At 38.7% G+C, this 144179-nt stretch overlaps 4 protein-coding genes, 1 long non-coding RNA gene and 2 pseudogenes across 10 annotated transcripts in view; 4 read left to right on the top strand and 3 right to left on the bottom strand.

Annotated features, from left to right (window-relative positions):
* LOC104588898 (COP1-interacting protein 7-like) overlaps positions 1 to 4917 on the bottom strand; it is an 8021-nt gene extending 3104 nt beyond the window's left edge. The window contains exons 1-8 of one of the 2 annotated variants that reach the window (XM_010247022.3): positions 4645 to 4917; positions 4368 to 4544; positions 3929 to 4068; positions 3503 to 3555; positions 3352 to 3404; positions 3112 to 3264; positions 1038 to 1315; positions 1 to 217 (exon numbers count right to left, since the gene is read on the bottom strand). The exon at positions 1 to 217 is cut by the window's left edge and continues 1582 nt beyond it. In XM_010247022.3, the coding sequence (XP_010245324.1) occupies positions 1 to 217; positions 1038 to 1315; positions 3112 to 3264; positions 3352 to 3404; positions 3503 to 3555; positions 3929 to 4068; positions 4368 to 4544; positions 4645 to 4703 (1130 nt within the window). In that variant the 5' untranslated portion in view covers positions 4704 to 4917. Of the gene's footprint in view, positions 230 to 1037; positions 1316 to 3111; positions 3265 to 3351; positions 3405 to 3502; positions 3556 to 3928; positions 4069 to 4367; positions 4545 to 4644 lie in introns of both variants that reach the window. The other variant, XM_088886800.1, reaches the window with a different exon arrangement.
* A 22715-nt stretch (positions 4918 to 27632) lies between these two features.
* On the top strand, positions 27633 to 39946 carry LOC104588900 (uncharacterized; annotated as a pseudogene). Its single transcript, XR_016070935.1, has 4 exons — positions 27633 to 27922; positions 36270 to 36345; positions 38688 to 38814; positions 39525 to 39946. The product of XR_016070935.1 is annotated as an uncharacterized LOC104588900 (transcript).
* Positions 39947 to 60914: 20968 nt separating this feature from the next.
* Positions 60915 to 75135, top strand: LOC104588901 (uncharacterized). 2 transcript variants are annotated; one of them, XM_010247024.2, is made up of 10 exons: positions 60915 to 61053; positions 62583 to 62685; positions 63761 to 63870; positions 64145 to 64213; positions 65062 to 65177; positions 68015 to 68069; positions 72542 to 72662; positions 74374 to 74421; positions 74521 to 74615; positions 74698 to 75135. In XM_010247024.2, exons 3-10 carry the CDS (start codon positions 63769 to 63771, stop codon positions 74797 to 74799), a joined length of 708 nt encoding a protein of 235 aa, XP_010245326.1. In that variant the 5' UTR covers positions 60915 to 61053; positions 62583 to 62685; positions 63761 to 63768; the 3' UTR covers positions 74800 to 75135. The 2 variants fall into 2 exon arrangements, with proteins under 2 accessions (XP_010245326.1, XP_088742925.1); XM_088886799.1 differs by having other exon boundaries at positions 62583 to 62689.
* A 5011-nt stretch (positions 75136 to 80146) lies between these two features.
* On the top strand, positions 80147 to 81016 carry LOC104588909 (putative 2' cyclic ADP-D-ribose synthase BdTIR). The gene is made up of 2 exons (XM_010247033.2): positions 80147 to 80656; positions 80908 to 81016. Exons 1-2 carry the CDS (start codon positions 80175 to 80177, stop codon positions 81014 to 81016), a joined length of 591 nt encoding a protein of 196 aa, XP_010245335.1. The 5' UTR covers positions 80147 to 80174.
* Positions 81017 to 116070: 35054 nt separating this feature from the next.
* Positions 116071 to 125512, top strand: LOC104588902 (alpha-galactosidase-like). Of its 2 annotated transcripts, none has more exons than XR_016070914.1 (14): positions 116071 to 116228; positions 116319 to 116852; positions 117042 to 117100; positions 118646 to 118702; positions 118911 to 119049; positions 119886 to 119961; positions 120275 to 120333; positions 121568 to 121633; positions 122326 to 122409; positions 122510 to 122574; positions 122788 to 122870; positions 122948 to 123088; positions 124500 to 124847; positions 124932 to 125069. XR_016070914.1 is itself a non-coding variant. In XM_010247027.3 (14 exons), exons 2-14 carry the CDS (start codon positions 116683 to 116685, stop codon positions 125338 to 125340), a joined length of 1230 nt encoding a protein of 409 aa, XP_010245329.1. In that variant the 5' UTR covers positions 116074 to 116228; positions 116319 to 116682; the 3' UTR covers positions 125341 to 125512. The 2 variants fall into 2 exon arrangements, 1 of the variants encoding a protein (XP_010245329.1); XM_010247027.3 differs by lacking the exon at positions 124500 to 124847 and adding an exon at positions 125251 to 125512 and having other exon boundaries at positions 116074 to 116228; positions 124932 to 125072.
* Positions 125513 to 125650: 138 nt separating this feature from the next.
* LOC148803481 (uncharacterized) lies at positions 125651 to 127071 on the bottom strand. Of its 2 annotated transcripts, none has more exons than XR_016070916.1 (3): positions 126744 to 127071; positions 126305 to 126410; positions 125651 to 126049 (listed from the first exon to the last, which is right to left on the bottom strand). It is a non-coding gene; the product is annotated as an uncharacterized LOC148803481 (long non-coding RNA). The 2 variants fall into 2 exon arrangements; XR_016070917.1 differs by lacking the exon at positions 126744 to 127071 and adding an exon at positions 126636 to 126663 and having other exon boundaries at positions 125651 to 126029.
* Positions 127072 to 129300: 2229 nt separating this feature from the next.
* On the bottom strand, positions 129301 to 130793 carry LOC104588910 (ubiquitin-conjugating enzyme E2 4-like; annotated as a pseudogene).
* Between the last annotated feature and the right edge of the window lie 13386 nt (positions 130794 to 144179).

The following is a 144179-nucleotide window of genomic DNA, read 5'->3' as shown; positions in this document are numbered from 1 at the left end:
GATTCTTCACCGTTTGGAGACCATTGCATATGCCCTGGATAATAGGGAGGAAAAATCTGCATGCTGTTGAAGGGATATCCTTGATATGGGGGCATTTGTTGAATACCTGGGTTGTGGAAATTGTACATGTACTGCGGAAGCTGATTTTGCCATGGCATTGGACCTTGAGCTTTGGCAGATGCTGGTGGAACCTGACCCGACGTCGGCAAGCTATTATCTGCACATAAACCTTTTGATAAAACAGATGTGCCTGTTGATTCTTTGGAAGAAAAATGTATGCTGTCCTCTATGATTCTTTGCAACTTAGACATGAATATGATATGTTGCAATACATGCTAGTTCAATATATGAAACCTAGACATAAATCTGACAGATCAATAGCTGAAAATATCAAAAGACATACTGCTGTTTAATGCTAGTTAAATATATATAGTTAAACATAATATAAGTAAAAAAGTTGAAAGTTGTACCCTGACATGCACAATTGTTTCTTATTTTTCCAAACTATATAGACATGGCTTCCTCATCTCTCTTTTGGGTTGGGGGTTTGGAGGTGGATTAGTACATAAACTTGCATCCTCATCACTTACTCATTTGCATAGCACTAAAATAGATAAAGTCCATGTCAAAAAATTTGGAATTGCAGAATGTTTAAATTTCTTTCATCCCATCTTACAGATTTTTCCCCTTTAAAGAGATTGTTAAATGAACGATTTTAAGCTCTACCAAGTTTTCACCTGCTTTGGTCTAGAATATATGAGATCCCCTACTGATACGATACTTAGGATACAATATGCATGATGTAGTCTGCCAACTAAACAAACATATGGAACAATCATTGGTGGGCCATGTCTATGATACAATGTGAAGGATATGTTATAAAAGGCAGCTGGAAGGGGAAAAAGGAGTAAAAGACATTAGAAATTTTCATTTTAAGATTTCTAGAATATAGAGGGCAGATTTATCCAGGGTCCTTGTCACATTGGTTAAGTAAACAAAACAGGAACAGTGTAAAAAAAGGAGGTAACATTTAATACCTTGATTTATTTCTGAACTTGTGTGACTTACGATTGAATCAGACACTGAAGTATCTAATGATCCATTTGGATCAAGTTGCCCATTGGAGAAACCATTCTGGATATTTGACATGATACCCTGGCCAAGGTTATTGCTTTCAGTAGTCAGTATAATCCCAGATGTTCCCAAGTATGGAAGCTCTGGCTGAGGGCAGGCTTCCATTGCTGCTAGTTCATCCATCCAAAGCCCATCATCATGCTTTCTATTGCACAACTCCTTGAAATTTATGCATGCTTCCCTACATGACATTGTAATTAAAACTTAGCCATCCTCAAACTCAAGACAAGCACATGGAAGTTTTAGTACCAAAAGCAGCACGAAATGTGCAGATGCAAATATCTGAGCTGAAATGTAGATAGGACATGATTCTTTTCTTGGGAATTCATGAAACTATTGGTGGAACTTGAAAAAGCGTTCCAAGTTATGAAAAGCATTATCTTCACTACAAAACTACCCAAGGCCCAAATTGAAACTTAAGATACAAAAATGAATAAATCCTAAAGGTCGCAAACCTAATTATATTACCAAACAAGTAGATAATCTAAAATTTCTTAAAATATTTCTGGTTACAGGGTCATGCATCACCATTAATGATTAATAAGATAAATGGGGTAAGAAGTTTCTCATACCACATGAAGATGAGCAAAATTCTTCTTAAAGATAAAATGGAAGTCAGAAAAAAATATGCCCTAGGTTGTGAGGCCCCCTTCAAAGCTTAAACTTGAACCAACCTCCTCCCTTCAATGATACCCAGATACATGTACATGGATGTCATGTCATGTTCAGTACTTGAGGCTCAATTTGGAAAGAGTACAAATACAAACATGTACAGTACAAATACATCCAAAATAATAGAGAATACAAGGTTTTGCACTCTACATGATTGTATTTGTACTCGCTCCAAACTGAGCCTGAGGCTCAATTTGGGAAGAGTACAAATACAAATATGTACTGTGCAAATACAAGTTTAGGTATACAGCATACAAGATTTTGCAATGTACAAATTTGCATTTGCACTCTTCCCAAACGGGAGCCTGAACTTTTGGTCTAGATTCCCATCATACACCTTGTTCAACTTTACCCTTGAAATATCTGGGTATCTTAAGCACATAAATAAGACTAACAACTTATTATTGTACACACTTACTGGTAGTTTCTTTCTGTGCATGCCTTGTGGTTTTTACATGTTTCTTCCACTAACTATCAATCAAGAAGAAAATACTTGCCTACATTAAAAAGGAAGTGCTGGAAGAACTTCCTGGAGAGAAGAACAAAATTGAATTATTAGCTCAGTGAGCATTAAAAAAATTGCAGTTACTAAAAGATCCATGAGACAAGCCCACCACGATGAGGTGAAATCTTCCCATCTAAAACCACAAAATTCACCATGTTATTCAAAGATGCTAAATATTCTTACAGTTCACATCTTAGTTTTGGTTTAGGATCTCTGTTTTTTTTTTTTTTTTGTGTTCTCCCCCACAACTTTCTAGAGAATAACCTGCTTGATATAATCTATCAACAAAGTTGAAAAGATGTAGTTAACACTGTCTAGGGCAGTCCATGTTCACCAGGACCAAGTCCAGCCTGATGCAGAATGACCTGAAATAATACAGTGAAGTCCTTTGACAACATGAAAACACGTACCAAGCTCAGAAGAATCTTAATAGATTTGTTGAGTAAATAATTAGATTGACAATGGCTCAGCAATCTCAGTAATACCCAACCTTCATAGGTTGTGCAGGATACATAGTACGTTTGCACCAATTTGCTACTCCTAGTACTGAGATTTCATATAATAAACTGAAGAAGCCATTTAGACAGCAATAACGTAGAAAAGAGAAACTAAGGAGCATGATAATGCAGTACAAAGGGAATAATTACACAGTAATAACCCTACCCTAAACTTAGATGATATGTCATTCATTTTTGGTTGATTATGTGTTTATGAGGCATCATGAAAAGTTCGAAATCAAAAGTCTGCTTTTATCTCTGATAGTGAACCTCACTATGGTTGTCTCTGATGCTCATTTGTACCTTAAACGTGCAGCCCCAAAAGCATCAGCAAAGGAGATGAGATCGCCAATTTGGTCCATTTCATATCCAGCAACACATGCACGGGCATAAGCCATTGCCTGTTCTTTCCGAAGAACTGCTTTCCGAGTCTCCAAAAGACGCTGGAGGTGAATCCTGTTTAATATCAAGGTAAGAAATTGTGCCTATGAATTTAACAGATAAATTATCAGACAGAGCTGATTAAATTAATGGAAAGTTTACTTGGAGTTCTCTTCTTGTGCATCCTCATCAACATCATTAGATTCGCCTTTTGACTGGACACCACCACCATGAAGTTAAAGGTTACTATTTAAGTTCTGAAGAAACATAACCAGACAGTGTTCCCTAATAAACTCTTAACACGGTGAAATACCTTAGTGGAAGAAGGTGATTTCTTGGCATTCCCATCAATAGCTGCAACATTGCCTAAAATATCCATAATTAATTGTTAAATTAAATTTTGAAATTGAAATGGTGCCTTAGTCAATGATTAAGGCAGATAACTGAATTCAGCATTTTTTCTTCAAGATAGCTTTATCAGGAATAAATAATCCGTTGTTATTAAAATGTTCTTCAAACCCTGAAACTCTCAGAATTCTCTACTTCAGAGCAAGAAAGTTTGATCTGTACAAAAGCATCAATGACATTTTTTCAAGAAGAAATGACAGCCGTAATCAGATATGAAGAAATCATAATACATGCATACGGGGAAGGTGCAACAGAATGGATTGCACCAAAATAAAGGATTTTAGAATGTAAGTGGCAAAGTATCAATGTGGAAATCATATTTGAGCATCACCTTCTTCGGTTTGTCCTGCGACAGTGTGGTTTGAAAACTCATTGGATGTTTGAACTACTGAAGTCTCAATCTGCGAGATCTCCTTTTCAATTGTAACAAACCTCTCGAGAACTTCAGGCGTGCTCACAAACCGGACAAATCTGCTCAAGCAGCACAAGTAATACACGAGTTGGTATTGCACAAAAAAGAGAAAACCTTGGCGAGATTGACTCGGGTGAATCGAACGGAAAATTCGCAATTCGACAAAGAATCAACCACGGCACGACCCATCACCTACCAAATGTATGGTATGGATAGAATTGAGCAATAGACCGAGCGGACTCGTCCGGTTTCCAAGTGGACTACTTGATTCTTCCACATTGACCCATAAAAGAATCTAAGCCGGAGAGACTCCGCAATTTACAGTAGAAAAGATAAGAGGAACTGGAAGACTAATTACCGTTCCAATGTGCCTTTAGTGAACCAGGAGGCATCTGAAGTAGGTGGGCGAAGAGCAATGGAGTAGCCACCCTTGGATATCTTCTCTTTGGCAAATTTGAGGTGAGAAATGAACGGTTCGAGCAGCCCAGACGCTAGTTTCTCGTTCTTACCTCCGTAGAAGACAACAAAGTCACACCTTTAAATGAAAATGCACGGAGAAAATACCCAGATCATCAGGACCCAAGCTAGATAACTCCGAGAACAAAGGCCAGAACGAAAGAAAAAACGCTTCCTACCTGGTTCTGGTTGGGGTGAGCTGAAACAGAGCATAATCGAGACGAATTCTCGAATCCATAGTAACAGACAGGGGGCAAGAACTTGGATAGAAACAGGGAGCTTCAGAAGTACATCGTCCCGGAGAAAGATCTCAGCACCCGTAATTCATCTACTCTATGAGTCTCTCTCTCTCTCTATCTATCTATCTATCCGTCTGTCTCTCTGAGAGAGAGACAGAGAGGTGGGGTGGATATGGATCGCCAGTGCCAGCAAGAACTGATGAAGCTTTGCACATGCGAACGAGGATTTGACGATATGAAAGTAGGCCCCGCAAGGCATGCCGACACCTTTTTTTTCCCGTCTCTCCCTCTCCGTAAAATGAATGAATGGGAAAAATTGACAACGAGCGAATATTGAATTCTCGATTTCTTTTTTCCTTTATGTGCAGAAGAAGAGACTAATGTGAGATTGGTTGGTTGAGAGGTCATTTCTTTATTATTAGCCTTCTTTTTTCTTTAACATATGAAAAGAAAATTGTAAACTTGTAATTGAAGAGAGAAGAGTGGGGTTGAGGGTGTTCCGTCGGATTGCTTGTCTGTTTTTTTTTTCTTTTAAGCTTGGCTGTCATACATAGTTGGGAAGTCTTCTTCTGTCTGTCACTCCCTCTGTCCTGCTGGAGTGAGCCAGTGAGCAAGGAATAATGACACCCCACCAGGTCACTCCGGATCTCCCGTGCATTGAGAATATCTTCCCCTGCATAATTATATATCTACACACGAGATGTTCTCTATATGTGGCTAGAATATTATATGAGTAAGTGTGGGCAGAGTTTTTGTTCTTGTGGGTAGAACTAGAACTTAGGAGATCCTAGCTGCCACCAGTCAGGCCGCAGGCCAGTAGGCCACCAGCCCACATCCTCTCTCTCACTAGACGACTATACATAAATGGAAGCTTCTTAGGGAACTAAGGACCAATCAAATGGTGACACCGAAACCCGTTGCGTCACTTTCAAAGTTTCAATTGTGTTATAATTACTAACATATCCTCATTTATACCGACAGTTCTTCAGCCTCCACTCTCCATTTCTCCGACCCAGCCGGCTAGCCCACAGTGGATGGCCTGTCGAGTTCAGATCAGCTATCAATACACAGTGCTAATAACATTGCCATTGCAGCCGTATAAAGAGAAAATTTTTCGATGAATGTTAAAAGAGATATTGCTAATGTAAGGCTGTAGTGACATGTTGGAACAGTATTTGTAGCGTTTTATTTATAGCAGATAAGGACCTGGCTTCTCCGATGGAGATGGAGATTGTTTTGATGGGGTGGAGATGGAAACGGGGATTAATAGAAATCTCCGGTCAGGGCTGAGGTCAGAATAGGGATTAAGGTCCTCGCCCCACTCTAACTCCGATTATATATATATCAAAACATATTTAAAATATTATTTATAATTTTTATTTATTTTAAGTAAATTTATTTTTTTTTTTAAATAATGTTATCTAAAAACATTTCAGTGATTCGAGTCTTTACGGGGAATCTATTTCCGTCAGGGAACAGGGATGGAGGACAAATTTTATCTCTGACGAGGATCCGGGATGAAGGACAAATTTTATCCTGGCAGAAATCAGGAATGAAGATAAAAGTTAATTTCAGAATCGAGATCGGGAATGAAAAATATGATATTCACCCCATTACCATTCCTATCCCGAGATAAAAAATGAGAATGAGGTTAATTTCAGAATCGGGATCCGAAAAGAAAAATATGATACCCGCCTGTTGCCATTCCTAATAGCAGATTCCCTAGCCTGGCCTGCCACGACTAAGCTGAGCTTTTTGCCGGTCAGGTTGTTTATGTAATCGATAATCTTACTCGGTATGGCAAAGTTTCCAAAGCATCAAACGCGAGCATATTGAGCAATCATCTGCAATGCTCACACATCTCAACTTTGGGGCAGTGGCCGGTGAGCAGCCCACCCTCTTTTTGATTTTTGTTTTTACTTTGGGTGCATTTGCATAGATATAATAGGTGAAAGGTTTCGATCAAAAAATATCTTTGCCTTTTATGGTTGCTTTGGTTGGGTCACACGCAACTTAACTCTCATGCTGAGGAGTGAGTGAGGAGGAATCGGGATCCTTCACCTGGGCCCCACTTGGGGTCCTCACGTGGTCCCATTCTTCTTTTTTTTTTTTTTCTTTTTATTGGTAGATGAGAGAAAGATGGACTCTAGCTCACCTCTCTAGATGTTGGCTCAGAACTCCATATTTGTAAAATTGTTGTAAGTGATGTTGGCTCAGAACTCCATATTTGTAAAATTGTTGTTAGTAGGAATTAATGATGTTATGCTTATGTTTATTAGCATCTAATCTTTTTTTAATTAGCTTCTAAGATCCCAAATCATCCAATCCTGGGCGTAGGCTATGCCTAAGCCTAAGTAATGAGTAGTGTGTACACTCTTACTGCTGGTACATAGGTTGCAATGTTGCATGATCTCCGAGAGGACACCCTGGATGCTTGTTGTTTACCGAGTGTTGCTGGACCCCAAATTAGCCCATAAATTGCCCGTGGGGCTTGTCGGCCCATTTCATCATTCATCACCTCCTTGATTACCAACTCAACTAGCTCAACGGTAAAAGATGTGCACAAGTCAAATATGAATTATTGACCACTTATTTAACAAATTATTCTAACTTTTGTTATGTTTTTCACATCTACTGAAACCTTTCCTCTTCTTAGTTGGTTACTGCATAAACCCGGTTTTTCCGGCCCAATATTTGTTGTTAACTTAAGAGCCCATGTCTTTTCTGGTTTGCTCTGAACTCCTTTGGCCTTTTCCACTTGTAATACATCACTTCTTTTAAGGGTTGTGTAGAACTGTAGATGGTCTTCTTTACACGTGACCAAACCATGTTAGTCTATTTTTTCTAATTTTGTCATTTGTTGAAACTGCTCCAAGGTTCTTTTTGATGAATTCATTTTTTATCTTATCATAAAATCCTTTTCTTTGAAAATAGGTAAGAGATCTCCATCATAATATTTCTTTTAAAATACAAATAGAAATGTATAATGACAAGAAAATCCTTCCCATAAATGACAAAATTAAAAGATCCTTCTATCAAATTTAAGTTTTGAAAATACCAATACCCAAATATATAGATTCTACAAATCCCAATTATCACATCCAAATCCCCATTTTCAACTGTAGCCTCTCTTCAAGAAGACCAATTTGTTTTCATAAAGAAAAAAAGAGTATTTTTTGCTCAAACAGAAAAAAAAAGTATTTTATTAATAATAATTGATCATTAAACTTAGTTTCCCACTATTTCTTTCTTCCTTTTTTTTCTTGTATAAATTGATCTCTACTCCTGACTTTTTACATTTTTCCAGACATGATCATCCTATTTATGGACCCAAATAGCATAAAGGCATTTTGATCTTGCAAAACTCTAAATTGGTAATATCAGTGTATTTTTGGATTTATGAAAATTTCCAAAAATAATATGATGACATTCTATTAACCCCTATGACAATATATAATGAAAGGAGGTTTATATTAAGCAAACATAAGTAAATAGCTAGATTTCTCAGCTGCTTTTTAAATGGCTTCTCACAAAATGGATTTAACCTGTGATCCTCATCAATCCCATTAACCTCTTGTGATCCCCAACTGCCCTCCACCGCCCACCACCACTTTTAATCTTTCATTCCTCACCACCAGGAAGTCAGGAACCCTCCACGTTTTAGTTTAAAACTTTTTCAGGGCTCCAGTACAAAATGTGTGGTTAAGTTTGGAACTTGGGTTCTAAACTTTCTAAGACTAAGACATCAACCACACCAAGTTATCTCTGATGGCAACAACAAGATTGCAAATATCAGTACCACATATCAGCACACCATGTCAAAGCAACAAAATCCAAATCAAAGGAAAGTGCTCCAAATCTTACAGAATCTGGTTCAGGGGAAGATATGAGAAGCCCCAGACAAGGATTTGTTTTATAGTCATCCAACTCTTAAAGTCTTAACAACAAATCCTCATAAACACAAATGATCATGCTGTATGTTGTAATGCAAGGAAAAGATCTTCTGTTTTGGCTCTTGCCTGTCTTCCACTTCATATGAGATGGCCTCCTAGCTTTTATGCATGGAATCACCACTCACAGGCATGAACACAGTAATCCATTAAAAGCCAATTTGCACTTTCAGTGAGACAAAAGGGAGACCAAGTGGGCCTCTCCAGTAACATTTCTGAACATGATTTTTGAAATGCTTCAGTATGAAGAGTGCCATTTCTGTAAAGATATTCATTTCTTGATGGGAAATGACTAATTGAAGTGATCTGTCAAAACCACAATCTTCACCTTTACACTGAAAGAAGTACACAATTCTAGCTTAGGCTATGAATGGCCCAATTATGGTTAATAAGAGCTCTAGTGTCGGGGGTTATGTTATGCATGAAAGTTCTTCATAGAAAGGTGTTTGATTGGGCACATTTTCAGATTAACAACTCAATAAACATATTGGGTTTCAAAATTTTCTCCCATTGCTAATTGAGATACTTGTCCTACTCTCTTGTTTCAAGTATGAATTGTTTAAAGAAGGGCCATTGATTCCTCTCCTCATGGTCCAAGTCATAGGAGATATGAAGCAATTTACTTTAGAAAGTGGTCTCTTACGCTTTGTGATGCATTTCTTGTAAAACTTTACAACAGCACTTGTCTGATGGAGTGGCTATAAGCAAAGGCTCTCACTTTCTTGACATGAAACATTCTTCTTGTCATCTTACGCTTTGTTGAGAGAGTCTAGATCTGCAGCCCACACTAAAACCAAGGTGCCCATTTGTCCTTTAACTAAGGGACGAGGAAGTTTCAGGTCTGACCCGCCAACCCCTTTTTTGGCCTTTTGGGCTTTACTCTTCTGCTGTACTCCAAACCCGAGTAACAAACATGTTAATGTATGTTAATGTTATGGATTCCTGCATTGGAAGCCCAGTAGTGCTGATGACTTCGATGGGCTAAGCCATGTGGAGCCACTGTGCGACAGCTATATCTGGTTGTCGGCCTGAGCTGGATATTGTGGCAATATATGTGATGTTGACGGCCCACTTAACCCTCAAATCAGGAATTTTGTGGGGTCCATGTCCAGAGATGATTGATGGCTTGATGATCACCACCACCACATTATCATTGAGTGGTTGAAATGTCAGGACACATTCCTAATCTCCTCCAACCCAATGAACCTCACATAATTTATAGTAATTTCATGTGGGTATTTAATCATGTGGATGTGATTTATATTATCAAAATTCAGAAAGGAGAAGTGATATGTGTGGAGCTTCCATGACTTCTAGCAGTAGTTTATGTCCAAGCGAAAGAACATCCAAGGCTTTGTTTACTCTTTTTAGGATGAGTTTAGGGCAGCTTGACCCCGCCCAGGCATGAAGAGTGACAAGTCAGTATCGACAGCCATGCAATGAATGGACCAAACACTAGAAAACTTGCATTGAGCCATTAATTAATTCCCCTCAAATGGGGAGGTTGTTATTTGTTTACAAGAATTTTTTCTAGGCTAAATCGGAAAGCAATTAATGGGGGAGGGGGGAATCACCAGTATAGTGAGTTGGCAGGTAGATCTATTTGACTCAAACCATTTCCTCTGGATCAGATTGGAGTTGCAACACATTAGGATTTAGGATTTGCCCTCTCCTTGTTTTATTTATTAAAACCTAAAGTTTTGGGCTGAGCCCTCCCAGACTCAACCCTTAGTTATAGTCACTATGAGATGAAGATCTAGATAAAAGGAACTGGAACTGGTGAGACTTGAGAGAGAAAGTGCTTCCCTTCTGGCAATTGTTTTGAAAAGTTAAGACCTAATTTATAGAGGGGTTTTAATATAAAACATGGATGATAATATATAAATATATTATATATTGGGTCAACTTGGTTTGAGATGGTTATTTTACTGGATTCAACTTGGTTGAATGAATTTAATGGAGTTAAAAAAAAAAATTGTGTGATAAAGAATTAATTACTTGAGTATAACATGGATGATAACCATACTTCCTGTGGTATTGAATATTATTCCTTTTAGTCCAAAACCAAGTGCCAAACAAGTTGCAGAGCATGTGCCACACTTCTTGGACCAATACAGTGGAAGTCAGGAATCCTAGCCACATCCCACATGGTTGTAAGATTTGGTTGGGCTGCTGGTTTGGCAGTTTCTGTCTACATACATCTCAATTACTATATACTATATACTTCTGAGGAAGTTAAATTGCTACTGTAGGCTACTACAAAATCATTCAATTAAATCTGTAGATTGCTGTCTGTCCCCCTTTTTGCCTTTCTTGTGGTGAAGAAGATGATATTAGTTTTGTAGAGGCTGTCTGGTTGCAATAATTTGTAGACAATATTATCCCCCACCCCATCAAAAGCTTCCTACTTTCTTCCAAAAGCTCCATACACTACAAATCAAGGAAGCAGGAGGAAGATTATCAAGCTCATAAATGCAAAACAAGGATGAATTTTACATGATTCTTCCCCAGTGAAAGTTTTCTCAAGAAAGACATTAGTGCGAATCATGGGGGACCAAATGAACCTGATTCCTGCCTTTTCGTATGGATTTGGGCCAGACATCTAACATTGACAGATATTTGCTGAATTCACCCACCGAAATGCATTACATCAAGATTTAACCAAATAAATATAAATAGGTCTGAACTCTGAACAGCTGCTCCCAATAGCCAGGCAAAGAGATCTTTACCTTGGCTACCGTCCTAATTATATATTCCATTAGTTTATCTGTCTTTTATGTCTCTCTTCCATTCTAGTTATGGGATCCAATGGTTTCATTTCCAAGCATGAATTCTTGTTTGCATTATGCTTTTTCTTATTACTAATCTATTCATTAATTAAGAACTTGAAACAGAATTAATACTGTCGGAATGCACACGTTTGAGCATTGGAAAGGAATAAGAGAGGCATAAGACTGATATACAAGAATTGACCAACAACTTAATAGCTTTACATTTTGCGTTAAAAGTGGTATACAAATACAACTCTTGAGTGTAAATACTATGCATGTATATGAATTCTCCGATTTTAATGACTTCCCCCAATTCGCCAAGATCGACTGATACACCCCCAGATAGTTGATAAGTTGAACCTCCATTTTATTTTATTTTATGCCAGACATGTTATTTGATCCTAAAATGTACCACCATATGTTTTAGTCAATATTCCTACGTCACCGCTCACTAGCACAGTACTTTTAGAGTACGTTTGGTTTGCAGTCAGAATTGGAACCAGAATCGGAATGGTTTATTCCCATATATATAATCTGGTTCAGATAGGAATGAAAATGAGAATTGAAATCAGCACTCAGTAGGAATCAGATTTCATTCTCAAGGGAGGGGTAGGGAATAACCATTTCCTCAAATGAGAGAATGTCATTCCAGCAGGAATGAAAATGGAATTCTGATTTCATCCAACCAAACAGTTAGAATCGGAATAGCCCATTCCAATTCTGATTCTAGACCCCTATTCCTATGAACCAAACAGAGCCTGACTGGCCAAAATTTATACCATCAAATTGTAATTTCAAACCTGTTTAGAGAAACCCAAAGGGATTGTCTTGCAAACATGTTGGAAGGGGACTGAACGTTTGTTAGACTAGTTTCGGTCATTTTAGGTAATGATGGATTTGCTTAATCTGAAACTTTTATATGATTCAAGATTTAAACACCTTTACAGGATTTGGTTGCAGGTGTGAGGTGGATGTACTGGCGTGTGGATGTGCTTGCTTTGTGTCCTGATACGGTTTCTATTGTACAATTCAATGATCAGAAATCAGAAATCTAGGCATCTCAATACAAAAATCCCCATCTGATTTGCACTTGAATTGTTTCAAGCCTTTACTATTTATCTTGCTCAATTGCTGCCCCGATTCAAAAATTTCTTTGAAAACTACTCTACAAGATCTTTTTCCTAATTTGTACTTGTATGTTTTTTCGTTTTCTTTCTTTACACATTAGGCTCTCTTTCACTGTGATAACAAGGCAACCCAGAAGCCACAGACAATTGTCATCAATTAATTATCATTCTATCGATCCAAATCGCAAATATGAAATATATATTATTAAAATAAGCTAATCACATCAGATCAATCAACCAACCTACTAGTGGCAGAAAGTATAGAAGCCCCAAGCCAAAGGTGCAAATCTCGGGATTAGGCCTGACCAAACCTAAGATCAAATCTGAGTTTATAAATCCAGGCCCAACCTGAGCTTAATCCTATACAATTCGGACTGGGCTTGGGTTACGTTAGGCTTAGTCAGGCATGGATAGATTGGTCAGATTTGAAAGAATTTATGAAATATATTTTTATACTTTAGGTTTTATGACCTAATTTAGAATTAGAATTGAACAAATATATATATATATATATATATATATATATATATTATATGTGTATGTATTTTTCTAGATCAGGCTTTGGTTGAGCTCAGACTACCTGAGGCCCCAACTCAAGTTAAGGTCAGGCCCGAATATTTTGGCTCAGGCACAGCCCACAGCCCGAAAACTCTAATCCAACCCTTGCAAAAACTCAGGTTGGACCCACCTAAATAGGAGACATAACCCGGGGTGGGTTTCAATAAGCTAGTTGAAGAGCATTTGGGCCAAAAAGACATTAATAAGATTCTTTTTTCTTAAAAGAAAAAAAAAAAAAAGTTGACTTGCATGGTAAGTTGTTTATGAGTTGAGAGGATTAACTTGATCAAGTTAAGTCACAATTCACAAGACAATATTAAAAAAAGTTAGATATTCAAAATAAATAAATATAAAAAACCTAGAGAAAGGCAATTGACATTAGTGAAGAAAGAAAATCTAACACAAAACTCAATAGATCATTGGCTTGCAGGAAAATCCTTGTCAACCTTACACTGTGTTTGGTTTGAAAGAAAAAGTAGAGAAATGAAGGGAAAGACAGAATCCTATACAAGATTAGAGAATTCTATACAAGATCCGAAGTGGGAACTCTGTATTTTGTCAAAATATCAAGGTCCCCAGTATGATCAATTATTTTTAAAATAATGGCTGCCTGGTCTTTCTTTGGTTCAGGCAGGGTAAGGGCTAGAATTCATCCTCTTTTACTGAGCCCAGAGAGCCCAGTTTTATTTCATTTAAACAGTATGAACTTGGACCCAGCTCTGGATAGCCCAAGCCAATTAATGCTATGAAGTCCTTCTTTACTTGGTTTGGGGCCTTTGGGCTGCCCAAATCGAAATAATCCCTTTTACTGGATAGCCCAGCTATTTATCATACCCCACAAGGGAGCGCCCCACAATGCCCCAAAAACATTCCCACCTTGTATCGGGAGCATCTCCCGATAAGCGATAACCAATACGAGAGATGACAGGAGAAGTTCCCAATACAACGTGGAAATGTTCTGTGGGGTATTGTGAGGCGCTCTTTGTGGGGCGCAGATGTGAGTATTTTGTCTTTATCAGATATGGAAGACAGCTGATCTAAAATTGAACCAAAAGGGAAAAACAAGGAATTGATCTCTGTTTGACTGTTTGTGTATAGGAAAGAAAAGTAAGTACGAAATATCCAGTAAAAAGTAAGAGTTAGGAGTTCGAATCTGCTCCTCACAAAGTGTGCCTTATACCGATCTCATAGTATATCCAGCGTACATTGAGAACGTTTCCCTTAGTTGTATTTATTAATGTAAAAGGTGAATGTGGCTGTTAGATCGGATTTGCAATTTTTAACTTTAAAAAGAGAATTAGAGAAACAGGATTTACAATTTTTAACTGTCCTGATAGCCTGATCTAAAAGAGATGGTTGGTGACGGAAAGTCAGTACAGTCAAATTCTTACTACCTGATTGATGGGTTATTTTAGAGTTTTGGAAGGTTCCTTTCAAGCTTCAACCATCCAAATCAATATGTTGAAATTGCTCAGTTGCAGACTTGTCATTTAATCATGTTGAATTGTTTTGCCTCATGACAGTCTCTTCCATACCCCCCCCCCACCCCCACTCACTGGTACGTCAACTTGTTTGCAGCATTACTGCTGATCAGAAACAAGGACAACTGGACAAGGACTAGTCTGAAATCTCAAAACATAGGCAATGTTAAAACTTAAAACCTATAATTATCATAAAAAACCAAAAAATAAATAAATAAATCGAAAATTTTAATTAATCGAATCGACTGGTTTGGTTTCACTTAATTAATATAAAAAATCAGGTATAGCATCATAAATCACTCAGATGATATTTATCAAAATTCACGGGTGGTGGCCGGTGGGCTTTGAAAGCCTTCCGGCATCATAGATTTTCTTATTATATTATTTATATTATAATATATATTTCTATATATAATTATAATATATTATAAATATAAAAAAAAAACGAAAATCAACGGATCAAACTGGTCAAAAACCGAACCAAACTGATTAATTGATTGCTGGATTTAATTTGGTTTTGATTCATAATTTTTTAAAGACCGATAGTATTAGTTCGATTAAAAAAATAGACGCATGATACACTAATTGTTTCTGCCCTCTAAATTTAAAGACGCATGATACACTCAAAAACCACTATGGATCGAAAATATATTTCTATGACTGTTTTTTTTTTTTGATACACGAATTGTTTATAACTGTAAACTATTGATTTTGCCCTCTAAATTGGGCGTACAGTTAGGTCATTGGATTATACTGGTTTGAGGCCCATCCCACCAAATGTAACGTCTTGGCCCTCCTTCATTTCTGCCATTTGCGAGAAATTTTAGCATCCTCCCATCAGTCATATTTGCGGTCTCTGACTATTGAACATACAATCGCACCATCCATCATTTGAGTCGTTCAGTCGTCGCAACTTGTATGGTTGGCGGTTTTAATTTGGTAGACACTTAAATGCATCTAAGATGATTGATGAAGGGAACAGTAACCATTAATGGCGATCACATTGGCTCCTAGTGGATAATTTATGGGCATCCATCTTTCGTCAAAATATTTATGGCACCCTAAGCTTACTGGAGCAAATTAAGTTCGTCAGAGAGTTCACGTAAAAGAAGCACTGGAAGTGCAGCCTCGCGAGTCGCGGCCCTCTCTCACCCTCTCTCCCTCTCGGCAAAATCACCAAAAGCGTGCTCTTCCGTGAAGAGGAGAGCAAAACCCCCAACAGCATTCGTCAATCGTTAATCCTCACTACTCAGCCCGCGCCCAAGCCTGTGAGCACTCTCCCTTCTCTGCCTTCTTTCATGTGATCTCCTCCATACCATTCCTCGTCTGTGATTCGCTTCAATACCTTGTTTTTGGCCTCTCCCTTTAAATACACCCCTTCTACTTTTCCTCTCTTCCCACCACCATCCACATTATTATCATCTCGTTCTTATCTCCTCCACCATTTTGGTCATCAGACACAAGGATCAAAGCCATGACAAGCCAACTCTGCGTTGCGGCATTTCTAGTCTTTCTCCTTCTCAGTCCAACAATAGTCATATCTGCAAGACAATTTGGCCGCCAGACCCCTTCACGTATGTTCTTGATTTATTCTTTCTTCCTCTATTATGTTAACACTTTCTAATGTCGTAGAGGTAGTTCGAGACTGAGCTGGTCTCATGTACATGTTGCCATGAGAATTTGGTCAAGCCTATGTGAACAAATTAAGGGTCTGACTGTTATAGTAAAAATGAGGGTGTTTGCTTTTTACTTATTTAATTAATTATGACAAATGCATATATAATATATTACAGTAGCGTTCCCCTTCATATTTGACAGATGATGATGATGATGATGACCATCGCCACACCCCAAGACGGCCTAATGAAATAGTGAAACCCGAGTTGTACATGGAAAGGAGGGCGGCATTGAAACCGAGAGGGCCTGATACACTTCAAGTGGCAGGGTCAAGCTTGCCAGATTGCTCGCATGCCTGTGGGTCATGCTCGCCTTGTAGACTAGTCATGGTGAGCTTTATGTGTGCGTCGCTTGCGGAGGCAGAGACATGTCCTATGGCATATAAATGCATGTGTAATAGCAAGTCATACCCTGTTCCCTGATGACTTTGAGAAATCATACATCTCCCATCTGCTAATTAACACATTGTATCATATACCTAGTATGCGTGCACATTGTCTTCTCTTCTTTTGATTGTTGTCATGCATATTATATACTCCTTTTGCGTGGATTAGCATGATTAAAGCAAAGAGACAGAGTAGGTCTCTTCTTTAATTTCCAATCCAATCCAACGAATATTCTGAACCATTTTGGACAACTTCAATTCAATGTTTGGATTATTTAATTTGTTCAAATTGGTTTTAATTTAGATTGATTCCAACTCAAATTTGGTCTATTGACACCTATATTTTTATCTTCTATAATGAATAAGATATTGGTTCAATCCCATCCAATCCAATATAAATCCATTATGGATGAACTAGGTTCAATCCAATCCAATAAGTACTTTGAAATGGAGTAGTCCAATTCAATATATCCTATTGGTCTGTTCAATCCGTCCAAATTGATTTTGATTTGGATGGGTCTAATCCAAAACCAGTCCATTGACACCCCTACTTACATTGGAAGCATCTCTCTATAAATAATGATAAAAATAGTGCAAGAGATCTGCTTTATATGCAGCTGTAGGATGTTATGCACTGTGTCCGCACTCCTACACGCGGACCCATTGGTATCCACTGTATACTGCAGAGCCTGGTCTTTTATCTGGTTTCAAAGAGATCACATCTGCATCCACAAACGCCCTATATGCACATCTCAGCGGGGGGCATGGGAACATCTCCCAAAGTTGTTAATGGGAGATATTCGCAATACTCAATTGGGGTATGCTGTGGTGAGTTTGTGGGGTGCATATATGAATTCGGAACATCCACAAACGCCCTATATACTTGTCTTGAGATCACATCATCAACGCCCCACAGGGGCATGCCCTACAGGTGCCCCACATGCACATCTCAATATGCATCGGGAACATCTTCCATATTATTTGTCATTACCAATGTGGGATTTAAGATGTGATGTGGGAGCTTCACGTCCAGGTCAAAACTTTTAAATCTAATACAACACGTCAAATAATATGTATGGGCCTGCTTCATCCCATGCAAGCCACTGCCCAAACGTTGCTCCTTGTTAGGGATGGCAAATGGGTGGGTTGGGTTGGATAAGGGTCGAATACCAATTCAATCATATTGACCCACCAATCTACCATGACCCATCATCAATCTTTGTTAAAGGATCATGATTCACCTTAACTCTAACCCACCCTCACCCATCCATATTGACCCTTAATCGCTCTCACCCATATTAATCCATTTACTTTCATTGTCAAGATGGCTCGTATACCCAAAATAATAAATTTTGAGAGAATATTCTCTCTCAAGACTGTTGTGTGACAAAAACGAGTCAAGTCAATCCGTATACTCGAAAATGCAAAAATTGTAAATAAATGCATAAAATAGTAAAAATTTTGCAAAAAAAAAACAAAATATGTAGAAAATACAAAAAAAATAAAAAATTACAGAAAATTCAGAACTTTTGTAGAAAAAATCAGAAATTATGCAAAAAATACCATAAATTTGTAGGAAATGCAGAAAAATACCAAAAAAATTAGAAAATGTAGAAAAATGCCAAAATTTGCAAAAATGTAGAAAATATCAAAAATTATAAAAAATGCAGAAAATGCAAAAAAAATGCATAACTTTTATAAAAGTACTTCTATAAAAGTACTTATGTAAAAGTGCTTTCATAAAAGTACTTTCATAAAAGTACTTTTATGAAAGTGCTTTTGTGTAGTACTTTTGTAAATGTGCTTTCATAAAAGTACTTTTGTAAAAGTGATTTTGTGCTTTCATAAAAGTGTTTTCGTAAAAATACTTTAACAAAAGTGCTTTCATGTAAAAGTGCTTTTGTATAAAATTGTATGTAAACATGAAAGTTAATAAAATCTATTTTATTTCACTTTTAATCTCAAAATGAAATGTGGCATGGTGGTTTGGAAGTGTAATGAGATGTGGGGATGCTAGGAGGCTTGAGTTTGAATATTGCAAATTTCTTTTTTTTTTTCTTTTTGAGATTTGGCGAATATAGATAGAGTTGACTTTAACCCAACCCATCTTGACCCCCGTGACCAAATCCATCCTGACCCTAATGGGTACCTTCGACCCAATCCACCCTGACCCTTTTCCACAATTCCACTGACCCTAATAGGTTACTCGACTCGTATTGACTCACCAATAGATTAGGTGGGTTAAATGGGTTGGGGTCAAGATTGACAGCCCTGCTTGTACATCTTATATCTTTCAACGTGAACAATAATTAAAACTGCTACTACGTACTACTGCCAAAAATATAATACGAGTAGGAGGAAAAGAGAAGCATTGAAAGAAGCTAAGGTCCACAAAAACTCGAACTACTGTAGATGAATCATGAAAACTACAAACACCCATTTCTTACCAGTTTTCCGTTACTTCTTTTTCAACTCACTAAAATGTGGACCTGCCATCAAGAAAACTATAATAAAAAAAAAAAACAAATTAATAAGGCTTCATTTGGGGTTTTAAAGTGTTTTGGGGGCTTATTGAGTTTAAGAAGTCAAAAGTGTCCAACAAAATACTACTTGATAAAAAGTCATAAACGGGATTTTATGGATTCAAAAGCCCATTTAAAAAAGGCAAAAAAAAATAGTTGATAAAAAATAAACTTACCAAACCCTAAAAGCAATACTTTTCTTATATGCGTGTCGATGATAAAAGATACAATTTCAACTCTAAAAAAAATTATGAAAAATGTTAAAGAGATCAAATGATTTAAAGACATCAATCAAATGGGTTGGGGTCAAGATTGTTATCCTTACTTGTACATCTTATGTCTTTTAGCGTGAACAATAACTAAAACTGCTACTATGTACTACTGCCAAAAATATAATATGAGTAGGAAGAAGAGAGAAGCATTGAAACAAGCTAAGGTCCACAAAAACTTGACCTACTATAGATGAATCATGAAAACTATAAATGCCCGTTTCTCACCAGTTTTCCATTACTTATTTTTCAACTCACTAAAATGTTGACCTACCCATTAAGAAAACTATAATAACAACAAAAAAAAAAACCACAACTTCCTTTTTTTTTTTGAGATTTGGCGAGTATAAATAGATTTTACTTTAACCCAACCCATCTTGACCCACGTGACCCAACCCATCCTGACCTTAATGGGTACCCTCGACCCAACCCACCCTAACCCTTTTTCACAATTCCATTGACCCTAATGGGTTACTTAATCCATATTGACCCACCAATAGATTAGGTGGGTATGGGTGAGTTCCAAGGTGGGTGGGTCAAATGGGTTAGTGTCAAGGTTTCTAGCCCTACTTGTACATTTTATGTCTTTCATCATGAACAATAACTGAAAATACTACTACGTACTACTACCAAAAATATAATACGAGTAGGAGGAAGAGATAAGCATTAAAACAAGCTAAGGTCTACAAAAACTTGACTTACTGTAGATGAATCATGAAAACTACAAACACCCATTGTAGTACAAAAGGTGTCAAACCAACACTACATGGATGTCTACGATGAATCCAGAACCCATTGCATGATTAAAATGAGTTCATCACGGATCCACGATTGCGATGAACTCACACCCAAGACAAGTCACGATGAACTTTGGCTAGCACGAATTTGCGATAAAGCTAAGACACATGCGGGTTTGCGATGAACCCCGGACACACACGGGTTTCCGATGAACCCAAACACGTACAAAACTATGATGAACCCGACACCATCACAGAACAACGGAATCATGGTAGAACGGGAATAGATACTGATTACACGTGCATATTTAAGTTATGCATGTGAGTTTAATGAAAGTACGCCCACCAAACGATGACATCACTCGCGCCACGTCAGTGCAACAGGGTCACGTACGGAGAGAAACCGAAAGGGATAAGATTCTCTAATAATGATCCCTTAATAAGACATTCTTTCCTAATAGGAGAAATCCTCTTTCCTAATAAGAAAAAACTCCTTCCCTGATGGCCTTAACCCTCTCTATAAAAGGGGGAGAACAATTCTTTCCCAAGGGGGAGACAACATAATCATAATCCCAACCTAGGGTTTTTATGTCCAAGGTAAATCAGCAATATAGTGAGGAATGGTGAACAGAGGGTGATCCTTCTACAGATTTCACCACACGATACATTGGTACTACCGTGGGAAGCGGACCCTCAAGTTTTGATAACAGATCGAGCTCCTTGCATCAGATTTTGCTTTATTTTCCTTAATGTCAAATTTCGTCTTTGGGCGTGTGGGTCCAAGTAAGAGAAAATCTATCGTTATTTGCGACTGGAATTTTTGGATTTCATAGATGGTGTTGTTGAAGTATTGCTTAGGAACCTTCGAGTGATTCTTGTCAGTATTTTATTTCATAGTGACAACTCATTGAGGTTATGTAACTTCATTTTATGACCACCACATTCAATGGTTAGAATTCCAACTTCACCAAATTGAGTCGGTGAACAGAGCATTGGACTGTAAATGAACAAAACACATGTACAATTGTACAAATATATATATAGAGAGAGAGAGGGGAAGAGGTTCTCTTCTTCCTTCCTGGACCATGCTTTTAAGGTTTTAAAGGAAACACTTCTTTATTCATTTCTCATTCATCTATAACCTGCTCTACATACTAGTACACATTATTGTAATGGGTAGAAATGATTCAACTATAACTTCGTTTGTGTATGGAGATTGCAGTTAACAAAGCAGTCGTTGATGAGTAGATTAGTTGTTCAACCAAATGATGATCAACTCATAAATCAACATAGAGATAAATAAAAAAAAAAAACAGATATGAAATTACCACAAAAGAATAAATATATAAATAATAACAAACAATATTAAAATAGCATAGAATGTAATACTAAAACAAAGGATCTCCAAAATAAGTTGAATAATCTGCTTCTGACTTGTAAGAGTTCACTAAATAGGCTGATATGGGTTTAGAACCAACTCTGAACCTGATGAATGTAATTAGTGGGTAATCCGACTTAGCTAGAATCGGATTGATGTAAGTTGGATTGGGTGATTCCCTATAGTTAACTCAGGAGTTCTATAACAGTAACTATACTTGTGCTTCTCACTCTCTCAATCACTGAGAAAACTAAATGCCCTTCCATGAAACCTAATCCAATAGATGCATATATTTATTCTACACTGATTTTGTCTTATCATTAAGTGCCTAGTGCAGCATTCTACATTATATGATGGTTGTTATCTTATTTACACAAGACAATTTATTGCTTTTGTAGCCAGTAACTAAGTTGCCTAATCATGCACATCAAAGTAGTGGTCTGCTCCAAATAAATTCTTTGATATTTAATCCTCCTCAATATGACTTATGCCTTTGAGATTTTGGTAAATAACATTTTTTTCTCGAACATATTTCTTTAATTTTTTTCTCTGAATTGCGCCCATTAAATCAAATCAATAACAAAACAATAGTTGAATTTCCAAAAGTTTGGCAACCTACTAGCTAGGGCTGCAAATGGTTTTTCTTTTCTTTTTTTTTTTTGGGAAAGTGATTGCAAATTAATTTGAATTAATTTAATGAAAATTCTGTTTGATATTATTTTGTTCTATTTGTGTAATCAAGCGAAATATCCAACCGATCTTATTGTTCAATTTTGGGATGTAATTTAGTGGATCTTATTGTTCAATTTATGTAATTTACTGATATTTAAATTATAATCCAATATTGTGATCTGTTATTATTTAGTCTTTCTAATTTTTGTTGATAATTTATCCAAAATTAGTGACTCTATACCATTACCCACTTGTGACTCTAATGGGTGTGCCTAACCCAAATCCGACTTTGGCCAATCCAAAGTCAAATAATTAATTCAATCAAACGAGTTCGTATAGTTTATTGATATATGCTGTTATGCACTTTGTTTGCCTTTCCAATGAATAGAAATTATCGTTATTTTTATTTATTGTGGTTATTAATAGAAATTCTCATTTTTGTTTTGTTAACATGTTTTGCACCTTAACATCTAGTGGTTAGGCATTTACGTGAAGACAAAAATCTGTTTTGAGGTTTTACACTAGAATCACCATCACTTCGAAGGTTTGCATTCGGTGGATTGTTACTCATTTCCCATATTCGAAATCATTCCTTTGAAACTGCATGATTCAGGCTTCACCCCTAAGTTTTCTAAAAAGATTGTTTTCTAGATAACCTTCAAAGCATGCCATTTGAAAATGGGATTTCAGGTCAAATAGTTATTTCTCGAAAGCACACTTTTTTATCACAAACAGTGTTCCGGCAAGGTTTTCCAGTCAAATATTTTTTGTCCAAAAAAAAAATGCTTTCAATGCCATCTTCTAAAATATGTAAAATATATTATTATTTAACTCTAAAATTTTATCGTTGTTTCTCAAAAGTGTGGTTTTAAGACATGATTTTTCTTTTTTTTTTTATAGTAAAGAAATACGACTTTGAGTTAAGTTAACAAATTTTGAAATGAGATTTTACGCATTCATTATATATGTTGCAATGTATTCAGTCTTGCGATGAAGTCATGGTACACCGACACATTTTGAATAGTATGTTATAATTGTTGCTAATGGATATATTTTGATTGGTGCGATGTATATGGACCATGCCTCTTATACATATATATACATATATACATATAAATACGCACACTCATACCCTAGTCGGTTTCAGGATGCCGCGGCCAGTTCCGCGATGCCATGGCCAGTTCCATGATGCCATATGCTTCATGCGAAGGCCCTGGCAACCCCAAGCGCATACTCATACCCTAGTCGGTTCTAGGATGCCACGACCAGTTCCGCGATGTCGTGGCCAGTTCCACAATGCTGCATGTTCCATGTGAAGGCCCTGGTAACCCTAGACACACACTCATACCCTGGCTGGTTCCAGGATGTCGCGGCCAGTTCCAAGATGTCGTGGCCAGTTCTGCGATGCCGTGGCCGGTTCCACAATGCCGCATGCTCCATGCGAAGGCCTTGGCAACCCCGGGCACTCTATACCGCATGCTCCATGCGAAGGGCTTGGCAACCCCAGGCGCAGTTCAAAGCCTTAGACACCCCAGACACCTCAACGATAAGCCCCAACCCCCTAGGCATCTCTACAAATCCCTGGACACCCCAGGCACCTCAGCGATAAGCCCCAACCCCCCAAGCATCTCTACAAAGCCCTCGACACCCCAACCACCTTAGCGATGAGCCCCAGCCTCCCCTAGGCATAGACAAAGCCCTGGCAACCCCAGGCACAAATAAGCCCTAGCGACCCCAGGCACAGATAAAACCCTAGTAACCCCAAGCATAAACAAGCCTTGGCAATCTTAGACACACACACACATCCGTGAAACTATTGGGGGGCTCCGTTTACAGGAAATATGACCCCTACCACAATAAAATTTGGGAGGACAAACTTCACCCGCCCAATATTAGCAATAACACTCCACTTGCAAACAACACTCAACCCTTCCAAGGTTTGGTTGCGATAGATTGAATGCCCACTGCATAGCTCATGAAGGGCCTCACCCCTCTAAGGTATGGCAACGCGTAGGCCTAGAAAGGCTAACATAACTACATCAGTGTTCCTTCGCCCACAAAAGGCATAAGTTCATTTCTAGGTGTCAACGCACATCCCACACTTCAACTCTTTTGCTTGGTGTTCTCTCGCACCCGGCAGTGTTTTAATACACACGCAACCCTCTTGCTTAGTTACTTAAGTCATATAAGATTATTTGAGTCAACTCCTCCTGATTGCGCCTCAGAAGACAAAATCCACACTGATCATCTCCTTTAATAAATTGCGATAAAATCATAACATACTTGCACCCGATCATGATGAAACCCAACAGAGGGCTTGTTAGCTAACACTTACTAACGCAACCCTTTCATGCGATGATCACAAGCACAAAAAGTAACATGCTACGAACAAGTTTTCCCTTATATTTACACTACGATCAAATTTCAACCATATCACCCGTTAAGGGCCCCTAGAGATTTCAGACACAACAAACGTTGCGACACTAAGCAACTCCCTCTCTATGAACACATTAACTATTTACTCATTTTACGTAACTTTATCGCACATAATATTACCTCATATATTGGAATAACACTGCTCGATCTGCGATAAAGTTCACTATGTCTGTGCCAATACTCAATTATGATAGAATCCAATGGGCTCTCAACCCAGAAATACTTAATCCTATCACCTTGACGTTTCCTACAAACTTGCAAAGCACTTTCCAATATTAGCGAACGCCCGCAAGTTTCTTTCTCAACAACGTTTAACACTTGCGTTGTGCCTCCAAACTAAGGAGCACGCACGATTTCTTTTAGTTCGCAATTAATTGTTGTTTATACTCGCAATGATGTTCGATTGCGATTAACACCCATAATACTTATGAAAAGTACTTATTTGTGATGGAGTGCACAAAGCGACCAACTTTAAATGATTTGATTACCACTCGACATTTGCAAATCACAACAAAAATTCACAGACCACATGACTTTCTTGATAGAAGACATTCTATCAAGATGCAGGGGGCTGCACCAACCAAAGCAGTAACAGGATCAACCCTAGTCACTCCCTCCCTTCCTACTAATAGTCAAGGGGGTCAAAAATCCAAAAAAACACCACCCAACCATCGCCACGAAAAAGGCAATACATATTGCAATCCCATACACTCCCTCACTATCCCCCTCCCTTGTCAATGGCCATGGGGGGGTTGAAACACAGAAACTCATCACTAGCTTGCTCGTTACTTGGAAGGAGCATCACACACAGTAATTCCCAATGTCTTTTGCTAGTTTCCTTCCCATCAATAGTTAGGGGGGATGGAACACACAAATAAGGTGTAGCATTGATCATTGACAAGAAGAAAATCACCAAAAGATGGGGGTTAGACCGTGGAATGTAGGGAGTCCCCATCGCAGACACAAGATGCTTCCCACTTACACAAAATCATAAAATAGGGCAAATTCCAAGACCCAACGCATGCAAACCAACTCACCCAAAGATCTAGAAATAAATACAAAGGCAAGTGCTTATCGATAAGCTCCCATTTACTGATAAGCAGAGGGGGATAATATAGGTACATAGTGGTCACTAAGACCCTCAGAGTACAAAAGGTGTCAAACCAATACTACACGGACACCTGCGATGAATCCAGAACCCATCGCATGATTGCGATGAGTTCATCATGGATCCATGATTGCGATGAACTCACACCCAGGACAAGTCGTGATGAACTTTGGCTAACACGAATTTGTGATAAATCTAAGAAACATGCATGTTTGCGATGAACCCTGGACACACAGATTTCCGATGAACCCGAACACGCACAAAACTGTGATGAACCTGACACCATCACAGAACTGCGGAATCACGGTAGAACGAGAATAGATACCGATTACATGTACGTCTTTAAGTTACGCATGCGAGTTTAATGAAAGTATGCCCACCAAACGATGACGTCACCCGCGCCATGTCAGTGCAATAGGGTCACGTACGGAGAGAATCTGGAAAGGATAACATTCTCTAATAATAATCCCTTAATAAGACCTCATTTCCTAATAGGAGAGATCCTCTTTCCTAACAGGAAATAACTCCTTCCCTAATGGCCTTAATCCTCTCTATAAAAGGGGGAGAGCAATTCTTCCCCAAGGGGGAGACAACATAATCATAATCCTGGCCTAGGGTTTCTGAGAAAGGGACTCTCCCTTCTCTCCTCTCTTCTCCTCTCTTCCCCATATCCTCTCTCATCCCCGTCGCCTTCTTTGGACTTTCGGAGACTGATCAACTGCCAGGAGTCTATGATGATTACACCCGTTTCTCACTAGTTTTCCATTACTTTTTTTTCAACTCATTAATGTGGACCTGCCCATCAAGAAAACTATAATAAAGAAAACAAATTAATAAGGCTTCGTTTGGGGTTTTAAAGTGTTTTGGGGGCTTATTGAGTTTAAGAAGTCAAAAGTGTCCAACAAAATACTGCTTGATAAAAAAGTCATAAACGAGCTTTTATGGATCCAAAAGCCCATTTAAAAAAAAGCAAAAAAAAAAAAAAAAGAAAAACAGCTGATAAAAAAACTTTACCAAACCCTAAAAACAATACTTTTCTTATAAGCATGTTGGTGGTAAAAGATACAATTTCAACTTTGAAAAAAAATTATGAAAATTGTTAAAGAGATCAAATGATTTAAAGACATTGATCATACATATATGCCCTCTCTCACGGGGACCCTTTAATTATGGGACTTGATCTTCAAATATTTGAAGCATGATATGTTGGAAGTAGGGGTGTTCAACAAAAACCAAAAAGTTAAACCGAATCAAGGAAACCAAACCGAAAAATCCTGTTAATCAAATCCATCAGTTTGGTTTTCTTCATCAAAGTCCAGTGGTACTAGTTGGAAGGACAATATATCAAAACATATCTTAAGCCCCCCAATCCAATCAAATAGCAAATTTAATTGGAGATGGTAACAGTTCTTTAGGCTGCGTTTGGAAGCTGTGCAAAATGCCATTGATGTAAAAGTTCATCGATGATGTTTCACACCGAACCGTTGGAAAATGTGAACTGTTGAGCATAGAAAAATGTGTTTATTGATGTAGTATTATATCGATTTTATCGATATAGTTTTTATATTGATAATTGATGTAAAGCCTCATCATAAATGATATTTTACATATTGATTTATGATGTAAAACTCCACTCCGTTCAAACACGGATAAATCTAAATGGGAGTAAAATTTTACATGGATCTTAATTTACACTTTAAATAAATACCAATAAAACTAAAGCGATGGTGAGGTTTTATACCGACGGGGTTTTACACCTCTTCCAAATGCAGCCTTAATAAACAATACCACAAAAAATTGGTCTGAGCCAGTGGTCTTAATGACCGAGTGGTATAAGATAACAGGCACGGCGGGTTCTAAAATTAAGTCGGATTTTAACTGGTCTAATCTTTTAATGAACATAGAAATGCGGAGAGGCCAAAAATTCTTCTCCCGCGCAAAGCCACTCTGCTTCTCGTTCAGCAAGACAAAAGATTCTCCTTGGAAAGAACTTTTGATGAAGAGAATAGCTTTTTTGACGAACAAGAATAATGGTAGAGGGAGAATCGTTGTTCGAATAGGCATTGAGAAGGTAATATAGGGTTACAAGTGGTGTGCGATATCCAAGTCAGCATTGACCCTTGTTCGTTCGAGCAGGAGAAGAGAAGGTAAATGCCATATAAACTCTTCATGGTTTAACCATTGTATTTTGGAAGTAGGATGCTGATGGGTATAAGAGGTTTTGCATAGTATGTCGAAGGGTTTTGGATAAAAAACCCTTCTTCGGTCACCACGTTAGTAGCCAGACGAAAAAACATAAGAATGAATGCTTGGGGGGATTATCTGCAAAAGGGGCAAACCATTTAACTATAATTATATGAGCTCATTTTTGTTTAAGAAAATGATAAAACAAAAACGATAGAAGGATCTCATCATCCTTTTTTGCTTTCCTGCGTGTAGTGCAAATTTGTACTTAAATTAGTGTATTTTTTTTTTAAATTAGTGTCTTTTTTATTTGTTCTTAAATACTTCATCAATAGATATTTTCTTTCCTCTTTGGTATCAATTTATGATTTGTCATAATCTAGTGGTAATATGTTTGCTTTTCTTTTTGGTATCAATAGATATTTGCTTTTCTTTTTAAATTAGGGATTTTTTTTTCTTTGCTTAGTTCTATTAGGTGGAATATTTGAACTGCTCTTTAATAGTATCTACCATTATTACTCAGACTTTCTAGCAGGAAAGTTAATGCTAGCAAAGAGGGATAAATTCTATTCAATATGACAAAGTATACATAAGTTTTAAGAATTTAGGCATCCACTATATCTTCCATAAATGACAGGAGAAAAAGTGTTAGGCAGTTAATAAATGGAACTTTCAAACTAAGTGTAGCAAAGATGCATATGTTGACACTATAAGTGAGGAAACTAGAAAATATTGAACAAACCTAGGAGTATCATTAGTAGGGGATAAAATGAGGGAAAGTGGACTAAGATAGTTTAGTCATGTGCAAAGAAGAGTATATACATAATACAACACCAGTAAGAAGTGACCTGTTGCAAGTTGAAGTGTCTAGAAGAGGTAGGGGTAGGCCAAAATGTAGATGGGTTGAAGTAAGAAATGATTTGAGGCCACATAATTTAACAATGAATATGGCACTATACTGACTGGAATGGTGGAATAGGATTCATGTAGCCAACCAATTATTAGTTGGAGTAAGGCTTTGTTGAGTTTAATATGATATCAGTGCAGATAGGATTACATTTTGCTGGATCATTATATATAGTAGATATAAGAAATAAATAGTAGATACAAGAAATTGCAGTCAATTTAGATAAATAGTAAAATGATGTTGAGTTATTGGTGCGAATGATGTTGAAATGGATATACCAAATGTGTCGTACAATGATCACAACTTGGTAAATAATGTATGAACCTGCTATAGAGGTTGATGAGACAGAGGTTTTTATATAAGCAGTTAGTATGTGTAGAGCTGAAATACACTCTGAACATACTAACAGGGATAATGTTGACTAAGGTCATCCACTACAAGTATTCATGCCACTTTGGTATATGGCAGCTTCTTGTTTTGGCCATCATTTTTTTTGGTTTGTTTCATTGAGTCTGTAATACAACTAGCTTTTGCAAGGTTTAGTGCACAAAGAATATTCCAAGGTGCCCCTACTTTTTTTTTTGAAAGCTGGACCTATTATTCGGTGGATCTTCTTTCTGTATATGGGCCAATGTACATGTTATCATTGTATAGTGGTTAATGTACAATTTTTTTAATAGCTTCAGCAATATCATACAATACTTCACACTATTCAAAAAGGTTATAAATATTTGTATACCATGTGATTGTTTTCTATGGCTGAATTCTTCAATCACTTGCCTTCAAGCCTGTTCATGCCAATTGATGTTTATTGAGGTTCTTTTCACTTTGAGAATAACCCTTTTACCATTAGAAAAGAGAGTGGCCCTTGAGAGACCCAAAGATAGAAGTTCCCTTTTAAGCCTTGGATGATTGCTAGGGCTTCGGTTACTGCAGGGGAGTTGGTCATACAAGATTGTCCTGCAATCAAGTGATTATTTAAGTGAGAACCAAGTAAAAGACTAGTGAACACTTTGTGTGTGCTGGTGTTGAAAGATCTATCAACCATAAGGATTGGAGGTATTGTAGAACCATATATGTTTGGGTTCTGATATAGACCCAGATACCTCTGAGCATTCAAGATATTGAAATTCAGCCTATAGTAAGCATCCACTTGACTACAGACATACAAAGGGTTTGGTGTCACTCCTTCAAACTGCATTGTGTTCCTCACATCCGAAATGCTTCTAATTATTGTAACAATTCTCGCCATAAAACACTTCTTAGTGTACTTATTTCCCTCACCGTGCTTGTTCCACCACTCAAGACAGTCTACTTCATTGCTTTGGATCAGTTTATCTGGGTTAATGCCCACTTGAGCTTGTAACCAAACTTCCTCCACGAATATGCACTTGAAAAAACAAGTGTAATTGGGTTTCAGGCTTGTTCTTACAAAAAATGTACTATACTTCACCCCTTGTTCTTAGGAGTTCAAATTTGCTGACCACAACACATTACCAGCTACATTCACCTAGCCACACATTGGGAACATCTCTTGTACTTTATATCACTTATATTCCTAGTGTGCAGCTGGATGAATATGGCTAGCAATGTCTTGTGATCAACAGATCCGGACTCTTGAGACTATATTCTGAGAATCTAGATGGAATCTTTGGTTCTTACAGCTCCTAAAACATACTTACAGTAAAGCAGTTGACACCTATGGGGAATGGGTAGAGACCAAATCCTTTATTTAATTGTTGTACTTGAGATTTCATAGACAAGTTTTCTATAGGTTCTATAGGTAGATTTTACAGAAAAATTACCATCCTTGCTACCTTTCCACATTATTTTGTTCATATTTCTACCTGCTGGTGAGGGGATATTTTTAATAGCTTTAACTGTGGTTTCCTCAAATAGATCATGCAACAGAGCTACGTTTCACTCCCCTTCATCTGTAATGAGATCAGCAACCTTAAATTTCAATAAGGAATCCATAATCTGAGCATCAGGCTTAAGCCTTAGTTTAGTCTCCAATGTCCATGGGATCCATGGATCTTGTAAAGCAAAAATCTGGTTACCTCCCCCACCATCCGACACAACATTTTACTCAACTCCTTTTTGAAGCTTAATAATACACTTCCACCACCAGGAATCTGTAGCCCTCCTCCTTCAACTAAAGAACCAGTCCCCCTTTAAATATTTACTTCTGATTAGCTAAGCCCAAAGCTCATTACTTCCGCTTATCAACTTCTAGATCTATTTGAAAATAGAGATCTGTTCATACTTCATAGAATGCATCATTCAAAATCCTAGACCACATTCATTTGTCATCCTACAGAACTTTTGCCAAGAGATATTATAACCAAATTCTTTCTACTTATCACCCTTCCATAAAAAATTTCTCTGGGCTTGCTCCACCTTAATTTATTCTTCCAGCTTGAGATAGAGTCTTAACCTGTCATGTCCCAAATTTGCCATCCACTCTTCTCTAAAGCTCTTTGTAGCTGCTATTCCTACATCTTGCTCTCTGCCAGCCAAGGCCCAAGATACTTAGATTGGGAACTCATAGATTTCATTCCTGTGATTAACACAACAATTTTTGGTGGGTTCTATCTTCTATGTGTGTTCCTACCGAAGGATACCTGATTTGCCATAGTTTATCTTCTGTCATGATAATTGTTCGAAGTGCTTTTACTTATAATTTGGTCTGCATTCTTACCTTGCCCCTTATCAAAGAAAACACTACAGAAAATTTTTAATTGCTTTCTGTAAGCTTCCGTTATATATTTCCTTTGGTTTTATTTTTTCCTTTCTCTTTCCTTGTTTTGAATTAGAAATGGTATAAATAAAATGATAAATTTGTTGGAACCCTCCCAGTGGGTTTAGATAGTTTTTACTTTTTGAGAACTTATTGATTTACTTTGAATGATTGATTATATGGTTAGTTGTCTAGAAAACAGGATGTGACAGTTGATTTCTCAAAATTCAAAATATACAAGTATCCTATAGACCTGTACAATATGCTGCTTGTGTGATTTTACTTATTTTTAGTTACACATTTTTTTAGTACTTATAGCCATCAAATTCAACAAAGCATATAAAGCTTACAAAGTTCTTCATATAATAAATTTTGTTAAAGAAAATCATCTATATTTATGCTCCATAACAAACAAATACTTATTCAAATAGGACCAAGGGCCATTGCCCATTGTTGGTCCTGGCTATCTAGTGTCTTAGGAGGGGTGGACTGAATATGGACCTCTGGTCTTCAACATTTTCTTGCACAAAGTGGCTGCTATCAAACTCTAACCTGCATTCCAACACTTATGATTCAAGATTTTACAATAGGAGTTGCATGAATAACATGTAAGAATTAGTGTTTTAACATGTCATTGACCCTGACAATTGATCCATTGATCCTGACAGTTGACCGGGTCATTGGTTTTTGACGTTTTTTTTTATTATTACTCTGGGTAAGTTGCTATTTAACTGTTTCACCTGTGAACCTTCTAGCTTTCTAGTTCAGTGTGAGGTCAGTTTTTAAAACATTGATAAACATAATAAGCTTTTGATTCTAACTTTATCATTTAAAGTGCTTTTTGTAAAGAGACTGGGCCAAATGGGCCCTAACAGCCTCTTATGTGACATCCTTTATTTTATCTTTTATTTTATGTTGATGGGCCTGTTATTTGTTCTTATTTTATTTTCTTTATGTAACTACCAAGCTGGCCGCCCACTTAAGGGTATACTTGTCATCATCAATTTGTTTTTAGAGATTAATAAAAAATAGGGTTAGAGAAGGTAGACTAATTCGACTTCTTCTCTTACCTCTTCTCTTCGACATACATAGCTCTTGCACTATCATTCAGATCTGATTTGTATTGTTAATCACTGATTTTAAACCCGATATTAGAGGACTGATTCACATCTTGGTATCAGAGTGGGTTTAGTTCCTCTTTCTTCTTTTTTTCTTTGTTCTTATACACTCTAAAATCAAGAGTGTATGCAGAGATAGGTTCTCCATAGTTTAGAGAATCACTTGCCTAGTTGGTAGAAGGGTTTGGAGAGTTTAGTTCTGGCCAGATTTTGCCAAGAAGTGATGCTGTCTTGTGACTGCTAAAGGAGGGCGGTTCAGGTTTGGAAGAGTTTGGGTTACTCTGGTAGGTGCGGCAGTGTCTTCTATCTCCCGCCCATCTGCTGGACGGAACAAAACCCTAGCTTTTCAAGCACCCAAGTTCTGGTTTGACTTCAAGTAAGTCCACATAGTCAAAATTTTTTGTTCTTTGATTTCCGTTTGATTAATGGAGACATATGGAAGTGAGTTCAAGCAGGTGCCAACTTCTAGACCTGCTCCAGTAGATTCCGTTTTGACGGGTGTTACCACAATTAAGCTAGATGGGACGAACTATCTTGCTTGGGCACAGTCTATAAAAATCTATGTTTGTAGTAGAGGAAAACTCGGGTATCTCACAGGCAACAAGGTGAAACCTGAAGAGACAGACCCTGAATATGAAAGATGGATGCAAGAGAACTATACTGTTATAGGATGGTTAGTCAACTCTATGCAACCTCATATAAGCCATCACTATCTCTGGATGTCTTCGGCTAAGGAGATATGTGACAGTGTAATTGAGACCTATTCACAGAAACTGAATGTAGCCAGAGCATACAAATTGAAAAGTGATGTGAAGAACTTGAGACAGGGGGAGAAGAGTGTGGCAATCTACTACTCCATACTAAAGTCCCTATGGTAGGAAATTGATGTTATGGAAACAGTGGTATGGGAGAGTAAAAATGATGCTGAAATGTATAGAAAGCTAGTGGAGAGAAATAGGGTGTTTGAGTTTCTCACTGGACTCAACCCTGAGTTTGATATTATCAGACAGAACATTTTGGCCAGGGATGAGGTTACTCTTTCACAGGCATATGCTATGATAAGTAGTGAGGAGAGTAGGCGGCAGGTGCAGTTGCAGAGTCCATCTACAGAACATTTTGCACATGTGGGAATGAAATCGAAGGGCCCTACTGAGAAAAGAGAGCAGTTGTGTGAATATTGCAAGAAACCACGGCATATAAAGGACACTTGCTGGAAGCTTCATCCCAAACTTCTACCCGATAGGTTTAAGAACAATAATAACCCTAAAAGGGCAGTCAGGTGGGAAAATCCAAGACTGTTAATGCTGCTACAGTGCCTGAGGGGGGAAGTAAGGAAAGTGAAGAAAAATCAACTATTGAGCAATTGGCTGCAATGCAACTGGATTTTGAGAAGTATGGGAGGCTCCTAAATCACCTGGAAGCTACGGTTTCTTCAACTCACCCTTCCAACAGTACATCATCTTCATCGGCTTTTGCTCACTCAGGTACATATGCCTCAGCAAATCATGCTTCAGTTTCAGGTAATCATAAACCCCCTTGGATTATAGATTCCGGTGCATCAGACCATATGACCAGCCTATCTAACCTTTTTTGTTCATACCATCTCCTCTCTGGGAAAGAGAAAATCTCTCTGGCCGATGGGTCACTTGCCCCCATCTCTGGTAAAGGAAATATAAAGACCTCTGGCACCCTGTTCTTATCTTCTGTTCTCCATGTTCCTAAGCTTAACACAAACCTTTTATCTGTTAGTAGCTTAACAAAGTCCATGAACTGCAGCATAACCTTCTTTCCCACTCATTGTGTTTTTCAGGACTTGCAGTCTCAGAGGACGATTGGGAGTGACCATGAGGCGAACGGAATATACCTGTTGGACACACTAGATCAAGCCTTGGGATCACCTCATGGAGTTGCTTTAGAGTCAGTTGTGTCCGAGTCTGTTAACAAAATTTTGTTATGTCATTTTCGGTTTGGTCATTTGTCTTTTTCTGCCTCAAGTCATCTGTTCCCAGATATGTTTAAAGGAGTGTCTTTATCTAGTCTTCATTGTGAGTCATGTGAGCTAGCAAAGCATTGTAGACATTCCTATTCAATCAGTAATAAAAGATCTCTTTCTCCTTTCCATATTGTTTACTCTGATGTGTGGAGGCCATATCACATGCCAACCATGGGGGGCTACAGGTATTTTATCCTTTTTATTGATGATTATTCTCGTTATACTTGGGTTTATCTCATGAAATCCCGGGATGAAGTACCAATCATTGTGAAAAATTTTCATGAACTCATCCTCACCCAGTTTAATACCCGTATCAAAATATTCCGCTCTGACAATGCTAAGGAGTATTTTGAGAAAACCCTCTCCACCTACTTTGAAACTTTTGGGGTTATTCATCAAAGCTCTTGTTCCTACACTCCACAACAAAACGGGGTGGCGGAAAGAAAAAACAGACATGTGGTTGAGGTTGCTAGATCCCTTTTATTTGCATCCCATGTTCCTGTAAGATTTCTTCAGCACAAGTATGTTTAATGACACGCAGCCAAGATGTGTTTCTTGTTGGATCAGGCCTCCTTGAGTTCGTATTATAAACTTCGTTAAAAACACTAGATCAGAATTTTCCAAATTATGCTAGGTACCATGGAGAAAGCAAAGAAAAGGATAAAAAAAGCATGCATCTTAAAATCTCATTAGATGGTCAAGTGGTAAGATTTCACCCGTGGTTGTTTTGAACTAAAGTTTTGAATGATCATGTATTCTGAATTCCTTTGGATATTCATTGAATTGCTAGAAGCTTTTTACAGGACCTGGTCAACATTAAGAATGTTAAATTTCATTGCTCAAATTTAAAAAGAATTCTGAATTCTAAATTTTCATTTGGATACTTGAGAGACAAGCTTTGATTAATAATGGCAATTGGTGGTGAATGGGGATAGGCTATAGATAGAGCTACACTGGGATTGGAAAATGATAACCCAAATCCCACATATTGTCCTTACTTGTTGAGAGAGGTCCTTCCTCTAGATGTTTGACTTTTTTCTCTTATTGACATTGAAGATCACAACTTGCTGATCAATAAGGAAAAAAGTAAAAAAAAAAAAACACTGAAGACTTAAAGTTTACCTTCTAGGTACAAAATCCGACAAAAGCAGTTTATGTTTCTACTACATGTTCATTGTGGTTTACCTTTTGATATCCTTTTTACCAAGGTTTTTTAAAACTGGAGTGGACAGGAAACTGTTCTGGGGACTGGTTCCCGAGTTGAATGGTCTGACCATCCAGTCCAAATGGACAGGCTATTCTGACAAAAAAGTAAAAAATTAAAAAACAAAAAACGACCAAAAACCGTTGTCCGGGTCGACGGTTTGATGGTTTGACCACCCAGGTCAGCGGTTTGTTGACCAAATCAACAGTTTTTTGCCAAAAAGCGGTTTTGGGATGAAACGGAACCGGTCAGGTGACTGGCTCCCAGTTTTTCCGGTCTGGTTTGGTTTTGAAAACACTGCTTTTTATTGCCTTTGTTCATTGTTTTAATGATTCTCTATTGTCCAAGGTAATGGATGCAGGAGGGGAGAAATCATTGGCACTGTTTCCAGCCAAATTTCAGAAGAGCATGTGGATAAAATGAGGTTTGTGCCATCTGATGCTTATGTCTAAGCCTTATCATTTGGTATGGATAAAACTTGGTTAATTTTTTTACTGTATTATAATGTGCTTTAAAAGGCAGTTTGTTTCAGTCTGGTTTAAGCATATTTTTGAATTCTGGTTGGCATTTCTGCAGATCCAAATGGTGCTTTGTAATGATGCAAGGGCATCCATATTCCAAAAAGAGATATTTCTGGGCCATGACAAAATAAAAAGTTGTTCCCAAGTTTTTTTATTTGCAAAATTTCCTCTCTCTCTCTCTCTCTCTCTCTCTCTCTCTCTCTCTCTTTCTCCATAAGGCCATGATCTCTTTCATTATACTATTCTTCACTGGAACTTTTGCTTGGATATATTTTGGTGTTTTTGGATCTGTAATTGATCATACCTTTGTTGATTATTGTGCAAGAGAAGTTGGTGCCCATGCATCCCCTTAAAACTCTCAAGGGCCAGGCCTGTCTTATCCAATCATTATACCCAGAAAAACAATATATGGACTCTTCTGGGGTATTAACCCCAACTATAAGACAAGAATGATAAGGATGAGGATGCATATGGGAGGGTGCAAATCATGTCCCGCAGGGGGGGGTGTTTCAAGAACTATTTTTATTTTAATGTTTTTTTTTTTTTTTTCTGCGGGTATCTTTGTTTAGCACATCTCTGTTTTTTTCTCAGTACTGTTTAGCACCTCTCTTGACCTTATGTCTGACCAGTTCATGACCGTTCCTTCAAAAATAGTCTTGATAGTTGATCATAGAGGATCTGTTCTTCTCACTGACACTCCATACAAGAACAGCTTTGTTGCAGCATAGAAGTCTTTTGGGTGACCACTTCTCATTAGATGATTGTTCATATCATAGTGCAATGTTCTTGTCTTGAGCAATTTCTTTTCCCGTCTCTGTTCAGCATTTGTTTTATGATCTTTTTTCTTTCTGTTTATATTTTCCTACCAGTAAAGTGTTCCAGAATGTTTTTATTGTTATTAATTGTACAGATATTTTTTAATAATATTGGAAATAATGTTTTCAGGCCAGTTGGGTTAGGACAAGCTATTTGGGGAGGAACACTGTGCTAGGTTTGATGCAAAAATCTCAGCCCAAGAAAGCCTTATTCCCCCCATTTGGGATTAGCTGGGATCCCTGTTTCATTCCTGTATAATGGACATTATCATCTATTAAATTATGTCTCATTAGGCCATTTATTGGTTCTTCAACCCATAACCTTTTTTGGTATCCACCTAGCCTTTTTAGAATCTTCAACCAGCATTGGATTTCTCATTCTTACTGCTGCAATGGGTAGTCTTCCATGCACAAAACTAAAATATCTTTAATCTTCTACCAAAAAGAGCATCTTACTCTATTTTCCTTTGTTACATTTTGTGGCTACCACAAGTCCCCAAATCCACATCTTGTTCCATCCTTTCTAACATAACCATTCATCCTTCTTAGCATCCTTATCACTCCTGTCTTATGGTTGCCTTTTTTTATGAGTAATAATGAAATTTTATTTATTCAGAAACTGGTTCAGATTTATAATCTCATACAACAGCCCTTGGAGAGGCGCGAGCTGAAGCCTCTCCTAACAGATTGCAAAGAAACTAGGAAAGGAGTACAGAAATCACAGCTGAGCCCAGAACAATTCTTCCGTATTTGCCCCTTGCTTGGCTAACACATCAGCCAAAGCATTTGCTGATCTCCCCACCCACTGAATAGAAACTGACATATCCCTTATCAGCCAATTAAATTGTTTTATGGTTGTCTTGCTTCTTGATTGCCTGACACTCCATGCAGTTGCTGAACTTAAAGATATCTTATAGAATTACATTTCAATCTGATTGGTTACGCTGGCCATACAACTCTCCAAATACACCTGTCCATGTCATCTACCCTGCTGCAACTCCATGAACAACATTTTCTTTCTTTCCTCATTAGGATTTGTGGTTTCAAAGTGTAAGCCTACATTTAGTTAGTATTGCATGGACATGGACATGGACATGGACATGGAATCAGAATCTGACATGTATCTGAGAGTTTTGACTCAGCAAGATGAATAGAAAAGGATTCACAAATACATATAGAAAAAGTAAAATTAATTAAAATAATCCATTTTGTTTTATTTGTAACTTTATAGACCTTAAGAAAAAGGTCTCTGGAAGCTTTGTGTTACTTGATAACATTTTATAGGAAAAATGGCATTCATTGTGTACCTTAGCTGTTCCTTTGTCAAATTAACCCCGCATAGGGGTGGTCCTGAAGAATCATTAAAATGTCAAAATCCTAAGTATGTCTGATAGAGATATTTACTGTTTGGTTATGCTTTCAATACACAGGAAGCTTCGTTGTGGTAGATGAAAGTGGGAGAGAGAAGGCTCTTGAATCAGGTAGCAAGGTGGCATGCATGGTTTCACAAGTTCTCTTTTATGAGCAAGTTCGCACACTTCAGAAATCTACTATTTGGTGCGCCTTATATCAAAATTTACCTGATTTGCAATTGAACCAACATGTTCTTTTCACACATGCCCACACACATGAGACACCTTTTCTTTGTAGTCTATGATCTCTTCTTGTCAAATGAAAAAAAAAGTAATGTTCAGTTACAATAAAAACAAGACTTTCTATGATTATTCAGTACAAATAGAAAAAATCTCACCATAGAAAATGAAAAGGAAAAAGCTATTAAAAAAGAAAAGGAAAAACTTATTAAAAAAGAAAAGGAAAAAAGTTGATGGGGGAGTGGAATGGGTTACAATGTACAGAACTCAAGGAGAAGAAGGAAGGAAAAAAAGATGAGATCTATTATGAAGAGAAGAGGAACAGACAATAGGGAATGGATCTAAAGAAAAGGGTCATTTAAATACTTTTTCTGTTTCTTTTTAAGAAACAACACATTCAATAAACACCCAAATTATTTCGTTACGTTTTATACCAAATTTGTATGAATTGACTTTTCTAACGGTTCAAAATTGAAACAACCCATTATAAAAAAATTGAAACATCCCAATTTGCAAATCAGATGATTGGAGAGCAAATTGGCTGAACATGCTGAAAATATGCCTTTACCTAGTCCGTATCATATTTTGATTCCTACTTTGGCACGAAGTTTTATCATTTTGATTTTCTTTCTCAATTTATTTACTCAATGTGGTAGCTTCTAATGATTGATGCAGGCCAGAAATCTTTAAAACCACCAACAAGGATGATTCATGTTCCCACCTGCGGAGACCTGCATCTCAACCTGAAGAGGAGTGGAATTCAAGCGATGATGATGGTCTCCCTCCACTAGAGGCAAATCTAAACAGAAGCAGATCCAATTTCTGTTCAGATTCCGAAACATGTTCAGATATAGAATCTTAAAGACTTAAACGTTTGGATAGACAAGGCTGCAAATGGTATCCATTTCTCCGAATTCCTACATTTGATCCATTTAAGGCAATCTGAATTCAATCCATATGACAATGTGTACTCGTCAAATCTGGGTATTTAACGAGGTGCATGAGTAATATGAAGGGGTACATATGAGTTCTCAACTAAAGGCGTCCAACGTATGATTTTATATTTTCTAACAAAAATAATTCCTACATCTGCAAAATTATATTGTCATGTGCAAGATATTTATCACTGTATGTTTAATTTGAACCATCTGTTCGGGATGTGATGACTGGTTAAAACTCAGCTTATTTATTGTGACAGGAGAATCCGCCCCAAGCCTGACATATGACCCTATGGGAGTTCTAATATATATTACAAAAAAAAAAAAAAAGAAAACAATTGTTAGGACTTGGGACTAGAGATATTCCAAGAGTTTGGAGAGACCGGATCTGCTCTTCACACAGATACATCCACCGTGCATTGGGAACATCTCCCATTCCCGTGAATAATAAGATGGTAGGATGTGCGTGTAAGGTCGGTGTGAGGCCCTCTGTGTGGGGAACAGATCCCGTATTGGTGAAGTATCCTTATCTCAGTCCACGTCAACCACACGCCTATTAATGGTAGCCATTCAAAATGTCAATATTTTATTATGGGGTTATACTAGCACGTCGGATCACTATTGATTCTATGGGATACAGAAACACAGCCTCTCAGTTTCATGTGATCTGACGGTCATAAAGTGTGCCACTTTATATATAGGGTAATTTACAAAGACCCTCTATATTTTGTTTTGCGACAAAGACCCACTATGACCGTTAGACAAAAACCCTCTCTGGATTAATTTTTCATTGAAATCTGTTATAGTAATACTTTTTAATTTTCGTACTATTTTTATAATAAAGATAATTGAGAGAAAAACAATGTTCATCTTCCCTGACTTCACCGTATACGTAAAACACTGTTTATCCGCTGACAATTGGTATCAGAAATCCCCTGGAATAAGATCTGAACACTTCCTTGAACAAACCGAAGGGAGAAAAACCGCTTCGTGGATAAAGAGAAACGAACAAATCTTAATCCACTTACAGGAGATCAGCTTCAGAGCTTCGTCTGAAGTTGGGCAGAAGAAAAAACTCTCTAATAAAACATTAGTTCATTCATGCAGCTGGAGCATTTGCATTGTGCGAAGCGGGTCGGGAAGATAGAGATTTGTACGTCAATCTATATTGCTTATGGATCGGAAAACCTTAGATAGAAGCTAGATTTTATTGTTCCTTGGATCTTGTTAGTGTAGTGAGAAGGGTCCTCGAAGAAAACAGTGCAGATTTCGTTTATGTTAGGCAAATAGAAAACAGGTTTAGAAATTGGAAGTTTGTATGCGGAGAAGTGGCTCGGATCTGACGAAGCTGAGGTTCAGAATTATGGTGGAAGGAGTCTATTTTCTTGCTGGGTTTGACCTCTGAAGAGAAATCGGGGGAGAGAGAATTGTAAAGGAATCTGAGGTAGAAGGGATTATCGCTGCTGTTATTCATGTATCGTGAGGTCAGGGAAGATGAATAGTTCTTTTCTCCCAATTGTCGTTATTACAAGGGTAGCATGGGATTAAAAAATATTTCAACAAAAAACTAACAGAAGGGGGTCTTTGTCTCATGGTCATAGTTCGGGGAGGGCTTTGTAATTTACCCTTATATATAAAGGTGGTTTTCAATTTTCACGCCAGTAGAAAGGGGTTGTTAATATATATATATATATATAACAAGGAAGTGGTGTAGGGAAGGAGCCTTGAGCATTTGCTAAATATTTGTGCATTTTCACACGTCCAATGAGTGTGAAAGTTTAGAAGGAAAAAGCCTCTTTAATTTTCTTGGGGCCTGTTTGACGTGTGGTTTTTTGGCTGTTTACAAGTTTGATAGACTGATTTTTGGCCTATTTCCATTTGGTTTACAAAAGATTTAACCGTCAAAAACCAGAGCACCGAAAAGACACGAAAAACCCATTTTGTGCTGATTTCAGGAAGCTTCAAATAAAGTTTTTCATGTTTTATTCTCGCATGAAAAAGACACGAAAAGATACATAAAAAGATATGCATCTACCAAACTAGTTTCAGACTACTCAGATCTTCATACAAAATATCAATGCATCTTTTGACTATCAGAGCTACGCAAGCTCTTCCAAAAAAACATGCAAAATAGGCCCTTGGTCTATTGGTTTTATTGAGAACGACACCTGTAAAAACCGTGCAAAACCCAATAATCTTAACTCTTCATTCTGTTTTAAGATGACATGTGGCTGTCATTTAAATCACATCTGACATTTGAATGGATGACCCATTAACCCAATCTCTCTCGATGGACATAAAAAAGATCTTTATCAGCTTTGCTTGATTCTCTAACTCACTCTCTCATCAGATCTTGTTAAACTCGCCATTGGTATTTTCGCTTTGATTTAATTTAACTTGTAATCTATTTTTAAAAGCTAATTTCTCTCTCATCTCATCTTGTCAGTCTCGATTCTCTAATTCACTCTCTCATCAGATCTTGTCAGATTTGCCATTCATATTTTTGCTTTCAGTTTTTTTAAAGATAAATAACTATTTTAAGCAGGGACAATATCTACAAAGTTCTCAACTCTAGGATCCCACTAGGGTTATGTAATACAAAAATATATTGACGGTGAGTTTTTTCCTTCCTGGAATACCTTATGAGTCGAGATGTTAAAGTTTGCTTTTTACAAGTTGAAAAGTAACATTTGAGTTCATATTTAAAATTAAATTCCTGGTTATCAACAGAAGTCAAGAAAGTTTTCTTCTTCTTCTTAAATCTGGGTTCATGTCTTTTCTTTGGGCTAGATCTCAGATCTGAATTTGTGTCTCAGACTAAATTTCAGATCTGGGTTCTCTCTACAACTTTATATTGCAAACCGCTGGCCGGGTCAAACAAGTCGATGGTTCGAATGCCTAGGTCAGCGGTTTTTTGATGAATTCAACGGGTTTTGATCCAATAATGGGTTAGGGGTGAAACAGAACTGGTTGTTCGGACGATTTTCGGGCTAAACAGTCCGACCGTCCGGGTCAACAATGGTTCAAAAACATTGGCTTGGTCAATAGAAGTGGGTTGAGAAATTTGGTCTCCAATAATCTTTAAACAAGTTAAATTTCTAGGTAGTATAATAATACTGATGAAGGAAGATTTGGCCCGACCTCGCAATCACTCCACGTGGCAAAAACGAATAGCTCGGCACTTAAAACAGCGTACCCAGGGCGCAAGCACCAAAGGGAAGAAACCAGCAGTCCGAACTCCCTTCGAGGAGTCCGAACTCCCTTCGAGGAGCCAGAACTCCCTACGAGGAGCCCGATCTCCCTACTAAGAGCTCGAACTCCCTACGAGGAGCCCGAACTCTCCCTTAGGCCCCGAGCCACACAAAGCAGTGACCCGAACTGGCCTGCCTCATGGCAGTTCGGGACACTCCCCTATCTGAACTCAAGACTTCACCTCGCACACCACTCTAGCACTTCGCCTCCAGGATGTTGAACTAGACAAACCACACCGTACCTGACACCGAAGGAGTCCGTATCCAAGGGCGGCGCACCTAACTGACCCGGGATCTGACGCTTGACAGCCGCACTTCAACGGCCACCTGCCACCGCCATCTCCAGTTACAGAGATGGCTCCGACAAAAAGAGCAGTGGCGGTTCTGCCCCAGCAGAGGTGATGACACCCGAACTAGCAGAAGCACGAAAGTAATCATACCCGACCTGACAAAAGCTTAGGAGTGAGTGTGCGGGGTGGTTATAAAAGGCTCTCTACCCCCCAAGAACAAGGTATGCAAACTTTGCGCTATCTGGTTTTATCTTGCCTTTGAAGGATTCTAACTTGAGCTTCGGAGCCTTTACACCGGGTTCCCCCCGGAGCTTCCTCATCTTCTCCATTTCAGGTTCCCTGCAATTCAGTTCAGAGGCAAGGTCGTTGACAGCTAAGACCGGCTGGATTGCGCACCATCAATTGGCGCCGTCTGTGGGAACCGCTTCAAAAAGCCTCCTTCCAATCTCTCATAACCTCTTTTCTTCAAAAAACCCAACACTCATGGCTTCTTCCAGCAACGCCGGACGTGGCACGGAGACAAACATCACTAGGGAACAACTTCAAGTCCCCGTGGTGTGCGTCGGACAGTTCACCATCCCCCTTTCGGTGGATGGGATCCCCAGCTTGAATGCGCCACAAGCAGTGGCGCCCGTAAACCTTCCTGCCATGAGCATCCCCTTTCCTCCCCCTATCAAGACAACCTTTACTGAACCAACTGCCGTCCCCCTGGTAGCCAGCCAAAACCGTTTGGACGACCTGATGCAGTGCATGCGGGCAATGCAAGCCCAAATGCAACAGTTCCAGCAACACCAGCTCCATCAGCACCAAGTACTGCACAACATCTCCCAGTATCACTATCAACAATAGTTTCCCCAACTGCCGCTGAACCAACCACTACTTCCACCTCGGCACCCTGCTCCGATGCCAGTTAAGGCCTCCCCACAAGATGGACGCCCCCACCAGGGAAAGGCCTCCCGGCCCTAGAACCCCCCTAACAGCCAGGCCTCGTCCCCAGGTCGAAGAGAGAGAAAAATCATCCCCGCCTCGTAGCTCGCAGGCGGGTCAGGAACCTCGCCCGCAAGGTCGGCACCTCGGCGCTCCAGGCCCGAGTTCCCGCTCACGGAAAACCGATTCGGCGCCCTGCCAGCAGACTACTAGCATTCCGGGCCCATCGAGCTCGGCAACACACAGGCCAACAGCGCCAATACCATGCCCACTCAACAACGAAGGCGCCGACGAAGTCGCCGAACTGCCACCCGTGTCCTGCCAGAGCTCAAAGGCAAGGAAGAGACGAGCTCGGACGAGGTAGGAGCTGCCCCAATTCTCTTAGTTCCTTCCCCCCTCGCATCAGAACTCCTGGCGGTCCCCTTGCCTAGAGATTTCAAGCTCCCACCTTTGGACAAGTATGATGGGTCCTTCGACCCCAATGACCACGTTGACACTTTTCAGTCCTAAATGCACCTCGCCAGGGCCAGTGAATCGTGCATGTGCGTGGCCTTCACCACCACCTTCAGGGGGGTAGCCTGCACTTGGTACAGGAACCTGGCCCCCGGGTCGATAAAATGCTGGGCCCAGTTCGTGCAGGTCTTCACCGCACACTTTGTCACCAGCAAGCGGTGCCCCAGAACAGAGGAAAGCATCTTCGGACTAGTCCAGAGGGAAGGAGAATTCATCCGGGGCTACATCAAGCGGTTCAATGAAGCATTCTTACAGATACCGCGATTAGACCCCGCGGTGCAGCTCGCGGCGGCCAAGAGAGGAGTAACGCACAAAGAGTTCAAATGGCACATGGTAGCTAACCAACCCGCAACCGTGGCCGAATTCCTCAAGCTCGAGGATAAGTTCATGAGAACAAAGGAAGAAATCAACCAACGAACAGAAAGCAGGAACGAGAAAAGAAAGAGGGAAGGCGAGCCCTCCAACCTAGTCGACAGGAAAAACCCGACCTGAGTACCGAAGCCGAACCAGTCGTTCCGAGCTCCCCTAGCAGTTCGGATGGATTACACGCCGTTAAACACGAGGCGGACCGAGATCCTAATGACGATCAAGGACGCCCTATACGTAAAGTGGCCACCTCGCCTAAAGGGAAATCCGAACGAGAAATAAGAATTTGTACTATAGTTTCCATAGAGACCACGGTCATAGTACCGAACAGTGTAATAATCTCCGGGACGAGATAGAGGGACTCATCCGTCGCGGATACTTAAGAAATTTTGTACAGCATGACAATAATAACAATAAGGCAGGTCGGCAAGGGGAGCATGGAAAGGATGCCCCTGAATCTAGCAGCAGACCAGCCGAACTGTTGCAGCGACAGCCTCTGGAAGAGAGGCTAGTTCGGGGAACCATCCATGTAATTGTGGGAGGTTCGGTGGTAGCAGGGTGTACCTCAGCAGCAGCCCGGGCGTCAATTCGCGAAGCGACCCTCGAGGAACAGAACCCCCCAAAAAGACCAAAGACTGAAGAACCGATCTTCTTCACGGAAGACGATGCGCGAGGGGTCCACTACCCCCTCGATGACGCGCTTGTCATTAAACTAAGGATCAGCGACTTCGAGGTCAGACGCGTACTCGTAGATTCGGGCAGCTCAGCGGGCATCCTTTTCAAGTCAGCATTTGACCAGCTACAGTTACAGAGGAGCAAGCTAAAACCCGCAAACACTCCTCTAGTGGGTTTCAACGGAGAGGAAGTCAGGCCCCTCGAAAAAATAACAGTACCTGTGGAAGTCGGCACATGGCCTTGTGCGGTCAGACTCAACCATGATTTCCTGGTGATCGCGACCCCCTCCCCATACAATGCCATAATAGGGCGGCCAATCACGCATATCCTGCGGGCAGTGGTCTCCACCTACTATTTGGCAATGAAGTTCCCTACAGACTTCGGTGTGGGAGTAGCGCGGGGCGACCAGCTCGAGTCCCGCAAGTGTTATGTTGCCGCCCTGAAGGGAAAAACCAAGGTGGCCGACGACCTTGAACTGGAGCGCCCTACGGAGCAAGGCGATGAACGAGCTTCGCCCATAGAGGAAACGGTCGCAGTCCCGACTTCGGCTACAGACCCAGCTCGCACACTATAGATCGGTGCTTCCGTCGAGGAACCACTACGAACCGAACTAGTGAGTTTTTTACTTCAAAATTTAGATATTTTTGCCTGGTCCGCGGCCGACATGCCCGGTATTAGCCCCAACCTAATAACTCACAAACTTAATACTGACCCTGTAGTCAGACCCGTTAGACAGAAGAAACGCAACTTAGCCCCAGAGCGCTGGAGGGCGGTCGACGAGGAGGTTGAGAAGCTCCTCGCTGCAGATTTCATAAGGGAAGTCCATTACCTGAGCTGGGTAGCCAACCCAGTGCTGGTGAAAAAGGTAAACGGCAAGTGGCGCATGTGCGTCGACTACACCGACCTGAACCGAGCTTACCCGAAAGATTGCTTCCCCCTCCCCAGAATTGACCGCCTAGTGGGCGCGACCTCAGGACATGAGTTGCTAAGCTTCCTGGATGCCTACTTGGTCTACAACCAAATCAGGATGAACCAGTCTGATGAGGAAAAAACCAGTTTCATAACCGAGTTTGGCCTGTACTGCTACAAGGTCATGCCCTTCGGATTAAAAAATGTCGAGGCAACCTTCCAAAGACTTGTAAATAGGCTGTTTCGGCCCTTGATTGGCACGAAGATAGAATGTTATGTAGACGACATGGTCGTCAAGACAGTTTTCACAGGAATTAATACAAGACTTAGATTCTGTCTTCCAAATCCTGCGTCAATTTAGCATGAAGCAGAACCCTAACAAATGTGTCTTCGGTGTCACCTCGGGCAAGTTCCTAGGGTACATTGTCAACCGACACGGCATTGAGGCCGACCCGGACAAGATAAAAGCCATCCTAGATATGAGACCACCCCGGAAAGTAAAAGAAGTTTAGAGGCTAAACGGCCGCATAGCCGCTCTAAGCCGCTTCATGTCCAAATCAGCAGACCGCTGCCTACCATTCTTCAAAGCAGTCAAAGGCAAAGGGTTCGAATGGACCCAAGGCTGCCAGCTCGTGTTTGACGAGCTAAAAAGTTACCTCGCTAGTGTGCCAACCTTAGCTCGGCCCGAGGAGGGCGAGGTCTTAGAACTGTACCTCTCGGCAAGCGACGAGGTGGTCAGTTCGGTACTAATAAAAGAAGCAGACTGGGTCCAGCGACCCATCTATTATGTTAGTAAAATTTTGCAGGGAGCAGAGACAAGGTACCCGTAGATAGAAAAGCTAGCATACGCACTAGTGATAGTAGCTCGGAAACTCCGCCCGTACTTCTAGGCTCACACCGTCATCGTCCTGACTGACAAACCTCTAAGGCAAGTTTTACTCAAGCCCGAGGTTTCCGGTCGATTGACAAAATGGGCCATCGAACTCAGTGAGTACGACCTCCAGTACAAGCCAAGAACTGCTATTAAGGCCCAAGCCTTGGCAGATTTTATCGCCGAGTGCACGTTTAGCCTCGAAGCCTCCGAGCCGGTCGAGCTCGAGATCCCCAGTTCGGGCGAGCTCGGAGCTCCCAAGCCAATAGAGTCCGAACCCCATGAAGTAGCAGCCAATGTAGCATCTCTCCTGGTTAGGCCAAACGCGAACTGGGATGAGGAGCCCTGGATCCTTCACGTAGATGGCTCTTCAAACCAGTAGGGCAGCGGGGCTGGAATAGTGCTACGCGGCCCGAGTGGGACAAAATTGGAATACGCACTATGCTTTGAGTTCGCGGCATCCAACAACGAGGCGAAGTACGAGGCACTGATAGCCGGGCTGAACCTAGCGCACAAGGTCGGAGCAAAGCACGTAGTTATCTGCAGTGATTCCCAGCTTGTGGTCAACCAAGTTACAAGCGAGTACGAAGCACGCGAGCTCACTATGATTGCATACTTGGCAAAAGTAAAGGAGGCTCTGCTCAACTTCCAGTCATACTTCATCAGGCAAATCCCGAGGTCAGAGAACACTGAGGCCGACGCCCTGTCCCGGTTAGCCAGCAAGAGTCACAACGCCATGAGAACTGTGTACATAGAGGACTTACCTCGGCCCAGCATTCTCGATGGGGCAGAAGAGGTCGCTCTCGTTCTTGAAGCAGAGCCGAGCTGGATCGACCCACTCACGAGCTTCCTGCTAGATGGAACCCTCCCTGCGGACCGCAATGCAGCCAAGAGGGTGCAACGCCAGGCAGCCAAATACGTCATAATAGACGAACGGTTGTACCGACGATCCTACACGCTCCCCTACCTGCGTTGCTTACGACCTGCCGAAGCCGAGCTCGTACTTCGTGACACTCATGAAGGTCTGTGCGGCGGACACCTGGGGGGCAGAGCCCTCGCTCAAAAGGCACTTCGACAAGGATACTACTGGCCAACGATGAAGGCAAAAGCCGTCGAGCTCGTCAGAAAATGCGACTGGTGTCAGAAGCATGCCAATATCCACCATCAGCCTGCTGCCGACCTCAAGTACCTCACCAGTCCATGGCCCTTTGCACAATGGGGCATTGACCTTCTGGGGCCATTCCCGCCAGCAACAAGTGGGAGAAAGTTCCTAGTGGTGGCAGTAGATTACTTCACAAAGTGGATAGAAGCTGAACCTCTGGCAACAGTTACAGCCCGGAACATACAGAACTTCTTTTGGAAGAACATAGTATGTCGTTTCGGGCTACCTCGGGTACTGATCTCCGACAACAGCAAACAGTTCGAGGATATCAAGTTCCAAGAATGGTGCCAAAATATGGGAATTCGTCAGAACTTCACGTCGGTCGCACACCCGCAGGCAAACGGTCAGACTGAAGTAATGAACAGAGCCATCCTCCGCAGACTGAAAGCACGACTAGACCGAGCTAAAGGGTTGTGGGTGGACGAGCTACCAAGTGTCCTGTGGGATCACCGAACCACAGAAAAACCGCTACGGGAGAGACCCCCTTTAACCTCACCTACGGCATCGAAGCGGTAATCCCGGCGGAAATCGAAATACCTACACTGCGACTAGAAGCATACGACGACCAGACAAATGGAGACGAGTTACGCACCAACCTCGACCTACTAGATGAGGTAAGAGACCTCGCACACATCCGAACAGCGGCCTACCAGCAAAAGGTAGCTCGGTACTATAACGCCAGAGTAAAGAAGAGGAGCTTCTGTGTCGACGACCTGGTTCTCCGTAAGATCATGGTACCCGAACCTGGCGTGGGCAAACTCAGAACAAATTGGGAAGGACCCTACAGAGTAAAGAAAGCACTCGGGGGGGCATACGAGCTCGAAACCTTAGAGGGTAAGCAAGTACCTCGAGCATGGAACATCGTCAACCTAAGGCGATACTACCTATAGACCGCCGAGCAAAGTGGACAAAATCACCACCAAAACAAGTCGCGCGAGTGCGGTAGCCCGAGCAGGAAACAAATCGGACGTATGATTAGTTCGGAAAATATGCTCAGTTCGGGAGAAAGAACAATCAACACTTAACCAAAAGAAAGTCAATCCATTTCAAAAGTAAGGTAGTACATTTAAAAAAAAAAATTTACAAGCCCAGAGCAACTTCTTCATTATCAAAAGGCACTTCAACAATACCCGAAGGCCCCACCTCGCCCTCGGAGTCTGGCTCACCATCAACAACATTGGCCATCTCTTGAGTTATGCGCGAAGTGGATATGGCGCTAATATCGAGCTCGGGGTACGTATTCCAGATCATCCACCGGCTTAGTTTAAAACCCCTCCTGTATGAATCCACCATCAGATCATCAAAGCCCGGCGAAGCAATGTACTCATCGACAACCTTCTTCTTGGCATCTTCAATACCTTGAGAAAAGATCTGCGTCCTCTCCCTGATGTCCTCCTGAAGGTACTCAACCTGATGTTGCAGATCCAGCCTCAAGTCTGCCATGTGCTTCACCACCACTCCCATGGCCTCGGCATCTCTCTGAGACTTCGCCTACCTGATCCGTGAAAAACGAGCAGCCTCCTCGGCAGCACGAGCAGCCGCTTCAGCAGCTCACGAAGTCATCTCAGTAGCGCGAAGAGCCTCTTCGGCAGCTCGTGCCTGCCTCGAGCTCCTCTCCACCTGAGCCGCCAAGGCGTGAATAGAAGAATTCACCTACCAAAAAGAACCGAGTGATCAAAAGAACCAACAAAACGAAAGCCAAAGAGCTCTAAAAAAGGGAGAACACTTACCACCATGGCATGGGTAACGGCACGACAGGCCACTTGATGCAAAGGGAGATCAGTCCACGCTGCGACTTCCTCGGGGAAAATGGCCTCCTTACTCTTTTGAAGAGCATGGGTCGGCGACAGCACACTCGTGAAATCCCCCGGGGCCCCCAAGCCTGAGGGCCCAGCTCGTGTATGAGCAGACCCGGAGTTAGCAGGAGCACCGGAGTATGTAGGAGCCCCTGTGTAAGTAGTCTCAACATAAGGGACCCCTGCTGGCTCCTGCATTGGAGGAACCATCTCGGGCTCCCTGGGCAGATCTTCTGACGGATAGTCCGGCACCTCGGGCTCCGCATCCCGGGGCATCTCGGCACGAGATCGCTTGGCAACCCACTTTCTCCTCTTCATGCCTTGGAACAAGTGCCCACCACGGGTCCCTCGAGAGTCCATCACACCTGCGAAAAGAAGTTTGCCATCAGTAAAAAGCAAGAAAGATAGCAAGACAGAATCTCTAAGTGAAGAACCTACCCGAGCTCAGGCCGACCGCAATGAGCTTGGCCTCCGTCAGATACTGTTGACACTTCAGCCCAAGCCGTGCCCATTTCCGGAGGCCCTTCGCCGTCTCTTTGTCAAGCGTGACCTCGGAGTCAGGAGCGGCCACCCCAGCACACTTCGCACCCCGAAATAGTCTTGCTTCCATGCTAGAACCTTGTTGGGGAGTTCATGTAAAAGCTTAAAGCCTGGGCGAGGAGACAGGTAATATGCCCGCCTACGCCCGGGGAGGGGACCCGCTTGCTTCTTAAGCATCAAGATTGAAGAAAAAATCTCCAAGTCCAAAGGAAAGCTCTCTTTGCAAAATAAGGAGATTGTCCCCATCAAATTTCGAATGGAGTTCGGGTGAAGCTGGCCGACCGTCACGCCGAAGTGGTTCAAGACTTCGACAAGGAGGGGATGGAAAGGCAATCGAAGCCCCGCGGCGAGCTGCTCCCAGAATATCACGATCTCATCAGGACCGTGTTCCCAAGGAAAGCTACCCGAAAGTATAAAATAAGCGTACTCCCCGGGCAAGTTATAGTAGGTAATGAGGGATTGGAGCCCCTCGGGCGTCATGGTCGAAGGGCCAAATTTGTCTAACATCCGACCCCGACGAGAGGTGGACTTTAAACTACCCGAAGCGCCTCAGCCTACGTGTTCGAACTCTTCCTCGAGCTCTACCTCCGGCTCGCTAGGGCTATCAGGGGATGCAACTCGGTTTGTAGAACCTGCATCAGACCCACTGGAAGGACTATCTGAGCTATCCAAGCTAGACATCGGAGAGTAAGATGGATTCTAGGAAAGTACTCACCCGGAAAAAGGCTGTAGACCATAGGAGCTCGGACGAGCAAAAGACCTTAAACGTGAACTGAAAAAACCTGGACGTGAACTGGAAAAACCTAGATGCGAGCTGAAACTCGGACGCGAGCTCGAGAGAAGTACAGAAGTGACAGCGACTGGGGTCCCCCCCCGCTATTTATACTCACAGTGATCGAAAAGCGACGGCTTAGATCAAAGCCAATCCGACGGCCCATAGCCGCACTGACCGCACGTCCCCTGAGACCGAGACGTGATTGGCGCACGTCTTTCTGAAATTGACAGAGCGCCGGCGCATGTCTTCATGAAACTGACAGAGCGCCTGCGCACGTCTTTTCGAAACTGACGGAACGCCAGCGCACGTTTCCTCACAATAAAAGCGGCAGCGGCACGTTTTTTCAAATTTGAAAAGACGCCTGCTATCGCGCCTCCCAAGTGGCACGCTTTTTTGAAATTTCAAAATAAAGCGCGCGCCGTCGCATCTATTAGCGTTTAGGCAGGTCGGCACGTTTCCCGCCTTTTGGGTGCTCGAAGAAACCCAAGGAACCCTGACAACGCACCTCGCGCCATCAGAACCAAGATTGAAAGTACAGGGCAAATCCACCTGACACCTTGCGAACTCCCCGCGCCAGGGCAAGACCCTTAGCGCGAGGAGTGGGGGGCAATTGATGAAGGAAGATTTGGCCCGACCTCGCAATCACTCCACGTGGCAAAAATGAATAGCTCGGCACTTAAAACAACGTACCCAAGGCGCAAGCACCAAAGGGAAGAAACCAGCAGTCCGAACTCCCTTCGAGGAACCCAAACTCCCTACGAGGAGCTCGACCTCCCTACTAAGAGCTCGAACTCCCTATGAGGAGCCCGAACTCTCCCTTAGGCCCCGAGCCACACAAAGCAGTGACCCGAACTGGCTCGCCTCATGGCAGTTCGGGACACTCCCCTATCTGAACTCAAGACTTCACCTCGCACACCACTCCAGCACTTCGCCTCCAGGACGCTGAACTAGACAAACCACACCGTACCTGACACTGAAGGAGTCCGTATCCAGGGGCGGCGCACTTGACTGACCTGGGATCTGACGCTTGATAGCCGCACTTCAACGGCCACCTGCCACCGCCACCTGCCACTACCATCTCCAGTTATAGAGACGGCTCCGACAAAAAGAGCAGTGGCGGTTCTGCCCCAGCAAAGGTGATTACACCCGAACTGGCAGAAGCACGTAAGTAATCATACCCGACCTGACAGAAGCTTAGGAGTGAGTGCGCGAGGTGGTTATAAAAGGCTCTCTACCCCCCAAGAACAAGGTATGCAAACTTTGCGCTATCTGGTTTTATCTTGCCTTTGAAGGATTCTAACTTGAGCTTCGGAGCCTTTACACCAGGTTCCCCCCGGAGCTTCCTCATCTTCTTCATTTCAGGTTCCCTGCAATTCAGTTCAGAGGCAAGGTCGTTGACAGCTAAGACCGGCCGGATTGCGCACCATCAAATACCAAAGCTGAAAAGAGGGTAAGAGATTTTCCCTGCATCAATGAATATAATTATATCAGTAGCATTGGAAATGGATAACTGCATCATAGTTCGCAGGAAAAATATTGGGTGAAATAGGTTCATGCAATAATTCCATGGACTGTTGAAAAGTTTGGTTGACAATATTGGTAATTGCCTGTGGTAAAAGTTGCCTGTTCCTAAAACATTTTTCATTTCTAGCGTACCATATGTAATACAAGGCAATAGCTATCCATCCTAAGATTCTAAGAAAAAGTTGATTGTTAGATATTTGGTTATATAAATTGTTAATGCAAGAAATCCAAGATCCTTGAAATATGTTATGCAATTGTAAGTTCCAAGGATTTTCAAGTAGAATAGCCTGAGAAAATTGACAATGGACAAAGAGATGTGTGAGAGATTCTTCTTCATCATTGCACATAACACAAAGTTTATCTGAAGAATCCACAAAAAGTAAATTTTTACTGGAATAAAACCATTAATTACTCTCAAGAAAAATAATTGATAACGAGGAGGAATAGCAAGTTTCTAGATTTTAGATAAACAGAATTTGAAATCAGAGGATATGTTTTGTAAGAGAGGTGCTTGTTTCTTTTTTTATTCCTCTTTTACTATATATTTCCCAGAATTATGACTTGTCCAAACCCAATCCATTTCATTGTTTGAGAGAAAAATATGTGTTTTCAAAATATTCAAAGCTTCCTCGGTTAAAAATAGAGAGAGGATTAGGTTAGTATTCCACTGTCCCAAAGAAATCATAAGAGAAATATTCATATTCCTTAATTGAGGAGATAAGGGAAAGGATATCCAGTAAAACTTATGATTTAGTTGGATCTAGGGAACTTGGTGGACGATAAAAGAAGAATTCTCGTTGATAAAATAACCAATTTCAGAAGCTAAATCAATAATTTTTGGACAAATAGCTTTCCAATAAATGAACCCAGAAGAGGCCGTTGAATAGGGTATAATGTTGTGATTTTTAAGATACTTTGACTTCCAGACCTGGGCCCATAACTTGTGTTGCTCATTTGAATCCTAATCCTCCATTGAATTTTGGTAACATGAGAGTGTTTTAGGAGCACCAACGATAAGGGTGTTTCCGAGAAGAGGAAACACCCCACAAAAAATCTCTAATTATTCTGTCCATATGATCTATGATTTTTTGAGGAAATTTAATCAGACTCATGGAGTGGATAGGAATAGCGTGAAGGATAGATTGGATTAAAATTTTCTTCTCCATCTGACCAATTGCTTAAGCTCTCCTATTAAGAGGGTTTATATGTAGTTACCATCTAATCATGCGCTGATGTCTTGGATGAATATTTTTACTACAAAAGACACCGGATTTTTCCATGTTGATCAATTGACCAGAGGCATCTTGAAATTTAAAAAGAATTTGATTGAAGTTATCTATGTCTTCCCTATGGGCTCAGAGGAATAACATCCCATCATTTACAAAGAATAAAGTGAGAAATTTTTGGGGAAGAAGGGGTTATTAAAATGCCTTGTAATTTTCCCTCTTGTTTCGCTTGAAACAAAAGATGGGATAAGCCCATTACTAAAATAAATAAATAGGGAGACAAAGGATCTTGTCTAAATCCTCTAGAGGGATAAAAATGTCCTTCGGATGTACCATTAACTAATACTGGAAAGGAGACTGTAGAAATGCATTCTTTATGAGTTGACAAAAGTCCTTTGAGAAACCAAGAAGGGATAATATTTTTAGGAGAAAATTCCATTCAAGATGGTCATAGGCTTTTGACATATCTATTTTTAGTGCGACAAAATCTCTACCTCGTTTTTTGTGCTTTAGGTACCTCGTTTTTTGCTTTCATTTAATTTAACTTCTACTCTTGAAAGGTAATTTTTATTTTATGTTACTTTATGTGATCCACTCGATCAGGGTGCCATCCCATATGACCATTTGGTTAAGGTGAGAGTCCATCCAGATATCCTCACGTGATTTGGTAGTCCCCACCCTACAACAAAAAGATCATAAAAGCATGTGGATTAAATTGAAGTATAAAGTAAAGTTTAACTATTAGTTAAGTAATAATCATTATTGAAAATTAATAATTCATTATTAACTAATAGTCATTATTGAAGATTACCAAAAAAATCGTAATTATTGAAATTTACCATAATTTAACAGCAAATCTTTGTTATCTTGTTTTCCTTATTTAACAGTAAATTATAATTAATTATTGAAAATTATCAGTGATAATTGAAATTTACCTAATGTTAATAGTAAATTATTGATATTTGTTGTTAATTATTTAGCAGTAAATTATCAGTAGATATTGAAAATACTAGAAATTTAGTAACTATTCAAATTTACCATAATTTAATAGTAATTTATTGTTATTTTAATTTCGTTTTTTAACAAACAATTATCAGTAATTATTGAAAATCACCAGAAATGATCAATTGTTTGTTTTATTTTCTTTTAATTATTTAAAAATATATAATTAGTAATTATTCAAATTTATCCAAAATAAATAGTAAACTATCAGAAACTTTCAGTGGTTATTCAGTTTTACCCATAGTTACCAGTAAATTATTCATATTATTTAATTATTTAATAGTAAATTATCAATTTGAAAAATACCAAAAATTATCAGTAGTTGTTCAATTTTAGCAGCAATAAATTATTTTTGTTATTTTATAATGATTTATCAGTAATTATTGAAAATTATAAAAAATTAACAATAATTTATTGCTATTTTTTAAAATTATTTAATGGTAAATAATGAGTAATTACTGAGAAATACCCCAACTTATCAGTAGTTATTCAAATCTACCAGAATTTGTAAATTATTGTTATTTTATTTTTTATTGGATAAATTACAAAGACCCCTGTACTACTATTGTTATTGTTGTTTTAATAGTGCTCTCACTCCACAATTTTTTTATTTTTGCCACTAGCTATTTTTTGCATACTCCCTACAATTTTTACACATGCATCAACTCACTTTCAGTTTCTAGAAAATATCCTTGCCCTCATCAGCCCCTGCATTCTCTGCTAATCTATATCTAAACCTAAATAGAAAAATCTCTCATTGGATATGAGTTTGGATCCAAATAAGATAGTGATCTGGACCATTTGGTGGATATCTACTTCCTTTCAATTGCAAGTTTGGGTTAGATCTCAATGTGAGATCTTAAACAAAATGCATGATGCATGGCAAGATATTGAATCTTAGACTCCCAGTTGAAAATTGTAGGCTGAAAATGAATTGGATTTAATTGCATATACAATAAATTCAAACTTGCATATACAATAGGTTGAAAATGAATAAAATAATCTTTTTAACATAATTTCTAAAATAGGCTAACTTTTTTCTTTAAAATATCAAATAGGGGCAGAAACACCGTTGATCTCCTTTTTCCTCTAGATCACCAAATAAATCTCCCCACATCCGATCTCTCTCTCTCTCTCTCTTTCTCTTTTTCTTCTTTTTCTTCTTCTTCTTCTTCTTCTCTGCATTTGAGTTGTTTCAAATTCAGAGCAGAACTGCTATGAGTTATTCTTCTGAAGCACTTAAAAGAACACATGAAACACCGTACCAAGTACATGAATCGATGGTTTGGTTCCATCTACTAAGCCTGTTAGAGGTATCTGAAGCAGTTTTGAACGCCATTAAAGCCTACAAATTGGGATTGGAAGAGGTCTATGAGTATGCTAAGTAGAGAAGCAAGATATACATAACGAAATGCAAAAACACATGAGTGGGCTTCGCCATTTTTGCTTGAAGCAAGCTAGCAACTACAAGGATGAACAAAATAGTAGAGATCTGTATCAAAATTTATTAATCTTGGGGGAGATTTGTTCGATGGTTTGAAGGAGGAAGGAGATGAACACTGTTTTTGCCCCTATTTGATATTTTTAAAAAAAAGTTAATCTATTTTAATAATTATGTTAAAAAGATTATTTTTATTGATGTTAGGGCCCAAAAGTTGCCCTTATTAACTAAATTCCCTTTTTTATGAAAAGACTAGAAAGAAAGAAAAAAAAACAAATACCAGACAGAACACTAGCAACTACACTGCTCATAAACTACAGCAAAATCTAGACACAAGATTTCTGAAAGCCAATGAGGACAAACCGGCAGGCTTGAAGACACCAAACCCCTTTGAGCTAATTGATGGGCTGGAACATTCTGATATCTTCTAACAAAATAAAAGGAGGTAGATAAAACTTTAGCCAACTTTAAGCAATGCAAAATAGAAAAAAAAAAAGATAGGTTTGAAGAACAACCCTATTTAAAATTAGTCAATGAACCAAATAAAGATTGATTATCTCTTTCAACAACCACCTTAGTCCAACCAAGAGATTTTGATAGATGTAAGCCTTCTAGATGCTAACACTTTAGCTTGGGACAATGAGAAGGTTGAGAGAGGGCCACTCTTTGTTGTTAGACAAAAACCAAGATGATCACGGGCCACCAAACCAAAAGTTGCAAAACCATTAGAGGAGAAAGCTCTATCAACATTAATTTTAATCCAATTTTCCTGTGGAGGGGTCCAAAATGACGAAATGCCCTTAGTTAAATTAGAATGGGGCTGTGTTGGTAATGGTGAAGCTTCCCGATTTTGAAGTTCATTTAATTGAGCCTGAACCTTGTTAATGACAGATAATAGATTAGAACTAGAATTATTGAAAAGAACATCCTTTCTAATAAACCAAATGTTCCAGAGAATCAAGGTAATTTACTATAAAAGATCCCCTTTCTTGTCCTTCAAGGATTTACAAAACTTGATCCAATCTAACACCTCCTAACTGAAGCACAGGAGCATAAAGCATGAAAAACCGATCCCTCACTGATGTTACACACTAATAGAAATCTTTCTTCTAAATGAAGATTTCTTAATTGCTAAAGCATTCAGACATGCCTTCCAGAGGAAATGCCTAATCTTTGGAGGGATTTTCAAATTCCATAGTGTACCACAAATCTTTATAAGTCCCATGATCAGTTCCAGATACATGGGAACACTCCATTTTTCTTTTTGCCACAAAGTAGGCTAATCTTACTAGGAATGTGCCCCTTTTATCTATAGACGACACCAAACTATCATCCCACTCATAATAAGGGAGTGTTATGGCTAGGATTTTTTCAGCAACGGAAGGTAAAAACATGGACCGGATTAGGTTTACATTCCACTCTCTCCTATCTAGCTGGAATAAGTCACTGACCTTTGACACCCTAGGATTCCTGCGTCAGGGACCACTATTTTACAGCTTAGTAATCATGGGATCCATGGATCATTCCAAATTGAGATGGGCTTACCTAAACCAATGGCCCAACATAGATCTTTTGAATAACTTTTCCCTTTAAGGATGCTCCTCCAACCCCAAGACTTACAATTAGTGAATTTGTCATTTAAGTTGTGTTTGGAATTAGTGTAAAAATATGACGTTTTACATTGAATTAGAAAGTGATTGTTGCTTTTTTGAAAATAGTGATGGGTGGAAGAGTGTCAAGTTTTACATCGATAAAATCGATGTAGTTTTTACATCGATTATCAATATAAAATTTTAGAATTGATGATGTTTTACATCAATTATCAATGTAAAACTACACTCCATCCAAATGCACGCAAAACTGAACCAGAGTGTAGTTTTACATCGATAATAATTACGCCCTCTTTCCAAATGCATACAAAACCAAATCGATATAAAATTTACATCGATTCTTGATTTACATTGCATCCAAATGCAGCCTTAAGAAAAGATTTGTTCTTATTACTTTTGCCCATAAGCTGTCCTCACCAATTTCTAATATTCAAGCCAATTTCACTAGGAGAGCCCTATTAAAACAACTAGATCATGGAAATCTAGACCTCAATTTAATTTACTTTTACTCAGTTATTCCCACTTCAGCTATGAGATTCCCTTCTTATTTCCTTCCTTACACTACTAAAAAGATTTCTGGAGTTTAATAATTCTTTCACATTTATTCACTAACAATAAGAAACATGACATGCTGTAAGTTAGAAGACATTTAATACAACTTTTATCATAACCTCCTTACCAACATGGTTAAGCAATTTGCCTTTCCAACCCAAGGGTTTTTCTCAATCTTGTCAGAGATGTAGTTAAACATCTGAATCCAAACTTAATTCGTTTATATTTGGATTCAAATTGAATCTTATCCATTAGATTTTATATCAAACGTGAATCAAATTTGGATTACAACTGGATATTGAATGTGTAATAGCATTAATAAATTAGACTAAAATGATCAAAATATTATATTATTAATAAAAATGAACTAAAATAACTTATCATTCTATATCATAAACAAAATATTTAATTGAATGTGTAATAGCATTAATAAATTAGACTAAAATGATCAAAATATTATATTATTAATAAAAATGAACTAAAATAACTTATCATTCTATATCATAAACAAAATATTTAAAAAATTACAGACAGCCATCTTGTTTAGTGGGTAGGGATACTTACTCCTAGAACTTTACTTTGCAACAAAGACCCGCTAAACTTGTGGATTCCCTCACTTTGTCCCATTGTTGGCATTTGTCACTTAACTTAATGGAACATTCCTTTAAACTATTATATAAACACGGAAGATGTTTCCAATGCACACTACAACTATGTCCTGTGGGTTTGTGGGTAGGAGACTCAGGCTCCAATTGAGTAACCCAATGTTTTTAACCCAGTTGGTCAAACCGTTGAACTGTCACCCAACCATGATTTTGGGTCTGGTTTGGTCAAGACCTGTTAGATTGTCAAAAATCGTTGACTTGGTCAAGAAGTGTTTGACCTGTCTGCTTCGATTGTTGACTCATCCCCTAGTGATCGGGTTGTGGGTTGCACACTCGATGTATGCAAGATTTTTGAAGGCCGTAACTTTGCACTCTGATGTTTGGGGTGATTTTTTTTTGATATTGGGTAATTTTTTGAGACCTATGTGCCTCAAGGGCTATAGGCACCTTACCCTGCTATTTTTACGAAAAAACTCTTTTTTGGCCTCAAATCGCAATTGTTAATATTTTTTATAAATAAAAAAGTTAATAACTGAATTAAAACACATAAATTAAATATAAAATAATACATATAACATATCTAAACATATTTATATATTATTTATTGTTAATATATACACACATGTGCTATATATATGCATTGATGTGAAACGATCTGAACCGTTCGACCCGGTCGATCGAATCGATGACCCGCAACCGAATACCGACCCGGATCGGTTTTTAAAACATTGGAGCAACCCTTCAGTTCAGTTGGAGCGCTTGGCCGTTTTTGAAAGATTCGTAAAAAAACCCGCAAGTGTCAAAAGAAAGAGAAAAGATTGGCTAAAAATGATGATTACGAGACAACACATTTTAACACGCGGCAATGGAATCGTCGTTGACAGTCTGAAACGAGAACGAACCATGAATGGAGAAACTAATGTATTAAGGCTTCGCCTTCTACGTCTATTAAGACTCGGGCGGAGTTTTACAGCCCCTCGTAGCGTATGGCTGGTCTTAGCGCTCAAGAGCGAGATATGCTCTCTTCCTTCCCCTTTCTCTGTAGGTTGTCTTCCCCGTCTGGGCCGTCTCCCACTTCCCATTTCCCAAGTAGAAATACCAAGGGCAAAAGAGAAGGGAGAGACAGAAGAAGCCAAGACATTGTAGAGTGGGTGGAGCCCAGATGCTCCTCTTCCTCCTCATCTTCCAGCTTCGGCCCTACCGCAACCTTTCATCTTGAATCTGGTCACAGGTCTTTCTCTCTCTCTCTCTCTCGTTCTATGTTACAACGCACAATAATTAATTCCTTGTTTATCTTTCTGTCTTTGTTTTATGTTCTTTTTTTTGTCTTCAATTGTCTTTGTGTCCGCTCCAAAAATAATATATAAACTACGCACATTTTCTCCGCAAAAGAAATAAAGTCATGGATGGGCGCTTTGATTGCGCTCTCTGTTTTGCCTTTTCATTTTTAAATGTCTATTCTTTTGGGTTCTTTTCGATTCACGTTTTCTTCCTTTTCGTTCCTGTCGGAGAATTCGGTGCTGGAGATATATCCATATAATATTTGTATCTAACTATTTCTATGCAATCCCCTATCTGTTCTCTTTCTGTATACGTAATTAGTGCTGCATGAAGACAACTGAAATAATGAGAGTTTGAATTTGAGGTGGAGCATGAGACACTACCAATCATTTCTTTGTTTTCTTTTATCCCTTTCTTCTCTATTCCATTATTCTTTCATTGTTTGCAATGAAGAAGGAATCGCATTGCCATTGTAGACATCCCCTGATATGAGAGTCAAGCGTCGCCAATGCATCTCTTCCTGCTCTGCCCTTCAAAGGATAAAAGAAAATACAACAGAACAAATGGAGGGATAGACAAAACGACAAAAACCTCTTACCCTCATTCCGGTTATATTTTTCTCACCGCCCTGACCTTACCAATACATTACCTCCGGGCAGTTTGGGAAGAGTGTGTTCACTGTTCAGTGCAATTACAAGGTTTTAGAAGTACAAATATGGACCTTATAAAAGTTTTGCACTGAATATATTTGTATTTGCACTCTTTCCAAACTGAGCCTTGAAGAGAGCATCATGTTCTGGTGTGTTCAAACTCCAAATTTCCATGTTACTCCCATGAAGTCCTAATAGTTTGGCACTTGTTCTCTTCATCCTGCTTCTGCTACAAACTGGCTCCACTTTTGTTTTGCAAACTAACGATAGCTGATAGCCTACAAACTGGCTCCACTTTCATGGAATGCATTTTAATGACTCCCCTCCAGTGTGAGCAGATTTTGAGAGTCAAAATTGAACATGATCAAAAAGATTGAAATTGTAAGAAGAGCAGTAGATACAAGGTTTGCTTTATCTGACAATTCCATGAGAACTTACATTTAATCTCTGCATTGAGTCTTCATGTATATTTCACGTTTGTGAGCTCATTTAACCATTTTGCCTCTTATAATGAACAAAAAAAAGAAAAGGAAAGAAACCTTGTAGTTTACAATGGTTTCTTATGAAGGTGCCAACTGGCTCAGTTGATAAAGCCTTAGGATGGAGTTAGTGGAGACTTGGGATAAAATCATGCCTTCACCAGGGTTTTTTTTTTGTTTTTTTTTTGGGGGGGGGACTAGATTGTCTGAAAACAAGCAATTTGATTTTGTAGAAAAGTTTAGACAAGTTAATTGTCTGAAAACAAACAATTTGTGTCAAGTCAGCTGAGTTATAGATGCAGGGTGATAATTTCTAATTATTGTGTGCTTGTGGGTGCTTCTAAATACAGGTCGATGAGGATGAGGAGTATTGGAGGCAAAAGAACAAGCACGAACAGGGGCATAGGTCTCATAATTTTGCTCACTTAATATTACAGTCAGCTCAACGTTTTAGTGAGTAAATTGCTTCTCTCATCTCCTCATAAGACCTAATTTGATTTTCTTATCTTTTATTTTCTTTCCCTGTTTGGATTTATCCACTTTAGTCCTACTGTTTGCAGGACAGGTAATATGAAATGTTGCCTAACATACTTTGTTTGATAACCTAAATGGTTCTTTAATTATTTCTCTTGACATATTTTTTACCTATTTTTTCCTTGTATTTCAAAAAAAAAAGTCCATTTGCTAGATTTCTACCTTTGTTCTTCAATTTTCTTTTTGTCTTATTCTTTCTTTTCCAACTTAGATTAGAGTTGGGGTTTGTCATATAGAGAAAACAGGTTCGGATATTCTTCTACAACACATGGGCAGAACCAGTAGATGTGTTTTGATGTCACAGGATTTACACATGAAAAATTCCAGCCTGATAGAGTTCTTCCATGCAACAAAATGATAGATCTTTTTTAACCCTTGTTGGGCTATTACTTGTAGGGAGTGTAATACATGGTGGAACATAAAAATGGTAATGGATAATTACATTACATATGTATCTGATTCAGAGGTTTACTCATCAGATGGATGGTCTGAATCTACTCTCTTGCCCAGTCATGTTGCAGACAACTAGCCACTGCAGGATGCAAAACCAGTGGATTATCTTGGCATTTTCTGCTTCTCCTGGAAGTTGGCTTTAGCTTCACTATCATGTGATCATGTTCTTTTAGAGCCTCAACTTTTAGAATGTTTCTGTAATTCAGATTTTTGGCATATTTAATATTTGAGGCATGATTTCGAGTCTCAGTTTGCACCAGAATTGGTCCCATTTTTTCTCAAAATCTGTTAAACAAGGAGACACTGACTGATAAAAGGTTAACTTAAAAGTGTTGGTATTGGTTACCTTAACATGCAGAATCATTTTCTTTTTTCTTTTTTTTTTTAAACCAGTTACTTTAGCAAAAAAATTATAATAGTACGTGTTTTTAATATCAGGAGTCTCTTTCTGTGTGTTTGTGTATACTTGCGTGAACCATGATTTAGTGCACATGCCTCTCCTCACATGTTTAAATGGTTTATAAATATGTGATTGTTGCAGATAATGCTATGGTTGGACCACGATCATGGATAGGAGGGCTCTTTAATCGCTTAGGCAATAAACGTCGTGGATCTGACAAATGTCTTGACTATACTTTGAGCCCACTTCAGGTAGATTTGAAATTTTAATTCAACATGCTGTTCTGCTTTCATTCTGTGAAATATGAAATCTATTGCATATGCTTTTAGTGTGTGGTAGTTACAATAATTATGGACAACATATGAAAAATTTTCATCTACCAAAAAGCCCTGAGATTCTTTCTTTAGTACACCCATCTGGAATTTGCATAGATGCACTAGTTAATATTGGTTTTGTATATATCCTGCAATTGTTGTTCTGTTTTCTTGCTGTAGATTATTTCTTATAGGGTTTACTGCTTAGCAGGAAGAAAGATGGAAAAGGCTTCAAGAAAGAGTGCAAGTACCTTTTGATGAGACTCGCCCAGACCATCAGGTATTAACTTCTTTCCCTTGAATTTCTCTCAACTTAATTTTAAAAAGCTTTGATGGTTTTCCTATCATCTAGCATCATTTTCATTCTTTTTGTTTTATCTAATAGAGGAAGAGACCTACCCTAACTTTGATTAGTTCTCCTTTATGATACAATGAAAATAGGACGTACAAGTTGAGTATACTCTTATTTTATCATGACATCTGTGGATGTCATAAAAACAAACTGCTTATTTTTTTGTGCCACCTCCTACCAAAACTCCAGAATGCTGTAAACATACGAGAAACTTGCAAACAAGGTTCATTGACATTTATTGTTGATGGTATACCATAGCCTCTTATTCAGATTTTTTTTTCAAAAATGGTAACTGTTATATTCAGAAGTGGCAAAAGGGGGGGGGGATGTACATGAGAGGATGTGCAAACAGAACAAACAAGATTGTATCTAATTGCGCATATACTGTTTAATCAATAATGGCTTCCCAAAGATTGTATTATCTCATGCATGAAGAAAATTAGTTTTAGCCCTTTCTGCTTCTCATTTAGGGCTAGTTGATGATAACATCACAAGTTTTAAAATTTGAACATGAAAAGGTCCCATTCAAATCCAGAGTTTGATATTGCTATTAAACATCTTACTGCAATCCCATGGGATTTGTGGCCATGCATTGATGAATGGAATTGTTTCATATGTTTTCATACATTTGTCTTCCAATTGTTTCATACATTTTCTTTCTTTGGCATAAGGTTTCTCTGATGGAACTACATGGTTGTAACTGTTCTACATAATGCTTTATTCTGTAAGTTCTCCTTATTGTTGATGCCATGTTAATATCTTTTTCTCACTGGCAGGAAGCTCTTAGAGCATTGTGGCGTGCTGCTTTTCCAGATGTTGATCTTAAAGGCATGATTTCTGAGCAATGGAAAGATATGGGCTGGCAAGGACCTAATCCATCAACTGATTTTAGGTAATTTTCATAATTTACCATGCTAATATGGAAACAAGAGTGACTCTTGCAGATGCTAATTTTATAATGTTTGAAACTACAATGATGGTCATAATCATATTATATATGGCGACAATTTTAGGAACCAACTGCAGTGAGATGAAATTGTGAGAAGAGATGAAATTGGGAAGCATGTAATTATCTAACTTATCCAACCATTGAATGGTCCAATTGTTGAATTGTTCAACCATGCAGTTCAAAGGGATATTATTTATGCAACATTTTGAGGCAAGCACTTTTAGTTAGATGATATGGTCGAGTGAAGGGGAAGTATGAAGGAGGGAAGGAAGGAGAGAGGGTGTTACTTATCAAAAACAAAGGAAGGAGAGAGGGTGGGGTTTCTGGTTTACCAAAAAAGAAGAAAAGAAGAAAAAAAGAAAAAAGCGTAAAAAGACATATAGGATCTTTCTAATCTGTCCAGCTGTGGAATGCTCCAAACAGTTAAAACCATTCAGCCAGACAACAATAATAGTTGGCATCTAAATCATTGGTTTTGATCAAATAATGGTAGAACCCCTATACCATCTCAACTAAGGGATATTTGACATATGTACATAATCCATTCTTCTTCTAAATCAATAAAGTTTGTTAATATCCAAAATAAAAAATAGTAGAGGTTTACCCAGTTCATAACACTAGCTAAATTGGCCAAACCAGAATATCTCAAACCAGTTTCAGAAATACTTTTTTCTCCTGAAGCACTGGTTGAATTGAAAGAACTCTCTCTCTCTCTCTCTCTATCTCAATGTAGAATTACCTACTTTGTCCAATCACTGAATGGCCCAAATGATTGAATGGTTAGGCTGGACAGTTAAAACAGTTTTAAAAAATCATTGTTGTTTTTTTTTTGGTATCAAATAGTGCTTTAGTGGTTAGCCCAAAATGGTAAGAATTGACTGGTTATTTGTGAGAAAGGTCTAAACCTGTTTATGAAATGCTCAAATGAAACACATCAGTATGTTAGAACTGGACCATGGTTTGATGCAGGAGTTGAAGGGTGAAAATTGGAAATTTGTGAAATTTTATGTATTTCTGTATTTTTGGACACAGGAGATATTTTTTCCATTTTACAAATTTTCTGTGGGGTCCAATGACAGGGTCTAACTTGTCTATTTATAGCAGTGTTTAGGAAACTGGACCGGACCAGGCGGTCAAACTGTGACCGGGACCCTATCTGGTTTGGTCACACCCCAATAACCGTATTTTCTAAAAAGCCGATGAAAAATGGTGAACCAGTCCTGGTTTCATTAAACCGCCTGGGTCCTTAAATAATTGAAATTTTAAAATGTGTTTAACAAGTCTTGAACCCATGATCTCTTATTTTTATATATTGCTTAATGCTCAATTACTGCTAGTCCACTTCTTTACTTCTGTTAATTAATGACTTTTTATTGTACATATTACTTTATAATGCATGTATTTTAAAGAAAATGTAAATTAAGAGACTTGAACCGTAGTCATTTGCTTTAAAAATTAAGGAACTTGCCCTCCATCCATCATGTTTAAGTATACTAAAAGTTGTAAAATATATTATATATGGTATTTATATGACCCGTAGTATATATATGTATATGCCATGTCATCACGGTTCGACCACCGGTTTGACCCTGATTGAACCTTTGACCCGTGAATCTCTCCCTTCTCTGGTTCTATGCCCAGTCCAATTCTCTAAACTTTGATTTATAGTTTGTTTATGTTTAAAATTTCAGTCTTTGCATAAGTAGGATTATAGTTATTGAGTCTTGTTTGAATTGAAATAAGATAATGATAATTTGGTTTGAGTCCTATTAGGATTATTGAGTCTAACAGTTTAATTCCTAGGACTATTATGAGTCAAACAGTTTGGCTCCTAGGATTATTATGAATTTAGTCTATAAATATGTATGGACGTTTTACACGAAGAGCAATGAAGTGTATTGAGTTTTCTTCAGCTTATGCTAATTATGGTGAGTGATTCCCATACCCTAGAGTGATTCTAGGCACCCCGTGAGTGATTCCAGGTATTTTCTCTCTTCTTTCTATTCCTATTTTTTTTTCTTGTTCCTTCAAGAAGTCATTATTACAGCCATCAATGGTCATAAATTTCTGATCAAAGAAGACCATTCAACATTCTCTAAGGACTAGAATTGAGCTGGTCGTACATCAGTTTTACTCATATTTAAAAAGTTAAATCTTGTCTACCGTTTTTTTTATTATTTTTTATTTTTGATTTCCCAGACTCATCCAAGCCAAAAGGTCTTGGCAGAAAAAGAACCTACTAATGAATGAAACAAAATATAAATAAAAGCTATAGATCCAATTTGATGGATCCAATTGTCAAAGTTTCTTAGCAGTGGATTGTCATTATTCAATTTAAACCACTTTTGTGATTTCTGTAATAAATTACTTCTAACACCTTACATCTATATTTTTCTCAAGTCTATGAGGAAAATGGGAGAAGGAAATTCTGAAAAATACTTCTCTACCTATATCAAATCCATGAATTTATATTGGATTACAATATCATTTAGTTAGTAGTGTGGCTAATGTCACATTTGGTATGAAAAGTATAAATGGCATAGCCTCTTGTTTCCTGATCTTGGTTTTGCTATTAGCTAAGCTAACCTGACCTGTTTGACTGATTTTGACCTGGATTTGATTAGTAATTCATATAAAGTTTGTGTTAGGACTGCCATGTTTTTATCAGTTGTGTTAGTTTAGATTATCATCTCAGTTTGATTTTTTCATTAGGTCTGGTAATGGTTTGACTGTTCAAATTCTCTTACATGACATTGTTTAGTTATCTTTCTTTCTTGTAGGGGTTGTGGATTTATTTCACTTCAGAATTTGTTGTTCTTTGCCAGGACATATCCGGTATGCTGTCTGTTCTGTCATTAACTTTCCTAGAACTTAATGGCACTGTAGTTGAGGCAACAAGAAGTTTTCACCTAAGTTATCTGAACAATAACAAAAGGGACACTACCCAATGTTACCAGCTATGGACCTAACCTTTAACATTTTTGGTCCAAAGTGACTGCTGTTGGCTCTCAGACTTCAACCCATGTTCTCACACTTCATCCTGAGATTTTACCATTGCACTAAGCAATGGCCCCTTGCTTCCTGAATTGTAGTATTTATTAAATTTCCAAGAAATAAAGATATTAAGGCACTCGTTATGTTGAACAGATTTGAAGTATATGTGGTGTTGGGAAATTGTGCTTTATACATATGCCATGTAAAAGACATGCTGGGACCAATATTTTTTTTTTCAGCATGTATTTTTATGGATCCAACATTATTTTGTTATATTGCTATACTAGGTTTCGTTTATTTCTCTTACCTCCCCTGGACCCCCCTCCTCTCTGCTCCCCACCCAAAAACTGAATAAGTAAAATAAAATAATATGAGTCAACACTTGAATAACTGAAGACTTTTTCTTGTGATAGTAAATTGTTAAAGTAAATTACTGGTCTTGGGAGGAGTACACTGGATACGATCCCAACCTTTGGCATCTTTTGTGGAAAGTGGTAGAATTCAGAGTCAACCTGCATTCTAATGCTTGCCAGATTCAGATTGTAAAGGTGTGGTAGAAGGTAACCAAATTGATTATCAATAAGAGCATCAGTTAGTGACATAGATTTGGTGAGAGCTGAACTACTTTCTCTTGTGAAAGGGCTTAAACTGTCATTCTTCATGGGACTGAGAGGTTATTATCTGAGGAAGATTCATATGATAACATGATGGTTGAGAGACAGACCTAATAGTCCTTGGAGGTTAATCTGTCAGATTAGAGAAGTTAGATGTTTTACTCTGTTTTAAAAGTGCAATGCGCAAAAAAGTGCAAAGGCCATTTTGCGCCTGAGACACAAGGCAAGGTGTGTGCCTTTTTGAAGCAAGGTGCAAAGTTTTCTCAAAAAAAGGTGCAAAATTTAAAAAAAATAAAAAAGCAAAATAAATTAAGAAAATATTTAAAAAATTAAAACTTTTAATTTTAAACTAACTATTCCAAGAACGCTTATTAGCTCAAGTTTAAATACATGAACATAACATATAAAACATATTCAAAGTGAAAAATGCAAAAATAAAATAAAAAATAGCATATAAAACATATTCAAGCATGTCAAACCTTCAACTTCTTTATTTCTTTCTCAATTGCATTATTTCAATTAGTTAATGTGATGTTACATCTTTCATTCCTAATTCTACAAGCCACCTTTGTACCAAGTGCCTTGAGGCAAAAAGCTCAAAAAACACCAAAAAGCATGCCTCGCTGAAGCATGCTCAAAGTGAAAAATGCAAAAATAAAATAAAAAATAGCATACAAAACATATTCAAGCATGTCAAACCTTTTAACTTCTTTATTTATTTCTCAATTGCATTATTTCAATTAGTTAATGTGATGTTACATTTTTCATTCCTAATTCTACAAGCCATCTTTGTACCAAGTGCCTTGAGGCAAAAAGCTCAAAAAATACTGAAAAGCATGCCTGGGCTGAGGCATTCTCAAAAACACCAAAAAACAAAAGAAGAAAACAAGCCACCTTTGTACCAGCCACCATGCTCAAAAACCAACAAAAAACGCAAAAAATATAAAAAGCACACGCCTGGGTTGAGGCACAAGGAGCACCAGGTGCACACCTAGGCGCACCAAGTGTGCAGCTTTTTTAAGTGGTGCTCCTGGGGTAGGTCTTAGCAACTCCAGTACTCTGATAATGGTTGGTCTTTCATTGCTCAAGGAATTTAAATAACCACAATTAGCAGTAGAAATCAGCCTTTTATCTTGAATGAAAGTTGTAGTTGTAACCATAAGAGGTAATCAAGGGGCTGGGGTAGGAGTGAAAGAGTGAAAACCCGTCTTGTGCGAGGATAAGACTGAGATCCTTTGCATTAAAGATAGGATAGATGCCTATGTCATCTGGAAGTTCCAGGATACAAGGATTATGACTAATATTCCTAATAGTCTTGAAAAGAACTGTACTTTGCTAAGTGTCTTGAAAAAAACACTTCAACTTGTTTCACACTGTAATCATGTCACCAGATTAATTAGAAGTTAATGCAAATTGGCATTACATTTATACACATCATTGAATGCTAGCTTTTTGTATTTGGGATTAGTGATCTACGAGTCTCATAGGCTGCAGCTAGGGGTGTCAATCAACCAGTTTTGGTTTGGATCCAATCCAATCCAATCCAATCCAAACCATATCAAATTGGATTTGGACGGTCCATTATAATTATGATTGGGCCAATCCAAAATAAATTGGTCCATATTCTTATTGGTTTGAATTAGACCTAAACCAAATTTCCAATAATCCGATCATGAGGCCAAACCCTTGTCCAATTTGAAATCAATCAAAACTGAAAACAACATAAAATTACTTTTATGAAAGTACTTTTACGAAAGCACTTTTACGAAAATATTTTTATAAATAAAAGTGCTTTTATGAAAAGTATTTTTACAAAAGCATTTTTACAAAAGTACTTTTATGAAAGCACTTTTACAAAAGTAGTTTTATAAAAGCACTTTTACAAAATCACTTTAATAAAAGCACTTTTACAAAAGTACTTTTACGAAAGAACTTTTACAAAAGTACTTTTACATGAAAGCACTTTTATGAAATCACTTTTACAAAAAAACTTACGGAAGTACTTTTATGAAAGCACTTTTATGAAAACACTTTTATGAAAGCACTTTTATGGAAGCACTTTTAGAAAATCACTTTTATGAAAGTACTTTTATAAAAACACCTACAAAATATAAAAGTACTTTACCGAAAGTACTTTTATGAAAGTACTTTTACAAAAGCACTTCTACAAAAGTACTTTTATAAAAGTCTATGGAAGTACTTTTCGAAAAGTGCTTTTACAAATTTTATTACAAAAGCACTTTTTTGAAGTACTTTTCGAAAGTACTTTTATAAAAACACTTCTACAAAAGTACATTCATAAAAGTACTTTTACAAAAGCACTTTTACGGAAGTACTTTTATAAAATATTTTTATGAAAGTACTTTTACGAAAGCACTTTTAAAAGTACTTTTACAAAAGCACTTCTACAAAATTATAAAATTTACAAAAGCACTTTTCCGAAGTACCTTTCGGAAGTGCTTTTATAAAAACACTTCTACGAAAGTACTTTTATAAAAGTACTTTTTTGGAAGCACTTATACGAAAGTACTTTTATAAAAGTACTTTTACAAAAGCACTTCTACAAAAGTACTTTTATGGAAGTACTTTTACAAAAGCACTTTTTCGAAGTACTTTCAATAAAGTGCTTTTGTAAAAGCACTTTTATGAAAATATTTTTATCAAAGTACTTTTACAAAAGTTCTTTTTGAATGCTAAAAGTGCTTTTATATAATTTTTGATATTTCATTCGGTTTGGATTGGATCCAATCCAATCCATTTACATTTTAATGGATTGGATTGGATTTGGACTGGATTGGGTCCAGTCCATTTATAATTGGACTCACATTGGACTGGATCGGGTTGGACCAAATCTGTCCAATTGACACCTCTAGCTGCAGCCTTGTTTCCAACTTGAAAGGTGTCCTCCCTGTAGATCTATTAACTAGTTATGTATTAATTGTGCTGGTTTAGTGACTGAGCAGTGTCTCTAAAGTATGAAAAGACCAATAAAATAAGGGTAGTCTGATAAAGTGGTACAAAAGGAATTTGGGTTAGGATGTATATGAGGGGGTAGCTAGAGTAGAATGAATTTTTCTAAGGGTTTTGGGGGTTAACTAGAAGGAATAATTTCTTCTATGATGTCCCATATTGGAAGGACAGCAAATTAGATTCAGGAAGTTGAAATAATTAACAATTCCTATCTACTGCAAGTTAATGGTCCAAATTAATTTTCTTTTATCGCTTGTGATGCACCAACAGAAAGTGCCACATAATTGATCCAATAAAGTAGCAAGATGAAACCTGAAGAGAAGAGAAAGAAGACAAGAAGCCCTAAAAGCATTCTATGGTTCTGAGGAATCACTCAAACAAATTGTATCTCTAGCCAAAGTAATCAATCATCATTTAATGATGAAAATGCAAATGGAATTGTTTGTGGTTCCTTAATGAGCAAAACTGCAACTCCACCCCTGGATGGAAAAGTAAAAGGAGATTCTAACAACTCTAATAAACCAATAGCTTGTCAACTAGAATATTTTTGGATCCCATTAGTGAGTCAATTGCTTATACCTTACTAAGGTGATGATTTAGCTATACTGCTAACTAGGATATTTAAATATTTTATCTTATCTTTTGTTTTTTTTTCATTTTTTCTTTATTATTCTGTTGTAAAATTTTGTTCATAAATTCATACTAATTGTATTCAAAATCAAAATGAAGTCTTCTTTTCATAGGTTGTTGTTCAAACAAGAAGGTGAGAGAGCCACTTGGGAATATCCATTTGCTGTTGCAGGAATTAATGTATCATTTATGTTGATTCAGATGTTGGATCTATATTCAGGTCAGTGAGATAGAAGGCATTGAATTCTTTCTGACACTTATTCTGCATGTTTATGTCATCATTAATGTGCAACATTATTTTAGCTCTCAAGTTCAATTAATCCTTAAAATCCTTAAGAGTCATGAAGAGAGTAGTAGTTCCAAGATACAGCTTCCACTGCTATAAGGGTTTTGTGTTAGGTTCTATACATTTGGAAGAAGAATCCTACTATAAGAAACTTATTACCTCCATAAATGGTAATATGCTTTGTAACTGACATGTGGTGTTTTTCAAAATGATTTGGTGATATTCCTGGCTACTTGCATAGGCAGTAGCACAATGACTTGAGCAGCTTGGAAATCCCAGGTTACTTGACACAAGGTTATGTCCTGCATCATAGCTACTAGGCATGTGTCAATAATATATTACAGCAAAATGTTCATGTATGGTTCATTCTCAAGAGTAAAAAGTAGTCATAAGTTGAGGAAAATAAGGCAAAACATTTGTTGAGCAGATGGTGTTAATGACGTAGACAAAATTAAATGGGCCCAACAGTCACAACCAGTGGTAGCTAGAGGGCCCTGCCTTTGCAGTCAATTTCTTAATCGTTTATTGTTATATCAAAATATTATCTAGGCTGCAACTTGGGCAGGCTTGGGTTGAACATTTGTTAAAATTTGAATGGGTCCATCTGAGGGCCTAGGCCTCATGCAGTCTAAGGTTAAGTACCCAACTTGCACCCCTGATATTATGGGAAGAGGGGAAGATTTTAGAATGGGGATATCATGATGCCCGTACTGAGAGAGACCCTGCGTTTTTTTGTGGAGTGAGGAAGGGGAAGTATGCAGATTGTAGAGGACACAAGATGTGTGAAAAGAAAATAAACCTTAAGTTTCTCACTAATGCTTCATTCTAATTATTATGCGTTTTAGAAAGCTTTGTTTTATATTAACTGATTCTGAAAAGCTATTTATATTGCATATGTGGTTGGCAGTATGAGTAGACAAAACCAAGTAATTTGATATGTGTACACTTGCAATATATATAGACCTGTAGCACTAAAGTGTGATCAATGATGGCACTGGTGTGAAACTTTGAATGGCTAGATCTACGACTACAAGCTTGACTGGGGCTGGGTTGCCACTGAAATGGCTGGTTCCATGATTGATAACTGATAAAAAAGCAATCACTTTTAATTGACAATGTTGCCTTTTTTCTTTAGTTGTAAAAAGGCCACTATGCAATGTAGGTCCTATCTTGGATCTTGGAAGGGGTGGACTGGATATGGACCAAACTTCCAGCACTTTAGCATGAAGTAATTGACAAGACTTAACATTCCTATTGTTTTTTGGATTTAAATCCCACAGAAAATGGCTCCATGATTTTTTTTTCCAGAACTGTACTCAAAGAATTCAAGAACAAGGCACTCAATATCCTCAATGTTGGGGATGTAAATGTTTTAATGATTCTTATGGATTTTGGATATAGTTTTCTATTTCTGATTGAAGTTTTATTTGAAAAGGAGAGAATTTATGTACAAACAGGCCAAAAAGCACAAAAAGAAAAGCCTGGTTGAAGCTGTGAAACTGTGAGACTCTAATATGGTCACTGTACTGCCAGCTGTTAAACTATGTTTTCACTTTTCATGTTATGTGCCCTCTCCCAAATATGATTGAAGTTTTATTTAGGATTTTATACATTCATTATCTTTCTTTTCTCCATTCATTTGCAGCAAAACCAAAATGTCTCCCAGGATTAAACTTCATAAACCTCTTATCAGGTACTATTATGGTGCTCATTACACAACAAATTCAGAGGTCGTTTAGCATTTTTATGCCCATCTTGATATACATTTTAAGAGCATACTAATTAATTGCAGAAGATGAAGAAGCTTTTGATGTATTGTATTGTATGGCATTTGAAATGATGGATGCCCAGTGGCTTGCCATGCATGCTTCTTACATGGAATTTAATGTACTATCTCTCTCTCTCTCTCTCTTACATGTGCATGCAGCGTATGCCATTGTTTTAATGTTTCACGGTCCCTTTCAATCAGGAGGTCTTACAAACAACACGGACCCAACTGGAGAGAGAACTTGCTTTGGAGGATGTTCGTCGTATTCGAGATTTACCGGCTTACAACCTGTTGTACCAGTAACTTCAATTTTTCTTATGAAGGCTTTTTGTTCCGCAATAACCTGTGTTTTACCAGTAGCTTCAACTACTGGCAAGGGGGCATGAATTTTTGTAGAACAATAGATCTCATTTCCTAGTAGCTCAGTTCTCTTGTAGAACAACAATAGTCATTTCCCACTAGCTCAATTCTTCTCTTGATAGAGTCATGCCAAATTGGTAGGGGAGCCATGAGTTAAGGTATGATAGGTGTTATTTGAGACAAAAAGGAGCTATTTAAAAGGAATAATTTACTAAACTCAATATTGTGTATACAAGAAATGGGCTAATAGTATAAAAGTCATGGTTGGTCATTGTTTTCTATACCACACAAATATCACTTATTGGCCATCTATGTTGAGTCCCACCATTGCGGGTGTTGACACAAAGAGCACAAAAAAAATGCGGATACATTCAAAGAAATTTAATTAACTTTTTTTTTATAGAAATGTAAGTGGGATACAAATTCTTTTTTTTTTTTTTTTGCAAAGAAAATCCTCTGATTCTCTTGTTATGAACACAATCCGAACTTGTATTTGTAGTTTGTTACAAACATGATCGGAAAAGCTTAGTGACTTGTAGTTGTAGAAGAAACTTGCAGTGACCAATTGTATGTGAATAAAGTTTTTGTTTGCGATCAATTGTTGATTTGAACATAAACCGTAATGCTAACATTTAGTTGTAAGAGGTCCCTTGGTTGTAATAAATTAATGGAGGCTTTCTTGGTTGAAAGGATTTGTTGAAAACTTTTTGATTCTAATAATTTTATAGAGATTTTTGATTGCAGTAAATTGAAGATTGAAATCCCCTAATCGATGTAGCACAAACTTGTAGTAGCTTTGAATCTTTAATAGTTGAAGAGATGAAAATTTGGATATTCCTTCCTTGATCTAGATGTAGTCGTCCCTTCCTTTTTCTTATTAAAAGAAACGGAGAATCCCTTACTCTCCTTCCTCCATCTATTTATAATGTCTTCTTTTAGACAAGTTCGACCAAAAACTTGAATTCAAATTTGAATCCAGCCATCTCGTGTAATTAATATGGGGGCCCACTAGGTTGATGGTTTGGTGATCAATTAAAAGCAAACTAGGAAAATGGGTTGGATTTGTCTCCCACTTATTTAAAGCCAAGTGCCACTTGGCAAAAGGGGTTGGGCCCATACAGCACTTAACTTATTTGATCGACCATGATTTCCAGACTTGGTTGATCAATCAACCCCCCTTGTGTGTTGATTTCCTTTTAAATGAAATTCTCTTAATTATAATTTGTATTATTTTGGAAAGTTAGTAGGTTTGAGATCCCCAATTAACAGATCGGTGATCAATCTTTGATTCCTATTTAAATGTAATTGAATGCATAGAATGTCTCTCTACATGCCACTTGGCAAAGGGGCTGGGCCCATGCATCTTTTAGCTTATTGATCAATCATCATTTTCCTTTTTTTGGTGGATCAATTAAGCCTTGAAAGCTGCTAGTTGCCTTTTAAATGGGATTGACTAAATCCCAAATCAAGATTTAGCTAATCTATCCACCGAATTTGAATTAAGGATTTTATCTTTTTTTTTTCTTATGAGACCATTGTACCAAACACTTGAAGCTTAAGCTCAAGACCCATTAGAGAAGTAATTGTTTCCTTGGGCTAATAGGCCAATACATTGGGTCCCATCCAACATCTTCATTGGGCCCAATTTTATTTTATTTTATTTTTATTTTTTTTTCTTAGTGGACCCAATAGCTCCTTTTTATTCAATCTCGTATTAGGCCCTATTTGTTTCAGTTATTGGGCCCAAAATTTACATATCAACAGCAGGGTCTGGGGAGGGATAGATGTATGCACATACAGAGAGACTGCTTGCAATTTATAATACCTTATATTTAAGGTATTAACTCTTATTAACTTCATTAATCTTATTTTTGATTAGAACACCCCTATTTTTGAATTTTGATTCTCTTTGGGCACAAAATGTAATTTAAACTACAATTTCATTAAGTCTTATATTTAGGGTATTAACTCTCATTATTTCATTGGATTTTATATTAATTAACCATATTAAATAAAAGTAAGCATGATAAAGAATAATTGTTTTATTGGTGATAGAAATAAAATACAAATTTAAAACTAATCCAAAAATAAAGTTGTTTTCTTGTATGGTGGAGAGTCAACAATTCAACTTTTTATGTCAAAATGTGCCAACCTTTGATGTCATAGGTAAATAATAATAGGAAACCCACGAAATCCTTCCTTTCAATTTATTTGATTTGGAAAAGACCATTTTTAAAGGGAAAAAGGAAAAAAGGTTAATCTATCTTTTCCACAAAAAGGAAAAAAGGTTTCCTTTTCCATTAAAAGGAAAAAAGGTTTCCACTAATGGGAATCTAATGAAAGGGAGTATCGGGGGGGGGGGGGGGGGGGGGGTCTTTATAATTTACCCATTGTGAAATATGTAGTTAATCTATCTTATGGATTAGATATTATAAGTTATAAATGTTATATGTAACATTTTTTTTTGACTTCCAAGAAAAGGCAGTGCATTCCAATTAGTTGCTCAGATTACAATCCTTCTCAATAGAAGGTTTCAGAAGAGATTTGAAGTGCTGGCCGTGCCAACTGGTGAGCCACTTGATAAATATTGTACTGAGCAGTGAGGGATTTGATCCTTTTAAGTTCCCTGCATCTGGAAATGAGGTTAAGAATCCGCCAAGGAGTACCTGTAGATGTCTCCACCAGGGAGTTTACTACTACTAAGTACTAACCCACCCTCGAAAATGACATGAAACTTGAGTACTCTAAAGCTAAGTTCATGGCTCCACACATAATGCTAAGGCCTCGATTTCTGACGGAGAGCAAATGTTAAATCCCAATGACCGTGCAACGATGAAGGCTCCATTGTGGTCCCGTCACCCGCGCTATTCTATACCAAGTCCACATCTAGTGGAGGAAAGAGCTCCATCAAAGTTGATTTTGATGTGGTGTACTGGAGGTCTACTCCAAATAGCTAATTGGGAGGGATGGTCGTGCACTGTACAATTGGGTATCAATTCTAAGTGTACTGGAGGTCTACTCCAAATAGCTAAGTATTTATTTAGGTCATTAAGCACTTATTGGTATTTGGAAAATAAGCCTGAAATAAGTTCTCATTTTAAAAATAAGGGCTTATTTTTTAAGTCCAAATTTCCAGTTTTTTTTTCTAAGTGCTTATACAATAAGCATTTATTCAAAATTTTTCACCCATAATTGTCCCCGGTAAATTTTTAGAATTTATAAAAAGTCAAGTATTTAAAAAAAACACTTTTAGGAAAATACTTTTATGAAAACACTTTGAGGAAGTATTTTTACGAAAACACTTTTATATGAAAGCACTTTTACACAAGCACTATTTATGAAAGTACTTTTACAAAGTACTTTTACAAAAGTGTTTTTAACTTTTTTTTATAAAAGTGCTTTTACAAAAGTGTTTTTAACTTTTTATAAAAACGCTTTTAAAAAATCACTTTTATAAAAGTATTTTTACAGAAGTACTTTTATGAAAGTATTTTTATAAAAGTACTTCTATCAAAGCACTTTTTATTCATTCACTTTGAATTGGGTATTTTAAAAATTTGAAAGAAAATGAGGGACAAAAGAGTCACAATTACTTATTTAAGTGTTTCTTAGAGAAAAAGATCACCAAATGCCCCATATGAAATAAGTGTTTATTTTTTAATAAGTACTTGAAAAAGTGGATGCCAAATGCAAATAAGTACTTATTTGCACTTATTCAATAGGCACTTATTTTTAAAATAAACACTCTCAAACATGGCCTTAATACAGTGACATGCTCAAAAGGAAGAGGGAAGTATTAGCTAGTGCGCACATTAACTAGTTAACAAAGAAGGAAGGAAAAGCGTGGATAGTTGTTTGAGTTTGAGCATAACGGTAATACAAGTTTTGTTATATATCAACTGTGGGATTGATCGTGTAACCAATTCAGTGGGTCTCCTATCTTGATGAAAAGTATTGTTCCATCAAAGATCCTTTTAATTGGCTTTGGTGTTCACGATTAACTTGTAGCAAGCATTATACTAGAGGTGTAATTTTTAATTTGGAAAGGGTGACTGAGACAAATCGTTGGACTTGTAATAATTAAGAATGGTTTGGTGGGAAGTCATAATTAGTCATACACGTAATTAATAGTTTACACTACTTGATTTATGTATTATTAACTTTTTTTTTATCACTGTAATGAGAAAATCTTTGTCTCTTCAACATATTATATGGTCAGTAATCAAAATTGGGATGTATACCAAAATCAATATTCATCATATATTTAATTAACATATATGTATGGATTGAGTACGTACGTACCAGTATCATGATCTGTCACTCCCAATTGGCTGCCCAATTCTTTACATGATACTGGGCCAATCACGATATGCCACGTCATCCTAAAGTACAAAAGACCTAGGCGTAGTACAGAAACTGATGACTTGATATGACTTGATTAGCCCATTATTACTACGAGCGGAGAATTTTAGAGGAATTTAATTTGATCATCATCTCAATTCTCGTGCATGCATGCATATTGATCATCGATGACGATAATAATATATTGATATCCTTTCCTTTCCTTTGTCTTGAGCCATGAAGACGATGGAGGGAATGAGGTGGACAGAGCAATTGCCAACTGACCACCTGAGGAGTAGGAACAAACTGACAATTGCACGGAGCTTGCGGTACAAACGGTAGTCAAACACCCAAGCAGCAATTTCCTGGATCGTACGGTGCGGCATTGAAAAGGTCAAGCAGCAGTAGTTCATTTGAACGGTGTATACGTAACCTTAGAAAGCTCCCTACTAGAACTTACCCATTTGAAGGGTGAATACATGATGCAGCTACGACTTAAAGGGGTCGCAATTTATATGAATTTAATAGGTACATATCTTCCTTCACAGAAATTAAGAGTAACTTTTGATCATTGGATTGGTATCTGATGGGAGATATGTGGGGTATAGGCATTGAGTAAATTCCAATCCAACGTATGAGAAATTTAATTTCATTTCCTCTCTCCTTATTGGGTTTTATATATATATCTCCTCCTGTGAATTTATATATTTAATTATGATCGAACTGAGCGTGTTTGAAGGATTAAACAGTTCTAATAAACGGACCGACATGGTCAAGAAATTCAAGTAAATTTCTTCCTGGTTATCTCTTAGGCAAATCAAATCCACGCGACGTTTCAAGGGTCCAATCTTGAAAATCAAACTTTAGTGGTCTTAAGCGTCTGAAATGCTATAAGAACCCCATAACCGACCGAAAGCGCAGTATTCACCACATTAGCAGAGAACGTACGACGACGTTTCACCATCAACTAAGAAACCATGCAGCGTTCATTAGCTAAGAACCTCCATCATCAGATTGTTCGCTACCGGAGGCAAGCCCAGATGGTTACTGATCAGCCCTGCGACGTCTTCATTAACCATAGAGGGATCGACACGAAGCGAACCGTAGCTGGGTTGCTCTACCATCACCTCAGATTGCTCAAGTTCAATCCTTTTTTAGACAACAAGAACCTAAAACCTGGTGATAAGTTGTTTGAGAACATTGATTCCGCCATACGGAACTGTAAGGTTGGGGTTGCTGTGTTTTCTCCCAATTACTGCAAATCTTACTTCTGCCTTCATGAACTGGCGTTGATGATGGAGTCCAGGAAGAAGGTTATCCCCATCTTCTGTGACATCAAGCCCTCAGAGCTTCAGGCTTTAGATGATGGAACTTGTCCTTCCGATGAGCTCCAGAGGTTTAGGTGGGCTCTTCAGGAGGCCAAGTACACGGTTGGACTTACCTTCAGTTCCAATAACGGGTAATTAAGGATGTATTCACATCCTTCTCTAATCTCTTCTTCTTCTTCTTCTTCTTCTCTAGTGGTTGGTGAACAAATTAAAACTACACAAAATTGCACCACCACAATGTACGTAGGTGATGAGAAGCAAATATATAATCACAAGGATGAAGAACAATTTCATCATTTTCATCTGAACCTTCTTTTTTCTTTTCTTTATTGATTTAATTGTTTCTGACATTGGGCTGTTTCTGTTACTTGTATTTTTAAAGGAACTGGTCGAAGCTCGTTACAAGCGCATCAGAAATTGTGGTGAACAGTTTGATTGAGTTAGAGGGAGAAGGGGAGGACCAGGGGTATTATGGCCCAATAACTTACTGACTCTTCTTTGTGATTAATGAAGAGAATGAGATAACTGCTCTGATGGATTGCTTCTAATTTTGGTCGTGGGTTTGGCGGCATTTGCATAAATCCAAAAAGAAATGTACTATTCTTGAGTTGTTCAAATCTTTCTCTTTTTTATTTTTTCTTTTTAATTGATTTCCCTAACCAAAATCGATTCACTTGATCTTTGTTGCGCCCTTTCTTGTAATAATGAAAACTAGAATTTGCGGGCGTTAAGTTTTTAACTTGAAAAAAAAAAAAATTTAACCTCTTGCCTTGTATGATTCTTTTCTTGTATTTGATTGAAGTATCTTTAATTTCTTAATTAATTTGTGTTCTCTCTATCTCAGATTTGTAATCACTTAATTACAATAAATGAAAATCAGGAAAACTGCTAGGGGAGTGCTCACAATTCTCTAATATTTCTCGTAATGTAAGAACATCAGTTCTATTGTCACCTTCATTAATGGAGGTCCGGTAATTACCTGATTGTCGGTGGTCTGTCGGTACTAGTGTTTGAGTACTCTTGATGCATGCTTATATACAGAAGTAATAGGCCAATAAACCGGAGGTGTCCAAGCAGGTCAGAAGACCAGTATCACTCTTTAATTTGCTGCAGTCGTCTCTAACTGGCATGCAGATGCCATCCTTAATTATTCTTATATTCACGACAATTAAGCATACAACTGTTCTTGATCTTCAACTTAGTTACTCTTGTACTCTTTCCAAACTGAGTCTTAATATATAATATTAGTGCAATCAAAGTTTTTGCCGATGTTCTACACAGATGAACGACATCACTAAATACGTACTAAGGTTGCAAGAAGCTCGGTCGAGCTAAAATGAACTTTAGGTCGGCCCCTCAACAACCGATTCACACTGTCAGAGGATCAGGATCCACCATTGTGGCAGTGCAAATGACTTGAGTGTAAATTCGGACCTATTTTATTTTGTTTGATTGCATTATAGATGAAGTAAATGAGAATAAAACAAAATTAAATGAGAATTTGCATTTTTTTAATTTCCATTCCCATACATTTGTACCGGAACAAATAAAATTACACTGCAACTAAATACAGCCTTAACTTCAACATTTGGACGGTGGAAAAAATGTATTTAAAAATCTTAAAATCGAATGGTCCACTGTGGACTGAGGAATAGTCAATGGTCCATTGTTCATACCTTCATAAACGCCAATGGGACTTGGCAAGGCCAACAAACAAAAGTCACATATCCATCATAAAAGGAACTAACATGTCGATGGAGAGAGCCTCTGCAGGGCACACACTGACACTCGATCGAGATTTGAGAGGTTTGCATTCTTCGAATAATCAAGCAGCTCACAAGTAAACCAGTCCAACTCCTGTTTGTTATAAGAATGAACACACACCTTCAACCCAATCCAACCGTTCTCCTTGTAAGGATGTCTGGCATTGCGACTGGGATAGATATGTTTCATGTAGCCATGTATCCTGGTTTGCATTCTTTTATATACTCGTATTGGCAAATCTGAAAGATTGAATAATTTTATTTACTATTAATTAATTGAGAAATTAATACAATATTTGTTGTTAATTAATTAAAAATATTCAAAGTTATTGTTAATATTTAAAATTTTAATAATTATATTTTTCATTTCATGTTGACTTGTAGAAAATAATTATTGTTAATTTAATATGGATACATATTTTTTAATAAATTAATTTTATTAATCATTTGTAGTAATTTTATTCACTGTTATTATTTTCATTTTTAAATGAAATTTTGATTGACTTTAAATAAATAAAATAATTACAAAAGCTAACATTTTTATTAATTTCACTAATAATTAACAATTATATAGGAATGACAATGGGGCGGGTTTGGAGGCAGGGTACCCCATCCCTGTCCCTGCTCCATAGTCAAGAGTCTCTACCCCATCCCCAGTGTCAGGCGGGTTTAGGCCAAGGCACCCACTCCCCGTTTGGGATGGGGGAACCCTCAAATTTCCTCGCATCGTTCTTATTGTTTGGCGAGTTTAGGGCAAGACACCCACTCCTCATCAATGATAGGGAATCATCAAATTTTCCCAGCACCATCCCTAGTGTTGGGTGGATTCAAGGCAAGGTACCCACTCTCCGTCAACCCAATATTCAATTTGATGATAAAAATGATCAAAATCATATATTGAGTATTAGCCACATGGTAAATTTCTAAAAGTATACTAAATTGCCTTTAATTTTCAAAAATGTAATTTTATATGAAAAGTTTATTACATTTGTGTAATTTTGAAAGTTTATTAAAATTTATTTTTTAGTTGTTATTAAATAATTTATTTTATTTTTAATGTTTACTTATAGAATTGCACTAATTTATCTTATATTTTCTATTATAAAATAATCAATAATTTCTTTTTTCCAATATTATTATAATTTATCTTAATAATTTGTGTAATTATTGGTTCAAATTACAACATTCCCTTTCCCATACTCATTTATCTTTAATAATTTTTAATAATTTACAATGAAAATTACATAATTTTGCAATATTTTTCCAAAATCTATCAAGTGTAATAAATTTTCCTAAAATTTCCAAAATATTCCAATAATTTTCAGTAATTATTTAATACATTTTAAATAAACTTTCAAAAATTTTCCAAAATTACAATATTATATCTTTTAATTTCCAAAATGTCATTTTACAAAAATGTAGTTTTATGAAAATTTTTGAAAAATTTATTACACTTGTGTAATTATGGAGATTTATTGAAAATTATTTTAAATTGTTATTAAATATTTATTTTTGTCAAGTAGTTTACTAATAAAATTACACTAATTTATCTTTTATTTTCCAATATAAATTAATTAATAATTTCATTTTCCAACATTATAATATTTTATTCCCCATCTACATTTGGTTATTAACTATAATAATAGCAATAACTAAATTTTTATACTTTTTGATAATTGTTAAATATAATTCTCAATTTTATACAAATTAGTTAAAGAGTTTTCAATTTCTATAAAATGTTGTTAATGAACATGAATATAACAATATTTACCCAAAATACTTTAAAAAGTCATGATGATCCAATTAATAATAGTATTTATTAATTTTTGCTAATTTACTAAACGTACTGACAAGAATATTTAATTTTGGTAATTTACTAACTATATTTATTAACTTTTGGTAATAACACTATTTAATACTCATTGAATATGGGTTGGATTAAATATTTATCGTATTTAACTATTTATTAATTAATATAAATATTTTAAATGAGAGAGAGTGGATATAGATTGGGGAGAGAGGCCATAGGGTGGTCTCCTTGTTGTTCACTAGGGGTGCAACTTGGGTGGCCTAGCCCGAGCCCAAACCGACCCACGTAGAAAGTTTACACAAATTGGGCTTGGATTTTCGGTCTTTGGGTTGGGATCAGGCCCAAGAAGTTGGGCTTTTGTATTTTTCAGGCTGGCCCTGGGCCTAGCCCTTAGATAGTTTGAACCTAGCCCAACTATACACATTCATACATATGTGTGTGTGTGTGTGTATGTACTAGTAAACGTGTATGTGCATTTGCATGTGGCAGTATCTCTAAGACAAAACTATTTATAATTCATGGGCAGTTTCTGAACGGTTATAAGTGGGCAGTTTCTAATGTGAGAGTAAAGGACATATATGCCCTCTTTAGGCCCACTGTATGCTTAAACAAGAGAGGTAGAAAACATCCAATGAAAATTATAGAAAGAAGGGGCATTCACTCTTTTATAGGTAGTGTGTGTGTCTTTTATATATATATATATATGTGTGTGTGTGTGTGTGTGTGTGTGTGCACATATTTACATAAATGCATATATACGTATAATTTTAGAACGGATTCATTAACCAGCTCGAACTTGTTGACCTGGGCCCAAGCCCAACCCGAATGCATCAAATTATAGTGCGAGTTGGGTGCAGGTTGAGAAGATCAGGCTTGACCTTAGGTTTAGTCCAAGCTCAGGCCTTATGCCCAAATTTTAAGATCGGGCCTGGATTAACCATAAACCCGACCCAATCCACCTAACTTGCACCCTTATTGTTCTCCACAACACTTCTCTAAGTTGGGTTCGGTCCAACCTCATCTCATATACATAGCCTCCCCATTAGCATTGAGACTTCTGTTGTCTATCGCTATTCAAAAGGCCCATAGACTTATCTCCTCGTGGCCACCGTGGCCCATACCAAGGACCAGTGGAAGTAGTAGTACTTCGACAACTTAAACATCATTTTGGCTTTTTTGACTTTACCCACTGGTTTCTTGCTAGGTGCGGGGCCCAACCATAGTTAATAATATAAGGGGCTAAGTACTCTGCAGCCCAATGCAGAGTTCTGAATGACAACCCCCATACTCTATTAGTAGCCCCCCTGCCCTATAAACCACATCCTGCTCGTGAATTTGACATCAATTCACGGTTAGGATTCACCCTCCTTATACGGTAGGGCTATAAAATTCTGACCCGAACTAATCAGTCATTCTCCCTAGTATAAGTCATGGTTTTGATAACATGATCAGATGGACTGAATCGTCAGACTGGCTGACCTGAGACCCAATCATGGCTTTAGGTTTGGACCCCAAAAATTGTTTGACCAGGGTTTGGACCAGATGGTTAAACCGTTTTACCTAAAAATTGGTGGTCTAAATGGTTCCATTTTCATTCCAATTTTCAAAACCATGATATAAGTGGAGATTATAGGAAACTTTGAGCCATAGGGGTCCCCTGACTCCACCCCTGTTCCCATATGCCAGTTTAGATTTATTCCTCATAGAGTGCTCCTCACACCAATCTCACAAGCACATGGAGCCACACATCTGGTATCTCCGTATTTGTAAGTTATAATTCATGGGGAAATGTCCTCAGTGCACGAATACAATATGCTGTGAGGTGTGAGGTGAAAATCCAAATTCTTCATGTGCATAGGGTTGAGAATGGCCACAAGTTCATCAAGGCCGAACTAATGCAACTTCCGATAGACTATCTCATAACCAATAGCTCCACTGATATAATTTACAAGATTTGCTCCATGTTAGTTACTTCAAGTGTGTTTGGTGAGAGCTCCAATCTCCTACCACAAACTCTTCCCACATCCCTATTCACAAGATATCTTAGGCACGCATTGTATTGGAAATATCTCCCTTATCATTCATAGAGAGCTGTTCTCATCTTTGTTCGCAATACATGGGGTTGTTTTGTGGATAGGTATATAGGAAGAGTTTGTGGATAGCAGATCTAGACTCTAGAGGAAATCAAATTTGGTCCTCACAAGACCATGCTCACACCATTCACACAGTCCCTTGCATTGGGAATATCTCCCCATGAAAAAAAGCATACAAGTACAGAGATATTCCCAATGCACAACTACAAAAGGCTGTACAAATGGTGTGAGCACTGTCTTGTGAGAAATGAAGCTGATCTCATTATAGAGTGTTTTGGAGCTCTGAAGGGAATCCCTTGTTGAGTGATGCCATAAGCCATTCATCATCTTCCATGTGCTTGTAATTTTATTTCAAAATTCTAATTTTGCCCTTTAGTGGAATAGTGGTCGAACCAAAAATGATTTTTAAACAATCAGAGGTTACGACATTGGTTCATTGCTCAAAAATCCTGCCTTAGATCTAATGTTAAGACCTCCCTTTGCTGATGAAGGTAACACTATGTTAGAGATTAAGAAACCTATTCAGGACCCTCACCTAATAGTTTAATCTTTTAAGTTGAACAGTGGTTACTTGAGATGATACCAGAGCATGTTTGGTTAAGTGGTTTATTGTTCGATCTTTGACATCCCATTTTAGTAAATATATAAATTGAACGGTATCAAATCTCCCCTAATGGATTTAAGGTTTTTTTGGTAAATTGCTGAAATCTTCCCTGAAGTTTGGAAATTGCAATCGTCTCACCTAAACTTTATGACATAGTTGTAAACAAGGGGCACAGAAATGTCTAAAATACCCATAAGATTTCTATTGAGGCTAGTTTCTACAGGAAAACAATACAAATTTTATAAACAACAAAAAAATAGAGAATTTAAAGTTGCAGCTTTACATTTGAGTGATTGATATGAAGGGAAAATTTGGAAAATAAATCAATTAAAAAATAAGAAATAGATTAGAAGGGTTTGGGCTAACAATTAATATGAAGAGAAAATTTGGAAAATAGACATTTTGTCAAAAGTAACATGGGTATTTTGGACCTTTTCATGTCTCTTTTTAGAGGATTCTAAAAAGGGGGTCTACTTGCAACTATATCAGAAAGTTCAGAGAGGTGACTGCAATTACCAAACTCCTCTTAGCAATTTACCCCTTTTTTTATTAGTAATGGATCGAGCTTGTTCTAGAGCAAATCAACCACCTCAAACTGTTTTACCTCCTTTAATATATCATCTTGTAGGGTAAAATAATAAACTATAGATGAAATTAAAGTTGAAAAGTTATCTTTGTTTTTATTTTGAGCAAATTTGTTAAAGCACCCCTAAGTTTTAGGAAATCAACTTTCTCACCCCTACTGATTAGAAATTAAGTTAATGTACTCCTAAGTTTTTTGATAATTGACTAAATCCTCCTTGTCATTAGTGTCCATTAATTGAAAACGAACAAGACTATTTTATCCATCATTCTTCTTTAAAATTTCAAAATGTAACATTTGAATGGTTTCAATCCACCAGTTGCTCTTTTTCAATAGGTCCAATCTTTTTTCTTTTAACCTAGGAGTTGATGAATTAGTGGATGCTTTTAGTTAACAATGGCTAATACAGAAGCCTTGTTCACTACTCACCAGCATTCTCTTTTGTTAGAATTAAAAAAAAAACCCAGAAGTGCTTTTGCATACACAAGTCTCTTCAAAATATTCTGAACCATTCCAAAAAATAACTAGAACTAAATAGTGACTGTGGAAAGCCTTGAATCATTTACAGGTTTCAACAATGGCTATGGAAACTTACACATCCAAGCAAATCCAGGCCCCAAATTTGTCACCTGATGATGTGCGATCTGGAAGCTCCTAACTGGAGAGCTGCCTGGGTGTACTCGCGTGGTGAGCTGGATCAATCTGCAAAACAGTGCTCAAAGGGACCAGGGTGAAAGACCCGGTGAGGTTGCTCCGATGCTTAAGTCAGTATTCTATGTGTTTGCGAGCTAGTATGGATGCTAGAGAGCTTGAATGTGAGTAATCGTCCGTACCTAGACCCTAAAGGGGTTGATGCCCTTATATACAGCTATCATGGGTCCCGCAAAACGGTTTCGGGATCTTCGGCCTGAGTGGATGAGATCCGTTTCCGCTTCAGTTGGGGAGTAACGTATTAGTCAATGAACTTTATCATCATCGCCCAATCCGGGCGGGGAGAGGATAACGCCTGCCGTTACGCGGCATGATCTTGTGATGTTCGGAGTCCGTTGGGAAGCTTCTGGAATCGATTACGTGTCACTTTGCTTCCTGGGCCCCAAACTGGCTTAAGCACTAAGGTGCCTTTATGCCGAGGTGGCTTATGCCAAGGTAACTTTATGTCGAGGTGACTCTATGCCGAGGTGGTCAAACATCTGAACTCTGAAAAACTAACTATGCTCCCCTTGTTGAGTTGTCATTCTGTGGACAAATCGCGTCCACGTAACCTTAGTTACTAGGTCGTGCCAAATTACCCCTTATCAATTGCCCCCCACTCCTCATGCCAAGGGTCCTGACCTGACGCGGGGAGTTCATAACGAGCCTAGGTGGATTTGGCATGAAGTCTAGGTGATGTGGAGGGCAGATCGTTGGTCGGACCTGTTCGACCATTTTGCTTAACTAGGAAGTGACCCAGAACGCATACCAGGTACACACGGATGTCAAGCCGATTATAGTCTCCGCGGATGCCAAAACGCGTGCTAAACTTATTTCAACCTTGGGAGGCGTGCAACCAGTTTTTCTAGGAGCCATCCGAGGAGACATACAATCAGATTTTCTTTAGTGATGAAATCACAAGAAGAGAGAATTCTGCACCCTGCGAATACTCTCTTGGCGCCTCCCTGTTCCTGCCGCCCTGTTTGCCAGTTCGATCTCCAGTTGTGGGAGTAGTCAAGATTCGATCTTGACATCAGTTCTTTGAGAAAGAAAATTGATAGGAAGCTATGCTCACGTGCCATCTTGCTGATTCTTGCGAAGGACAGAGTTCTTGGAGAAGAACACTACTGATTCTGCTCCCTCCTGCACTGCGCCATCTTCAGTGGGAGCAGTCTTTGGATCCTTCCTTGGGTGTGAACACCTTCGTTGGGAGATACTATTTCTCCGTATCAGGTATAATCCTCTCCTACTCCTTTTGATTTAGATCTGGTTCAGTTTATGGTTCAAGAATGATCCTTGAAAATATGATTTTCTAAAATAGGGAATGCGATTCCCAGTTGAAGGGATAGAAAAATTTTTGAAATTCGCCCCCTTATTCCGTAATCTTTGGGCGTCCATACGATGGATCTCTCATCCCTTCAGTTCAGTATGCTCAAAGGACACTATGCCGCTCATCCACCCACAATCCCTTTGCTCGGGCTAGACAAGCTTTCAATCCACGAAGTATCGCGTTGTTAGTTACTTTTTCTTGTCCGTTCGCTTGAGGGTGTGCCACTGAGGTGAAGTTTTGCTGGATCCCCATCTCGGCACACTAGTTTTGAAACTTAATATCTTTGAACTGCTTCCCATTATCGATATCAGCACCCGGGGTAGTCCGAAGTGGCATACTATGTTCCTCTAGAAGAAACTCTGTATGTTATGAGCTGTGATGGTTACCGGGGGCTCGCTTTCCACCCACTTTGTAAAGTAATCTACTACCACAACTAGGAACCTCCTTTGCTCGGTTGTTGACGGAAAATGACTGAGGATGTCGATTCCCCATTGCGCGAAGGGCCACGGGCTGGTAAGGTACTTCAGATCGACAACAGGTTGATGATGAATATTGACATGCCTTTAACATCTGTCACACTTCTTGATGAGCTCAAGTGCGTCTGCCTTCATTGTGGGCCAATAGTAGCCCTACCTTAATACTTTCTATGCGAGGGCTCTGCCCCCCAAGTGTCCACCATACAATCCTTCATGGGTGTAATGAAGTACGAGCTCAGCTTCTAAAGGTCGCAGGCAGTGCAGGTAGGGGAGCGTGAAGGATTTCCTGTACAGCTGTCTGTCTATGAGGACGTACTTGGCTGATTGATGCTCTACCCTCTGAGCTGCATTGCCTTCTGTAGGTAAGGTCCTGTGAAGCAGGTAATCAGTGAGTGAGTCGATCCAGCTCAATTCCGCTTGCAACATGGGAGCGACCTCTTCTGCCCCCTTGAGAATGCTGATCCGAGGTAGGTCCTCTATGTACACAGTTCACATAGTGTTGTTGCTCGTGCTCACTAGGCATGATAAGGCGTCGGCCTCAGCGTTCTCGGACCTTGGAATTTGCCTAATGAAACAGGAGCTGAAGCTATGCAGGATCTCTCTGACTTTGGCCAGGTAAGCTGCCATAGTTGGGTCACGGGCTTCATAGTCGCTAGTGACTTGGTTGACCACTAGTTGGTGAATCAGTGCATACGATCAAGTGCTTTGCTATCATTTCCTTTGCTAAGTTCAGCCCGACGATCAGTGCTTCATACTTTGCCTCATTGTTCGATGCCTCAAATTCGAACTAGAGAGCATACTCCCGCTTCACCTCGCTTGAGCTGTATAGTAGCAGTCCCACACTGCTTCCTCGCTGGTTGGATAAGTCGTCAACGTGGAGGATACAAGGCTCCTCGTCCCAAGTTGGTATTACATTGACCGGGTCCGCTGCCACACTGGTAGACGCCTCTGACGTGTGAGCAAGCTCGGTCAATTCAGGGGTTGGGGCGCCGAACGTGCACTCTTCTACGAAGTCTGCCAAGGCTTGGGCTTTGATCGCTGGTTGTGGGTCGAATCGGATATCGTATTCGCTCAGCTCGATGGACCACTTTGTTAATCTTCCAGACACTTCGGGCTTGAGCAAAATCTGCCTCAGGGGTCTGTTGGTGAGAACAACGATAGTGTGGGCCTGGAAGTATGGGCGTAGTTTTTGGGCTGCTATGACCAGTGCATATGCTAGTTTCTCGATTTTCGGATACATAGTCTTTGCATCCTGCAAAACTTTACTAACATAGTAGATGGGTCATTGGACCCGATCTACTTCTTTGATTAGTACCGAACTAACTACTTCATCACTCGTAGAGAGGTATAGTTTTAACTCGTCCCCTTCCTCTGGTCGAGTTAAAACCGGTGCAATACTTAGGTACCTTTTTAGCTCGTCAAAGGCGAGCTGGCACTCATTCGAAATTCTTGCTCTTTTTTATTGCCTTAAAGAAGGGAAGGCATCGACCCGCTGATTTAGACATGAAATGACTTAGGGCTGCTACCCGACCATTTAGCCTCTGAACTTCTTTTATTTTCTGAGGTAGTCTCATATCTAGGATTGCCTTTATTGTTTTGGAGTTGGCTTCAATACCACGTCGGTTGACTATGTAGCCTAGGAATTTACCTGAAGTGACTCCAAAGACACACTTATTCGGATTTAATTTCATATAATATTTTCTGAAAATTTGAAAAACATCATTTAAATTGATTAACAAAGAATTTGAAAACTGAGTCTTCACGACCATGTCATCAATATAACATTCTACTTTATTTCCGATCAACGGATCAAAAACTTTATTTATAAGGTGTTGGAATGTTAACCCAGCGTTTTTCAATCCAAAGGGCATAACCTTATAATAGAATAGCCCGAGCTCAGTTACAAATGCAGTCTTATCCTGGTTAACAGGATCCATCCTAATCTGGTTGTAACCGGAATAGGTGTCCATAAAACTCAACAACTCGTGCCCTGAGGTCACATCCACTAGGCGGTCAATCTTGGGCAGTGGGAAGCAATCTTTTGGGTAGGCTCTATTTAAGTCGGTGTTGTTGACGCACATGCGCCACTTGCCGTTGGCCTTCTTCACCAGAACCGGGTTGGCCACCCAGCTCGGGTAATGGACTTCCTTGATGAAGTATACCGCAAGGAGCTTCCCGACCTCCTCATCGACTACCCTCCATCGTTCTAGGGCGAGGTTGCGTTTCTTTTGTCTTACTAGCTTGACTAAAGGGTCAGCATTAAGTTTGTGAGTTTTTGTTTTTTGGTCAATCCCGGACATCTCTGTTGCGGACCAAGCAAAAACATATAAAATTTTATGTAAAAAACTTACTAGTTGAGTTCGAAGTGGCTCGCTGATTGAGGCACCTATCTGAAGAGTTCTGATCGGTTCGACGTCAGAGATCGGTATGTGGACCGTTTATTCTTTCGGGGCAGCTCGCTCTTTGGTGTACTCTATCGGTTGCTCGAGCTCGATGTCTTCCGCTAGATTTGCTTTTCCTTTTAGAGCGGCCACGTAACATTTATGGGATTCAAGCTGGTCACCTCGCACGACCCCCACACCGTAATCAGTTGGAAACTTCATCGCTAAGTAGTAAGTGGACACTATCGCACGTAAAACGTGTGTGATAGGCCGACCTGCTATCACATTGTAGGGGGACAGAGTCGTGATCACCAAGAATGTGTGCTCAAATCGTACAATGTTTGGCTACGTGCCTACCTCCACAGGTACTGTGACTCGACCAAGAGGCCTGACCTCTTCGCCGCTGAACCCTATCGGGGGTGTATCTATTGGCTTCAGGTCGCTCTGCTGTAACTGCAAATTGTCGAAAGCATCATTGATCTGAGTCCACTAAAATGTGTTTCACCTCAAAGTCGTTGATCCTTAGCTTCACTACTAAAGCATCATTGACGGGTTGTCGAAACCCTCAAAATTAATTCAAGTCCCACCTTACTATAAACTTGTAGTAACAGTGATACCAGGTCGAATCCCACAAGGAGCCAGTAATTAATTTCTCAGCCGAATGCGCAATATAAAGAGTGGGAAATTTGAATAATTAAAATTTTAAAATAACAAAAGAGCAAATAACAACTAACAAGGAATATTCAGTCTTACCAACTCTGATCCAAGGGATCGAATTGAGTCAATTGGTCATCGATCATAGGTAAAAATCAGCAGTCTTGCAATTCAAGCATTTAACCTTCGGATTTATTCGGATAGCCATAATAAACCTCGTGTTTTCCTAATTTAGTTGACCAAACCCAGCATTCAATCAACACTTATCATTGATCGGCTGGGCACGATAGCGTTCCATATCAATTAATGATAGCAATAACCTCTGTGAAAACAGTTAAACCAAAATAAAAATAATTGAGATAGCTGCAATTATCCAACCTTGTTCCGTTGATTCCCTTTAGGTTAAAACATGCCAATACATTGGTCAAAGGCTGTCACGAACAATTGACCCAAAAAGATATTAACCTAATTGCTACTTGTACCACTATTCGTGACAATTATGGATCATCGAATTATGGATAGCAGTAGGAAGATCAATATTAATTAATTGGTCAGACTAATCAACATTAACTTCCATAAGAACATGCATAAGAATCAAAGAATACTTGAATTAAAAGCAAGAAATTAAATTAAACACATAACCTCATGATGACACAATCGAATCAACAATCCCCCTTGAATCAGAAAAAGAAACCCAACCACTCATGGTTGTTGTCTCCTTCTTGCTTTGCTTCCAAGATGGATGGACTGCTTGTTTGCTTGATTGCTTGATTTCTTGATTGATGCCTAAAGCTGGTCCCCCCCCCCCCTTTATATAGCTTTAGGAGGAGGGGCTCTCTCCAACTCCTCTTAGGAGATTATCCTCAAAAATAGAAAGTCCTAATCAGTTTTGATCTAATCCTATCCTATCTCTTATTTAGTAATCACTCTTATCTAGTAATCTCAATCCTCTTATCCTTCTATAATTACATTTGAAATTTAAATCTGATGGGACTCTTTATTTCTTGAATTCGAGTTGGGCTTCTTCAATAAATTGGGCTGCTACAAGGCTCTTCTGCGAATTGGGCCTCAGCTGTGGGCTGGAATTCTCTACGAATTTTCTTCGACTTTGGGCCCAATTTTGACCTTGATACAGACTGAATCTGCTAAAACCCAGAACAAGAAAGTTGTGGAGTTCTCCCTTATATTTCTGGTTCATCTTGAATCATCCCAATCGGAGTCCGGATGTGAGTGTTATGCCTAGATTACTGAACGGTGCCGAAACTGGGCAAAATCGTCTGATTATCCTTGTTTTCCTCCTGTCGCCTTCTTGCTTGCCCTGAATCGAAATACAAGAGTAATGAGTCCAATTAAGTGTTAATTAAGTGTAAAAGAGTGAATATTTAGGGATAAAAATATGATAATTTTTATTCTCATCAATCATCATGCGGGTATTGGATCCCGCGCGCTCGTCCTTAGTGAAGTAGATAGGTTCTTCGAGCCAACATCGCTTTGGCGGGTTTTCGCCTTCATTCTTCAATTTGCGGACCAAAGTCCTCCCAGCTGCTGATGTACATCTCGCGATGATGGACCCGTTGGTGATCATATTGATTACTCCGCGAACTGGCCTCTCCTCTAGTAGCTGCCGAGATGGCTGCTCATTCTACCTGCTAGTCTCAAGGTCCCCTTCTCAGGGCATTCCTCCTCTGGTCCTCCTGACGATCCCCTTGTCGGTCTACCTGCCCTCTCTCATCTCGCAGGATGTAATTCTTCAGGTACCCGCGGTGGATAAGCTCTTCGATCTCGTCGCGGAGATTCCTGCAACTTTCCATGTTGTGTCCGTGATCTTGGTGGAAATGGTAGTAGACATTCGGGTTTCTTGTTGCCGGGTCTCCCCTTAGCCTGGGTGGCCATCTGACAAAGGAGGAGTCCTTAATGGCCATTAAGATCTCTGATCGCTTAGCATTTAGAGGTGTGTAGTTCATTCTCTCTACTAGCGGAGTCCTGGAACGCCGACTTGACTTGTGACCGCGCAATGGGGACCTGCTTCTTGACTTGCTTCTTCCTCTACTCGGGGACTTACTCTTCTTCCTTTTCTGCCCACTATTGCGCGTCCCTTTATTCTCCCTTTTCCTCTTTTCAGCCAATGGATTATCAGTCTTCTAGTTAATCTCCTCCTCGATACCGATGAACTGGTCTGCCAATTTAAGAAATTCAGTGATATCTTTTGGTTTGTTGGCTACCACATGCCACTTGAACTCTCTGTGGATGATTCCCTTCTTTGTTGCTGTGAGACGCACCACTGGATCAATGTCCGATATCTGCAGGCAGGTGTCGTTGAAGCGCTTGATGTAGCTTTTGATTGACTCCTATTCCCTTTGAACCACATTCAGGAGGCTCTCTTGCGACTTTGGGTGTTTCTTACTGGTAATGAAATGCACAGTGAATAGCTCGGCAAACTGCGCCCAGCTCTTGATGGAGCCCGGTGCAAGGTTCCTATACCAAGTTGAACTACTCCCCTGAATGTGGTGGAGAAGGCGACACACATGCAGTCTTCGTTAGCCCCGGCTAGGTGCATCTGAGACTGGAAAGAATCTACGTGATCATTGGGGTCGAACGACCCGTCATACTTGTCCAGTGGTGGAACCTTGAAGTTTTTCGACATTGGGGTTGCTAGGAGCTCGGGAGACAGAGGAGATGACCAACTAAGCAAGGGAGGCGCAATTTTCGTTTCCACTGAGCTCACTTCTTCCCTTTCCTTAACTTGTTCTGCTTGTTGGCTTGGCTTCGTTGGCGGACTGATTTTGGCCGAGGAGCGTAGAGTCTTGCAGGGTCGCTGTTGTTGCTTCTTCATTGGCTTGACGTTGGTGCTGTTGACCTCGGTCTAGTCTAGTATTTCGGTATTGTCACGAACATTGTCGCGAGGTGGGTCTTGGTTCCTTCTCGCCGAATTCTCCTGGTTGTGGAGTTCGCACTAGCTATCATGAGACACAGAAGGGACTGGCCTCGAGTTTGTGCCCCTGGCTCCGGGCAAGTTGTTATCTCCCCGTGATCCATTGTTCTCTTGCTAGGGGTGCCGCGGTGGGTTGGCCCTGTAGAGCTGGCTATCCTTAGGCCTATTTCAAAGGTTTCCTTGTGATACTGGGGGAGTATGTTGACCGTCCCTTCTCCTACAAGGTGGAGTCTGACCCCTAGGAGGGACTGATACCTGTGAGGTCCCCTCACTTTGATGGGGGGATTGGCGAACGTTCTGGCTGGTTCCGGGCCGTTTTGGTTCTGGCCCTAGCGCAATCCTGAGTGTCGGGGTGGAATCGACTGCTGGTTCGGCTGTAGTGATGGGAATTGCTGCTGATAGTACCGGTACATGTAGTACTGCTGATATTGTTGAAACTGTTAGACCTGCTACATCTGGATTTGTATTGTCCAGACGCACTGAACAATGTCATGAAATTGGGAGTGCTCGATTCCAGGGGAACCACAGATGACTTAGAGAAAGTCGTGCCCACTAGGGGGAGCGGGACACTCACTTGCGTGGTGCCCTGTGGTACAGATAGTGACGGGACCCCTGAAGCTATAAGGGGAATAGTAAACTGGCTAATACATACCGTGGGGCCTTGGGGGAAGGTTGATTGCTGATATTGTCCCCCGGTGGCATTCAACTAGATGCCCTTCCCGGTGTTGCTAGAAAAATCCATTGAGGTTGGAGCAAAAACTAGAACTGTAACTAGGATCAGGATGACTTTTTGATCGTTTCCCATAGATGGCGCCAATTGATGACGCGCGATTTGGAAGCTCCTAGCTGGAGTGCTGTCTCGACGTACTTGCGTGGTGAGCTGGATTAATTTGCAAAACAGTGCTTAGAGGGACTGGGGTGGAAGACCCGATGAGGTCGCTTCGATGCTTAAGTTAGTATTCTGTGTGTTTGCGAGCTAGTATGGATGCTAGAGAGCTTGAATGTGAGTAATCGTGCGTACCTGGACCCTCGAGGGGTTGATGCCCTTATATACCTGAGCTATCATGGGTTCCGCGAAATGGTTCCAAGATCTTCGTCCTGAGTGGATGAGATTCGTTTCTGTTTCAGTCGGGAGTAACGTATCAGTCAATGAAGTTTATCGTCACCGCCCGATCTGGGCAGGGAGAGGATAAGGCTTACCGTTACGCGGCATGATCCCGTGTTGTTTGGAGTCTGCTGGGAAGCTTCTGGAGTCGATTACGTGTCACTTCAGTTCCTTGTCCCCGAACTATCTTAGGCGCTGAGGTGCCTTTATGCCGAGGTGACTTTATGCCAATGTGGCCGAACATCCAAACAATGAAAACTATTGACTAAGCTCCCCTTACTGAGTTGTCATTCTACGAATAAATCGCGTCCACGTGACCTTTACTTACTAGGTCGTGGCAAATTACCCCTCATCATCACCTAAAGAGGAAAAAGATGAATTCTAAAAGGACATATCATGCCTTTTAAATCTAAATAATGACCTAGACGCCTTGGCTCAGACATACTAGCACTTGCACGTCCAGGACCGGATGGCTTGGACCTAGGAGATCGACCTTCGCTCTTCTAACCATAGATACTTCGGTTCCTCTTGTTTCACTTCCATATTTCCCCCTTATAGATATTATATGGCTTGTTACTGCAACACTTCACTTTGTTCCCCTTTATAGATATTTTATGCTTAATTAAATGGTCTGCTACTACTTCTCCCATCAGCTTTTTGTGTGTGTTATAGTAGCCACTCTTTCCAAGCCATTCCAGTTTCATTTCAATGTTCGCACATAGCCAACTTTGGAAGAGATAATCAGAATAAAAATCCCTCATTTTTAAACCTAATGAGCAGTTAATTAATCAACATAGAAGATAAAGGCCTGTGTATAGACAGGCCATTGTATCTCTAGGACCCAAAGTTTGGAGAAAAGGCGCCTAAACTAGGTTCTGATTTATTGGTTCTTTGGTTCTATTTCTCTAGGATTTGCAATTTTGGGCTGATGAAGAGGAGAGGAGGGAAAAACAAAATTATGCTTTATAAGCGGGGATGTTAAAATTTCAAAATTTGTTGATGCTAAGCTGAAATCTCTTTTAAAGTTTGTTGAATTATATTTAAAAACTTAAAGGATAATGGAGGGCAAAATTGACTACAAAAGGATAATTTTGGGTCTCTGTGTCAAGTGGTTTCACATGTGAATGAATTATGATGAAATATGAACGGACACTAATAGCAGGGGAAGATTTAGTTAATTGTTAGAAAGTTTATGGATACTTAAACACAACACGTAAATAGTAGGGATTGAGTTAGTTAATTTCCTAAAACTTAGGGCTATTTAAGAAATTTTCCCTATTTTTGTTTAAATAAATTCAAAAACAAAAATACATCTAACGGAATAAAAAAGGACATTTGAATTCAAAGCAAATTAACTCCAAAGAGAGATTGATCTCCCATCCAATTACGTCTTGACACGTGACGACATGGATGCTTTATGGCACCTCGGCACAACACATAGCAAGACCGTGCTTATACAACAGTTCGGATCTTTATCAGCATCTCGATCCATAAAGTTTGAGTAACATCCGACCTCCGAACTAGAATGGATCCACGAATATACTCCTGACCTGGTCACCCAATGATCGCTCCCAACCTGGTCCATCCGACCCGAGCTACCATCAACCTGAGAAACATCTTCGACCTCAGCGCATCTCTGACCTGTAGGATGAGCTCCTCCTTATCTCCATCAACATAGAAGGGCCGACTTTTGCCTTACTCGAACATGGGGCCACTTGGCAGTGCTAGAAACCCACTTTTGCCTTATCTCCATCAACATACAAGATGCCCGTAGATCATAGACATGTAGCATGAGCGTGCTCCGAGAATAGCAGACGTGCTGCCATCAACCGTCTAGATGTGCCCATTAAGACCGACCACCTAGCTCGCTCCTCACACCACGTTCAAGTTGAGCCACTAGTCCTATACAAAGGTAAGCTACCACCATTTGTAGCAATGGTAAAGTATTTGTCCTGTTTACTTAAACCTGAATTTAGGACTAGCTTAAAAGGGAATGTCTTCAGAAAGGTCGTGTACTCCTTAATTGCACCTTAGGTCCATAGGAATTTTCACAAAATATTGTTTCAATTGATTTCAAAAGAGTTTAGTGTTTTTTTTTTTTTGGACGAAAATAAATACTACTTATCAGATCCTATACCCCCCCCCCCCCACACTTAATCTATGCATTGTTGAAAGGGGAAATAACTAAACTATAGATGCAAAAACAAGAAGAAAAAAAAAAAACAAACTTCCCTATCATAAACCGGATCCTCTAACTTTTGTAGTTGCAACTTCCGGTGTCTTCCCCTTTCATCCATCATGGGTGGGTTCAAATCTGGAATAGGAACCTGCAAAACAGAGGGTAAAAGTTTCCTGTCAGAAATCGGTAATATAATATAAGGAGCATTACCTGACTGTTGTAGTTCTAGAGAACCATTCAATGCTGCAACGGTTTCCTACAATTTAGCACTCAAGGTTGACTCCTCTTTCTTAGGATGCTTAGTAATGGAAATTCCGAATCCCTCATTCCCACCAAGTTCAAAAACTTCCTCCTTCTCTTGCTCCTCCTTCTTGGATTTTTCAAAGCAACTAGGGAAGGGTGGAGTTGTCACTATGGCTTGGGGTTGTTCACTGCTTGCATCTTGAGTTTGGGATGGAGGTGCTTCCTTTTCTATTTCTTCTTCAATTGTATTCTTAGACACTTCCTTGCTAGGCCTATTCAGCTCCCTTCCGCTTCTTAAAGTGATTGCACTAGCATTTTGCTTAGGGTCGACGATGGTCTAGGAGGGTAGCCTTCCTGATATTTGAGATTCCATTCGACTCATAGCAGTTGCCAATTGGCTGACTTGATTCTCCAAGTTTCGAATGCTTGTCCTTATCTCCTGTTGAAATTGGTGAGTGTCAGTTGCAAGTGCTTTAACAATTTCATCTAGAGACATACCTGGGTTAGACGATGAATATTGTGGAGCCGGTGGTCTAGACTGATATTGTTGGTGGAAGCCAAAGGGCTTGGCTCCATAGCTAAGGTTAAGATGATCCCTCCATCCTGCATTGTAGGTATTTGAGTAGGGATCGTATCTCTTCTGTGGGAAGCCTCCAACAGCATTGGCTTGTTCATTGGGTTCATCTTGAAGTGTAGGGCACATGTCCGTTGGATGTCCCGTAGATGAACAAATCCCGCAAGCCTTCACCGTTTGCATGTTATCTACAGCCATTTGACGGACAAGAGAGGTCAGACTTGCAATTTGTTGTTCTAGGGAAGAGATGTTTACCTCATTAGTGTGGTTTGCTGGAGGGTTGAACCTATAACTGAACTGTTGAGAGTTGGCCGCCATGTTTTCAACCTCAGGATCGTATTGGAGCTCACCTACACGAGAAGAACAAGGCATAAACCAAGAAAAAGGAAATAAATCTACTTAGGACACCAATCCCCGGCAACGGCACCAAAATTTGGTGGGTGCCGAACCCAACCAAAGATAAATATTCTTGCTCTGGGTTAATAATTTGCAGATAGTGATGAGCAAGGTCGTTCTCCACAGGGATTGGGTGGATTTATTTCCAAGTAGATGGATTAAGGGGGATTTGTAAAGCTAAGGAAAACGAGTAAATAGCAGAAAATAACAGAAAACAAAAGATTAAATCGATGGGAGAAAACTTCCGATTGAAGGGATAAGTTTAGCTTTGATTCGTAGCATTGATCCTTGATGCAAAGATAGATTCATATGTTTATGAATAAATTGGTTATAGCTATTAACAAGCTTTAACAGCTAGCCTTTACTCTTATTATTCGACAACCAAAACAAGCTCTTTGATTGCTTCCTTTATTAATAGATAGTCCTAAACAAGCTCTTAGGATTTAACCTATTAATAGCATTAAGAGGGGAGAGACCCAATTCTGGTCAGCGATCTCACAAGCTCGGATCGTTTAAACCAGATCATATATTTTCTTAACATAGATCGAAAACTTTTTGCAATCAATTTATGTTAGTTGCCACCATGATCGAACCTACCAATCATATACGAAACTGGAGGTTCAATCGGCCATAGATTATTTCCATTGAATGAACAAGGGGCCCTTCTTGCTTAATCAACAAAAATAATCCTCACAATTAATTAGCAGAAAACATATGAATACCCATAAACAATGAACTAAAACAAAAATCAATTAGATCTCACAATATTATAGAATCAAGGCTTCCCTAACCCTTCAACTAGAAATAAAAACTTACAGACACTTCATGATGAAAACACAACTTCTAGATGAGAAAGGGGGGCGAACTCTTGCTTCTTCCTCCTTGGTTGCTGATTTCCCTCTCTAAAGACTGAAGCTGTCTTGGAGGAATTGATGCCTTGGATGCTAGTCTACCCCCCCTTTATATAGATTTGGGGAGAGGGCTGCTCTCCAACTCCCGTAAGGAGATTATCCTCAAACTGGAAAGTCCTAGTTTAAATTGAACTTATCCTACCTAACTCTTATCCCTTCTCTTTCTAGGATTACAACTTGAGAATTTAAATCTGATAAAACTCTTTTATTGAGATCACATTCAACTTCTATTCTAATGGGACTCTTGGATCTTGAATTCGAACTGGGCTTCTCTAACAATTCGGGCTTGCTTCAAGACTCTTCTGCGAAATGGGCTTCAGCTTGTGAAATGGGACTTGCTACGAAATTGCTCCGACTTTGGGCCCAAATTCGTCTTTGATGCGGATGGATTTTGTCAAAACCCAAAACATAAAAGTTGTGAGCCTTTTCCTTATCTTTCCAGTTCTTCTTGAAATATCCAAATCGGAGTCCGGAATTGAGAGTTATGCCCATATAACTGATCGGTGCCGAAACTATGCAAAAACATCCGATTAGCCTTGTTTTCTTCCAATCGCCTATCTGCTTGCCCTGAATCGAAATACAAGAGTAATGAGTCCAATTAGGTACCAATTAAGTGCAAAATACTGAATATTGAGGGATAAAGATATGACAAATTTTATTCTCATCGGCTACTCTTTTAAGAACCAGCTCAAGAAACACTGTGTCGAAGTCTACCTAGGTGGAACAACCTAATAAAATAATCACACAGAACCTCTTCTTGAGGACGACATGATGAACTTTGCTCTTGAGGTAATGGTTAGATTGCAGAACCCCTTAACGGTTCCATCCCTAATAAGGTAGATGCCCTTGGGGTACCTGCTTCACCTCTCCTTGAGCGGATGAGTTTGCTCTTGTGCCTTGAGAATCAAGATGGCGAGGTCTTGCGTAAGGCAACAAGCACTCAAACACTTATGATCGAAGAAGCAAATTCGAACGACGCTTACAACTACGATCTCATCAAACAGTCATTCCGGGCCAAAGGAACAATCTACTCCCTTCGCCGAGCTACTCTCAGCTTGGGAGTGGGGGGGCAATTGATGAGGGCAGATTTGGCCCTCCAATGACATCGTGACAAATGGCATCTTGGAACAGCTGGATGACATAGACACCACCTAAGCAATGTCTTGGAGTCCCATATTGTTGTTTATCTTTGCCCCGACCTGGCAGCCTGCCTTCATCGCCAACCTGGCGACCTCGACCACAACTCTAGTCGGGTAGAAGCACCTCATCCAGGGCCGACTTGTAGCATCTTGACACTGGCTGATGTGACCTCGACGCGAGGAGCGTCCTCACTCAAGGTCTTGCTGACTTGACTGATGTCCAGGAGGCGACTTGCGAGTTCTGCTCGCCGACAAATTCGGTATGCATATCTCGACACTCCCAAGTTTCTCAAAAGGTGGCCCACGTACCAAGTGTTCCGGAGGATGGTCAATGTGCGTGGAAATTACCTCTGGAGATCTTTGACCGGTTAGGTGACCTCTTAGAAATCTCGGATGCAGTGCATGAAGCCCACGCCAAACAAAGCCTATATAAAGGCACCAACCCCAATAACTAGACCTGTTCATGGGCCGGGTGGCCCGACGGGCCGACCCGGCCCGGCCTGACCCCCGGAAGGGCTTGAACAGGCTTTTCGGCCCGCGGGCTTAATCTCGGGCCAAAAAGCCCGACCTGCATAAAATTCGAACCGGGCTCAGGCTTTGCCAAAATAGCCCGGCCCGAGCCCGGCCTGGCCCGACCTATAGTTAAACCCAAGTAAAAACCTTATGTGATGTCCATTTGAATAAATTTTTTGATTTGAGAAGGTTGTTGATTCGCTTGTAGGCCCATTGTTCATTTAAATAGGGGAAAAACATATGAGTTAAAATAGATAATGTCTATTTGAATAGGGAAAAATTTGAATTTCTTTTATTAGGTCGGGCCGGGCTCGGGCTCGGGCCTAACATTTTTCTTTTAATAAAGAGTCAAAGCCCGGCCCGAGCCCGACCCAGCCCGGCCCATGAACAGGTCTACCAATGACACAGGGGGAAGGTATGCATGATTACTTGCTCATTAACTTACATTCAAGCATTCGACTCGCAACCAGAGTACAATACTAACTTAAGCATCGTAGTGCCCACCACGGGTAAAGCAACCCGGGCACTCTGACATTGATTCCTTGTAGGTTTCTCTGAGGTAACGACCATACACTGACATTCGAGATTTCTGGGAGGTCGTGCCTAACCGGTCTAAAATCCTCGGAGGTAACCACCATGCACATTGACCACCCTCTGGAACATTCAGTACGTGGGCCAACTTCTGACAAACATGGGAGTGTCAAGATATACATGCCGAATTTGTTGACGAGGTCACATCGGCCAGTGACAAGGTGCTACCGGTTAGCCCCGGACGAGGTGCTTCTAGCCGACTTGGGTTGTGGTTGAGGTCACCAAGTTGGCGGTGAAGGCAGGTTGCTAGGTCGGGTCAAAGAGGAACCGTGATCTGGGACTCCAAGTCATTGCTTAGGTGGTGCCTATGTGTCATCCAGTTGTTCCAAGATGCCACGTGTCACGATGTCATTGGAGGGCCAAATCCACCCTCATCAATTGCCCCCCACTTCCGAGTTGAGAGTAGCTCACTGATGGGAGTAGATTGTTCCTTTTGCCTGGAATGACTGTTTGATGAGCTTGTAGTCAAAAGCGTTGGTCCAATTTGCTTATCAAATCAAAAGAGTTAGAGTGTTTGCAACCTTACGCAGGACCTCGCTATCTTGGTTCTCGGGGCACGAGAGCGAACTCATCCGCTTGAGGAGAGGTGAAGCAAGTACTCCAAGGACATCTACCTTATTAGGGATGCAACCGTCAAGGGGTTCTGCAATTTGACCATTACCTTGAGAGCGAAGCTCATCATGCCTTCCTCAAGAGGGGTTCTAATTGCGTGACTACTTTATTAGATCACTCCACCTAGGTAGACTTCGACGTAGTGTCACTCGAACTAGTTCTCAAAAGAGTAGCTAGTGAGTCTGACGCGTAGCCTAAAACTGAAGTGAAGAGATCCGCCAAGTTTTCATCCATCATGGTACTAAGAGCAAACTAGTCTTTCCTTTGTTCTCTTTCTCATGCTGAACGCGAATCGCTTTTTATTTCACCCATGCAAAAGAGGTGTCTGGGTCTTATGTGGTGCCGAGGTCTTTTATCAGCTCGGCACCATAACCCTTAGGCTTTGGGAGCGACTCGTGGTCCACTCTCCTTATCCTTGATCTTGCCCATGCCAAAGAGGTGACTGGGTCTCATTCGGTGCTGAGGTTTTTTATCAACTCGGCACCTTAGCCCTTATGCTCTAGGAGCGACTCATAGTCCACTCTCCATAATATTATTTATTCGACGTGTGGCATGACTAGTTCGCTTAAGTGAGTGGTCATTCTGTTGTACCCTTAGATGTGGCTACTTCTACATCGTTACTTTGAGATTGGCTTCCTCTGGAAGGTGCTTGCAAGATCTTGACGTATTACTCCTAGAACAACTGACTGTCTGCTTCTATTGGAGTCATAGGAGGCTCACCCTACGGGGGCAACTCTGCTGTCTGCGGGTCACCTACTCTCATGGGAACCATAAGGGGCTCGACCTTTGAGGGCAGTTCCACTTTCAGCTCACTCCCATCTCTCACGGGGGCCATAAAAGCTCGACTTGTAGTGAGGTTTCGTAGTTCGGGCTGGAGGTAGTTTGGGTTAGATCGCTGAGGCTCGCCCGGGCTGGTTATTCATTTCTGTTATGTTTGCAGGTTTTGTCATTACTTTTGACATAAAATGATAAGTTGATGTCGTGGTTGCACTGTATTAGCCCTTGGAGACGCTGGTCTTCAACTCCTACGAGAAGTCACAGGGAGCTCGACCTGTGGGAGCCACTTGATTAGTTGTAGGTTGACAACTCACACGGGAGCCTTGAAAGGCTCAACCAGCAAGGGCGTCCGCATAGTCCATAGGTCACTAACTCCCACGGGAACCGTGAAGGGTTCAACCTATAGGGGAGACCTCACGAAGAAGGCTAACGAGGCTCATCTAGGCTGAAATGAGGTCGACCGAGCAGCTTAGTCGATTGGCCATCAACTCCTATGGGAACCACAAGGGGCTCGACCTATGGGGGCGGCTCTACTTTGAGGTGCCTATCGCTGGACTGCTGGTTGTTAAGGTCATTTTAATACTGATTGCTCGAATGCACCAAACTTCTTGATTGTCATGGAGGAGGGTTCTCATGTTCTTGCCCCCCTAGTAATTGATTCTTTGTTCTCGATGTTGGTGTTGTTTAAAATGCCTTTGAGTTAATAAAAAATCGAAATTAGAGAGTGAGAACTTAAATTTTTAAAAGGTGAGATCTTAGCTTTCTAGAAGAAGAGGACTTAACCTTTTAGAAGGTGAGAGCTTAGCTTCTTGTAGCGTTTTCCACAGACGGTACCAATTGATGAAGTGTTTTTTAGCACCACCCTGTTGTTCGGACTACTTCCAGGTGGCCGATGACTTCGGAACCAAATTATATGATTTCTACTCGATGAAGGCTCTGATTCCGAGCTCACTTGGCAGAGCTAGGTTGATTGTCGAGCTGTGTTTCCTTTTCAGAGAGACCTGCAAGGAATCAACATCAGAGGACCCAGGGTGGCTAACCCGGTGAGCTCGCTCCGATGCTTAAGTTAGTGTCGTACTCTGGTTGCAAGCTGAATACTTGAGTGTTAGAATGCTAGTGAGCAAATAATCATGCGTACCTTCCCCCTGCATCATTGGGGTTGGTGCCTTTATATAGGCTTTGTTTGGCATGGGCTTCACACACCACATCCAAAATTTCCAGGAGGTTGTGCCTAACCGGTCCAAAATCCTCGGAGGTAACCACCATGCACATTGACCACCCTCCAGAACAGTCGGTACGTGGGCCAACTTCTGAGAAACGTGGGAGTGTCGGGATATGCATGCCGAATTTGTTGGCAAGCACGTCTCGCAGGTCGCCACCTGGACCTCAGTCAGGCCGGCACGCCCTCGAGGGAGGTCTCTCCTCGCATCGAGGTCACATCGGCCAGCGACGAAGTACTACAGGTCGAGGTCACATCGGCCCTAGACAAGGTGCTTCTATCCGACTTGGGTTGTGGTTGAGGCCACCAGGTTGGCGGTGAAGGCAGGTCGCCAGGTCGGGGCAAAGAGGAACCACGATTTGGGAGTCCAAGTCATTGCTTAGGTGGCACCTATGTGTCATCCAGCTGTTCCAAGATGCCATGTGTCACGATGTCATTGGAGGGCCAAATCTGCCCTCATCATGTAGCATATGTGGATTCTGTTCATGATATATGGTTGGATCTGAAAGAAAGATTTCATTAGGACTTGTTCGTGTCTGTCTACTACACCAAGTTTAAGGCACGGTCTACACTGTAATTTCGAGCTGCACCTATGGCACGACAAGAGATCATGCTAGTGAAAGGGAACGTGAATGTGTTTACCAGTTCCTCTTGGGTTTGAATGAAGTCTTCAATACATTCTGTTCCAGCATCCTGGCGATGGAACCTTTGCCATCGGTTAGCAAAGTGTATTCCCTTGTACGGAAAGAAGATCGTCATCAAAATCTTGTTGCTCATTCTACCCAGAATCTTGATGCTGTTGCAATGCATGTTGCTGGACAGAATTCGTCCTTAGCCTCCAAGAATTCTCAACCAAAGCTGCGTTGTGACTATTGCAAGCGCAATGGCCACACCAAAGGTCGGTGTTATGAACTCCTGGGTTACCCACCTAATTGGGAAGTGAGGGGTGATCTTCTCCAAAACAGGGCAATTTTGGTTGTCAAAAGAATTATCAAAAACCATGAGTCAACTCCATTATTTCTCAGAATGACAACGCATCAAACCATACACCAGTTTTAGTTCACAATATGGAACAATACCTTCAATTAATGGAATTGCTCAATCTTGATGAGAAATTTGTCTTGTCTTCGACCAACTTTGCTGGTAAGCTATCTTCTCTGTTTGATCCTCACATTGATACTTGGATTATAGACAGTGGTGCATCTAAGTATATGATGCCCACTAGCTATTCATTGGATGGATTTTCCACAGATACCACTACAATAAAAAATGTCCAACTCCCTGGTGCTTCGGTGCCAGTGCAACAACAAGGCACAATGAGCTTGGGGCATGATCTCTCCTTACATGGTGTCTTACAATTGCCAGATTTTAAATGCAATTTTACTGACTGTAGACTTAAATTATGCCATTCTATTTTTCCCAACCTTTTGTGTAATGCAGGACCTACATTCGAAGAAACTGATTGGAGTGGGTGAGATGCGAAATGGACTGTACCACTTCATCAACCCCTCTTCTTCTATTGCCTTACATACTGCTGTCAACAAAGATCCAGAAGTCTGGCATTAGAGACTTGGACATGCTAGTTCTGATAAGTTGGCACTGATACATAGTTTGGATGTTCATTTAGATCATTCTTTTTGTTGTGATTCATGTAATCGAGTTAAACCCACCATACTGCTTTTCCCTTTTAGCACTACCAAGACAACTTCCCCTTTTTCATTAATTCATTGTGACATATGGGATCCATATCGAACACCAACATGTTCAAGTAAAAGGTGTTTTTTAACAATAGTGGATGATTTTACATGGGCAACATGGGTATTTTTTATGATACTTAAATGAGAAGCATCACAATTTCTTGTCATGTTCTACAATATGGTGCATACTCAATTTAATGCACAGGTTAAGATCATCCGATCCGATAACGGAAGAGAGTTCTCCTCTCATCCCATCCAGCAATATTATCATCTACATGGGATTGAACACCAAACTTCCTACGTTGACATGCCACAACAAAATGGTGTGGTTGAGTGCAAACATAGGCTGCTCGAGATGCCACGACCACTTCGTTTTCAAGCTGGTTTACCTATCCGTTTTTGGGGTGATTGCATATCGATAGCAGCTTACATTATTAATAGATTACCCACATCAATTCTCAATGGAAAAACTCCTTATGAGTTACTCTTTGGCAAGACTTCAAACTTTGAATACCTTTGAGTATTGGGAAGTTTGTGCTATGCTCGCTTCCATTCTGGTGATAAATTTGCTTCTAGAGCAATTAAATGTGTTTTTATGTGATATCCACATGGGCAAAAAGAATACAAACTGTTTAGTCTTGATTCCAAAGAGTATTTTGTTTCCATGGATGTGGTCTTTTATGAATCTCGATTTCCTTTTCTTCATGATTCAAAATGTTAGGATAGCATCTCTAGGCCCATGATTCCTTTGCTTGCTTTTGATGATTTGGTTTTAGAATTAATACAAGCCAACCCACCTACTGCACCCATTGGGCACATGGACGGTTCAACTTCTCTCATGGACACCAATCCAGAGCCTATTGCCTCTCATAACAGCATCAAGCTGCGTGCTTTTGTGCCCATTGAACCCACTAATTTGGTTGAACCTACCACTACATGCCCATTAGAACCTCTTGCACGTCCTTGTCGATCTGTTAAACCTCCATCATGCTTGCTTGACTACATTTGCCCTACTTTATTTCATCCCATATCACACTTCATTTCATCCAAACCTTTTCAATCATCCTATACTACCTCCATTACTGCACAACAAGAACTTACATCTTATGTTGAGGCCATCTCTAATCCTTACTGGCGCTAGGCCATGAAATCTGAATTGGAAGCACTTGACCGAAACCGGCCTTGGGAACTCACAGACTTTCTAGCTAGAAAAACCCCAATAAGGTCTAAATGGGTTTACAAATTGAAGTACAAACCTGATGGGTCGACTAATAGGTATAAGGTGCGTTTAGTCGCCAAAGGTTGCACAAAAACTGAGGGCATAGATTACAATGAAACTTTTGCCCCCATTGCTAAATTAACTACAGTGTGGTGTTTACTTGCTCTAGCCTCAGTGCACAAATGGCATCTTCATCAAATGGATGTTGATAGTGCCTTTCTTCATGGTACGTTCCATGAAGAAGTGTATATGATTCCTCCTTAAGGTTTTCAGCCCAATGACACTCAGGTTTGTCGCCTGAAAAAGTCCATTTATGGACTAAAACAAGCATCTCACAACTGATTTGAGCACCTTGCCACAACACTTAAAACACTATGGTCTTACTCGATCCTTGGCTGATCATACCTTATTCACATCTTCCCGGTCAGGCAATTTTCTAGCAGTATTAGTCTATGTTGACGGCATCATCATAGCAGGTGACAATCAAGTCCGGTACCTAACCTAGTTTGGGGTCCAAGAACCGAAGTGACACGTAATTGACTCCAGAAGCTTTCCAGTGTGCTCCAAGTCTCACGGGATCACACTGCGTAACGGCAGGCCTTACCCTCTCCCTATTCGGATCGGGCGAAGATGATAGACTTCATTAACTGATACATTACTCCCCGACTAAAGCGGAAACATATCTCATCTACTCAGGCCGAAGATCCCAAAACCGTTTCGTGAGACCCACAGCAGCTCAACTATATAAGGGCATCAACCCCTTCGTGTCTTAGGGATGCACGATCACTTACACTCAAGCTCTCTAGCACTCAAACTTTATCTTGCAACCATATTATTATGTATGTATTTATACAGTACTTGTTCTCCCAATGCCATGCACTACAACCAATTTGGTTTGCTTCATTGGGGATTCGGATGGATGCTCGTAGAAATCATTTGATCACATTTGGCTTATCGAATGGTGGAGGCAGTCAATTTCAGAGAATTGGTGGAGTGCTTCTGTCTTTCTTAGAGGAGTGGTTTCAATGTGGTTTATTTTGGAAGAGTCAAAATAAAGCCATCTTTGAAGGAAGTAAGTTCTCTCCTCAACAAGTTATTATTTCTGTAAATGCTCACAGTGCAAGTATCTCCACTATTCAGCAGGACAGAATTCCTACCAATAATCAAAATCCTGATAAAACCTATACTCCTAATGCTCAGTTTGGAAAGAGTATAAATGCAAATATGTACAGTATAAATACATACAAAATAATACAAAATATGAGGTTTTGCACTCTACGTATTTACATTTATACTCCTTCCAAACTGAGCCTAAGTGGACAAAGCCGCCACCAAATTAATTAAATTCTGTGAAAGAAAATACTGATGGAGCCTGGAATTTTGATGGGGGCAGCGGTGGGTATTGCCATCTGTGATCAATGTGGGAATTTTAGTGTGGGTAGAGCTCGATTTATTCAGGGCTCTTCTCCTTTGGAAGCTGAGGTTCAGGCAGTTTGGGAGGGATTGTCACTTGCTGAGTCTCTGGCCATGGATCGGATACAAATTGAAAGTGATGCTAATAAGGTTATTGATCTCCTATCTTCAGATTTGGAGCCACCTTGGAACATTTGCACATTGATTCAAGATTGTAAGCAGCTCCTCGCTCATTTTACAGTTGTTGAGTTTCTTTGCACATCTCGTTCTTGTAATGAATTAGCCCACGGGCTAGCCCAGTTTTCCATTCGGAACAAGAAATCCATGATCTGGTCTTCAGTTCCTGAGCTTATCATGTCATTGGCACTTGATATGATGTAATCTGGTGATCTAGTTGAATGAATTTGCCTTTGGGCTTAAAAAAAAGCCAAAATTTCTTGAAAGAAAAAAAAAAAGTTAAAGCTAGAAAAAAGAATCATCTTTATTAATTTCTAGATTATATATGATTATAATGCCGATTGATCTTAAGATAATGTTTGATTCAATTCCAATTCTTACTCATTCTTACCTAAACCACGCACAAGATTTATACAGTACCATGTATTGTATGCTTACAAGATGCATATATGCATGTAGTATATGCTAATATATAAAATATAACTAGAGATAGCATGGAAAAAGAAAGGGTGATAAGGGGTGTTTTAGTATTTCAACACCATCATCACTTTTATTAGAGGAATTCTAGTACACAGCAACTTTACACAATTCTTGGATTTTTTCGCCAATAGACAGACAAGTAGATCCATGGAAAGTTCTGTCTGATTTTGTCTAAGATTGTTCCTTTCACACTGTTTGTAAGGTGAGAGGTATTCTATAGTTACATAAACTGCTTGAATAGCAGCATTCAGTGGAAAGTGGAAATGATATAGTCCTTCTATTATTTGAACACAAAAACATTTGCTAGCTATGTGGTCGGAACAAACCCCTTTAAACAAGTTTAGGCTCAGTTTGAAAGGAGCAAAAATACAAATATGTACAGTGCAAATACATATAGGTTGCATTTGTACTCCTTCCAAACTGAGCCTTAATATCAAAATGGAACTTTCAATAGGTAATGTTACTTATAGAAGATGCCAATGAAAGGTGAATCAGAGGGTAATGGTGATTAAAAGATTTTGTTTGGTTTCCTTATTTCTACCTTAAACATTTTGATTTGATCAATAATATTATTATGATCTTTCTACATATGTACAGTTTTAACTATAAATAATGTCAAATAATAACAGTTTTATGCCAATTTCTGTTGATCGAACCAAAACGTTTGGGGGTAGAAACCGTAATAAATGGTACCAATCAAAACCAAAGTTTCAATCCCAATGGTTGTAGGTTGTGCTTGGTATCATGGTGTAGGGCTGGCTGGCAATCTTGATCCCAACCCATTTGATCTATTCAATTCACCCATTTTATTGGTGGGTCAATATGGGTCGAGTAACCCATTAGGGTCAGTGGAAAAGGGTCAGAGTTGGTTGGGTCGAGGGTACCCATTAGGGTCAGGATGGGTTGGGCCGCACGGGTCAAGATGGGTTAGCTCAAAGTTAAGCTCTATGTATACTCACCAAATCTCAAAAAAAAAAAAAAAACAACAGTTAACATGACTCAAACTCAAGCCTCCTAGCACATACACATCTCATTACAAATCCAAACCACCATGCCACATTTCATTTTGTGATTAAAAGTGAAATAAAATAGCTTTTATTAACTTTCGTGTTCACATGCAATTTTACACAAAAGCACATTTACAAAAGCAATTTTATAAAATAATTTTATGATAAATACTTTTACGAAAGCAGTTTTATAAAAGTAGTTTTACAAGAAAGCACTTTTATAAAAATACTTTTACGAAAGCACTTTTACAAAAGCACTTTATGAAAGTACTTTTACGAAAACACTTTTATGAAAACATAAAAGTACTTTTATAGAAATACTTTTACAAAAACACTTTTACGAAAGTACTTTTATGAAAGAACTTTCACAAATGTACTTTTACACAAAAGAACTTTTATAAAAGTACTTTTATGAAAGCATAAAGGCACTTTTACAAAAGTACTTTTACACAAAAGCACTTTTATAGAAAGTACTTTTATGAAAGCACTTTTATAAAAGTTACGCATTTTTTTGCAATTTTTTTGGTATTTTTCTACATTTTTTGAAAATTTCTGGTATTTTTTGGCATTTTCTACAATTTTTGGTGTTTTTTGCATAATTTCAGCATTTTAATGATGTTTTCATGCATTTCCTACAATTTGCTGGTTTTGTTTTTCATTTTTATGAGTTTTCTACAAAAGGTTTGCATTTTTTTTGTAAATTTATGGTATTTTCTGTATTTTTTCTGAATTTTTTGCATCTTTTTTGCTATTTTCCTTATTTATCTATAACTTTTTGCGTTTTCAGATATATGGGTTGACCTGACCTGTTTTTGTTATGTGGCAATCTTGAGAGAGATGATTCTCTTAAAAATGTTTTTTTTTTTTATATATGGGTTAACCCAACCCATTTCTGTCACGTAGAAGTCTTAAGAGAGATGATTTTCTCAAAAATGTTTTTTTTTTTTGGTATACAGGTCGACCTGGCCCGGTTCTTTAACGTGGCATCCTTGAGAAAGATTATTCTCTCAAAAATTGTTATTTTCAGGTAGATGGGTTACCCCAACCCATTTCTTCCATGTGGCAGTTTTGAGAGATGCTCCTAAAAAAATTTGTTATTTTCGGGTATACGGGTTGACTCGACTTGTTTTTGCCACGTGACAACCTTGAGAGAGATGTTTCTCTTAAAAATTATTGTTTTTGATATATGGGTCATCCTGACCCATTTTTGTATTTATAGGTGATGATAGGTGGGTCAATATAGGTGAGTGTGGGTGGTTAAGGGTTAATATAGATGGGTCAAGTGGGTCAATATGGGTGGGTCAAGGTTAGAGTGGGTTATGACCCTTTAACAAGAATTGATGATGGGTCATGGTGGTTTGGTGGGTCAATATGGGTGGCTTGGTATTCAACCCTTACCTAACCCACCCATTTGCCACCCGTACCATGGTGATTTTCTTAGTAATCGTTTGTTCTTCTTCTTCTTTTTCGTTTTCTTTTTTGCTTAGAACTCAGGACCCATTTGGATCGTAGGGGTTTGGAATCAAAATCAGAATGACCAACTGTTTGATTGGGTGGAATCAGAATCCCATTCAGAATAGCATTCCCCCATTTGAGGGAATGGCTATCCCTCTCCCTCCCTTAGGATTTGGAAATGAAATTCCATTCCGATTGATTTCAATTTCCATTACAATTCCTATATAAACCAAACAAACTATGACAATAAGCCTTTCCGGTTCTGATTCCAACTAATTTAGCTAGTAATTATTTGTTCTTGAGGCTCAGTTTGAAATGAGTACAAATACCAATATGTAGAGTACAGAACCTTATATTTTATATTAATTTCTATCTATTTACATGATACATATTTGTATTTATACTCTTCCCAAATTGAGCCTCATAGACACATTAAAAATTGGAAGTTGTTGGGTTGTGCACAAAATCCAAAGCTCTTTTGTTTATAGTTGCTTACTCAAGTTAAGTGTCATTAGGTCCATATAATCCAAAGCTCATTTTTTATTGTTGATTATTCCCCCTAGGTGCCCCTCATAGGATATATGAAACTGAAAACATTACCTTAGAGCAAAAACAAAAAAATATAAAAAAGAAACACAAAAAAAAAAACGTTTTCATTTGATGTTATTTTTACAAAAATGGAGACAAATACTTTATTTAAAACAATCCAACCAAACAAAAAATAACATTAGGTAAAAGTTAAGATGCCTACGTGGTTCATGTAGAATCTATCTATCTATACTATATATAAAAGTGTGAATATAATGTGAAATTTTTTTTTGGACCAAAATTACCCTCTACTTCTTTATTTGAGAAAATGTATACTGGCCATTTTATTACAACTTTAATGCTAGCTATAATGGCTACTAAAATGCCTATAATTGTGTATTTAATCCATCTAACTACAATGGTAAGGTTGAACATGTAACTTCAATTATCACTTCCCACCTCATTTAATCCCCTCTCATTGAGTTTTATACTTAAATTATTGGGAAATTGTCTAAAACTCACCATGAGTTTTCAATATTTCCCTTAAACTCACCACAACTTTTCAAAATGTCTAAAACTCACAATGTAGTAAGTTTTTATTTTCCAAAACTCACCTTCTATTAGTGCACTGTTAATGCTTCTTAACAGAGGTGTCCATGTCAATATAAATAACAATTTTCATGACCAAATTACCCTTGAATGGAAAGTTAGAGGACAAATAGTCTTTTTCAGTTTTCAAATTACTTGTTTTTTGCATTTTTAGTGTTTTGTTATAATTTCCAATGTTTTTATAATTTCTATTTTTTTACATTTTCCATTTCTACAATCTATAAATTTTCCTTTTTTTGTTATTTATTTGTAATTTTTGTATTTTTTCTATAATTTTGGTGTTTTTCTACAATTTTTATTTTCTGATTTTGTTTTTCAATTTCTATAGTTTCTATAATTTGAAAATAATTTTTTTATTTTTTTCAATTTCTATAATTTTTTTATCTTTTTTGTAATTTCTATGTTTTTGTGTATTTTGTATTTGAAAATATTTTTTGAACTTTTTCCTTTTTTCATGTCTAAATATTAAAATGGTAATATATTAACACCTGCTAATTTATTTTGTATATATTTTATATTTTTCTATGAAAGTTAAAATGGTAATATATTAACACCCATTAGTCTGTTTAACGTCAAGTTAGTGACATGGTGAGTTTTAGACATTTTGAAAAGTTGTGGTGAGTTTAAGAGAAATGTTGAAAACTCATGGTGAGTTTAAGATAATTTTCCTAAATTATTTAACTCCTAGTTTCTCTTATTAAGTTAGATTTGTGTCAATATTTGTAACAATATAAATCCATATACTTTAAAACTGACTAAAAAACAAAATCATTTTTAATCCAAGTGGTGGCTAAGCAATTCAACTATCCAAATCAAATTGATCAACCTACGAAGTCATAGTTAGGTAATAAAATTTTTAATATAGAAATAAACACAGAAACTTACAAATTAGGCACATTTATGATATATTTACCAATCAAATTAAAAAATAGGTGTAATAAACAAGAATTATTTTTATTGGTAATAAAAATGAAATACATAATTTAGAACTGATAAAAAATGAAATTATTTTATTGTTTGACAAAAATCAATAGTTCAACCTAATTAAATTTGTAGAGTGTAAAATAGTCTATATAAGAGATATATACTTTTTTTTTAACAAAAGATACAAATCTACTTTTATTTTTATTCATATACTTTTACGTCTTATTATCAATATGAAAAATATATTTTACTTTTTAATACATAAATGTAATATTGTCAAATACAAACTAAAATAAATTCCAACGCAAATTTACCATTTACATTCCATTTGCATCGTTTCCAAGCGTTATGAACATCTCCCGTATATGCATATAAACTTGTTGGGAGATATTCTATCCGTGCGGTTAAATTATTGCAGTGTATGTACAGAATTAAATTCATGGAGATTTTCCCAAGGTGTGTGAATAGTTCTTTTGCAGAGAAAAACCCATCATCCCAAACACCGTCGTAATTTGAGTGAAGTCGGTGTCGTGTGTCTCGTTACAGAGGACCCCAAATAAAAAGTGTTCTCCAAAGCCGTACACATCGTAATCCGTACAGAGGCAGTGGTACAATCATGGTAAAAGAAAAAGGCAAAAGGTTACTTGTTTCATTTCAGCGATTTCACGTAACATTGGTTAATGGTTATTTGGTTTTCCGTCCAACGCAGATGCAGACGAGACGAGATATATAGAATGACTGAGATGTCCCCAGTTCTCTAGTCTTCTGCTACATAGGTCTCATTTCATCATTCACCCATTAAAGCTCATGGCTTCGCCCACCGACTGCTAAGCCTCCCCAGTCCCCAGACCTGGCTTTGCATTTATGATTTAACTTCAATCCTTTCTATCCATTCTCCTTATTTTCTTTCATTTTCACTACATGCATACGAAATTGCGAATACACCCAGCAACAAAGATTGGAAAAACCACTACTTAAAAATCTTCACATCATCAGATCCATTACTCATTTTGTTCTCTTGATGAATTTATGTTCATTGGTTTTCAGATTTCTGTAGTTTAATTTAAACATAAATGGGTCGGACATTTGGTCTTGTATCTACTCTGGCAGCGCTGTTTCTCTTCTTCTGCAAAAGCCAAGCTTTGTTACCTGCAAACGTTAGCAACATCAACAGCAGCCGTGCTCTTCACGACTATAGACGCTTCCTCCTTGCTAATGGCGTCGGTCGTACGCCTCCAATGGGGTAATTTCTTTATCTTTCATTGTCTCCGCAACTCCCATTTTCTTTGGTCCTATTAAAGATTTATTATACTTGGTTATTTATACAATCGAGAAGCGGAGATGGGGGAGATGTCCGGGCTCTGTGTCAAAAGTTTCTGTCTCTTAGACCTGCTTATTTGATTCATTAACTAAAGAAGAAATCTAAATGCAGATGGAACAGCTGGAATCATTTCCAATGTAGAATTGATGAGTGGGTTGTGAAGAGCACTGGTACTTTCTTATTCTTCTTTACTTTGTCTGGGTTGTGCAAAGTCTTATCTATGCAAATTTCCAGTTCTGGATATTTCTTTAGTTCTTTACAACAACCAAATGATCTTCCTTGTTCTTGTATTGTATTGCTATCATCTTCCACAGAAAAGTAATAAAGGAAGAGCCCGCTGGGTAGGCTTGTTACTCAAATTTCAGCCAACTAATTATTCCCTACAAACAAAAGCCCTCTTTTCTGGACCAAGGGGCTTACACAATCCATAAAGATCCTATTGGCTGAACAATTTGGATTAGCCAGGTCGCACGTTAGGTCATAGAGTGGGTCATACACTCGTATTCAAACCCAGGGTGAAAATTACTTTCTAAACTTGGTGAAGCAAAACACCAACAACAGTTTTTGAGCCAAACTAACCTTTTGGTGGTATTTGGCAATAGCAGCGTTGTCAATTTCTGTGGTTCCTCAAGAGGTCATGTCAGAAAAATCACATTTCTAACCTCATGTTTCATTTCATATAAATCAGCAATGCTATGTCTTTCTTGGATTCGGCAAATTGGCTGATTTTTCTGATTGTCAAAAAGTTCATCTCTGTTATTATAGAAGTTACTTGCATCTCTTGCAACCATAGTGGCGGCATTTTTTTTTGTGACCGCCCAATAAAATACGGAATTTAAAATATAAGGGATCATGTCTGTGTTTTATTGGGTGGTTACAAATATGATGCCAGAAGATGTAAGCTCTACATCGATGGGTTGATGTGGCAGATGCACTTGATGCTTTTCAACATGCAGTAAAATACAAAACTGAAAACAGGTTTTGGAAAATGATTTTTTTATAGGATTCGTTATAAAATGTCATATCAGCATTAGCTAAGCACCTGATTTTGATACGGTGTTGTAATTCTGTTTGCTGGACCTCAGAATCATCAAAATCGGAAGCCATGCTAAAGCCATCTATTTAGTTGACACAAGGTTTAAAATCTACTTATTGATTAGTTTGGAAATTAAGTTTTCAGTTAAGTGTTTTATTTTTTATAATAATTTCTCTTTTGCTTTTTGGTAGTGCGGTGGGGGTTTTGGAGGGCACATGCAACAAAATCATTTCATATTAAAAATTTTTGTTTGGTTTTTCAACTAGTAAATTCATCTGAAATGGAGTCAATACTAGCATGAAATAAAAATCAGTTCATTCATGTAAGTCATTACTTTTGTTAAAATTTTTCGTTATAATATTGTAGCAATATCTACCCCATGAATTAGCTATGGAGATTTAATTGGATTTTTTTCGTGCAACTTAATGCATTTGAAAATTTACACACTTCTAATTGTTTGATTATGTAGATCTTGTTGTGAGAAATCTCTTATGGAGGATAAGACTGTTTTTATGATATTTATGATAGTAGTTCAATTCATTAGATGATGAGTTTTACTGTCAAATAAATTAACAATCAAAGTAAAAGTATTTCATTCCATGTGCTTTTCAAATGCTATATGAAATTCCTAGCATTTCTTATTTTCTGTAATAATTTAGTTTCTGTGTCTTGTGTACAGCTGATGCTCTTGTTTCGACTGGGTTAGCAGCACTTGGATACAAATATGTAAATATTGGTATGTTTTTTTTCCTACATTTTTTCTCTATGTTTGTAATCTAAAAGGGGATATGACAATTAGTAGAGTATAATAGCACAAAACAAGATTGTTGTAGCCCATCCCAAAGAGTTAGGATAAGGTTAACAATAAAAAAAGAAAAAAAATTGATTGGGATGAAGTTTTGTTGGGTTAAATTGAGTTGTGTTAACAGTAAATTATAAAGCAGATGATTGCTGGGGAAATGAGAATAGAGATGCCAGGGGTAATCTCGTTGCCAGGGCTTCTACTTTTCCTTCAGGCATCAAAGCTCTTGCTGATTATGTTCATGCAAAGGGCCTAAAGCTGGGCATTTACTCTGATGCTGGGTACTCTCTCTGTCTCTCTCTCTGTCTCTCTCTCTCTCTCACACACACACACACACACAACACAGGCATATAATCATACATAGGGGTGTCCATGAAAAACCGAAAAACCAAACCGAACCGAAAAATGCGGTTAACTGAACCGACCGGTATATATATTTATATGTATATTTTATATATATTTTTAATATATGTCACATATTTTCTATATATTATATATAAATATATATCCATTATATATATATAAATATATACATATATTATATTTATAATAATCTATTCATAAATATATTATATATATTATATATTTTTGTAATATTTATAATATATTATATATCATATATTATTTATAATATAGTATCATACATATATTTATATAATATATTATAAATATAAAAAACTGAAAAACCGAAACCGACGGACCGGTTAACCAGTGGTACCAGTTCGGTTTCGGTTTGGAGAAATGGAAAAACCGGGGGTACCAGTTCGGTTTGCAAAAATTGCCCATGGTCCGGTTAACCGAATCATGGACACCCCTAATCATACACATGCACATAGTCCAAGTACTTTGAGCAGTATATGCACTTTCATTCTCAGGATACAGAGCACTTAAATACTAACTAGGTGAATGAGAATGGGGTAACTGTGATCATTCAGCAAAGTTAATTTCTGGCCTGAAATGCCTTTGCATGGAGCTCCATTTTTTATAAAGTCCAATGCAAGATTCAAATAGGATAATTTATGATTGTACATTTATAACATGTTGACCTTCATTAATTTGGTTTTCTGTTTTTCTATTATTAATAGCATGCAAATATGACAGTTTCTCCTCTTTTCAGTTACAGAACCTGCAGCAAGACCATGCCGGGTTCCTTTGGGCATGAAGATCAGGATGCGAGAACCTTTGCTACTTGGGTATAAGCTTGCAGTTTTTTTTTTTGGTGGACCAATGGACTCATCCATCTTGACAGTGGATTTGTTTGGTTACTTCCTGTCCCAGCTTTAGGAGCAATTCTTGGTCCAACTCATCAAATTTTACCTGGTTTCCTGGGTTCCTTCTGGCTAAGCACCAATTGCCATTGTGAACTATTGAATTGTTTACAAAGGAGACAAATTGCAGGAACACTTTATACAGTCTTTGTTAGCTTGTGAACAGTGATTTGTTTTCAGTCCAAAATACAAGTGAAGCAATTACTTGACGCACTTTAATTGGTGATTTTGGCTGTAGGGAGTTGATTATTTGAAGTATGATAACTGTTACAATGATGGCTCCCATCCTCAAGACAGGTGTTGCCATTTCTCTTAATGAATTACATATACATCATTAATGTTAAATTGCTAAATCAAAAGAAAAAAAGAAAAGTAAGAAACAGAATTATTTGAAATTACAGAAACGGCAAAAGTATTCTTGGAAGGTTGTGCATGCTGCCATAGATAATGGGCTTGCTACTTTTAGTCTATTGCATTTACATAATGGAAATCTGAAAGCCTAAATTATGATCTTCTCTGTTTCTACCAATGTTTTAAAATGTGAAGGCATGACGCAAGGTGTTCCACTACTTGGAGGTATGAGGCGTAGTTTGGAATGTAAGAGGCATAAGCCTCCCAAATACAAGGAGGTGTAAGCTTCCTTAAAAGGGGGTGGATGAGGAGGAAGGAGGAGGCAGATGATTAAGTATCCTTCTCTTTCCTTCCTTTCCCTTCCCTTTTCTTTTCTTTCTATTCTCTTTTTTTCTTCTCTTTCTTTCTTTCTTCCCTTCCCTTTCTTTTCCATTCCTTTATTTTCTTTTTCCTTTCTTTATTTTCTTTTTTTTTTCTGTCTTTTTGCATGAGGTATGATGAGGCACATGAGGCATACGCCTCTTGCACCTGAGGTGTACGCCACGGAGATATCAATGCCTTTGCCAAGGGTGTTTTGGGGGCACCTCGCCTGGAGGCACAGGCATGCACCTCCCATGCCTTTTAAAACACTGGTTTCTACACTAATATCTAGCAATGCTAGCAAAACAAGTCATCACAGGCATGGGTGTAAAACACAAAAGGACAATGCACTGAAAAAGTATGAATCCTTTGTTTTATTACAGACAGTCTGTTTAGCTTTTTGTGCTATTGCACTTTACTGGGTTGCATACATGATGTTTCATTTTGTTCCTGTTTCTCTTATTGTCTCCAAGTGTTAAGAGTATTGTTTCTTTTCTGTTCCACTTGTTGGATGGTTTTATTACTAGCCTCTTATTAATTAAGACTCAGTAGTGGTTGGATTTATCTGTTGAGTGCTGCTATGAATGAGTGGTGAGAATTATTTTGCTTAATCTTGGTTAGTTAGAATTCAATTGATTTGGTTTGTATGTTTTTGGTATAAATTTGAAACTGGAATAGTGTAGCGGATTTGCCCTCAACAAAGATATTAAACTCTTTTATTAAGAACTTGGAAAATAGTTCAGGTCTGATGTCATCATCATCCATAATTAATGCAGGTGTTATGTGTAAGTTGATAATGGAACCACTTTTTCATTTGCAGGTTTGCTCGAATGAGTTATGCATTACAAAAGGTTGGCCGACCAATTGTCTACTCAATTTGTGAATGGTAAGAATATATCATTTTTGCACAATCTATAGTAGTTTTAAAATCTTTTCCATTCTCCAGTACTGATCAGTAAGAGCTCAGCCAATTGTCTTCTATTATGTTAGTCAATTGGCCAGAGTTGTTCATGTGATATTTGTTTTTGATAATAAATAGAACTCATTGAAGGAAAAAGAAAGAAAGATATAAAGATTGGTGATAAATCATCTAATACATGAGCATCATCACACAGTACCATACTACTACCTAAAAAATATTAATTGAACAATGACCAAAGAAAGCCCCTTCTATCTCATCCTACTAATCAGACCCAACATTATCAACAACAAACCCACAACTAGAAAACATCATCTCAAGAGTCATCCAACGTAACTCTTGAGAACTTCCCAACCCAATAAACAATAAACTCCAAATACCCCCAACCAGCATTCCTAAACAACCAAACAACCCATATGGTACAACCAAGCACCTTTCAATCCCCTAAACCAAATCAAACTGACAAGCTTAATGTAATCTACAACCTAGCAAAGCACTCAAGTAACAGGATGAATAAGAATACTTGTATTAAAAAGTTATTAGTGAATAATGGAAACCCCGTTAAAATGAAGGATAAACTACAATTATGAGCAACAAAATCCATTACAATAGTTGAATACAATTTCATAATGCCTAAATAATGGCACAATTATTTTTAGGGGAGAAGAGAATCCAGCAAACTGGGCTGCGAGATTTGGTAATGCCTGGAGAACCACAGGTGACATTCAAGACAAATGGGACAGGTCTTCATCCTTCTTTCTGTAATTTCAACAAACTTCCTTACTACATGAGAATCCAAGCTTAAGTGGATAGCTTTTGTTGACTGTGCTTTTATCTTTTCAGTATCACATCAATTGCAGATGGGAACAACATTTGGGGAAGATTTGCAGGGCCAGGCAGATGGAACGGTAAGGGTAACTTTTATTGGTGGGTTGACTTAAAGTTCCATGCTTGTTTAGTTTTGTTGAACTTGGCTTTAGTGAATTCTGGAACACTGGAACTACACAAAGTTTTGTTGTTCGTTAATTTTTAATCTTTGAATTTATAGATTAAACATTTTTTTTAATTTTACGCACCAAGGAAAAATATCAAGCACTTAGCTTGTGGTGCTACTATGATAGATCCTGACATGTTGGAAGTGGGAAATGGAGGAATGAGTCTAGAGGAGTACAGGTCTCACTTTAGCATTTGGGCTCTTATGAAGGTAAATTTGTAAGACATAAAACTTTCTAGTTCTGTTCCAACCATTATTACAAGATGTGAAAACCTTTTTTGTAACAGGCTCCTTTACTTATTGGATGTGATATCAGAACCGCTAGCAGAGAGACTCTCCAGATCCTGGGAAACAAGGAGGTGATTGATGTTAATCAGGACCCACTTGGAGTTCAAGGGAGGAAGATAAGATCACAAGCAGGGCTAGAAGTATGCATCCAAATTTATTCTTGTTTCTTTTCATTAATTTAATTACTTACAATCTGTTTCTCGTGATGACATTTCCAATGGGCAAGTCTAGCAACCCTATAGGTTCTTACCTCGTGAATTAAAATCCTGCCACCCACACCCCTAGATGATACTTTATGAGATAACAGCTTTCTTAAGTTGTTAATGCATGTAAATCCCGATTTCACAATAGCATGGGCATGGGTTTAAAACCTTTCTACCTATTAAACAATGCATATATACAGGTTAAGACCGAAGGTAAAATACTTGCATAAGTAAAGGTTTAGTTGTTGCAAATTGTCTTTTTCCAACTTGAAGTTGCATGGAATGACTGTTTTAGGTTTGTCACCTACCTGTGACACAAATGTGAGTGGTCAAGTCTTTCCATTTGTCTTGATTCTCTTTTTATTATAATAATTGTACAATTCAAACATGAATTGAGTGAGTTATGGTTGATTTCTCAACATCGAACTGTGTGACATAATTCTTCATTTCCTTAGTATTTTAATTATAAATTAGAGTTCTATCCTTTTTGGATTTATTGATAAAGTGTTGCTTTTAGAAGTTATTTTCCATTATAAAGTGAAGGCAAACATATGTGTCAAAACCCAATACTTTTAGAGGGTTTCAGGAATTCATGAATTAGGAAGTGGATCAAACTTATAGCTAGTTTCATGGGAGGTTAAGAAAAGTTTTTCATATACGATCCATAAACTTGGGATCAAACTAGGCTTCATGCTGAGTTTTATGTGGCCCTATCCTTAATTTGAGAAGAAAATGTGATTCCTCCCTAATGTATGTGAGAGATTTCATCATGCAAGACTCTCCTGAACAAAACCCCCAATGAATTTCTTAATTATTCTCCCTCTTTACTCAATGGAATTATTTTATTTTTCTTTTGTAATGGATTGCTCTTGGTTGGTTTGAAACCCGTATGACCAGTGAGTTCTTTTATGCTGATAAGTTTTTTCTGATTGATTAATTTAGGTGTCTAGACGTTTATTAATCTATAAATTGATTTTGTTCAAAATACCCTGTTTCTATCTCTTTAATGTTTTCTAGTTAGTTTGATTATCAAAGGAGACATTGCTCAATGTTGGTCCTGGATATTTGGGGTCTTCTGATTCAATATCAATAGTTGTTTAGAAAATGGGTTCAGAAAATGAACATATCCATACAATTATTTGCTGAAATGGAAGTGTTTGTACATATAAAATGTGAGTTGCTATTTTGTTTAATGTTATCAATGTCTATGAAAGTATTTTTTAGATATATTTGTTAGATCTAAGCTCTATTTTACTATTTTTGAAAAAAAAAACTTTTGAGCTTTACACCTTGGTGCACTTTGTGGCATGAGATGCAACCAGTGCCATTTCTCTGCTTTTGTCCTCAGGCTGTTAGTGAATAAGGCTGAACAACCAAGGTAAGGTGGAGAGCTGCTTAGGTTGGAGGTTGAACAGGTGGCCAATTCAGAGGATCCCCTACATAGTGGATTGCTTGGATCAGCCTAATCATACATCCACATGGTACTAGTGACCTGGTTGCTCAGTGGCTTTTTCCAAGTCCTTGTTAATTGATGGTCTTCATGGTTTAAATGGGCTAATTGGTAAAACCGTGACCAGTGAGCATTCTGGTTTTCATTGCATGACACAAATAGAGCAGGTAGCATGGGAAAGCTATCTAAGCATCTTGACTACAAAAGTTTGTTGTATTTACCAAATCAGTATTCTCTATATGCAGTGTATGTACTGTGAATGTCCCTTGATTAATTTTTCTATATTGGCTATCTTTTACTCTAGTTGACGCGATGCTTCATGGTATGTAGGTTTGGGCAGGACCATTATCAGGGAGAAGGGTTGTAATTGTATTATGGAACAGAAGCTGGGCTCGGGCTCCTATTACAGTCGGATGGCGGGAAGTTGGATTCTCTCCTTTCAGTCCTGTTATTGTTAGAGACCTATGGATGGTATGAAACTTGCGTGTTTAATCTTAATATATTTTCATCATGTCTTTTTGTTTTCCTTGAGAGGCAAACTGCTCTACAATAAAAATGGTCAATATATGGGCGTAAGATGCATATTTTCCTTCCTTTTTTATCTCTATTATCCATTGAAGCGACAACTCATCTATCATTTCTCTTGCAGCACTCATTTGTGTCCAAAAGGATGCGTTTCCGATTGACTGCTTATGTTGCTCCTCATGCTTGTAAGATGTATGTCCTTACCCCAATATAAACTAGGAAAAAGGGAAGCTTATATTTTCCAAAAATCATGTATAATAATGCAGATAAGATACAAGCATGAAATTGTAATTGAATGCTATGGAAGTCAGCCAAGTGGAAAGCATAAGAGATTGTGGAATGTAAACATTTCAAGAGTCAAGAGTGCATGATTCGATGAGCATAAACCTGACCCTGGATGTGGAATTTGATGCTCTAAATCTGATCATGGGAATTCACAAAGGAAAACAGTAACATATTCTCTTCCATGTTCATAAAGGATTTATACAAACCAACCATAAAAGAACTTGGATTATTTGCCATTTTAGTCGGTACAATACAAGTGTATAATAATTTAGCAAGAGAGCAACAGAGAAGGGGAGGAAGCTTAGAAGCAGTTTAAATCTTCCATGTTCGGTGGTGATGATGAAAATGATAATCCAAGAAGGATCATATATCTGCTTCAACAGCTCTCCGGTTGGCTATCTTTTTAAGTTGTTTCTCGCTTCACTAGTATATCATCATATTCATCAGTAGCGTTGTGGGTTAGGAAATCCCTGTACCATTTTGCAGATAGCTTTGGAGTCCACTCCAGCGTTTGGTAGTCGACGTAATAGAGTCCGAATCTCATTCTAAACCCTTTAGTCCATTCAAAGTTGTCCATCAGTGACCACACAAAATAGCCCCCGCACATCAGCCCCATTCCTGTCATCAAAATAATCCCACTGAGGGTGATAGTGTCAGACACTTGATAAATAATGATAGTAATCCTGTTATCAAATTCAAAGCGACTTGCTTAAAATACTCCATTTAAATCCACAGAACGTACTAGTAATTAAAGATTTTTATTTGATAACAGGATCTTAATTAAAGCATGTCAAGAGCAGTTTAATACATAAAATTACTTGTCATCTCCATCAACATTTGGATATTATCTTCAAACTAGTGTTTTAGTCTTTTGGTTGAATCCGTGGGCTCACCTGATTGCTCGAGCAAGAGAAGCAAGGTAACCTTTCAAAAACTCGATTCGCTTGTTGTCATGCGGTAAAACTTCTCTCTGACCAGGTTGGTCTAATTGAGCAAGTCCTGCACAGAATAATGAACAAATTAAATACTCGTACAAGCGCATTGATCCAGCAATAAGATTATTAATTAAGCTGCATGCTAAAATTAAAAAAAAAATAATAATCTTTACCCTCTCTGTATCTAATAATAATTACGATCAACACGATTCAGTAAAGAGAAAAGAAAATGAATAGTACACATAGCAACGTCAATAATGTATTAATATGTCTGTAGTGTAATTCTGACCATTTTCAGTGACAAAAATGGGTTTATTGTTGTATCTTGTCAAGTAATAATTAAATAACAAATTAATTAACAGAGAGAGAGAATGATGGGATAGGAAATGCCTAATACCGGCTCTCCAATTGCAACACCATGCCTAAAACCGGTTGTGTAAACAAAACCTAGGAATGCATGACTTTCTCCTGTAGGACAAGGAGAGTTGATGCAGTCTTTGGCATATAAACTTGAATAGTGGTTGATGCCGATGAAGTCAATACTGCCGTTTAGTGTCTTGGACTCCTCCACTGAGAACTTGGGCAGTCGAGCACCAAGATGGTGACGCATCTCTGGAGGGTAATCTCCATGTATCAAGGGATCTAACACTCTGCTCGGTAAGGCAATCTATGATGATTAGCAACCTACTCGTTAAGAGTTTAAGACCAGGTGCTCTGCTTTTAGTAATAAAGATTGTATCTCTTTGATTCAGTTAAAGCATATATACTTTAGTGCTGAGGATCTTATTCGACTGTTTCTAACTTTTTATCTCTTTGCTACAATTACTAGCGGATATATATATATATATGTAGCATGACTATTCCATGCTTCAATAACCCATATCATTCAATGTTGCAAGAATAAGATAATCAATGAATGAATTCCCAAGTAGGGATGCTCAACAAAAACCAAAAAAAAAATTGAACCAAACCAAAAAATATGGCTAACCGAACTGACTGGTATATATATGCATTATATTTATAAATATAAATATATATTTATTAATATAATATTATATATATGTATTTATAGTATTTATTTTATATATTTTTTATAGTATATATTGAAAATCTTAAAGAATTGAGAAACCGATCAATCGGTTTACTGATTGATTCTAGTTGGGTTTCAGTTCCCAGATTTTCAAAAACCGGTGGTACCAGTTCAGTTTCAAAAATTAAGTCATGGTTCAGTTAACCGAATTGTGAGCACCCCTAACCCCAAGAGAACTCAGGTAGAGAGAATTTGAAGTTTTCTCAATTATTACAAATAGGTAGAAAATTCTATGGTTGTTGCATAAGAACCAACCATGCTTGTCAAGAGAAGTGAATGGTGAAAAGTGAAAGCCATGTAACATATCACCTACATGACAATGAAGTGGTACATGGTCAAATAAGAATAAGAAAATTCAAGCGTGTATGAATAGAAGTGATCTATTACAAAGTTCAAGAGGATAAACAAACAGGAGCAAACCAAAAAGAAAATGCATTGAACAAAATAAAATGGCAGAGCACACTTGACACACTCTAAAACAACATTCTCAAAGAAACATGCCCTCCACCTCCACCACCACCACCCCATCTATTTGCATTTGAGAATTGAGAACTTTCTTTAGCAATAATGGAAAGAAAAAAAAATCTTCAAACCTTGACTCTAGAAAAAGTATTAGAACTTTTGGCAAATGAGAGTTTGTATTATAAATGTCTCAAGACCATATCAAATGCATTCTTGGCCCCAATGCTCCTGGATTTCCCTAAGAAAACCCATTGAAATTTAACTTGTTGGTATCATAAGTAGAAACAGACCAAAAGGTTATTGATTGCAAAGGAAAAGTTTTAGCACCGACCGCCTTTTAAACGCATCGATTCGCCTAACCTTTTGGGTCTACTGAATAGAGATATGCTAAACCTTTCTAGTGAGGTGAAAAATAAAGGTTGCAATGAAGAAGATAGTTCTTTAGAAAAAGCTTGGAAGTGACAACAAACCTTTGGCCCTCGATATGAATAAGTTGAACAAGACAAAGATCTAAACAATATGATAATTAAAAAACTTGATCAGGTTTATCATTCACGAAATTTTGTATTGCAAGGAAGACTAAGTACATACTTGATGATGATCATTTGTGCTAAAAATTAATTAATTAATTAAAAAAGATGAAGTAGGTGCCCAATAGAAACATCTAATTACTGTAGTGAAGAGCAAAGCAAATGACATAAACATATCATCAAACCAAAATCAACAAAAAGGGAAGGGAAAAAGAAAATATAACAATCCCTTACTCCTGCGCTGTAAAACTAGACAATACAAAAAGAAGACAAATTCTACTTAGAGAATAGGAATGGAATTAATGAACTTCCCAAGTTCTTGAGCAAGAGCAAGATTACTGGGATAACAATATATCATAATTTTGTCGAGATAGTAAATATACTTCAAGATACAACAAGGGATTTCACAATAGTGCTTGGATGTACTCCAAGAATGATAATGGATCAGATTTAGAAGTCCTAGTGTCCTCACGTTTGTGTTACTAGTGAACCCTCTTAAAAGCAAATATACAGCTATGCCAAAACTAACATCCTAATTAATATTTAAATGACTAACAAATTACCTAAAAAATAAAACACAAATGAATGAAAAAAATAATAATAAGTTAGACCAAAATTGAGTGTAGGAAAATTTGACATGTATTAAAATTTGCTTAGTGTTGCAAATCAGTAAATGTTTACAATAGGTACAAAATGGAATCTAATTAAGACTAAACATCTTAAATGTAATAGAAAAATGAATTTCAATACAACCATATTATGGGCAGATTTTTCTTTGAATTTCTTTTTCCAACTTAGAAAGGAATTTCTCAGCTATTATTGTTCTAAATATACAACAAAGCTATAATAAATGGGTTTTCAATCAGGTCACATTAACATTGCAGCAAAATAATCAAACATATTGAACTTTGGGAAGGGTAACCACCTTTGACTCTTTGTTCATATGCAGCTTGATCACGCATCATGATAGCTGCAACCTCTCCATTCAATGGATTTGATGGGTTTGGATACAAAAGTTGTGGGAGGAACACTTCAAACACATTTACCTGATCTGAGAAGAAGCATCAATGTCAACAACTGAGTGCAATTGCATTGAAACATAAAATTAAAAAGCAGCAAATTTTCCAATAAAATGCTTCTACAAAGCCATAACAATCCTATATACATCACAGAAATAATGGTTAAGACTTTTTACTGAACATGGGGCTCTAGGTCTGGTTGATTACATTCAAACAAACTGATCCTGGCCTGAAATTTAAAACCATCAAGATAACCATATAAATGAAGTGGTGAAGCTGAAAAATAAATGCATTTTGTATACCATCCACGGGCAAAACTTAATGAAAACACTCAAAAAAAAAAAAAAAAACACAGTTATCAATGTGTAGTAACTCACATTCCATCTACGTTGGGGTGGTAGATCTTGATTACAAAGCCAATTGATGGAGATTTATATGGATAAGAATCTGGAAGTTCTACTCTGATCCTCCACATACCCCCTTGATAAGGACCTGTTGCAACCCACAAGTAATGTTCTTGAATTCACTGAATAGTATGGGCAATCAAATAATTTAAAGCTGATGTAGCTATGTAGCAATACCAAGAACTAGCGAAATTAATAGTAAAAGAGCCAATTGGCTAGAAGAGTTCTAAATTCATATTATAAACTAATAAAGTAATGACAACGAATAACAAGAAAACTAACTTAATAGAACACTTACAGTTGCCTATATTTTATTTCTCTTCATCAGAACAGAAAAACAAATGTATAGTTCTGAGAATCTATTGCTGGACAAATGGCTGAACCAAAGAATTAAAATTTAAGAGCCTAAATCAAACTCTAAAAAATAAAATAAAATTTCATTCCGAAATTCACAGTAATCAAAGGAAAGGAGTAGAACACAAATATAAATATCAACTACTGTCCTTCTAAACTGATCAAAAGAATTACTGTCCCAAACAAAACCGAGAAGCAACCTTCATTTTGGAACATCCAGTGATGGCCAACATGATTGAAACAAAAAATTCAACACAAAAATAACAAAAACCCAGAAAAAGGAAATATATGAAAATGCTTATATGTCTTATTAGCGAAGAAAATAACATAATAAAAAGGGGGGAAAGCATCTGGCGTGGAAAATTTACTATCACTGTGTCCATTGAAATTGACATAAAACTCTTGCATGCCATTGTTGAACATCTCCACCTTGTAATCGCTCATCATCCTAGTAGGAGAAAAATAAACAAGAAACAGAGTCAAAATTACCAGCAATACTAAGAAAAAAAAAGATAGAATTAAGAAGGGTAGTTGAAAATTTTACAATTTCATCAGGTCCATCTCTGGGCGTTTGCTCGGGGAAGACATTTTGTATGTCTTATTAGTGACGAAAATAACATAAGAAAAAGCATCTGGCGTGGAAAACTCATGTAATCGCTCATCATGATAGCTAGTGCCCTGCGGCGGGCCCATGTTAACCAATCATTCCAGAGCAAGTACATGCAATTAATGGATTTTTCCAACCCAATGCTAACACATCCTTTAGTCCATATAACCTTGGGTGAAAAAACTAGCCCAATTTCTCTTATTGGGTCCAAACCCAAGAAATCACACTACTAGATGCGCATTCTCAATGGCCACAAGCCTTGATTCACTGTGAGTATATTGACTACCCGGGGACTTAACCGGCTCAGCCATGTCAAACCTCCCCTCAGCCTTATCAAATCGATTCACTTAATGATATGTTTCTGCAGATCCAACAACTAATCTTACCTCAGCAACAGTCAATCCTAAGATTAGAGAGCCAAGTAATTCAGCTCATGGAAGCTAACCTATAGTGGGAGAATGATTCAATGCTTAGTCAGCCGATTGTCGACCCTAGAAACAAATCCCTAGGTCTTCCCCAATACCAAGATCTTACAACCTCTAATGTTCCATACTTAGAAAATGCTGAAGAAATCTTAGCTCTTCAAAGGGAAGGAAAGTTATATCCTGAACAGAATAGGAATTGTTGTATGATGGATGTAAAGAAAAACCTCGGAGAAAACAATCTGGTCACAGTAGATGACCTGACAAAAGAAGCTAATGCCTTAATAAAGTCTCCTCACCCATCTCAATCTTGGCCTACTGTTGAACCTCTACCAAAACTAAAGAGTGAACCACCTGTGCCTTCTCTTGAGTCTCCCCCACAACTAGAACTAAAGCCCTTACCAGACTCCCTTAAGTATGTGTTTTTAGGACCCGACCAAACATTGCTGGTGATCATAGCCACGGACTTAACCCCTAGACAGGAAGAGAAACTGATCGAGGTATTAAAGGAGTATAGGGGTGCCATTGGTTGGTCAGTAGCTCATTTGAAGGGGATTGTAGGGAGATGCAAAGAAGGTTGAACCCAAATATGAGAGAGGTGGTCAAGCAAGAAGTAGTTAGGTGGTTAGATGCAGGTATTATCTACCCGATTTTATATAGCAGTTGGGTTAAGTCCTATGCAAGTGGTAGCTAAGAAATCTGGACTCACCGTGGTCACTAATGATCAAGGTGAAGTAATCCCTACCCGACTTACCACGGGATGGCGAGTGTATATCGACTTTAGGAAACTCAATGCAGTCATGAAAAAAGACCACTTTCCTTTGCCCTTCATTGACCAAATTATGGAAAAACTTGGCGAGCAAAAATATTTTTGCTTCTTAGATGGGTATTCTGAGTATAACCAAGTAACCATTTATCCCGAAGACCAAGAAAAACTACTTTTACCTGCCCTTATGGAACATTCGCCTTTCGATGAATGCCATTTGGATTGTGTAATGCACCAGCAACTTTTCAGAGGTGTATGATGGAAATTTTTTCAGAAATGGTGAGTGATTTTTGCAAATATTTATGGATGATTTCTCTGTCTTTGGGGATTCCTTCGAAACATGTCTCGAACACTTACGAAAAGTTCTTCAACGATATATCGAGACAAACTTGGTCCTTAGTTGGGAGAAGAGCCATTTTATGGTCAAAGAAGGCATTGTTTTAGGTCACATAGTTTCCGAATGGGATATTGAGGTGGATAAAGCAAAAACTAACCTAATCTCTAAACTTCCACCGCCCACTTCTGTCTAGCAAACCCGTTCTTTTCTTGGACATGTCGGTTTCTACCGACGATTTGTTAAGGACTTTTCTCAAATCTCCAAGTCATTGTGCAACCCTTTAGCAAAAGATGTCCCATTCAGTTTTGATGAAGAATGTCTTAAGGCTTTCGATTACCTGAAAGAGGCACTACCAAGGCTCAAATTCTATAACCCCCCGACTAGTCTTTGCCCTTTGAAATCATGTATGATGCCTCCAACTATGCCATCAAAGCTGTTCTAGGACAAAGGGTGAATAAATGTCTTGTAGTTGAAAGAATGGTAGGATCCATCTAATGGATGCCACAAAGGTTGTGGAATGGGTGGGCAAATTTCAAAAATTTTCCTACCTTCTCCCATCTGGGAATCATATTCCCTAAATTTAGAATATAATATTCAAGGATCCTACTTGAACAATAATCAAACCAGATCTGTACCAAAAGACAAATGGGAGGAATATACCTTATCCGGAGAAGCAGTATCTCCCAAAGTTGGTGTTCACGCCCAAAGAATGCACCAAGAACCGTTCCTGCTGAAGATGACACAGCTGTGGATGGAACAGAACCAGCAGGGTGCGTCCTACACACTGGATTCTTCACAAGAATCCTCTGGAAACACTAAACACTGAATTTTTTTAGTCTTTGTTGCAAGACTAATGTCAAGAACAGATTTCTTGACTTTCTTTTTCTGCAAAGATCAAATCTTGGAAGGGTAAATGGCGGCGGCAGGAGGAGAACTCCAAGAGCGAAAAAGGGCTGAACTGCTTCTTCTTCTTTTTCTGGAGTATGAATGAGATCCTATCTCAAATCGCAGGAGATATCCTATATCTCTTCAAAAGGTGGTTCGAAATCTGATGATTTCTCTCTCTTAGGGTTTTTCCTCCTTTCTTCTTGATTAAGAAACCTCCTAATGAGGAGTTATCCCAATCCAAATCAGTATTTGGATAGGGGATTATCTTAATCCTATCTGCAGATAAAGTTAGCTTACTCCTGATCTTATCAGGAGGTTACCAGATTCAAATCTAATTTGAATTTGGTCTCCAAGAGTGGATAAGGCTAAAGGCCCAATCCTTTTACTAACATTAATCTCAGATTCGCCCCATGGATGGGTGATCATATCAGCCCACCTCAAAATGGGCTTTCGGCCCATTAAGTGTTCAGTGTCTAAATACTTTCCAATCTGCTGCCCAGTTGGGCTTCTTTGTATGGCGTGGGACCCAAGCATTGATCTACACACCAGCCACATGGGTTCGGCCCAACCTTTAATACAAGGCCCAGCCGAATTCACTGAAAAACTCAATGAACCCCTTGAGTCCATCACATGGACCCTATGGGCCCAACACTTACATTAAGTGGTCCTTGGGCCAAGCCATCTTATAAAAACCCAGGGACTGTGGGCAGGTGCAAGATTAGCCCATCAGGTATTATCTTAAATGGTCTTACACTTAACCTCTTAGCCCTTAATGATCAAGCACTGCCCGACAAGAGAGGACCTCTCCCTCGGCTGCAAGGAACAGTGCCGCACTCTCCTCTCATATGGATCCCGGGAATTAAAACCATTTGCAAACAATTTGAAACCGTATATATATATAAATATATTAATTTTGCAAAACAAAATTCCAACGATTGAAATCAACTGCCGGCAGTTTGGTTTCCATCAAAGAGAGTCATTCCCGATCATTACCCTTTGTCCGATAAAGTGGCTGATTCTGTCACTATGATCACCCACTCAGATGAATTCTCAAACTGCCCCAACATACCCAGGTTTTGATCCCCATCTAAGGATCTCACTGATTGGCATATCAAAGACAGCCTGATCCGACACCTAGTGAAATGTCATAATCGAGTCTAAGGGTCAGGTGTAATTTTCCAGTTTTGCCCATCTGTCTCCAAGGTCCAGGGCAACACTGGAAATCTGGTCCGGTTCAAGGATTCAAGTAATCCCATACTGCATGTGCCTCGGGTCTTACCCTGGTGGCTGAGATAGGCCATCCCAACACTTGGTGGCACACCAGTATCAGCCTTGGCAGGATAAATCTCCCCAGACTTATCCAACGGCTGTGAACATTTAAAACTAGCACGAATCTCTATAAAAGTCCAGTTTTAGGGTTTTGCACAGAATTAAACCAAACAACATGAATCAAACATGCACTTTATTTATTTCCACTAAATAACAAAAGTACATCAAATCGGATTGAAGCTAAGGGCATACAAAACTGTCTAACAGTGGTAACCTATTATGTAAGTCGTACCCTCTCGGAAGCCTAATTGAATTATACCACCACAGAGAAAAAACTGTTAGCTATTGTATTTGCTTTGGAAAAATTCCTCTCTTACCTAGGCACTAAGGTTGTTGTATACTCTGATCACTCAGCCCTAAGACATTTGCTGTCAAAGAAAGAGACCAAACCCAGGTTCATCAGATGGATCCTTCTATTGCAAGAATTTAACCTTGAGATTCAAGATAGAAACGGGTCCGAAAATGTGGTAGATGACCATCTGTTCCAAATTCAAATTAAGAAAAGTGAGCCCGTCCATGACTATTCCTTCCCAGATGATCACCTCTTAATTGTCTCTTATAATTCTCCCCTGTGGTACACTCATATTGTCAATTACTTAGCATTAGGTAAAATTCCCGAGGGGTGGTCTAAGAATGAGAAAGACAAATTCTTTTCTCAACTCAAATACTACTTCTGGGAAGATTCTGAGCTATTTTGTATCTATTTGGATCAAGTAATCCAGTGTTGTGTCCCCGAGTTTGAACACCAAAGCATCCTCAACTTTTGTCACACTCTCACTTGTGGGGGGCACTTTTCGGGAAAGAAAACTGTGGCCAAGGTTCTGTAGAGTGGTTTTTACTGGCTGAGTTTATTTAAGGATGCCCATGTCTTTAGCCAAAATTGCCTAAGATGCCAATCTATCGAGAATATGTCCCGTAGAGACATGATGCCACTTAATTCTAGCTGTAGAAATCTTTGATGTGTGGGGTATTGATTTCATGGGACCACTTCCGTCATCATCTGGTCACGAATACATCTTGGTGGCCGTTGATTATGTATAAAAATGGATTAAGGCAGCGGAAACTCAAACCAATTATCACAAAGTCGTCATGAAATTTGTTCAAAAGAATATTTCCTCTAGGTTTGGCTGTTCGCGGGCAATAATCAATGATGGGGGATTGCACTTTACTAATGCGCAATTCCGTGCTTTGCTCCGCAAATACGGAATCACCCATAAGATAGAAACCCCCTACCATCCCCAAACAAATGGTCAAGTGGAAGTGTTCAATAGGGAAATTAAAAGTATTCTGCAAAAGTCCATTAGGCCCAACTGAAAAGATTGGTCCGACAGACTGAACGATGCACTTTGGGCTTGTCAGACTACCTACAAAACTCCCATTGGAATGTCTCCTTATAGGCTGGTTTTTGGTAAAACATGTCACTTTATTACTACAGTTAGGTTGGATGGTACAAACTAGTTGGAATGGTCCCAATCTGCAAAGATGACCATTGGGGCTCATGGAAAATTGGGGTATATTACTGGTGAAGAGTTGAAACCTGAAACTGGTAACTCCCAGTGGGTGCAAGAAAATTATATGGTAATGACATGGTTGTGTAATTCCATGTTGCCACATATAAGTAAAAATTTTTTATGGGCAAATACTACTAAGGAGATATGGGATGGGGTTATAGAAACCTATTCACAAAAGGAGAATGTTGATAGGGCTTATCAACTGAGAAATCAGGTTATTTGCTACAAGGTAGGGAGATAGATCTGTTGCAGCTTATTTTTCGGTTGTTAAGACCCTGTGGCAGGAGATTGACCATCTAGAGACTTTTGCTTGGAAAACCACCAAGGATGCAACTACCTATCAAAGACACTTAGAGAAGTATAGGGTGTTCGAATTCCTTGCTGGCCTTAACCCCGAGTATGACATTGCACGACAGCATCTTCTTTCCAAGGACAATGTCACTCTCTCCCAAGCATATGCATTTGTGTTAGGAGAGGAGTGCAGGAGGGATGTAATGATGAAGAATCTCTTGTTTGATCAGTCCACTATGGTAAGTGCTGTGAAATCTAAACATAATGGCAATGAAAACAAGAAGGAAGACAAAAGGGACTTAGTCTGTGACTATTGTAAGTAGCCTAAGCATACAAGAGATAATTGTTGGAAGCTTCACCCACATCTTGTGCCAACCAGATTGAAGAATAAGAAAGGAAATGTGCACATGGCAATTACCGGTGACACTCCGGCCCCCCTACTATAGCTGCTTTGGAGTCCATTATAGCTGCTACAGTAAGGGCCGAGCTTGAGAGGTTTGGGTTACTCCTGAATCAGAGGGATACAACTAGTTCCAGTTCAGCCGCAAGTGAACAACAAGGTATAGGTAGCACAGGTGGAGCTCACTCTACCTCCTTTGCCCACATCGGTAGTCCACATGTCACTGCAAACTATGTTTCTGCTTCAGGTAAGGAGAGATCTCCTTGGATTATAGACTCTGGAGCCTCAGAGCACATGACCCATTGCTCCACTATTTTCTCCTCTTACCAACTCTGTTCTGGCAGAGATAGGGTCTCCACAGTTGATGGATCCCATGTTCCTATTGCTGGGAAGGGATCTATCAAGATTAGTGATTCCATTTGTTTACCCTCTATCCTCCATGTTCCTAGATTGAACACCAATTTATTATCTATTAGTAGTTTGACTAAGAACCTGAACTGCTCAGTAATTTTTTCTCCTGGATGCTGTATTTTGCAAGATCTGGATTCAAAGAGGACGATTGGGAGTGGTCGTGAAGTGAATGGAATCTACCTCCTGGATGCTCTTCCAATTCACCAAAGTCATCATGTTTGCAAGGATAGTGAGTCAAAATCTGTGGATTAGATTATACTTTGGCATAATCGTCTACATCATTTGTCTTTTTCTTCTTTAAGTTCTTTGTTTCCAAAACTGTTTGAGTCTGTGAGTCTGTCAAGGTTAAAGTGTGAAGGTTGTGAACTTGGAAAGCATTGTAGACACTCTTTTAAACCCAGTAATAAAAGATGTTCTTCTCCTTTTGATGTTATTCATTCGGATGTGTGGGGCCCTTATCATGTTCCCTCTATGGGCGGCTATCACTATTTTCTCCTGTTTATGGATGATTTCTCTCGATATTCCTGGATTTACCTGATGAAATCCCGCGATGAAGTACCATCCTTGGTGAGGCAATTCCACCAAATGGTATTAACACAGTTTGGAACCAGAATAAAGATGTTCAGATCTGACAATGCTATGGAATATTTTGAGAGACATCTTGCCTCATATCTGTTGGAGTATGGTGTTGTCCATCAGAGTAGTTGCTCCTATAGTCTACAACAGAATGGTGTTGCAGAGAGGAAGAACAGACACATTGTTGAGACGACAAGAAGCATGATGATCGCAGCTACAGTTCCGGTTCGTTTTTGGAGTGATGCTGTTCTCACGACAGTATATCTGATTAACAGGGTGCCGTCTCGTATACTTGGATTCAACACTCTATTCAGCTTTCTTTTTCCTTAGGGGGAGATGTTTCATATTCCTCTAAGGGTGTTTGGGTGTGTCAGCTTTGCGTATATCCTTGGTTCTTACCGATCGAAGCTTGATCCCAAGGCAAAGAAATGTGTTTTCCTTAGATATGCAGAGAATCAGAAAGGGCACCGCTGTTATGATCCAGTCTCTGGGAACCGGTTTGTTACTATGGACATTACCTTTTTTGAATCTACGTACTTCTTCTCAAGGAATCCTTCTCAGGGGGAGTGTTTTGGGGAAGTAAGTCAGTAGTCTATCCCTCTCCTAGTTCCAGTCCCTGTGTCTACTACTGTGCTTGACCACCACCCGATGTCACCTACCTTGCCACCTCCTTTGCATTTCGTCTCATAGCATTACTCACAGCAGAGACTTCATAAGGCGGTTGATTCCACTAGAGCAGAACTCACACCACTTCCTGTCGATCCCTTGGAGACTCCAGATTTGGCTGATACAGATTTAGGTATTCCTCTTGATTCCACTACCATTTCAGTTCCCATTGGTCCTACTAACACTGTTACAGATAACCTTGGTCTCCCTATTGCTCTTAGAAAAGGGAAGAGAAAGTGCACTGCTCATTGCATTTCACAATACTTATCCTACAGTGGACTTTCTCCTTCCTACCGTGCTTTTCTCTCTTCTCTTGATTCAGTGTCTATACCCAAGGGTGTTAGTGAGGCTCTCTCCAAACCAGAGTGGAAGACAGCTATGCAGGAAGAGATGGAGGCGTTGATTAAGAATCAGACATGGGAGATTGTGGACCTACCAGAAGGCAAGGAGACAGTTGGATGCAGATGGGTTTACACAGTAAAGTATAAGGCAGATGGAAGTATAGAAAGGTACAAGGCAAGACTTGTTGCAAAAGGGTACACACAGACTTATGGCATTGATTATCTGGAGACATTTGCGCTAGTTGCAAAGATGACCTCTGTTGCTGCCTCATACTCTTGGCCATTGTTTCAACTAGATGTGAAGAATGCTTTCCTAAATGGGGATCTGCAAGAAGAGGTGTATATGGATCTTCTAGTTGGTTTTTATGATAATGCTGAAAAGGGAAAGGTATGCAAGATGAAGAAGTCACTATATGGCTTGAAACAATCTCCTAGAGCATGGTTTGACAGATTCAGAAAGGCCCTGATTGTTTTTGGCTACACTCAAACTCAATCTGATCACACCTTGTTTGTGAAGGGCAGGGAGTCTTTGGTGTCAATCCTAATTATTTATGTGGATGATATTGTTGTCACTATGAATGATCTAAGTGAGATTGATAGTCTGAAGAGAAACCTGCATAAAGAATTTGGGATTAAGGATCTTGGAGAACTGAGATACTTCTTATGCATCGAAGTTGTAGGATCAAAACATGGAATTTTTATCTCTCAAAGGAAGTATGTCTTGGACCTTCTCCAAGAGATAGGGAAGCTTGGAACAAAGGTAGCTAGCACCCCCATTGATCAGAACCATAGAATCAGTGCATCAGAAGGTGAACCAGTAAAGGACCTTGGGAGGTACCAAAGACTTGTGGGTCAGCTTCTATACTTGTGTATGACAAGACCAGACATCTCCTATGCAGTAAGTGTAGTGAGTCAATACATGCATGCTCCACGAGACCAGCACTGGAAGGCAGTTGATTGGATCCTTGTTTATTTGAAGGGACATCCAGGCAGAGGCATATTGTTTACTGATCATGGACAACTGAAGCTAGAGACCTATACAGATGTGGATTGGGTAGGATGCCTTGATGACAGAAGATCAACTTCAGGAGTGTGCACCCTAGTTGGGGGTAACCTAGTCTCATGGAAGAGTAAAAAACAAACAGTTGTGGCAAGATCAAGTGCAGAAGCCGAATATAGGGCCATGGCACATGGAGTTTCAGAACTTCTCAGGATCCATTCTCTGTTAGAAGAAATCGGTGTACAGGCAGAAGAACCTATGATGCTATACTGCAAGAACCAGGCAGCAATTAATATTGCCCATAATCCAGTCCAGCATGACCGAACTAAGCACATTGAAGTAGATAGACATTTTATCAGAGAAAGGGTAACTTCTGGAGAAGTTTGTCTTCCATACATTTCTTCTGATCTGCAGCTTCCTGATATTCTCACAAAAGGCGTTGCAAAGAATAAGCTGGAGCATGATCTACGCAAGTTGGGAATGTGCGACAGCTACTCACAACTTGAGGGGGAGTGTTGAGTGGGCTGATTTGTGTTTAGTTGATTTTCTTTTAAATTAAGAAGTTGTTGGGCCTTGGGCCCATTAGTTTTTATTTTTTAAAGAGTTGTAACTATTTAGTTTGAGTTGCCGCCCTACTAAGGACATCTTTGTAATATCTCACATTTAAGTTAATTATAAATAAAATGAGGGGCTGGCGGCTAGGGTTATGAGACACAATCGAATTAGAACATCGGGCTTATTGGGCCATCAGAAAGATCAATCTAGATTTAGGCCAAGCTTGATCCCACCAAGCCCTGTAATTAAGTGAACTAGAGGAATTGCGCAATGAGGCCTACGAAAGCTTGCACATTTATAAAGTCAAAACAAAAGCCTTCCATGATAAAAAAATTTCAAGAAAAACTTTTGAACCGAATCAAAAGGTCTGGCTTTTTAATTGTAGGCTGCATTTGTTCCCTGATAAATTAAATTCTAGGTGGGACGGGCCATTTATTGTAGAAAAAGTGTTTCTGTATGGTGTAGTTAAAATTGTTGATCTAAAGAATGGAAACAAATTCAAAGTCGATAGCCAAAGACTTAACCCATATGTGGAAGGAATCTCTGAGAGTAGAAAGATTGAGAAGATAGGCTTAAGTGATCCAAAGAGAATGGCGTCTGGCTAAAGACGTTAAACTTAGCACTGGTTGGGAGGCAACCCAACGTAGTTTTTAGTTGTTTTTGCTTTTAGAATTAAAGTTTTTGTTTTCTTAATTCGAGACCAGTTGGTAGACCTTGAACCCCTTGGGAAAAACCCTCTTGATTATTCCCTTTGGCCCAAGTCCCTTTGCAACATTCTAGTTATGCCATTAGGGACAATGGCATTTAAGTTGGGGGGTGAGGAAAGAGAGAGAAAATTGAAAAAAAATAATAATAGTAAGAGCTAAGCCTTTAGAAATGCAGAAGTAAAAATTTTACTGAGAATTTTTTTAAGTTTTTCCATTAAAAGAGATTTCCAAACAGAAAAAGTTGAGGAAACTGATAGAAGAATATTGAATTTTGTAGAAATTGGTAGCAAGTGATAGGGTTCAAAATTGGTCTTATTTGAATATTGAACAGTGTTTCTAAAAAAAAAAAGAAAAAGAATAAAAGGTTAATGCACACCCTGGACTTAGTAACCAGGTCTCTTCACCTAAGTCAAGTGTCGAGATTCGCGTCAAACAGAAAAGGGAATGCCAAAGACAATCAACTAACACTTAGTAACCGAGTCTCTTCACCTAAGGCAAATGTCGAGATTCACGTTAAACGGTGGAAGATAGCAATAAAAATAAGTATGCGTCTCAAAGTTCAAGGGTAGAAATCCATTGCCAGAAATGGTAAGAAGAATACCTGTCTAATTTTGAAATCAATCTCTGATTTTCTTGACAAATTGCAAATATAAGAGTATACAAAATTTTTAAGCTAAGTTTCTGAAATATTCAAAGCAAGACAGTTTTACCCCTTGAGCCCAATACTGATCTATACAAAGTTTGAGAATTATGTAATCAGGATACTTGGCTGATTTTGTCAAGGCTGATCTTTCTATGGGAATGACTTCTTTTTATACTCAGTAAGATTTTAAAGTTGCATTGCTAAGGGACTAGCAATGATCAAGTTGGGGGGTGTGATAACTCTATATTTTAATGCCTTAAGGGCATCATTTCAGCAGTATTTTAGGTCTTAGAATAGTCAAAATGTGCCATTTTCCCAGTTAAATTCAATATTGTGACTTTTAAGGGTCCTTGTGCAAATCTTGGGGAGAAATAGGGAGGTTTCAGGATTGAAATGCAATTTTTGGGAAGCTGGTGAGAATTCCAACTGAGAGAGGGGGTATTTCTATGAAAAACTGAGCACAGGAGGACGCCTCCTAACTACCAAACCTAGATAGGCGCCCCTCCTACTGTATTAGCATACTCCCCTCTCCTTAGCAAACCCTAGGGCACCTCCCCACTCATTCTTTTCACCTCTAACAAACCCTAACCGCCCTAGGCTATGAAATCTCCATCCTCCACTCTCTCCTAACCTCTAATCTCAATCATCCAAGCCTTAGCAGCCCCTCATACCCTTAGGTCTCTCCCTATACAGCATCCTAGCCTTACACCTCACTCCTTAAACCTCAACCAATCACCTTAGGGTGCCACATCACACCAACCAATCACATTTCTCCTGCTTTAGGCGCCCAAATCTGTTCCCTCCATTATGGGCGCCCAAATCTCAGCCCTACATAATATTGGGTGCCCTCTCCTTCTCTTCTCAGCCTTAGGACCACCTTAGAATAATCCTAACCCTCCATTCTCAACCCTAGGGCACCCATATTTCTACGAAAACCCAGCTTCCGCCCCTCTCTTTCTCTCTAATCCCAGTTTTGTCCACCCTTTTGTATAAAAAGGACCCCAAGGGCCCAAGAAAAGAGGTTGTCCAATTCACCCAGTTCTCAAGGCTAAGGTTTCTTGAGGAGTTCAAGGGTTGTAGAAGGGAATGACGCCCAGTTCTTGTCAGGAAGGTTTCCTGCAAGCAGTCCAACTAATATGCAACTACCGCCACTGGATTTGATCAGCCATCCCTTTTGTTTTCTTTATTTTCTTTTAGGTTGGATTCTTCCCCTAGGTAAGACGGAAGGCTGCTCTTGAGAAGTTCAAGGGTAGAGGAAGAGGAGAATGCCCAGGCAAGAGGAGGGGTTCCTGCTTCCAATTCGCCTAGCCACTACTGCCACTACTGCCACCTCTGGATCCGGATCCCAACCAGTTTCCCATAGTTTTAGATTTACTTTTTACGCATCTTTTTATTTTTCGTTCTTTAATTTCCAGTTTTTATTTTATTTTGCAATTTATTTTTATCAAATTTAATTTTCATCTTCCTTTTTGCAGATCTGAAATTCGGCCAGGTAAGACAAAAGGCCCAGCTCGAGGAGTTCGAGGCTTAAAGGATAGATCCGGAGACTGCTACCTCTGACCGAGTTGTAGATTTTTTATTTAGTTTTTTTATTTCTGTTATTTATTTATTTTTCTATAATTTTTACTTTTAGTATTGTTAGAATTTTATTTTAATGGATCCCAATTCAGTTAATTAAATTTTGTGTTTTTGCAATCTCAAATATTGTTATTTTGTCGGGATTAAAGTACGTAACAATTTTTCCCTCGCTTCCCTGTGGATACGACCCCTTTCTCACCACTAACTGTGTTTTGTAGTTATTTTGAGAATCAAAAATTTTATAAAAATTGAAATTGGTGTTCCGAAGTGGTTAACAACATGCTCCAGACACACCAAGTTTTAAGGTACCGTTGTCGGGGAAGCAACGAAGAAAAAATTTGTATTTTCTTTGTTCGGATCTGTTTCATTATTTTTTTTTTATTTTCGTTTGATTACTTGATCTGTAATCTCATTTTAATTCTTGTTTTTCTTTGATTTTGCTGGACGTAATAGCAAAAGGTGGGGTACTGGAGCGTTGCCAAACTATTGAAGAAAAGCGAGGAGAAGAGAAACTGGGATTGCGATTCTGGTGTAGTCATCCCGATTTAGTCCTGTTTTTTTTTTGTTTTTATTTTTGAATTCTTTTTGGTAAAGTAGTTTTTTTGAATTCTTAGTCAATTATTTTTATTTCTTGATAGATCCAATTTATTTTTTTTGTAGGATTATTTTTTTGTTTCGTTCTTAGATTTATTTTTTTAGGATTGTTAGGTTCTATTTTTTTTTTATTTTTAGATTAGAAACTCATTTCATTTCTTGGATTTTTATTACTACAAACGCTTGGGGTTGCCAGGACCTTCCCGGGGTTGCTAGGGCCTTCCCAGGGTTGCTGGGGAATGAGTGCAATCCTAGGGTTGCCAGGGCCTTCCCAGGGTTGCCGGGGAATGAATGCGCCAAGGGTTGCCAGGGCCTTCCCAAGGTTGCTGGGGAATGAGTGCAATCCTAGGGT

This window comes from Nelumbo nucifera, chromosome 1, assembly GCF_055504915.1.
Source record: "Nelumbo nucifera cultivar China Antique chromosome 1, China Antique-T2T, whole genome shotgun sequence".
NCBI classification, from domain to species: domain Eukaryota; kingdom Viridiplantae; phylum Streptophyta; class Magnoliopsida; order Proteales; family Nelumbonaceae; genus Nelumbo; species Nelumbo nucifera.
This window is presented reverse-complemented; position numbering and strand designations above follow the sequence as displayed.

Bases quoted from the DNA above. Each gene is read 5' to 3' on its own strand.
- LOC104588901 (XM_010247024.2), top strand. From the start codon at position 63,769: ATGGTTGGACCACGATCATGGATAGGAGGGCTCTTTAATCGCTTAGGC. The intron at 64,214-65,061 runs GTATTAACTTCT...TCTCACTGGCAG, and splicing joins AGACTCGCCCAGACCATCAG to GAAGCTCTTAGAGCATTGTG. The intron at 68,070-72,541 runs GTATGCTGTCTG...ATCAAAATGAAG, and splicing joins TCTTTGCCAGGACATATCCG to TCTTCTTTTCATAGGTTGTT.
- LOC104588909 (XM_010247033.2), top strand. From the start codon at position 80,175: ATGCAGCGTTCATTAGCTAAGAACCTCCATCATCAGATTGTTCGCTAC. The intron at 80,657-80,907 runs GTAATTAAGGAT...GTATTTTTAAAG, and splicing joins ACCTTCAGTTCCAATAACGG to GAACTGGTCGAAGCTCGTTA.
- LOC104588902 (XM_010247027.3), top strand. From the start codon at position 116,683: ATGGGTCGGACATTTGGTCTTGTATCTACTCTGGCAGCGCTGTTTCTC. The intron at 122,575-122,787 runs GTAAGGGTAACT...CTACTATGATAG, and splicing joins AGGGCCAGGCAGATGGAACG to ATCCTGACATGTTGGAAGTG. The intron at 125,073-125,250 runs GTATGAAACTTG...TTTCTCTTGCAG, and splicing joins TTGTTAGAGACCTATGGATG to CACTCATTTGTGTCCAAAAG.